Source organism: Polyodon spathula, chromosome 35 (assembly GCF_017654505.1).
Source record: "Polyodon spathula isolate WHYD16114869_AA chromosome 35, ASM1765450v1, whole genome shotgun sequence".
NCBI lineage: Eukaryota > Metazoa > Chordata > Actinopteri > Acipenseriformes > Polyodontidae > Polyodon > Polyodon spathula.
In genome coordinates, this window is record NC_054568.1 from 3500034 (window position 1) to 3622233 (window position 122200).

The window sequence follows — 122200 nt, forward strand, 5'->3', positions numbered from 1 at the left end:
CAAGGAGGTTAAGTGCTCAGAGAGTCAGTGGCTGAGCTGGGATTTGAACCGGGTATCTGCTGGTTATAAGTCAGTTTCTTTAACCACTGGACCACACAGCCTCCTAATACCTTGCGTCCCATCACATTTTCTGTAAATTTGTTGTAATGAAAGAGATCATAATGTATTTGTTTCCCCCCTCACTAAATTGTCAATTAAGTAGCAGATTATAATATTAATTAAGACTGTAATGAAGCAAACATTCAAATGAACAGTTTACTTTTGACGTCTCGCACTGACTGAAGCAGAGCTTCCTGTGTACACATGCTTTAGGGTATAAAGAACCTAATAATGCAGCAGTGGCTGCTTCACTTACTTTTTTTCTCAGTGAGTGTGAATAATTACCTGTAAAAAGTAGTGGATTTGCATCTAATGAACAGTTATTGGATTTGCATGGTAGTGTTTGAACATCAAGTTGCATTAGGCACGAATATTAGATTGAAATAACTAAACTATAAGACTAAATCCACCCTCTATGGGAAACTTTTCTTGTTAGTCACTTGTTAAATGCTATCTTACCTATACAAAATGTTACTGTAGCAATGTTTTGCAAAATGATTTGGCATCTCAACCCATTGAATTGAATGAAGGATAGATAGGAATCGCTATTCATTAAGTGTTCAAAGACAAAAGTCTCAATGGACGTTGGCGTGTGTTTGTCTTCTAACCAAGACTCTGGGAGTTTTAAGCTGAGGGAACACAAAGCCACTTTTTCAGAAACAGTGGCTTGAAACCTGGATCCAGGAGACCTAGTTTGACTGGTAAATTTGCTGTATCAAACCCCAAGTCTCTCCTGGTGTGCCAGGTTTCTCTCCTGGTGTGCATTGGCCTGAAACCTAGTCTCCTGAAACCAGATTTCAAGCCACTAAGAGGCTATGTGTTATATCAGTATTATTATCTCATTAGCCACTAGGGACAGATCCATTACAAAATTAGACCATGTTTTATATCATTATACTTGTATTCTTTTTTAAATACGTAATTATATATTGCATTTCTTAACATGTTACCATATGTATACATCTTGGTAGCTTTTAAAGATCAATCTAACCTATGATCAAAATATGGGCATTCCCTTAGTATATTAAAATGTAGCACTTGTGATGTTTTATTTTCAGAAAATATATATTAAATTTATTCTATGTGGAAATATTTACACCTTTTTAAATTATTATTATTATTATTATTATTATTATTATTATTATTATTATTATTATTATTACAATGATCCGAAATAAAGGCAGAAAATCAACTCCCCATCATAAGCCCCTTCTCCTGCAGGTAATAACAGGAGTATGTCTCCTAATGGCACAGAATTTTCAGACAGCTTGTGTGATGAGGACATGTAAACAAACTGGACGTCCATCAAAGCGTGCACAAAAGCCTGCAGTAAACAATCGCCCAGCAATTCTATTTTAGCATAGAAATTCAACTTGATTGTCTGCGGCTTTTCATATTACTTTCAGATTGAAGGTCATAGATTCTCATTCATCACAACAAAACCTTGCAGTCAGGCTTATGAAAAGAACACAGGAATGTCATTAACAGACGAACACCAACGCTACAGCTAAGGGAGCCCAGAGACCTTCAAGGCAGATGGCTGCCCTAACTCAGAGCAGGTAAAGCAATTAAAATAAAATTAGCTGGGCTTATAAAAAAAAAAAAAAAATGGAAAGATCCACTGTTGGCTGGCAGTTTGTAGACATATAGTATGAAGCTCTAAGTACGAAGGTTGGGAGGGTACTGTTGGAGGCAGATTGGAAAATAGATTAAATCAATTAGAACAAGGGGGGCAAGTTTCAAAGGCTTTGAGGGTGACAAAGAGGAAATACTCACAGAGCAGTAAGACGAGGCTGTTTTAAAGTGCAAATGGACATAAAGGTGCACTCCCCTAAGTTTTCAAACCCATTATCTTCCTTTTATAACATTGTCATATCGCCTGAGAATATTTCTGATGTACAACAACAATAGAACAGAACAGAATTGCGGATCGTCCATCCAAACACGCTGCACTTGGTCCCTGATGTCATTTGGCTACTTTCAAGACCATAATGCACCCATTCTACCTGCCAGAATGGTTTGTGAAGTATCGTCAATGCCCTGATCTCAGTCTGATTGGGCATTGAGCTTGAACAACGTTTTCACATCCAATCCTCTGTCCACATCTCTGCACCAATTGTGTCAAATATTAATGACTGCATGGATACACCTTTCCAGCACCTTGTAGTCACGTTGTGTCAAGGCTTTTATCAGCCTGCAAATCTGACAAAAGATCAATAAACCCAGGAGGAGGAAATTGCTGTCCCTCAATTACACTAATATACAGGAAATTGTGGTCATTAATTAGACTACTATACAGGAAATTGTGGTCATTAATTAGACTACTATACAGGAAATTGTGGTCATTAACCTTTGCCGGTTTGATTTTTTTTTAATTTTTTTTATATCCCACATGTCACTCTCTGAGAAGTTACAGAGAGCAAATGCAGATGGATTGTTTTGTATTTGGCACTAGCCTCTTGCCATGGACCCAGTACAATGTTATGGATTTTATTAAGAATGAATGAACTTTCTGCTCCAGCTGTAGGATGCATGTTCGGTGCTTTTCATATCTGGTGCACTTTTCCTGAGATACAAATTTGATCATTAAAGGTCTTCAAGCATTAAATAGAAAGTGCTATGTTGCATTTATTAGCCATCTGTTCAAAGTATATGCAAGACTGCTGTAAAGCATAGCTATACAGGTACTACATTATAAGCCAGTGATTCAGTTGCTAAATGTAGTGAAGATATTCAATAAAAAAAGTTAATAGGGTACACGGATTCAAATATTAAAATGCATTCCCATTGCATAGCGTCCCACTGCAAATTTGTTGATAATAAGAGGAACCTGCCATACCACTGTTAATAAGGAGATTTTGAATTTGAAGGAGCCATATAAAACCAAAAGTGGGTGCTATATTGATAGGGTCCAAATAAGCCCTTTTTTTAACCTATGATTTTCAACCCCAATTTAGTTTCCTCACCACAGCAATCCTACAACAGCTCAGGAGAACTGAAGGTCAGTGGGCATCTACCAATTCCATGAGCAGGTCAATTGCCTCTTTAAGCAAAATCACCTCAAGATCTGGTATCAGCCTCCATCGCAGCTTGTGCTCAGTCCTCAAGTTTCGTAAAAAAAAACGAATAACTACTGAAGCTGCAATTGTCACAAAGAGCATATAAGCGCATAGATCTTCTGGGAATAGCAGTTGATCTGGTACAAGCTGAAAGGTGTTTCCAATCAGCAGACATGCAGAAGAAAACTACAACTCCCCTAATCCATTGCATGTCAACAACATTATCGAGCAGTGGCATGGTTTATTTTTTGTCTACAGTCCCATATGATTCTTACATTTTCTTACCGTTGTAAAGGATTACTTCTTCTGGTCAAAATCTCCTTACAACTATCATAAAAAATACCCCAGCTAAGACATGAAAATGTAAAAAATCTCTGAATAGTCACACTCTCCGAATTCTGTGCTGGTTATTAAAAGAATGAATGATGTGTCTAAGTCTATGATGTGCATAAAGAGTTAATCTGGAAATTAGCACCAGCTAATTCTGAAATATACCTCAATCTATATAAGACACTGATATAGCTTCTCAGCAGTGCAGTGTATAGTTTTGTTTTTAACTATCCACAGCACTCTGGGATGCCATGGCGAGAAAGGCGCTATATAAAAATGAATTTCTATTTTAACATTCCCACAGATTTCACAAGCAACAGAAGTGTTAAAATTATCCAGATTACAGAAACATCAAACACCAGACAACATGCACCACATGTTAAATAAAATATCAAAATATATATATTTGTTTCTTTGTTTTTAATTATTAGTATTTTTAAATCTTAAACTTATAGGTGATGCAAAACTTTTTGCCATAGCTGTAATTGTTTTTTGTTTTTTTTTAATGTTCCTAATGTTGTAGATACTTCACCTGGTCGGCTATTCCAAGCTAACCCAAGGACAATAGTCATATTTAAAAGTCAGTTTAAGGATGAAATTAAACCGCTGTTTTCTGTTTTGCTGTGCTGGAGTCCAGTAGCTTAGCAAACTGCTTTCAGATCGATGTCCACTTACAGACATTATTTCCCTTGCGGCCAGCCTGGCTTTTGATAGCAGTGGTTTTGATAGCAGTGCTAGAGATTGGCTTTGTTGCTTCATTTAGGCATCGTTTCACCAAGGATATTTATTCCTATCTGTACACTGGGGTACCAGCAGGGTCTGGTGTTCAGGGTTTGCTGAGGAAATCTGTGCAGGTGCAGGTAAAAGGCTGTTACATTGGACGGGCATTTTGTTTCAAATATTTTTTTAAGGCTCTACACCAGACAACAGGGTTATAAAAACGACTAGAGACTGAATACAGGTCGCCAGATGAACTAATTGCACTGGCATAAAATCAGAATGTTCTTGGGGTTTTTAGGACTGATTTCCTTGAAATTCATGATTTTGCAGACTGAGTGTGAACAGCGTTTGACGTTGGCTGCCAAGCACACAGAGCAAACACGGAGGCTGAATTGAGTAAGATTGTTATTGCAGACGAGATAGATTTTGTGGTACTTAATTACACAGTGACTGATGGAAAATATTTGATTGAAAACATGTTGCAAATATTGTGATATTCCTCACAAATTTGATATCTTCCTTAATTATCTAAATTAAATGGAAATGCACTACTTTGAATAATGTTTAAACAGAGCAATTTTACTAATTACATTCCAAACACACAATGGCTCTTGAGATTTGTTTCACCCTTGGTGTTTTTACTAGTAATTGCACTCACAACAAGACCAACGGTTTCTCAAGGAACATTATGAGCACATGAGGAATTTTGTCATGGATTTGTATAATGTTGTGCGTATTGATTTATACAGTGTAAAGCTGCTCATTAATTACACCATATATACGCACGGTCATGTGTGGTCATGATTGCGTTCTAACAAGTTCAACTCCATCATATGTACACAGTTAGTTTCTCAAGATGTTCCTCTCCCCCCCCCCCCCTCTCTCTCCCCCTCTCTCTCTCTCTCTCTCTCTCTCTCTCTCTCTCTCTCTCTCTCTCTCTCTCTCTCTCTATATATATATATATATATATATATATATATATATATATATATATATATATTGATATATATATATAAATATTTAGTACATATTTAGTACAATTAAATAGCTCATGCAGCATCTAATGGGTTCAGGGCTATTGAACAGTTTCTGGGCTTTTTCAATATATTAAATTAACTCTGTTCAACCATATTGTTTTTCAGCACACACAGGCTTTGATAAGCAAATACAATTTATATGAAAGAAAATGAACCAAGAACCAAGTGCCATCTCCTCTTTCAGTTGAATAATTCTAGAAGCTCAATTTAAAAATATTCAGATCATATTAAATCCAAAGTCTTTAATCTCCACGAAATTCAGTTTTGAAGACATTTGTATGGCTATGTCTATGATGGTAAGTGAATTGAATTTGTTACTTTGGAACACACAAATGGTACATGGCTTTATAGCTTTAACAAGGCATGCATTTCCAGTCGCTGTCTCACGTGCACTTATGAAAGAATCTTATAGCCAACTTTCAAAATGAAAGAACCTTTCCATAGTTCACTTCTTCAAGTACTTTCTTGGTCAGATAGAGAGTGAATTGTGCCTTTTTTTTACTGCTGCTTCCCAAAAGGAGAAATTTTGTATGAAAAAATCCCGGTTATCAGTAATGTAGCCTTTAGATTCACTTTGGATATATTTTTCTGTTAAAAGCAACCCTGTGTGTGTGTGTGTGTGTGTGTGTGTGTGTGTGTGTATGTATATGTGTATATATATATATATATATATATATAGAGAGAGAGAGAGAGAGAGAGAGAGAGAGAGAGAGAGAGAGAGAGAGAGAGAGAGAGAGAGAGAGAGAGAGAGCTTCCACTGACTCATTCTGTGACCCTGAGCAAGTCACTTAACGTTGTTGTAAGTGACTCTGCAGCTGATGCACAGTTCACACACCCTAGTCTCGTATCTTGTAAAGTGCTTTGTTATGGTGGTCCACTATGAAAGGCACAATATAGAAGCAAAGATTATTATTATTATTATGCAGCACCACTGTTAAGGTGTCTTGGAAAAATCTATGGCTGTATTTGTGCAAAGGAAAGCTGTGATCAGCATGGGAGTTAATAATTAAACACAATTAACAGGATCATTTCATAAATATAGCATTCAAGAGCACTTTTACAACATAAAAGATGCTCGTCTTGGCTGTGGAACCTTGGGGAGATCTGCATTGGCCTTTCCCGTGGGCTTGGGTTGAAAGCCACCTTTTTGCGCCACATCAATCCCTACTGGTCACACATGGTAAGACAAAGACCGGTCAAAACTAAAGATCAATTAGACAGCAGGAACAGCGGTCACCTGTTGATCTTTATTTCTCCTGAGTCAGTTTGTGGGTTGGTGAAGAGACATTTGAATTAACACATTTTGCTCCATAAAGTCAAATGAAACCTTTTGAATAATGTTACATTAACGTATTGGTTTACATACCACTTTGTAGTCTTCTGTATACTTATCGAAACCTAACATGAAATACTTTCCTACTACTATAGCTTCTGGTAGACACTTGTGGTATTGTTTTGTAATTTCTTTGATTACAAGGTGTTAAATAAAATAATTATGTTCATATAGTTTTATTTTTTTAAATTATGTCTCAATACCAAAATTCTAGGTGATGCAAAACTTTTGGCCATAGCTTTATACTGATTCATGGTTAGTGTGCACAGCTTTTAAAATCAGAATGCTGTGAGGAGCAAGTCTGTCTCTACATTGAGTACATTGTAACTATGCATAGTAACACTGTAATTATGTGTAAGTACACATGTATTTACTGATTAACTACGATGTAAACACACAGTAATTAGACTAACAGGGTGCCCTCAGGAGATCCCATTTGTCAGTCAGCCTACCGCCTCTGTCTGTCGGGAGGCCAGTTTTTCCATCCTTCACCCTGTTAGAGTCTTAATTTAAAGTTTTACCCAATAAATACATAGTAATTGCAAAAAGAACCACACAGATTAATTACAAACAACAAAAAAAAGGTGAAGGGCACAGTAAAGTTATTTGTTGTGACTGAGTGTGGTGTGTGTGTGTGGAGAAATCATTGATTTTAGGGGTCTATTTGGTATCCATAGATATGTGAGAAAAAATCATATAGCAATGAGCATATGAATATTAATATGGATGTTACAGAACAGTTACAGTTTACATCAAAAGAAAAAAATAATCTGGTTTTTCAGTGTGGAAAAACCACATGCCATAGATTATTTACTAAAGCTTAAACTAGACAGCACACATATTTTCACACTGCATTCTTTGGCCTCACCTTTCGAGGTACCCCTGCCTGTGTGACCAACATCATTGTTACAAAGAAATGTGGGAAGAATATGGGCAATTAAATCTACATGAATTAACAGGGGCTGAATTCCAAATGATTTGCTTCAGAACTCCGAGGAAGTGCAGAAGATATTCCGATACTATTCCTGTGGCATTTGGTAGGAGTTCATTATGCATTTGCCATCATTATTTTAAAACGTTACCCTTACTTTCATTTCAAAACTACCGAGTAATACACACACACACAAAAAAAAAACTGGGTTCAAAGGACATTGTACTGCCTGCAATGCAAAAAACTCAACTCATGCGCACATCTGCAGCTCTAAAATTGCTTTGTGTGTTGACCTGAAATGTATTTAGTTGCTCTGTTTACTCTGTTCCTGCATTCTGTCAGTACAGTGAATTAAATTGTAATGACATTATAACATAGTCACAGTAAAACATAGTCATGGTAACAGGCTACTTACAATAATAAAGTGTTATTTTATATGATAATTTTGTTGTTTTGGGGTGGGGTAACTGTAGAGTTTATTATAAGGCCTTTAAATGTAGCTCCTCCTCAGCAATGGGAAAATCTACATTCAGTTTCTATTAAAATGGAAATCATAACTCCAGCTGCAGCATCTGCTCCTGACAACTGTTTCATTACTTTAAATTTTAGTCTTCATGGCTGCATTTAAATAACGTTACAAATCCTAACAATGCAAGAACATTAGTCAAGCTGCAAGAGAGAAGTAATGACATCTGAAAGTATTGACTCTTCAGAGAACAGCTGCCAAACAAGATTCCCAGAAATTAGAGAAGACCAGATGACCTGTCAGAGGAACGTTGCATTTGAGTACTGTGCATGAAATACAGCAGATTCTACATTAAAATAACACCTACCAAACGGTCGTCAATGGCAGTGCAATAGTGGTATGTGTAACAGACAATGCTTTGCCGTTACAGATTCTGTCCTGCTCCCTGTTGCTGAGGTGAGATGAGGTTAAAAGCTCTATAGCCCGGTTCTTTTGCATGGTGGTGCAAGGGGTTGCCAATTGAAGAGCAATCTCTGTACTGTTACTTATACCAATAGTTCTGTACTGAGGGGTAATATTTGCTCAAGGGCAGTTACAAAGTGCTGTAGTGGCAACTGATTTATACTTTTACAAACCAGTTTTAGTACAATGAATACTTACATGCAATTGTATTACTATACCAGTACAATCTATTTATATAATGTGGCTAAAAATAAATATATTTACACAATGGTCATTTCAGCCAATCAGAGTATTGCTAGCCATTCAATTATTATGCAGGAACAGTGCAATCCAAGTCAAACCGTGTAACTCAGCCATGCAGTTATACTCTAACCCCAGATGAAACCTACATCACAATTGAATCAGACGAGAGTTCTACTGCACAGCCAGCATAAAAAAAAAAAAGAAACAAAAAATGGTTATAATTTTAAAAAAAGCTAGTTTGTAAAAACAAAATAATTAAAAGAGTCTCAAGGCAACATTTTTATAAAAATATATTTAAAAAAATACACCAAATAAACTGCCTGGACCAGCTGCCACTGTGCTCACACCATCTGTGCTTTCTAAAACCGCGCACATACTCTAGAAGGGACCGTAGACTTTCATTTTCAAAGCATTGTATGAATGAAATAATCAGGCAGCATGACCTGGTAATCTCAGGAATTACAACTGGCATTAAGCTTCCATACATACATTCTCATACCGATTTGTATAGGCACCGTATTACTCAACATTTTCTAAGTATCCCATGGATAAACTCTGCCACTTGACACTGGGGTGGACCACAAGCCAACGCCATCATTGTGCAATGAATGCAAATCTTAATGAACAGCTCTGCTTAAATGCATAGTCACATGACCAATCGAATACAAATCAGCCATACTTGTATGTTTTGAAAACCACGGGGAAATTAAACATGCGTGATCAGGATATGAATTTAGTTCAGTTCAGGATGCAAATATGCAGTTATTTATAATGTGCCAGATATTTAAAATGATGGTCGTTCAGTTTGGGAATAGACAGCCACAGTGAATTAATTAGAATTAATTTAGAGTTATCTAGCAGCTTACACACACACACACACACACACACACACACACACACACACACATATATATATATATATATATATATATATATATATATATATATATATATATATAAATATATAGTGGTGTAATGTATGGTTCTTTTGCTGTTCTTTTGAATGGCTGACCTCTTGGTCACCCATAGATCTTTGTCACCATTGTTTCGATCCCACGCAATTTCCTTAGAGAATTATCCCAGTAACAACAGCAGTGCATTTAGTTGGGATCAATACTTTTATTTGGTCTTCTTGAGTCAGGATTTCCACAACATGCATTTGCAGAAAAAAACCAAACATTAATTCAACAAACTAACAAAAAAAAAATAACAGAAGTGGCTCTATTTCAAAAGATTTACTCTACTAGATGTTTAATAAAATTGGCTAACTATTTTACCTGTTTCTCTTAGAATGTCCAATTATGCTCCCTCAACACAACTTTCCACTGCAGCTCAGGAGAACTGGAAGTCAGTGAGCCAACAATCAAGCCAATTGCCTTGTTACACCCGGGAGCTACCGGCCTCTGCAGGACAAAGGGTCTGCTTTAATATTGTGGAGAACTATTTGGAGGACATGCTGTTACAATTTTGACTCCCTAACCCTTTGGAGAGCCAGAGACAATGTAACACTCCCTGTGGAATCCTCAGTCAAGACTGGCAGCTTCAAACTGCCAGGACGCAACCTGCGATACCCTGATTGTATGACTCACTGTTGCACACCATGGGGTCATGCCTGTTCCAGGTAAGCCACTTGGGAACCCAATACGATTGTCTTCACAACTACCTCACGTGGGGACACATAAGAAACTTTTCTAGTCTTTATAGGACATATGGGTGATGCAAATGCAGACCTCATATGAGGATGCCATTTTTCCCCAAATGAAGCAATGGAAAAAAATTGTAATATATTTTCAACATAAAATATATTTTTTATGTGTCCAAAAATACTTTTCTCCAGCTATTTTTTGCATTTCAAGCATGTAAGGGTTAAAGACGAATACATTGATAGCGGGTTCCAGTGCAGGGGCTGCATTGACTAATGTGTCCATCAAGACTCCCAGATGTTCCTGGAATTTGTAGAAAATCATCACTGGTAAATGTGAAAAGCTAATGTGTTACAGTGCAGTGGCCCAAATCACAGAAACCATCAAGTCTAGAAAAAAACACAACTTATTCTCCATTGTATGTACTGGAAGCTGTGAGGAGCTATTATGGCCATTTTGTAATTTTTCCCTCTCATTAGCATAACATTCCCTGAAGTCCCTAATTGTATATGATGGATTATAAAAAAAAATAAAAAAAAAAAAAAGCTTTCGTGCGCTACAAAGCTTCAGTTTCCACAGAGGTGATGACAGATATAAGGTAATGTCCATATTATATTAGCAGTTGTCTCTGTCGATTCACCCCGCCAGTCAGGAATGGTCAAACAAACCTTATTTCTTTATGGTTCAGGACTGTAGAGCCAAAACCTGGTCGCACACTTTGTGATTTTTGTCAATGATCCACACTGCTCAGAATATAAAATACAGTTTTTTTTGGTGTGTTTTTTTTTGCATGTACACAAAAGGTTTAAATGAACAAAAAATATTTCAATGCAGGACTTTATGGTCAAGCCCTTCTTCAGCTATGTAGAAAGACAAGTAAACTTGCTGTTTTTCAAGAATTCTGTGTTTGATGTCATAATTATGTCAGAATAGAATGTTCATGCCAAAGTTCATACTGCAATTTAAAAAATGCAGCGTTTTTTGCGTCGAAATGACCCCTGTCACTTTGATTTTACAGTTGAGTACAAAGAAAAGGAGACCACTCTAAAAAAGTGATTGAAGTAAGAAATATTAGTCCTGTCAAACGTCAGATAAAAGACTTCTAGAAACATGATGTACTGGTTATTAAACTCTTAAGATATTACCTATGATTGATATGTCTGCTAATTTCCCTGTACACCTGCTTCTAAAAATTGGTTCACCTCAAAATGAAATTCTTTTCAGTTCCATTTTGTATTGTCACAATGTAAATAAATAGGTGTTTACTATTACTAATATGTGGTATGGTAAAGCATATTTAAAACTATGGTAAGCTATGTCAGTGCATAGTATAACAATGGATGAGCACTGGAAAACTGCAAAATTGCAATACACATTCGATTCGATTATTTATTAAAGCTTAAACTACACAACACTGCTACATTATACATATTTTCACATTACATTCTTTGGCCTTTGGCATCGCCTTTCAAGGTACCCCTGCCCATAAATTATCTTGCAGATAATAGAGAGGCCACTGTTTTTCCACAAAAAAAAAATGTTGATACTGCTAATTAAGAGAAACCCCACTGTGCACTCTAGAAGAAAAACATTTTAATTGCCTGCACCTTACAACTATCTGAGCCATCTACGATTCATTTCTTGTAACGCAGTCTCAATCACCTCTCCCTAGGCTTGTGCTCTGTGTTAAAATTGAAAATTAAGCTTAGCTCAAAAGGTGTTTTTTTATTATTTATTTATTTATTTTTTTAGAGTGACCAAATATTATTTTATTTATTTGCCTCCAATTATGTTTTTTTTTTTACTCACCGCAGTGAGTCCCCACGCAGCACGGACGTTCTGAGGGCGGGAGTGTCCTCCGATCTCACAAGCCTCGTGCCAGAATCGCTTTTACGCCGACCAGAGCAGAGGTGGAGCGGGGCTACTGATCCCCAGAGAACAGAGACCAGACCTGCTTTTTATCCACTCTAAATGTGCTCGGTGTCTCACCAGTAGGGTTCGCTGTTGCACGATGAGGAGAAGGAGTCCCTTTCGGTTTTCCATCCCCACCCCTGGCAGCGTCAGAGCCAACGTGACGCCACCTTCGAAGTCCCCAGCAAAGCTCAGCCTCTTTGCACAGCCTGGACACGACACTGTCCAAGCTGTGTGATTCATCCTGCTCTCCCAGTGGCAGTGCTTTACCTGGATGAGCCACTCTGGAACCTTTCAAAAAGGTGCTTTGAATTATTAATAGGGGTCTGCAGTTCAAGATGTATTTCTTAATTTGGTGCTTCAATATTGAGAGCGCTAAATAGAACAAAGTAAAAGGCACATTAAGAGTGTGTCTTAACTGAAAGTCATTGAAGTAAAACAATATTTATTTAAGCCTTTGAATGTTTTATTTTTTATTTTTTTAATGGGCAAAGATGTCGGAACAGACTGATTTAAGATTTGAAAGCTTGTAAGGTCTACTGGAACATGATAGTGGCTTGGGTTAGCTATAGTCAAATGGGAAGGATACATGAATTCCCAGTATATCTTCTATAGTGCTGCCAATTAGGCAAGAGGGGGCTATGTGGTTCAGACAGGGGCCTCTAAATACGTTACTGACAGTAAAATCCTTGCAGCCATCACAAGCAGAACTAAGTATGTTCATGTCACCCTTAAATCAGTTACCATTAGTACTCAAACCAGGTAAATGTAAAACTTTACAGTCAGTTTGGTGTTCAGTGACAACTCCTATTAGTAAACCTACAGATTTAGCAGGGCTGTTCAACTCCTGGTAGTTTCAATAACGTTCTGAAATCCCTAGACTGGGTGCAGGACTATTGTCAGTTTGAAGCCCTGGTTTTAGATGGCAGGTCAAAAACCTGGTCTTAATAAATGGTTATCCTGTTTTGTATTTTTCTTTTCCTGCTACTTCTGTTGTCATGGTGAGAGTGTACATTAGAGACAAGCAATTACTTGTTCTCGGATAATCTGTTCATTATAATGTTATTGCACTCCAGGGGTAAAGCAGTTCTACTCACAAAGTGTTTTCTTGTTGCCAGTCAGGTAATTCATTTTAAAGCAAACTGATAACATGTGTGTGTTTTTTTTTTCTATTATTCTTACTGTATTGTCATTTTCTGGGTCACACTTTATTTTAAAGGGTACTTGCAGGATTAGATAAACAGCTCTGGCATTCGATTTAGAGTCTTCTATAGTCTCTTAAACGGTTATATGATGCAGAATATGGTGAATGCATTATAAAACTATGGATTGGGTAATTGATTGTTAGTTTTCCTCTCTGAAAGTCAATCACTAACTGTAAATAGCAGCTGAATAGCAGCAACAATTCATGTTTCTGCCCACACAGAATTTAGAAAAAAGTGGTTTTAATTATAAAATTTGAAAAACGAAGACAAAAAGCTAGTTTGTAAAAACTAGAACAATTAAGAGTCTAAAATGAATATATATCTATTAAAAGAGGACAAAAAGAAAGTACCGTTTTTGGTTGTAAAATAGGAAAACTAAGAAACAAAAAAGCTATTTTGCAAAAAAAGACGTTTTTAATCTTGATTTAAAAAGAGTAACAGTTCCAGCTTCCTTGACAGAAGAAGGGAGATCATTCTAGAATTTAGGAGCTTTACAAGAAAAGGCCTTTCCTTTCCATATTATTTGTATTCTCTCTAGGAATAGTCAGCAGCAAGGACAATGATTCCAGTACGAAAACTAATTTAACAAAATGAAATCAAAACCTTGTCTGACCATATAGGGTACAGAAAGGCCTGTCCAGAATGATACCAGCAGTTACATTAAGAAGCAAGTCACTCCACAGAATAAGCGTTCTCAATATCTCCATATCCTGGCTTCTGTTCAGTGAGAATCTGGTAGGAGATCACTGTCAGGTTTTGCATTTCTCAACAGCATGGTGGGTAGCCGCCCCTGTGTCTCCCATCAGTAGTTCTGTCAGTGATTGATTAAGACAGACAGGCGTGCAATTGTGGCTGCTAAATAAGAAATTAAAATAAATTCCATTCTGCAATTCAAACCCCCAGTTTGTTGATAGGACACCTATGTGTTTCTATCTATTATGGTGTTTACTCTATACATTGTTGATGCCAGTTCCTGGAAAATGTATTTGTATCCAATTCTGAGATTCAATCAGAAAGCAATTCTTACTGTTAAGAACAATAAATCCTGTAAAAAAATCAAGAATAGTTAACTGTCCAAATATATTATCACTCAGGGGATGAGCAAAACCTATTTTGTAAATGTGCACATGACTAATGGCTAGGGCTGAATTTTTTCATTGTAAAAATGATTTTTTTCACTACATTTCACATTCTGCAAAATAGGTACATCAGGATATTTCACAATGAAACATCTCATTTCAGCAGAAAAATCGAATTTTCCCTATCAACAGCGTTTTTTTTTTTCATACCCCTGTATATAATTAATTTTGTAAACATTTAGAAATTCCTTTACCAGTCCAGGTGCAGACATACACTTTATAATGATCTGATCCTCGTTTTCCTCCAAATCGTACACTGTCCAATTACATTCCCTCACCACAACAGCTCAGAAGAACTCAAGGTCATTCTTTATACAGTTCAAGAGCGTATGTTGGTGAGCTACTGACCCCAGGAGGACAAAAGCAAGCCCTGCAGATGTTTGCTTGAGCTAACCTGGTGTCTGGTCAGAAGGGGGTGCTGTAGACGCAGTCCATGTCATGTTCACCTTCATAACCCATGGGAGCACTAGAGCCAATACAACACTTCCTTTCGAATGGTGAAGATTGCAAAGCCAAGACGCAAACCTGCTCCAATGGCACCCTGCAAGCCCAGGGTTGTGCCTTTACCAGGTAAAGACCCCTCTATTTACATCTTTCTTTATTTTCTTTAGAAGCCACTGAAACAATGTAACTGATTATCCAAGGATTCAGTGAAAGTTTATGGAGCCAGCGTATATAGAGCTAGGGGTAGTGAGGCAGTGTGGTCCAGAGGTTAAAGTCCAGGGCTTATAACCAGAAGGTCATTGGTTCATATCCCACCTCTTCCACTGAGTCTTGTCTTCTTGATAGTTCTGGCTCAGTGCTCTATAGTAATGCTTGAAATGCCTCTGACTGCAATTTGCATTAGCCTTGTCATCTCTAATTTGGGACCATTGGTAACTCAACCACTTGAACAGCTTAATCTTCCAGATGAATCAAAAAGAGCGCGTACAGAATGTGTGAGCATGAGTCCTTTTTTAAATTTTAAAACCAAGTGTAATTATCTGTTCTTCATCATCCATACCAAGGATGACATTGTCCTCTAAGTCACCCCTGACATGACAGGTAACTACAACAGAACACCAGTCACTGAACTTGTGGTCATCTTACACCATTCAGACTAAATAAAATAATATTTGGTCACTCTAAAAAAATTAAAAAAAAAAAAACACTATTTAGTCATTGCCAAAAGAAGTACTGAGAGTCACTGAAAACATCATATCCTGAGTACACATGTCATCTCCTGTATTGAATATGTGACAAAATTGCTGCTTGAGGGAGGTCAGAATTGAAATACGCTCTCGCTCGCAGACCTGAGAAGCACACACGATGTATGTCTGTATCCAGTGCCATTGCTTCCCAGGCAGGAAATTCACAAGAACAACTAATAAATAAACTGCATAAAACAATCATCATTGCAGTATTTTATTTGAGGTAATTGCAACTATCCTTATAACTCAACAGCATGCCATTTTAAGATTAAATTTTCCCCATTGGGAATGAATTATAATTGTCGTTGTGACATTTTCCTAAGAGTGACTTTTTCATTGGCCTGAGATCATTGAGACCTTCACCACGCAATACTTGACCTGTGGTTGAAATGGAAGCCCCAGTCCCTCTTGCAGCCAGTTCACTTTGAATATCTTTGGCAATCAATCTCAGATTGTTATTAACCATCCTCACAATTTTTCTAGTTGTTCTTGGTGAAAGAACCTTCTTTCTTCCAGACTGAGGGAGCGTTGTGACAGTACCACGAGTCTTATACTTCTTGATAATAGAAACAATAGTTGAAATATTCTTGTATCCTTCTCCAGCTTTGATAATAAATAATGTTCTGCCTGTCTTTACTTTTTTCCCATATTGACTTATTGGTAATGAGAGCAACCTTCCTATGCTTAACCCTTTTATACTCTCCAAGAATGTTCACTTACAATCCAGCATTTTCTAGAATTGGGTTCTGCATTATCATATTGAAATTTCTAGCACCTTGTATTATCATAGCATCAAAGGGTATGAATACGTCTGAATTAGCATTTCTGGAGTTTTGGGGCAAAAAAAAAAAAAAAAAAAGATGAAATAAATAATTGTAGACATCAGTCCTTGTAAGAAATTATACATTTCCATTTGGGTAAGTAAAAAGCATATACATGCATGAGGTGGAGAATGTCCATCCAGCTGTGATGAAACACATGACGCCATACCATTCTTACACTGAACAGAATATTCAGTTCTACACCATGTACTGTGAGTAGCTGGGTTAATATGTTGTGTTGTAGGGTGCCTCATATTGTGGGCAACACATAATTACTTATCGTGTTTTGTGGCAATGCATGGATTTCCACTAGATGGTGTGTCTACAGGGTGATTAGATAGTAAGTTTACCACATCGACTCTGTATATTTAGGAGGCTGTGTGGTTCAGTGGTTAAAGAAAGAGGCTTGTAACCAGGAGATCACCAGTTCAAAGCCACTGACTCACTGTGTGACCCTGAGCAAGTCGCTTAACCTCCTTGTGCTCCATCTTTCGGGTGAGACGTTGTTGTCTCTGCAGCTGATGCATAGTTCACACACCCTAGTCTCTTATCTTGTAAAACACATTGTGGTGGTGGTCCACTATGAAAGTCGCTATATAAAAATAAAGATTATTATTTGGCAGATCAAGCCAGCTATATTACATGTACAGTATCTATGGCTAGCAAGTACTGTAGAACTGAATTGTAGCTTCAGAAAACAGTATGTGTAAAATAGATCTGTTGCCGTGACCAGTACGCTCACTACAGGAGTCTCCAAGCCACATTGATCTCTTGAACTAGAGTGCTGTCTATGTAATTATACTGGAAAGGCCTCTCAGCACTTCAGCTTCATTATCTATCATTTGCCTTGATTACAGGGTAGATGAATGTTCGCTTTCAACTGCTTTGGGCAAGTTTGCAGCAACCCTGGAGAATAATGCACAGTACAGCTATGGCCAAAGGTTTTTGCATCAACCTATAGAAGTAACACATTTTGCTTCATAAAGTCGAATGAAACCCGCTGAATAATTCTAAAATTCTAGGTGATGCAAAACTTTTGGCCACAGCTGTAGTTCAGCATCTGTCAAGTGGTGCCTTCGCTCTGGGGGATGTTTCCAATCTTCGTGCAGGGAATGTACACATGCTGGTGCTATATGGATATGACTGTGTAGCATCAGTTGATGTATGACATGCAGAAAATTGTCTGTATTTATGATATTGTCCCTTACTGCTGTTAAGGAAATCATCGATCGTCCAGAACTAACTGTTACAGCTTTGTGAATAAAAACCTACTCTCTTAGAAAATGACATTTAACACAAGTATCATTTTGACACCTTTTTAAAAATGCTTGTATATAATTTAGTTTGGCAGTGTAGAATTGAATCTTCTTAAACGTGCCATTATATACTGTAACTCATTCTGGCAGTCTAAAGAGCTGCTTGAATTCAAACAGTTTTAATGATACTGGACTAGAACAACACTATTTGGGTCAGCTTCTCTGGTCTCTTTGCATCAATCTATAGAATTAACTAATTTTGCTTTATAAAGTCAATTTAGACCTGCTGAATAATATTACGTTAGCAACATATTGAATTACATCCTGCTTTGTAGTTTTCAATATACTGACGAAAACTGTGGTATCATTTAGTAGTTTCTTTGATTACATGATGTTAAATAAAATATCTAAATTTATGTTTATCTATCTATCCATCTATCTATATCTATATATATTCTAAAACTGTAGTGATGCAAAACCTTTGGTCAGCTATGAAATTGGATGTAAATGCTTTTCTATCAAGTTTACAGTCTAAAGATGAATTGAATATTGCTATCTGTGAATGCCCTGGAGGGAATTACTCTGTCATCTTCTAGGCTCTACATAAAGCTTGCTCTCTTCCCTTGATTGAACATTTTTAAAAGTTTCTGATTGACAAATGAGCTTATGAGATTTTTTTTCTCTCTCTTTCTCAGCTATGAAACAGGCATTTGTTACAGGTCACTAAAGTGTGACATGGTTCAAGCTCCCTATGGATAAATGCTGCCCCCTGCAGGTGAGATGAAGTATGTCGTTTAGGGGCTATTAACTGCCAACCCCAACCCCCCCGTCCCCCCGTCCCTTTTTTTTTTTTTTTTTTTTTTTTTTTGGGTTGCCACTCAAAAAAGAAATAGGGATTGTTAAAAGTTTAAACTCTCTTTAGAAATCCTATATTCACCCAATAGGAAACTTGTATAATATCACTAGTATTTTCAGATACAATTGTGTAGTTACATATGCACAAATAAATGTAAAGTACATTGCAACTATGCATATTTACATTCTAATTATGTGTAAGTACACATATATTTATTAAGTAACTGCTATACAAATACACAGTAATTAGAGACACTTACTGTAATGTTACAGGAAAATTAAATTTTAAGCTTCTGCACTTTGAAATCAATCTCCTTGCATGTTAGCACCAGCAGCTTTATGCTAAAGATTTGTTTGTAATAAATAGCAATGCAGCACAAATAAATAAACACTGCCGTGATACAAGAAAATGAGTCATGTTTTATTTGGAGAATGCTATTCTGAATTTCAGTGAGGTAAAGTAATTGAGACTATCTCAACGAGAAGGGACAGATTCTTTGATTTCAGGACAAGAGACTGAAAGTCTCATATGAAAAAATTAATTGATCTTAAACCTTTACTGAAACGTATCTGAATTTAATTCAGATATAGTTAGAGAGAGAGAGAGAGAGAGAGAGAGAGAGAGAGAGAGTTATACACTTTTGTAACTCTTGTATGCTTTACACATGTTCTGAAAAGTATTCCTTTTAGTTTTGAAGTTAATCTTTTTTTTTGTTTTCCAGTAACTGTAACTCCAGTTCGGTCAGGAAACGCATGCGATAGATTATTGATAACAGCTTACACTTGATAACACCACGACATTATACATATTTTACACATTATTGTGCCTTTTGAAGTGACCTTGCCTATAAATTAGCTTACTAATTATGTTACTAATTATACACTTGATATGTGTTACATCTCCTGGATTTCAGATTTGCTTGTGTTCTGCTGTTTGATGGCTTGTTTTCTATGGCATCCTTAAATGAGTTTAATCAGTGTGGTGTATCTGCTGTTGTTAATTGTGATGCTCTGTAAAGCAGTTTTTTGTCAGCCCTTACATCTGGTCTACTAGCTGAATCTCACACAACCAAATTCACTGAATGTGGAATAAAAATACAGTCTTTCACATTTTCTTCTGATTGATGATCTCTGGAGTTTTGATGACCTGCCTCCTTGCTTTACATTCTCTGGTCTGTTTATTACACTCTGTTGTGTATTGTTTAGGATAGGAAATAGAACTGAAAAGGAATTTGAACATGAAATGACATCTACCAGTTTTGCCTGTAATAGTAAAGGCGACCCATCAATTTTTTTTTTTTTTTTTTTTTTTTAAACATTTCAGGCATAACAATACACCAGTACTATGATCAACAACACTATGTAATGTCATCTCTCACCTCTCCGATATTGTAGCGTGTGTATTCTGTTTGATTCTCTTGTTGCTTACATCATTCTTTGCTGTGCTTGCTAAATATTCCTGCAGAAATTGCTTTGCAAAGATTGTGAGGTAGGTGGGAAGCATTTTAGCGTCGCGCTGTGCTCTGCAGCCTATAGGAAAGTATTATGTGCTGAAGCCAGTGAAACACCTATATACTTATACTGCATATATAGCTGAAACAACAACATAGGCCTAACTGGCTATTTCTACCATGCTACTGAAAAGTGTTGAAAGCTGAAATGTTGTAACTAATTCTTCATTATATATACTGAGCAGCAAAAAAAAACGTATCACTGTTATAACACAGTTATTTTCAAAAACAAAAAATAAGGTATACAAATGAAGAACATTGATTATATGTTTTTCTTTTTAATCACTCTATCATTCATCTTTGACCATGACACGCTTGAGTGACTGTGACTGAAGCATATGCACTTAATCACCTAATTAGTGAGACAGTTGATTGGACACTGGATATGGAGTGATTCCAGCTGTTTAATTGCATGCTTGAATAAAAGCAATAAAGTAAATCAGAAAAAAAAACAATATGCCACGTCTGTCAAGAGAGCAGCGCCTTCGTGCGATCAGCATGTTGGAGGCTGGACTAGGACAGCGTACTGTGGCTCGCCGTCTTGGGTGCTCACAGCCAGCAATTTCAAACCTGGTGAGGTGATATAACCAGACACACTCTGTCAATGACAGGGCACGAACTGGGAGACCAAGAGTCACAACACCTGCCCAAGATCGACAGATCATTTTGCAGCATCTTCGTGATGTCAGTTGTTAATCAGCACAATAAACAATGACCGAGCCTGCTCTGAAAAAGAGTTTGTCAATTTTTCAATGACATCTAGTGAATTTAAATCCAAATATGATCTGTTTCTTTTGGTGCTGAAATATAAGTGATACGTTTCTTTTGATGCGCAGTATATGTACAGTCACTGACACAATTTTTTTTTTTTTCTGCTTCACTGAAAACATTATATTAATTCAGTGTTTTATGTCAACATGACAGATTACCTGTTATATAAAATTGTTTTTAACCTACTGAGAAAATGGCTGAGCACTAATACAAGAAGAATGATGCTTTTCTACCTCAAAAGCTTTAGTGCCTTTTGAAGGCAATTCAATAAATGACAGATATCTACAATGTTCTGCTTTTTTAAATTGCAGCAGAAAAACAATGGGAAAACAATTGAGCACATCCTATATATATATCCTATATATATATATATATATATATATATATATATATATATATATACACACACACACACACACACACACACACACACACACACACACACACACACACAAGGGTAATAAATCTGTTTAATAAACCTGATCACTGTTCTAGATCTTTTATAAAAATATAAACGTGACACATCACATGTGTCATGTTGTCTTCCAATGTGCCAACTTTATAACCTCTTTGTCTCCACCGATAATAACGTCACACAATTCTAATAAAGTCTATGAGTGTGTCAGGCAGGAATGCGTGTCACCAGAGCGTCTGATCTGCCAGTGTCACAGTCGATTGTGTTTCTAAACCAGCAGTTGTCTAGCTTCTCAGTAGGGTGTCTTCACAATACCCCTAGGTGGTCCAGTCTCCAGGCTTTGCATTTCTGAAGAGTGGTTTCTATACCTCTCCATCAAAGATACAGGGAGCTGTACATTAAAGCTATTGTGGGAACACTTTGCAGAGGTTCTCAATATTTTACACTGCTCTGCCTATTGGCAGCATTGGAACAGCAACTTTCAAACAGAATGGTCTGGGATCTCTTTTCCCCCATCTCACAGTAAGACCCCTTACTTATTAAATATCTTGGTATAACAGATAATCATCTTTTAAAATTTGAACAGATTGAAACGAGTGGGCACATTTCACAAGTGTAGTTGTTCACTAAAATGGTATCAATTTTCTACGATTACAGAACAACTATGAGTGGGGCGTCTATGGCACATTAACCCTGTCAACGTTGCATAACTTCATTTCAGAGATCAAAAGAAGGATCGACATCTCACCCAGTTATTCTGGTGCTAAATGAATAACATTTCGTGTGCCACTTCAGTTATGAAACATCCGTCTTATTAAAATCTGCTGCCTATGTTTTAAGAGCGGACAGGTACCTACCTACCAAGATGTGTAGTTTATCTGTGCCATGGTCTTTCATAGTTGAACAGTTTCCAAATGTTGGCAAGTATGTTTATGAAGTCATTAGGTTTGGGACTCATTGACATTCTACAATTTATAGTCCTCCTCAATACGTTTGGAAGCTAGAAGATTGCAAGTGCTGTAGAATTTGTAATACATTTAGGCTCATATTGACAAACCAAGCACTTGCTTAAGCAATATAACACTAATTACAGAACATTACTGTCTGGTAATTGACCACATCAGAGTAGAAAGAACTACCAACCATACAGATAAGGTGACCTACCAAGGTAATTCCAGATAATGATTTTTTTTATCGATATTTGCAAAACGCTGACTAAGACGAAACGGCCGTTTGACTTGAGAAAAAAAAGGAATGTTTTGCTAAGTGCAAAAAATGATCCACCAACATTTTCTACGTCATAACTCCGGTCCTAGATATGATACAGTGGGTTCCGTGGAAAACTTTCACTGCATCATGCCAAATTTACGGTACCTTGAGGCACGGACAGTGTCGCCAAGTCTCACAAAAACGACACTGCCTTGCAAAACAAGCGGAATGCATGTTGGAGTATGGGTGCTTATGCAAATTACAACCCGCGACTCTGAAAAACAAGCCCAATACTGCTTATTATAAGCGTACTTGGCAGCTGTGGGCACGTAACAGTGCCGCAATTATCATCATGCGGTACAGCTTCACGTGTAAAACGAACACTTTATTTTTCCAGCGGGGTGCGCCAGAGAGCTTTATGGAAATGCATATGGTGTTTTTTTTCTTAACAAGATGATTAGGAATTGCTAAATACTGCCTTCCCTCTCATGGGTACTGTACATTAACAACGTAAGCTACTGTGTTTTTAAAATTAATTTAATTGATCAACAAAGCGCCCACTAAAGCAAAAGAAAAATGTATATATTTAAAACAAAACAAAACAAAAAAAAACAAAACGACTGCATTAAATTAAGATAAATGTTATTTTTATAAAAATTCTTTGTATAAGATCTTTGAACTAAGTTCTATATATATATATATATATATATATATATATATATATATATATATATATATATATATATATATATATATATATATATAATCAAGATACTTATATCAAGATTAGTAGTTTTCCCTCAGTCTTTTTTCTGTTGTCTTCCATAGAAATACCCACAATATAGTTATGTGATTTTTTTGCAACTGTTACTATAGCACTAAACGAAAATAAAAAGGTATGGAAGGAACATCGGCATTTTATTTAGTCTAATCTAAATGTCTAATCAAGCGTGTTTCCAGGCTGGTGTGCAGCTCCTTAGCAACATCCATTTTTTTTAAAGACTGTCAGTTTCCTTATTTAAATGTACAGCGGAAGGGTAAAAAAAAAAAAAAAAAAAAAACATTGGCATTGTTATTGTCTTTGCAACTGCATGAGCTGAGATTGAGAGGCCTTTGAGATAATATCACTTGGCTTGTCAGTTATTCTTTTTGTTTGCCAAAACATGCAATAACTGCTTAAATTCTGGTTGTAGTAAATAGATTTCTTTAGTACACAAGTGCATAGTTTCCAATCCTTCTCCACGGTGATCAAAGGTTTGGGTAGGATGTAGAAGTGAAAAGCAATTTCAACACTAAATTGTAATTCAGTTTTGAAAGCAGCTTGCCAAGATAGATTGATCCAGGGAATAGTTTTAATAAAAGAAAGAAAAAAAAAATATTCCTTATTATACAGGTAACTTTCAAAACTCATTACAATGCAGTGTAAATGTTATTCCCAATATGAACTTCAACGGCAAACATGCATTGTCTCTCTACTAAGGACTGTCGGGCTGAGTGTGTCCCAGGGTTAGAGCAAAAGTGATCAGAAACCCACAAATTAATTTTCATGTTCAATCCAAGGAGAGTGCAAATCTTAAATGGAAGTAATACACATAAGCTTAAACCAAGTTACTGTTTCAAACTCGGCACACAGGTAGCAGCAGGGCTGGAGGGCATGAATGCAAATGGAATCGAAGCGTGAGCTAGCTAGCTAGCTAGGGAGAGCCTTCTTTTGCACCCACAGAAAAGGAAAATAGGTTTAGTTGAGTACTGAAATATTGGCTTGAAAATATATAACCAAATCCCGAGGCCTTACCTGGCAAACACGAAACTTACAGTAGGTTAGCTACCGTTGGTGAAATATTCATTCAGAGTTACAGAGAGAAATGCTGGTGTTTTCAAACCCATCTATCGTATTCTATGGAGAACGTAGTGATTAATTACTGTACTTGATCACAAAGCTTTTAAATGTGTGGTCGACGCTTTAAATGATAACAGAAATCTGCAGTTTTTACATAAACTATACCTTTTAAATTGTTTTAACTAATCACAATTGCTGGCATTATAAAGCTATGCTAGTTTTAAGCAGGAGACTCACAATATGCCTGCATATGTATTTTTAGATTACTCTTGAAAACCCTGAAGCTTTTTCAAATGCAAAAAAAAAAAAAAAAAAAAAAAAAGACTATTTGCATTTGAAAAACTGAAATAGAAGCGCATCCCACCACAACAGACTATATTACTTCTGGATCAATTTTTCATTCCTGTTTCCACCATAAACGCTTATGAAGTATTTGTTGGAATCCCTGTTTACTGCTCTTTTCAGATTCTGTGGGCTGAAATACAGATTTATTCACTCTGCCTTCAAGCTTGTGTTGCTTTGAGGGGAATACAAAGCTTAACCTGTTTATTTTCACAGTCAACTGACAGCTACAACAAACTACAAGCATTAAAATAGAAAGCAGGCTGTCGTTCTCTCAAAGTATACCTGTGTTTGTTTGCTGTGGTTTGAGCAAGCCTGACTCTGCATAGCACAGAATAGTTTTCTTCTTCTTCTTCTTCTTCTTCTTCTTCTTCTTCTTCTTCTTTCCAATAGACCCCTGAGACATACTGTTCTGAATGCACTTTTCAGAAATGATACATGCTTGCATAGAATCCAGCTCCCTCGACATGGTGACACAGCTAGCGACTGAAGTTTGTGGAGGTTTTCATGTTCCTCTACAAAAGCATTTACTTCTCCTGTGTTGGAAAGTGACCTTTTTGTTGAAATTAACGATGGCTGTTATCAAACCTGGAATTAAATATTGTTGTTTCTTGTGTTTATGGCACAAAACACAGAGGCAGTGTTATTCTGTACTGTATAAATCTGCATCTTAAACATAACATAAAGCATACAATATTCACAGATTGTCCCTAGCTCTGTGTTTTTATTTGTTAAAGTGATTGTAGCTAACAAATCCCATACTTCCTCCATTCAATATAGTCTTGTGCAAATGTATTAGAACACCTCCAGAGTTCTCATTTATATCCTTTATATACCTACCTGCATGAAAACCTCTGGGTGTGAGAATTTCCATTTTCCGTCAGTAATCGGTGCTATAGAAACAAATGTGCACGCTGCTGTGTATAGGTCTCAAATGTGCAGTTTTGAAAGAAACACATATTATATATTTTAAAACATGATATCTGGTACTACACTTGGTTAATGAAATCTCTGTTTGCAAACTGTGCTTTCAATCTTGCACTTGTTTGATCAGCTGAAGGGTATGATTGTACTCAACTCTTCAGTATCTTGTTTTGTGGTAAACAGCCCAGCTACTTCCCCTATACACTGATATCCTTGGCTTGCCAGGTTACTGCTGCCTTTTCATATCCTGGCTTCTCTTTTCTCTCTTCTTTCTCTTTTTATCAGTAGAAAGTGTGCCAAGGTTATTTTTTTTTCCATTGCTAAGTGGGGGAAAAAATGAAAAGATGAATGTTAATCATAAAAAGAAAATTTCTGGAAGTGAAGGAAATCGTCATGTTGCAATCGAATTGTTAAAACGTACAGCTAGGGCCAAATGTTCTGTCATGTAGAATTTTAGAATTGAGACATAACTAAAAATAAAAACTGTATTAACATCTTTTAGGTAATTTATTTAGCATTATGTAATCAAATAAACTACAAAATAATATTGCGAGTGTCTACCGGAAGCCATAATAGCAGTACAGTATTTCATGTTAGATTAAGAAATCTCACATTTTTCAATTTTTTGTCAGTTTTTTTTTTATATGGAAAACTATAAAGTGGTATGTAACTCAATATGTTAACGTAACATTATTCAGCAGGTTTCATCTGACATTATGAAGCAAAATTCATTCTGCAGGGGGGTGCAAAACTTTTGGCCATAGCTGTAGATCAATGGAAATAAAGGACTGTGTACCTTGTGTGTAATAATAAAATACACAGCAAAATGCAACAAGCTTTCCCTGCTTGCTGTGTCGCTCCGGTGTTTAGTTTGATAATGCATGCGTTCTCCTATCTGCTATACCTTTTGTGACAGACAGCTGTTCTTCGGGGAACAAAGAAACCGATCTTTGTTCAACTCAAGCATCTGGAACAGCTTTCACCCTGGGGTGAAATTACTCTCTTCTCCATCTATTCATCTCAGCAGAACTCATATTCCCCTCAGTATTCCACAAGGAAAGCCTTCTGTATCAGCCTGGGGATATGGCTTCACTGTCCTTTCTAATTGGCTTCTTGGAGCTCTCCAGTAGACTATTCCTCAGCTCTACCTTTTCTATACAATGTAATGGATTTTTCTATCAGTCTGAATAGAGAGACTGTGATGCTGGCAGTGTCCGTGACTCTGTAATTATAAATAAATGCCCCCCCCCACTGTGGCACCATTCTACCAATGGCACCCTTATCCCAATGTAGTTGTGTCAGGTTCTGATATAGTCCTTCAATGGGTTGCCAGCACTGTGTGATGTCTGTTGATAAATTTGTGAATTGAGTGTTGGTTTTGTGTAAGGCTGTGCTCGAACTTTGTAGAATAAACATGTTTAAGCATTCTGGGAACTTAATCAGAAAGCACATATCCACCATAGGACTCACGTGATAAAGACATGACCATGTGGTGTGCGGGGTGACTCCTACAGTCAAGGGAGAGCGGGTTTGCATCCTGGCTGTGTCTGTGAACTTAGCTGGGGATTTCACAGGGAGCATTTGCTCTGGAACTCCTGCAGGTTAGGAATGCAACATCGCCGGGACTGCCAGGTACGGCAACAGTTTAAGCAGAAACCTGCATAGCTGGCCTTCTTGAAGGACTCCCACTGAATACTGAGCAATTGCTGCTACAGAGAGGAAACATAGTGGGTATTCTAAATTGGAGAGAAAAACTCCAATCATGTTACTTTTTCACATGTCACTACTGAACTGATGTGTCAAACACACAACTGTTTCCATAGGTGAATAAAAGGCTTTTGTTAAATATGGATTACTGCCTTAATATCTGTTGAAGTTCAGCTCCTCTGCCATTTAAAAAAATTAACGGGAAATCAAACTGCAAGCGTAAGAAAAATATCCTGCTCTCTAGCGACGCATTCATCTGCCATCTAGTAAATCTTTTCTTTTAGAATTGAGTTTAATCTCCTCGATCTACACCCTCTGATTTATGAATCTAAGCCACCTTTGTAATTGACTACAGTAAGAGTTCTCAATCCATCAGAAGGCTGAAGAGAAAGATTGATTGTATATACACCTTGTATTAACAAGGGCATTTTTCATTTTAAAAGATACCATTCAAACCATTGAAGGGAGACTTCAATGCAGCTTTTATTTATTTATTCACTTATAATAATTGTCGACTAACATTTTTTTTTAAATACATTTATGAAGTGCTTTGACAGTGCTGCAATAAAAGGGATCTGTTCCACTGATCACTGTAGCTCGCTAAAATAAGATTTTAGGATAGAATCAAGGTTTTAAAATCTCCTAAATGCATTGAAGGATATTTGGTGTCTTTCTGTTAATGATCTTGATAATTATTTGGTGTTTCAACAGCATATATTACATACCCTTAAAAGATTACCATAGTTAATGTATAGCAAAGTGTAATAAAGCATAGTGAAAGCATTGTAAATACTAGGTAAGCATGGTAAATCCCAAAGAGGTTTGATAAATGCATAGTATAACAGGGACTGTTTTGTGATACAGCCCTGCCCCCTGTCGGGAAAAACTACGAATGCAGAGGAGCCCAGATCTTTTGCATTGTGGTTAAGGCGCTCGCTTGCAATGCATGAGATTGCTGGTTGTCACCCAGCCTCCATGCTGTTATAAGTGGGGAACCAAATTCAAAATGACACTGGTAAACTTTTATAAGGGATAATATGAACAGTAATGTGACTATGACTTCTAACTAATTTTGTAAATAAGAACTATTGTTAAGAGTGTCTTATGAGTAGGACTTTTACACTTAAGTTGTACCTTCTTTCCCTTGCTGTCTTCCACAACGAAATCCCTATGGTCACAGGTACATTCTTCTGGGGTTTTTGTGTGTAGGCATTTTTTAATATTTCACCACAATTTGCAATTCTGTTTTAAATCCTCCATATCTTAACTGTAATAGAGCTTTAAATCCTGCGAACAAGCCTCCATTCCTAACTGTAATCTCATTTTAAATCTTGTGAGCAGAAGACTCCAATAGAAATGACAGTAATCAATGACAGACACAAGTCAGGAAGGCGGGACATTTCCCAGCCGGTGTTTACTGTCTATATACCAGTTTTTTTTTTTCTTTTTAAAACCGAAAATCAGAAGCCCTAATTGTGAGTAATGTCTCCTATTTCAGATATTTTAAAAAAAGGAAGTCAGACAGTAGACAAGAGACAAGCTTTAAAAATGGCTATGCTAGTCTGTATATTCTAAAGTGTATTATGTGGTAATACAAAAAAAATAAACTTTGAAAGCGTTTTAGCTGGAAGTCTTTCTCAAAAGATAAGTAAAGATGTAATCCCCATACATTCTCCTGTGCACTTTATTATACAGATATATAATATATGCATTGAGAAAAAGCAAGAAGCATAAATGAAAACACATTAGCCTCTTCTCTGAAGTCTTAGGATACTATAGAAAACATGCATGTACTTGTAATATAATATATTTCCGTTTACCAGGGTAAAATGTGCATAGTATTTGTCTGTGCTTTTCCCATAGTTATGCTATGCATTTACCAAAGCTCACCATGTTTTTAAATATGCTTTATCTTACCTTAATGGTCTTGGTTATGTTTTACCATTACACTTAGCTGTGCTTTTAATGTGGTAAACTTTTATAATATTATTGAATGTTATCTACAGTAGTTATGAATCATGTGTCAAGAACAGTCAAATGCTATATTCAAATGTGTTTTTTTTTGTTTTTTTTTTTAACTGCGTTGCAGTGCTTTTGAAATCAGAATGAACCATCAGAACCATTATCTGTTGAAATGATTTCTATTTTTGTTGTTTGTTTGTTTGTCTGTTTTTTCAACATTCCAGTTTATCTTATCTCATATACAGTATGGATATGTTTTTAGGTCTGAATTACTTCAGAACTCAAAGGAAATGCACATATCCAGATGTTATTCTTGTGATATTTACCCGGAATTAATTAGGAATTTGCATCTGTTATTTTAAAGTGTTAACAGTAAGGGTGTTCTGTGGCAGAAGGGATCGACAGGAAGCATTCAGGCAAATTATGTTTACCTGAAAGAGCTGGAAAAGCAGCATTCATGGCAGAGTGTGCTGTGCAACAGTGCCCCTGTGTGTGTCATTCAAATATCTAAGAATCTGAGTTGTATATTTTTGTATTAGCATTTTAACAGACTGAGATGTTCCTGCGACATCTTAGTTTTTGGAATATCCTGCCCATTTTTATAGGTTGAAAATGAAGATTAGTTTGAAAATTAGGAAGATAAAGGCATATTACAATAGAGTAACAATTATGGCATGCCTGTCCTTTTAAAAAAAATAGGAGACCTGTATGAATTTACATAAAACAGCAAGAAAAAAAGCTGCAGTTACCTTTTATCATTGTTTTTTTTTTTTTTTTTTTTTATCGTTTGTTATCAGGAGCTGCATTGTTTCATAATTGATACTCATGCAGCTTCCCACCTCTGTGGAGTTCCAGATTCTTGAATATTGTAAAGTGCAGCTCATTTCACCACTTAGTGTTTCTTTGTTATGCCTCCCTGGGATAATTTTTCATGGACGTGTGGTTAATTGAATTTTAATGTTGTTCTACTCACCTGTAATGAATACATGCATATCTTGAAGAATACCAGCTATGCAGGGACAGGCTTGCATTGTTGGCATCAACAATAATAATGTACTGGAAAATCATGGCTGGTAATTTTGTATGGAGGGTTAACTAAATATTTGATATGATTTGGCAAGTGGAATTTCTCTGCTGTTCTCTTCCATTGGGATTTCAAATCCTGTTACCCTGTGATAAATGTGACTTTGAATAAACAAATGTCACAAAGTATCCATAGCAACAGCAGCCTAGCTGAATGACTGAGTCAGGCACATACACATCAGGTATTGTAAAACTATGCGCAGTTTCAATAGGCAAACAGAGATTGGACTACAGAGTTAATTATTACCTCCTTCATGTCAACCTTTGTCAATGGCAACTGCCAATGCTATTCAAGCTGTTTGCAGCTGTGTTTGAGTTTACCTCCACCTCACACCTAACCTCCACCTCATTCTCAGGCAGAGGGTTTGCAGTCAACTGTCTCTCCAGCTGAGGGATGGGAGCTTTGAAAACTGAGTCGAGGGAACACAAAGCCAATTTGTGGCTTGAAATTTGGTTTTGGGAGTCTAGGTTTCAGGGCGCTGCACAGCACACCAGGGGAGACTTGGGGTTTGATACAGCAAAGTTGCCTCAAACTAGGTTTCCTGGAACCAGGTTTCAAGCCACTGTTCCTGAAAAAGCGTCTTTGTGTTTCCTTTTGTGCTTCAAGATCAAGCTAGTCAAAATCGTTGTCCTGACTGAATTTACAAAAGAAAAAGGTGATAAAATATTAATAACATATTCAATTAAAGACAACATTCTCTCTCTATGGTATAAATTCCTCTACTCCGACTTACCCACTTAAAAGATTTTGGTAACTTTTTGGGGGTCCATGTAAAATAAATTGTGTATAAAACTCTATAAATCAAGCAGGCAGCAATACTTTAAAAATACCACAGTTATAACACCTGTATAGCTTATGCACTTCCTCAACTCATTTTTAGTTCAGCCCTGTTAATTAATGTTGATTTAATTACCCCTATTAATTTCACATTCCCTTGTAACAAAATGTGTTGATCACATGTATGAGGATGCATTCATATTTTCTGACTCACCCACTAGGTAATTTTTCTTGCCCCCAATGAGAAAAACATAGATTGTTTTAGACGTCATGGTCTTGTCCTTAAGGAAGAAACTTATATATATATATTTAATATATGGTAGAAAAGTATTATCCTTACACAGAAATCAGCCCCTTTTTAGATATTTAAAATATATGGGATATATTTAAAATATATTTTAGTCTGTAGTCCATGTATTTATTTAATATGGATTATAACTATAGTGCACCATGTATTTTCAACATATAAATATATGGATTACAGACTAAAATATATCCCATATGTTTTAAATATATAAAAATGGGCCAATTTTCTATATATGAAAAATATAAGGATCATACTTTTCTACCATATATTAAAAATATGTTTGTTTTTTCCATAAGGGTGGAGGGCCATTCCACTCCACGTTTAACAGGTAATTGAGTATTTTTGTTCTTTAGGGCGTGGATGAATATTTACTTTATTAAACATGGAAGAACAGGTTTGTAGCAAAGAAGAGCTAACTGTAGTGTACAGAAATGTGTTATGACCTAATTGTGTTATGACATTTGACTGTACAGTATTTGTTTTTCATTGGAGTTCAAAAGAAATGTCCACATTTGAAAAAGACACATCATTGGAATAAAGTAAGTATTTCTTTATTTGTAATGGTTTTTTTTAACACAGTTATTTATGCATATCAAAAAATGTTTTGAGAAATAGATGAACCATGCCAAAATATTGCGCATTTATTTATTTATTTATTTATGACTATTTATTTTAAATGATCTTTTTTCTTTTCTTTTAACCTCTTCTTTTATATAGACCGTAGTCTACAGTTGTATTAGAACACCCCTTTGCTTCTGTAGTTTTGATTTATTGTGCATATGAAATCAAACCACTGGAACCGAAATTCTTGGAAAATTGTCAAAATATGCAAATCAGTGATTGTCTAGTTTAATTAATGATTCGACTAGGCCAGGCATGCAGTTCATTTTCAATACTAAAAGAAAAGGAACACAGAGCCACACATGGTAAAATGCGTGATACTTTTTAGAAGTTGTTTCAGATGCCTAATTAAAGCACCAAGTGCTTGAGTATTTTAACACGAGTGCATATTGTTTCTATATCACTGATTACTGACTTAAAATTGAAATTCTCACACCCTGCGGTTTTCATGCAGATAGGTATATTAAAGGATATAAATGACAAATCATGCTGTTCTAATAAATTTGCACACCACCATATATATTTACTATTGAAGTCTGAAAACACGCCCATGCCTAACTAAAGACTGCAACAGGTGAAAGGTACCTACAGGTATAGCAAACAAACAGGAATCAACTATGCAGAGTGAAGGCTGTGAGGTGCAGCTTGAGTTTCAGTGATAGCGTTTTACACAGTCTGCCTGCCCAGCTACACCTGTGTGTCAACCAGAATAGGTTTAACCTCTACTGATCGTTTGTTACTTGTTTTAATGAAGGTGGGAATTTGGAGGTCAGTACACGTTTATTCAAAAGGCTAATTGCCTTTCACATGTTTATTTGCACCTGTTACAGTACCACATATCACAGTCAGCCTTCATATGGTGTGTGTATAGTTAGGGTTACAGTTATTATTGTAAGATATGTATAAGAGGAATAACTAACTAATTATTATCTCTTAATACTGCACTTATTATACTGTTCAATCCATAAAAGTAATGTAGGTAGGTATCCATATATAGATAATATATATTATATATATATATATATAATATGTGAATCGCTATATATATATAATATATATCTATAATATATATACATACTTTATACTGAATATGATTTGGTTTACTACAACTTTAAATACAAAATAACATTGTTATTTCTTGAAGGTGCAGTAAATCTAATGTTTTAAAACTGAAATCTGTAAAAAAAATAAAATTGGTTAGAATGGTTTGGACCTACTTTCGGAACCTTTTCCTTATATTTGTATCTTTATTCAGTATGGAGAGTACTCCTTTTTTCCTAATGCTCTGAAATATAAACCCTTTTGTATACTTGCAAAGTACAAACTATGGTGAAATTAAAAGGTAGATTTAATGTTACCGAAGTAAATGGGTAAAGAAACTGGTTCATTTACTTGAGTTAAGATCCTATCAGTGAATGGAGTGTTCAGTTAAGTTTTATTCAGCAGGTTGCACAGTGACTATCGCGGGTCTGCCAGTTTTAGTGCCCAATTATAGGTCTGACCCTTGAAATGGAGGTCATTTAGGGGTGATCTGTTATAGAGATTAATGGCTTAAGAGTCATTTGTTGGACAGCCTTGATTTAGACCAGAAAATTATTTCCAAAGTATTTTCTTTTTGTGTTTTGTGTTTTGTAGGTGTTGGGAAATTGACAAAGCCTAACGTGGTGTATTGAATTTGTAGGATCACTCTTGTCAAAATGGCCACAAAAGGTAAGCGTGACAATCCAAGATAAGGCTATCGTACAGTTTTAATGAGCTTGACTCTTTACATTAAATGGTACACACTAACTGCTTACACACAGTTATGTTTTTATTTTGTGATGGCTTTTTAAAAAGTATAAAGAACTAAACCTGTTGCAATGTGTGGTAAGAAATAACTCTTATATAATATTTCAACTGGATGCAGGCTGATTACAATCATACAGTTTATTAGTTCAGCTCACACTGATTACCAGTTACTCAAATGAACTCGCCTCCTACTTTGACAATAAAGCGAACTGAATAAAAGACCCTTGAATAACTTTATGCAAACAATTAGAAGGCAAACATGTGGAGCCTGGGAGGGGACATGAGAGAAAAAATACATACCTCTTGTGCACGACTTACTCGTGTGCAAGAAATAGCTATTTTATCTCGTGCCCCCCTCCAGTGCTCCGTACAGACACTAACAGACTACTGCAAAGCAAGCTGATGTGGACAGGAAAATGTAACTAATTGACTTAGCCTTTTAACAGTAAGCATTTTTCATTTGTTATTATTATTATTATTATTATTATTATTAGTAGTAGTAGTAGTAGTAGTAGTACTGGAATTATTAATTTTGTATATAAATGAAATTATTACTAATCCTGAATTTATTTATCCTATTAGACAATTAGACAATTATTCAGTATCATCAGCCAATCATCTTCCAGCTCTTGCATGCTTCTATCAGATGGTAGATTACTCCTCCAAGGTATAAAAAACGGGACCTCTGAAAGGAAGAGGGGCTGTTAAAAGTTTAAACTCTCCTTAGAAATCCTCTATTCGTGCAATAGAAAACACTGATAATATTACTATTATAGTCTTGACAACCAATTAATATTGTGTGTCTATTGAAGCAATACTGTATCCTGCTTTATCTAATTTGTGCTCCACGTATGATGCTAACATTTAGTATCCTGGGAAAACATATTGCACTCAGTAAATGATCAAATAAGATAAAAACACAAATAAATGTAAAAAATAGCATCAGAGTGAAATGTTCGCTTCTTGTACTGCACAGAGCGATATTTAGCGTAAATATTCAATTCCGATCTTTAAGGCAGCTGGTATCTTTTTAGTTGAAGACATTTTAAATAAATCGTGTAGTTCTTACACAGTGTGTGTTCAATCTTTTACTGGCGGCGAACTAAACAGGCTGCCAGGTTCCTCAATGCAGTGCAACAGGTAGTGTGTCGATAAGGAAACCATTTGCTGTGTTTATTTTTAATGTGTATATTCACACAGCAATTCTGTGAACATACGCATTAAAGGTAATAGGTAACTGTGAAATCTGTGATAAAATACAGTCTTAACCATGAGTTATATTTTTCATAGATTTTGTTTTTGTCTTTGGTTATTTAAAAAAAAAATAAAAATAAGAATATTGGTTCCATTATTAAAATGCATTACTAAAGTAATCTATACAGCTTTTGTTGTGTTTTTGCTCAACACTGTACTGTTTATGTTTAACTTGCATTTACAGACACAGAAGATGACATCTATGCCTATGGTCTGTCTGTGGCTCTCACTAAAGTTGCTGCTCCTTCTACTGTTGGACTTTACTCTTCTTGCCCAAGACGCATTAAAGGACTTCTGAGGAAGCTTGAAAGTAAGTTTTGGTGTTGTGCACTTAAAATGTCTTGCTTACTACTGTCGAAAATACATCCTCTCGAAGTATTTGTCTACTATGTAAATTTTATTGGGAGTTGTGCTTGATATCTTTGTGGAAATTCACAAGGTGTTTTACGTTCTCAAAAACACACTTTAATGTTACACAGTTAGAATTAATGAATCGACACTATCTAAGAGCCTTTGAATTTTGTTTATTTGATTTATTGATGTACATACAAATGTCAGACCAGGGAAGCCCATCTGAGATTTGAGATTTTGTTTCCAAGGGCTTCTGGGGTGACAGCAGCAAAATATGACATCAACATGCTGTACTGCCAACAGCATAATACATGTTAACACACCCATTTAGCTGCTACAGAAAGTTCAACAAATACATTGTGGACATGGGTAGGACTAATTCTACCCTACAGTTTGCAAGGGTGTAGCTGATTTTAAAAGAACAGGGAGTGAGAATACCAACTTACAGGTGGTGAAACAGACCTTATGTCATTATAAGTTATATATTGTACATATTTTTCTTTCCTTTCTTTAGCAAATATGAAAAGGGAATCAGAACGAAGAGAAAAGAAGTACCCACCTGCACAAAAGAAGGGTTCTCTTTGGAATTTTGTGTCCATGTTAGTCCGTATGATTTTCTACTGGCCGAAGTGGTCGGACAAGCACAAGGAGAGAAAAAATGTCCAATACATATTTATACGGTTCAATGCCTGGCACTTCACAGGCACGGACAAGTTATGGGCGGGCCTGGTCATAACCCTCTGCCAATCGTTTCAAACTACGTTTGGCAGTTTTCTCGTCAGCCTTTTCAGAACTGCTCAAAAAATAGATGAGTCTGTCAGGAAAACAATAAAGGAAAGCCGTGAGACGGAGTGGATAGCCAAAAAAATTTGCTGCTTTCCCCTTTGGCTTCTTACACTTGTTTCAGCTCCACTTGTCATTGGGTTAATTGCTGCTGTCATAATTGTTGGTTTCCCAATTGGCGACAGTTCTGGTGATGGTATAACAGCGTTTGAAAGCATGGCTATTGCAACGCTTGGGCTACCAGCTGCTGGTGCAGTGAGGTTCACCTTTCTGTTGAGTAAAAATCTGATGTTCAGTCAAGATTTCAGTATCCAGAGGCTGATGGACAAACCTAAAATGAGCGCTCAGTTGGGCTTTATGAATGAAGTGCAGAAAGAGGTGGAAGTTCTCACCAACTTTATCCACTTCATGGAAGTCTACAACAGAAGGAATATCCGTGTCGTCTTGGAAATTACCAACTTGGATCGGTGCACTCCTGAGAAAATTGTCGGCGTCTTGGAGGCTATAAACCTCTTGCTTTCTGGGGAAAATGTCCCGTTCATTTCCATACTAGCGATTGATCCCAGGGTGATCGTGAAGAGCGTGGAGAGCTCCAAGAGTTTTGAAGGCATGGATAAAAACGGTTATCTGTTTCTGAACCGCATCGTGACCCTGCCCTTTACTGTCCCCGAAATGGAAATTAGTTCAAAGCGTAGTGTTTTTAGAAAACTTGTAGAATGTCAGTCAGAATTTTCTGAAGATGATCAATTAGAAGAGAGCCAGGAGAACTCAAATAAAGCAGAGAGATCACAGGTGTTTGAAGAATATTTTATGGAAAGCGGAATCTCATGTGAATCTCAGATTCCTTTGATAAGCAGTATCACAGACAGACGAAAACAAAACGTTACCATTCAGAAAACAGTTAAGGATTTGATTAAAGAGTCACTGAGAGTCATCAGTGATGAAGGGACCGAGGGAAACTTTAATGATTACCTCATGGAGAACAGCATTCATATGAGAAGAATCATCAATTCAGTAAGAGTCTCAGTTATAATCATGGCTGCCAGAAAGAAGGAATTACCACAGGCGAAGGAAGTTGCGGCTTGGATAGTCCTGGCTAATCAGTGGCCATGTCGTCTCAGCTGGATCTTACAGTGCATTGAAGATGACGAACAAAGAGCTGAGATAGATAAAGACGTGACTGGGGAAGACAGCATTGATGAGACCAAGTGTCTGTGGGATGTCTTCTGCGAATCGAGGATCGAGCTTCACCTGATAAAGGACCAAATTAAAAACCTCCTGGAAATGGATGGGGATCCGGAACTGTTTGAAATGTTTCTCAAGAAAGATTTTTTGTTTACCATAAAGAAGGCCAATTATTTGAAAGCATTCACTGTCAACCTCGATCTGTCCATCAAGAAGGATCTGGAAATAATCTGCGGAAGCAAAAGTCTAAAAGATACCATTAAATCAGAGGTGCCCACCCCACTGAAAACTGGATTGGTTTTAAAAATGAACGAAGACGATGTGTGCAACGAGGTAAGATCTTCATTTCTTATCAGGTCCTGATCATACTCACTAGCATAATTTATATCCCTACTTAAACCTTGCAAACTTAATTAAATTAGACTATAACCCAGGGCTGTCCAACATGTTCTTGAGCCATATATGGCTCATTAATCTTCATAATATGGCTCAGTAGTCTTAGTTCAAAGTCAGTGAAGTGCTTTAAGCATGCAACATGTCTATTGAGCAGAAAACTGATGAAAGGGTGTCTCAGAACAATTGTTGCTGTTAACTCAGCTTTTTAATCAACTACATTTTTTTTTCATTAGTGATTCATGTATTGTTGGGCTCTGTCAGACAAAATTGTGTGATCTGGCACAAATGAGCCACTGCTTTAAACTCTAAACTCGGTAACCAGTTTGAAACAGACCTAGCAAAGTGTATGGAGTGGGTTGCCAAGTAACGTATCTGATACAGATTTATTGGGATCCTTTAAGGCAGTGTCGGATATCTCCAAGATGTTCAAAAAGTGCATTTTTCAATGCTCGCGGTGAACTGCATTAGCTGTTAGATTCACTTTCAATCAGAACTCAAATGACCTCAACGACTGGATAATATCTTTTTAATGCATCATTTTAAGGAACAGCAGTAACACATTAGGTACTATGCAAGATTAGATAAGAATTACTATACTTAGGTGTAAGTGCTATATCTGCGCATAGCACTCAATCGGCTGGTAATTACTATCGCTTAAAATGAGGCATGAAGCAATAAAAGCACTCTTAATTACCAGACTACCATTGCCTCTGACCTCTTCTTTTCTCTCCCCTAACTGATTGTTTCTCCTCATAACTGACATACTTAGAAGGTAATTACTACACGCTAAGCATTCTCCTGCCTTAGGGATTCTGCGGACCCGTTGGGATTAATTTCATCCGTAAATAAAGTTTAGTTGGAAATAGTCGTTTTAATTGCTTTCTGTAATCTTCTCTTACTGTTTTATAGTGTTTGCAAGCAGTGCTTCGGAGATCTGTATTTATACTTTGACGCATATGTAACGGGCAACGTTGTGTAGTGCACTGCTGCTATGGATTCAGTCCCCAGTCGGTGGGGTGAGATGAGGTTGAAAGCTCTAAAACCAGGAATGCAGTCGAGGTCCAGCTCTTTTGCATTGTGGTTAAGATGCTTGCTTGCACTGCGCGGGGCCGGTGGTTCGCTACCAGCCTCCTCCTTGTTACATTAACCATGAGTCAAATTATAAAAGGGAATATTATTGTGCTGCTAATATTATACCTAATAAACATGGGCAGGGTGCTACGTCACTGTAAAATATAAGCAATAAGGGTTATGCAAGCGCATTACAATCACATTTGAACTGGGGTACTTTTTTTACATCTTATCTTAAATTCCGATGATATTTGGAAAGCAAAACGAACATGTAGATGTTTTTTTGAAAAGATTTTAAGGACTTCGTTATCGGAACATTTCACATACAGGTCAACCACATCACCATAGTAACCCAGCTATGAATGGCTTTTTACATTTGGAGATGAAGACCTGATAAGGACATTCTGTACCAGAATAGCATCAGAATCTGCTCCAGCGGAGGTGTTTACTATGAGATATCAATTGGTAGACTAAGTGTAAATATAAAATATAAAAAAATGTAAATATTCCCAGAATTAATGGATTTAATATTTAAAAAAAAAAAAAATGGATGCACTTTATTGCTATTTATTTTCAAATATACTCGTGGTACAAGCAGAATATTAAATGGTCGTTCCTGGTATGTAGTTTTTATTTGTGGGATGTCCTTGCATAAACTATTCATGGCTAGTGAGATATCCCCCTGAAAAATGTATACCACTGTACACTTTTTCAGTATCCTTTACGAAGCTGACATTATGCAGTCACAAAATGCTTGCAACTTACATCATTCTGTTTTTTTTTTTTACAGATGAAAAAGCTAAAATTCTGTGAGACAAATGCTGACAAGTATATGAAAAGAATAAAGGAGAACCATCTTGATGGCCGAGCGTTGCTTTTTGGCCACAACAGTGAGATCAAAAATGTCCTTCAGATGTCCATGGGAGAATGGACTGACTTTAGCATTCATTTCTTAGGAATAAAACCAGCAGCTGTATGCCCTGCTAGAGATAGATCTCCATACCTGATGTCAGTCCAACCCTCTTCTATATCAATGGAAAATCTCTCTGTGGGAGAAAGCACAAGGGCTTAATAGCCCTTCTCAAATCCATTTCCCAATTCAAGATTACAGCCATAAAAACAAAGAGCCAGGAACCTCTCGTGGCTATTTTTTTTTATTTTTCACAGCTAATTTCATGATAATTAATTGTTCATGATTTCAAAACGCTCAATCAGAATTCCAAAGCAAAACTATAAAATCTCTTAAGTAAACTATAGTTTCTCATAGTTTTACCTTTACTGGAAAAAAAAAAAAAAAACATACTGGAGTAACAACCCCTGCTGTTTTTGTTGTGTTTCCCCATTATGTGAAATCTTAAAGACTGTGATAACCACAAATTTGTTATCTGTTATTGCTAACTAAAGCCATATTAGCACTAGTGTCCTCAAAGGGCTGCTTAATAATGAACAGTCTCCTAATATTTGATTTCATTTGAATATTTGATTTGAATTCTGTTAATTGATATCTCATTGTGGGATGGGGAAGTGGTGTATGCATGGATGTTTGTTTGTGGATATGCAGATGAATTGTCTTTGCATAATAATTCTTGAAAGTATGGCATATTAGCTTCAATCAAAAATCACAAGGGTACTGAAAACTGTCTGAAAGCTGTCTTTAAATACCAAGGTTGCTATTTAATAGCTTAGATACCTTAATTGATGCAACATGTCCTTAAAATGCTTTAGGCATTCTAAATTGTCCTTCATTATTTATTTGTATTTATTTTATTCAATACAGGCTATTTTTGCCATGTGAATGAACTACTGAATGAAAAGTATGCGTATCATATCTGATGGAACACTGCGTTGATCGCATAAAAACAGAGTGGTGTTTGAGAACATGCTGGTGTTTGACCTTTACCAGCTTGCAAATAAAATCAGCGAATAAACCATTTTTATTTCTATTTTATAAATTCTAACTACATTTTATGTATGTTGGTTAATTAAGTATCTCTACTGTGTATTTAGTAGTGGTTACTTAGTAAATAAATGTGTACTTTTTGTATCTGTAAAGCACTTTGAGGCGATTTATCACAAAAGGCACTATGTAAAAAATAAAGATTGATTGACTGTTTGATTGATATAGCAATGTCTCAAACTCACAAGAACACAGTGAGCCCCAATCATAATGAAGTAATATGCACATCTCTCTTGACAAGGCCTGTCTGTAAAAACCTGTCTAGCCAGGCACAGGTACAAAATAGGTGCAACTACAGGTAGCACATGATACCAAAACAGTTCTGTCTAGAGTGAGTTTCAGTGTAGACTCAAAGATGGTACCACTCCTGAGATTGGTATACATTTCTTACAATCACTGTTTAGATTGTATCTCTTTCAAGTCTAAAAGTAATAAACATGAGGTACAGCCTAGTCTAAAGTAAAAATAATTTTAAAACAAGTATCACTGGTTTAAATATAATTATGTATAAACATATTCCATTCAAGTGTTTACAATTAAGGATACATTCAAAACTAAAGCAGAAATGATTGTTTTCTTTACTGATTTGTAACGCATACATTTGTTCATATAAAATGACATTTTTACAAACTATACAAATATGAATTTTCTATTAGTTGTGTAAAAACGTTCATTAACTCGACTGAGACCTGCTGAATAATGTTACATTAACAGACTGAATTACATACCGCTTTGTAGTTTTCTATACACTTAATGAAAAACTGACGAAAAATGAAGTGTGACATTTTGAAATCTAACATGAAATACATGATGTTAAATAAGATATCTTAACTGAGAGAGAGAGAGAGAGAGAGAGAGAGAGAGAGAGAGAGAGAGAGAGAGAGAGAGAGAGAGAGAGAGAGTTTATTTTTGTGTTTAGAATTTATTGTTAACAGTGTTTTGTGTTTGTTCTGTTTATTTGGCCATTGTGCCTTTTTGTTTGGTAATTGGTATTATTTAATTAAAAGTATTTTATTTGCTGCACCTTCCATCTCTGAGTCTCCTCACTTTGGCTATCTGGTCACACTGTCCCTTTTAAAAGGTAAATAACTGAGAGATTATTGACACACTGTTTGTGCTTAACTTTTAGGGTTCCAGCTAAGAATACTATATTAGCAACAGACTGCTTCCTCTGCTTTTCTTCAGCTTTGATTGTATTTGTACCCTGTTCAAAGAAAAGCCTTGAATTGAAGGTTTATTAAACTCTTAGACAAGGCTTGCATACAGATAGTTCTTATCAGCACAAATTCAACACATGCCCTGGAATGGATCACATGTCATGCCACGGAGTTGTGTGTGTAGAAGGGGGTGAATGGATGTGTTTAAATTGAATTATGACACTTGGATCGTAACGTATAGAATGGAGAGATAGGTAATGCATTCTTGGTTGATTTCCAGGTGACAGGAGAAAAAAGTTTTTTTTATTTTTTTATTTATGGTTTTGGGTGTAACTGTTATATGACTTTCTGTGCGTAGGCTTGAAATGTGGTTGTAAAGCTGGTACATCATATATATTCTATATGTTGCTGTGACTGTGCTCAGAAACAAAAACATCTACACTGACACCAGCTCAGACATACCATCCCTGTGCCACAAGGGCTCTGAAATTAAAAATCTACTGTGATGCTGTGGCTGAGATAAGGACATCTACTGTTGATTTCAAAAGAGGAAAAGCTGCCTTATCTCCTCTCTGTAGTTTTGTCTTTAGCAGTCCTTAGCCAGAAATCTATTTTTGAGGGTAAAATGAAGATAAAATGACACACTCAGTTGATAGTAAGTGGATCATATTTGAGATGTCACAAGAACAGCTGACCATCCCTCGTCTTTAAAATTGAGTGTGTGTGTGTATATAAATTTGTAGAAAATTAATTAAGTAAAAACTGAAATAGATTGGTTGGATAAATGTCCACCCCCCCTTAATCCTAAATTAGCTCAGATGTAACCAATGGATGGCCGAGCAAGAAGGAGACTGATCAGAGAGGCTACCAAGAGGCCAATGGCAACTTTACAAGAGCTACAGGCTTTTATGGCCAAGACTGGTCAAAATGTGGATGTTACAACAATATCCCAAGCACTCCATAAATCTGGCCTGTATGGTAGGGTGACAAGAAGGAAACCATTACTCAAGAAAGCCCACCTTGAATCCCGTTTCAAGTATGCAAAAAAACACTCAGGAGATCCTGTAGCCATGTGGCAAAATGTTGTAAAAAGCTAGAATTGCTTCCACCAAGTATTAACTCAGGGGGATGGAGACTTATCCAGTTATGATCTTTTAGTTTTGTGTTTTTAATATATAATTTTTTTTCTCAATAAAAACTTTTGTTCTCCTTAACAGTGTGGAGTATGGTGTGTAGATAAGTGGGGGAAAAAAATCCTCATTTAAATGCATGAAACTCACAAAATGTGAAAAAAGTTCAAGGGGGTGTAGACTTTCTATAGGCACTGAATGTTGTGTACAAATGCCATATATAAATATAAAGTTTTTTGTTTTGTTTTGTTTTCCCAGATGAAAAAAACTTGAATTCAACCAAGCGAGAGAGGAGGTATATGTGAAAAGCATAAAGGAGAAAGAATCTGGATGGACAAGCTTTGATTTACAGGCACAACAGTGAGATCAAAAATGTCCTTAAGATGTCTATGGGAGACCGGGCTCCTTTTTGTATTAATTTCTTAGGAGGAAAGCCACAATATGATTCCCCCAGCTAGTAAGAATCACAGAGAGAATTGGGAAGGGGAAAAAAAAAGAATGGGAAAAAAAAACAGTGGAATCCACAGAAATATCTAGGAGACTAGTAGATCAAGGGTTTTATTTTATTTTATTATGACTGTATGTCATTGTGTGTTATATAGTTTGGTTGGCTGGACCTCCTTGGCTTTGCGAAGGTTGAAGCACTGGTATTCCTGTCGGGACATAAAAAGATAACTCGTGGATGGATGAAATTATGTTTTTAGAAAAATAAAAAATAAAAATACCATTAAAATATAAAAAAAATTATGATTTATAAATTGCAAATAAATTTAGTTTAAAGTGGTTGCTGGGGTTTAGATGGAATTTTCCTGAAAAAAATATATAAACATAGTTTGTTATCAAACCCAACCGACGACTCCTTGGCTTTGTTATGATTACATGACAAAACCGCGCCGACATCAGTCCAAAGACAACCATTATAGGGGCTGCCATTAACAACGTTACGACATTACTGCGCAGACCACTACTACCTCCCCCCACACCAGTTGCGATTATGTCTGTGCTGTCTTGGACTCGCGGTGATGTCGTGATACGGTCAGGGTAACACATGCAAATGTATATTTTTGTGTTTGTTATTGTTATTATTATTATTATTATTATTATTATTATTATTATTATTTATTATTATTATTATTATTTATTTATTTATTTATTTATTTATTTATTAATCTAAAATAGCCCGTGACACATGAAAAATGCTGCACTGGAGCCTTTAATGGAGAGAGTATACTAGGACTTTTAAAGCTACTTTCATTCTGAAAATGTAATTGCATTTTCTTCTGCAAGCCTTTGACTGTTTTTTCTGTGCAACCAGCTTGATCCTGGTTATATTGTCATTTTATAAAATATTTCGAATCTTGTGTCATTGTTATTTGGGGTACTTTGCCAATATATTAAATTATAATATCATTTTTATAGGAAACTGACAACTACATCCTTGTGTAAAGTTATATGCTAAAAATAAACACTCCAGTAGTGCGAGGATTTGTCAAGTTGTTTGTGGAAAAACAAACAAAACAAAAAACAGCCCGAGGACAAAAGATGACACAAACTGAGATTTACGCAAGGATTCGAATCAAGAGACTTGACTGGAAAAACTTGTTTTAGATAAGTGAATGACACATAGGAGGCTGTGTGGTCTAGTGGTTAAAGAACAGGAAGTCCCCAGTTCAAATCCTGGCTTAGTCACTAACTCGTTGCGTGAGCAAGTCGCTTCACCTCCTTGTGCTCCCTCTTTTGGGTGAGACGTTGTTGTAAGTGACTCTGCAGCTGATGCATAGTTCATGCACCCTAGTCTAGTAAACAAATAATAAGATATTGTTGATGACAGGTGTGATTGTCACAAGCAGGATCAGGTTAAAAAATGAGAGACACGGAAGGAATTTATGAGACAAAGCTACAATTTCAGCTGGAGAATGTTTAATGTCCCAAAGAAACTTGATTTTTGTACAATTCATCCTCTGGATGTATTCCTACAGGGCTGCTGCATCAGCTGATTAAAAACCAGAGTGCTTACAGAATACAATAAATCTGACCCAATATGAATCCACATACAGTAGTGTGCAAATGTATTACAACACCCCATTGTTTCTGCTGTTTAGATTTGTTGTGCATATGAAATCAAACCACTGCAACTTGAAGAACTGTCAAAATTGTGATTGTCTGATTTAATTGATGACTTTAATAAGTCATACGTACTTCCTCACCATATTACTCCAGAGCTCAGGTCCTTGCATTGATTACCAGTTAGTCACTGAATTGATTTTCAAGTTGCTGTAATAGCTTATAAGCTCCTTCCCAGATTAGGGCCATCCCTTCTCCAAGAAATACTAACTCTGTATATTCCTATTCGTTCTTTGGGATCAGAAAATGTCGAACTTTTAATTGTTCCAAAAATGTCTTAAATCAGTTAGAGTCAGAGGTTTTTAGCTGTTGTGCTCCTTGTTTGTGGAACTCTATTCCAATTGACACGAGACAAGTTGAAACACTGGATTCTTTTAAGTCTAGACTGAAAAACACATATTTTTATTTTTTTTTAATGTGCTTTTAACTGTTTGGTTGTAGCTGAAGTTTTGTGTTTTGTACAGCACTCTGGGATGTCATGGTGTGAATTGTGCTTTCTAAAACTGAATTTGCATTGTATAAAAATGTAGGCAGATTCGTTTACAAATAGCAATTATACAAAAAAGATAACGCAAGCAGGTGATCTTTAACTGACGTGAAATGTGACTGAATTGTAGATTGTAGACTGCAGATGGAACCGGCTATAGTCTCAGCTTGATATTGTAATAAAATGACAGTTTGAAAGACTGGTTGATAGGTGGTTGACACATTTAATACAGCACCACAGCATCAGTTATTTTAAGCACATTTATTTAAACAAGATATTTATCACATGAGTACAAAGCTGTGAATGTACTTTAAGAGCATTGGTGAAGGAATAGTGCCTGGATAGTTATTAGAAGTATATGTATTACCTCTTGTTATTACTTGATCCCCCTAATTCTTTCAGTTTATTTTGTAAACTTTGGAATATGCAGGTATTTCAAAGACAATGCTATAGCAGTAGACGTTGCTGCTGTTTCCTGGTACAAAACCAGACCACAGCACAGGTATTGATTAGATAGCAGGAAGAAACAGATTTGGTTTGATCTACAGTGGTGTACTTGTTAGATCAATGTATCACAAAATGAAGTATAATGCATATGCAAATAACCATGAAGAAGGCCAGTGATAATCTACTAAAGCCAGCAAGAGGTACAACTTTGATTAGCACTCCCCTAATAGAAATCTAAACACTGGATACAAGACATACAGCAGACGCAACGTGGGTACAATTTGATGCACTGCTAGAGTAGAAACAGCTGTGGAGGCTTCATTGATTTGGGCTGCAATGGTCTGTTGAGTGTCACAATGTATTGCACTAGTCTACATTTCCGTCATGAGTTGTCCTTTCTTTCTAATGATGGTTCTCTGCAAATGTTTCCATTCCTGGGATAGCTAGGGAAACTTGATGGACACGTTGCTCAACTCAACCAGCTGCACGTCCCATTGTGAAGCCACAGAGAGCCTTCAGCTTTTCCATTGTTGTTGCTGAATAGTTGCACATAAAAACACAAGATACAGACATATATGGATAATTTTTCATTTTTGGGCAGGATCTTTTAACCTAACAGTTATGGAGGTCTTTGTGACCCAAGTTCCAAAGTGGCCTTTCCAAAACAAGATGTCCTTTGCTGCGTGTTTGAACTTTACATAGCGTACACCAGGTCCATAGTTGCGAAACACGTGGGCGACCTGTGAAAAAGACACAACACTGCATTGTCACAGTTCAATGATACTGCAAAAGGGCTTTGAAAAAACGACAGCTAAAAATTCTGGTGTACATACTTTATAACGGGCTGGACGAGACAAGACATGCAGCAAACATATGTGCAAGTGAGCTGTCTCTCACTTGTTATTCAATTAAACTGGCTTCAAACGAAAGCAGTTGATGAACCATCACAAAGATTATTACGTCTCTAAGATGTCAATTCCAATTTCAATTCCTACGAAGGAACCGGAATTGGAATTGACTTTAAAAAGGAACTGGAAATAGAACTGGAATTGAAAAACAGGCACGACTTGCATTTAGCTATAATCTGATATACTTATACAAATATATTGAATACCTTTTCCCAGCATTGAAGAGGTTGAATTGGTATGGTTTTCAATCCAGAATTGTATTTCTGTAGCACTGTCCGTTTGTCTGCTGCTAATAACTTGACTTTCATCAAATATTCTCCTCCGCAGTCCCTGTGTGATGAATACCTGGGAAAAACAAGTATATATAAGAACATCTCAAGACTGGACACTTATATTCTTTATATGCCTACTTGCATGAAAGCCTCAGGGTGTGAGAATTTCAATTTTCACTCAGTGATCAGTGATTTAGAAACAATAAGCACTTCTGTGGAAATGTAATTAGGCATCTTAAACAACTTATAAAAAGTCTCATGTATTTTAACATTTCTGGCGATGTGTGCTTTTTCTCTCACTATTTACACTGCAGGTGTAGCCTACTGAAGCCATCAATTAAAATAGACAATCAGTATTTTGTCTATTTTGACAATTTTCCAAATCAACTGAAAACAACAGAAGCAATGAGGTCTTCTAATACATTTCCACACTACTCTCTCTCTGTGTATCTATCTATCTATCTATCTATCTATCTATCTATCTATCTATCTATCTATCTATCTATCTATATAAATATATTTTTATATAAGAATGTTTTAACAAATTGTTTATTTTGAGTTTAATGTTTTATATATATATATATATATATATATATATATATATATATATATATATATATATATATATATATATATATACACACACACACACACACACACACACACACACACACACACACACACAGAAAATAGCAGTGGCCATGTTTAAAGTTAAAAGGATGTGTTGAGAGTGTGGCCAAGTATGTATCTACAGACTTCGACTGGTATACTACAAGGTCACTGCTTAATTCAGAAGTGTTTGTAATTCCGTACAGACTTTTTTCAATATACAATTGCTTTATACTGGTCAGCATCTCACTGAGATTAAGGACTGGAGTGTATGAACACCTACTGGATTTATACATATAAAACAGAATTTAAAAAAAATAGCAGAAAGCATGACTAACCAATCTTGTATGCATATCTCCGGTTGATAATTATCCAGGAGGTCTTCCCAAAGTCCCTCTTCGAGGAGATTAATTGTTTGGGATTTTTTACACCAGCTGTGACACAAGGACAGTAAAAAACAAGACAGATCTTCAGTGGTGATACTGTGACACCACCTTGACAAACGGGATAATGGTAGCACAAGGACAGCTAAAACAGCATGAGCACAAAACTGTCATACCAATAATGGTAGGTCATTTATTGCAGTACCACTGTACCACATCAGTACCACTAGTTAATTTACATCGCTGTTGTCTGTCAAAACATTGAATTCAAGTTTCTTGTAAGATTTCTACAGAGTGTTTAACAGTTCTGGGTGACACTTTTTCAAATTCTACTGCAATGGTTTGCAAAAAAAAAAGTTAGCAGTGAAAACCACAGTGACTTACAAGTAGGAAGAAACAAAGGTGGAGCAGACTCCCGCAAGGTCTTCAGGAGGGAACGTTCGAATTGACCACCCGTCCCCCCCGTTTAAAATGTCCCATCCTTTGAAGCCCTCTGCAAACAAAGGCAGAATTTATACAACAATGTTAGATACAGGAATGCGACACATAACAAATCACACGGCAAATCTAACGATGCTTAAAATAAAACGAAGGGTTGACGTATGAGTTGCTTTGTATGGACCCACTAAAGTATGTCAGTGCTGAGGGCATCTAAAAAGTTTTAAGGAAAGTAACGCCACTCAACACAGTGGACTTGTCTTGGGTGCATAAAAAAAACAGGTAGTTTTTTTTTTTTTAAAGTTAAGGTCCATTCACACCAACAGGGTGCAAACCGACAAAGTGCCTTAACCACTATGCAAAAGAGCAACGCTCGTCAAACAACACTGCCCATCACACTAGGACTAATTTAACACTAAAAATAAGGTTCATTGACAGTACAAGAATGCATTTAAGTGGAGTCATTGAGCGCTGTAAGTTATCTGCATAACTTGTTCATAAAAGACTACAACCAACAAACTAACTGAATAAAATACTTCCTATTTAGTGCTGATTTGAATCAACTTTACCTTTACCAAAAGGATTTTGGATTAAGTTTTTGTGAAACGGTTCTTTGAGACATAACTTCTTCCAGTCCATGTTGGCAGGTACACATTTCTTGACGATTTGTAGATGTTTGTTTTCTTCCTCGGCTTTGAATTTCCAGAAGGCTTGGCTGTCTATGATACAGTGCCACCTCTTACAGACATACTGGCAATTTCTGAGCAGAACAGAGGCTGGGAGGTGTCTGAGAATAAGGTGTAGAACTTCTCCGGGCAGTTCGGATAGGTCCATATAGAGCTCTGTCTCCCGATCACCAGAGCTCTGAATTTTACAGCTTTGCCGTAGACTTTGCCCCATTGTTTTCTAAATAGGAACAACACAAATTCAGACGTATTTTTAGTGTTGGCACAAACTTCAGAATTAACTGGGAGACATCAAATATAAATCGCACCATTTTGCAGTGAGAAAAAATAATTCTGGAGTAAAATAAACCTGGTACCAATTAAATGACCCCGCATAAATGTTATTTATTTTAGATGTTGTCTGTTTAATTAATTAATTAATTAATTTTGGCATGGTATCTTATTGTTTATACATTCTGTTATGTGAACGAATACAACAAAACAAAACAAAACAAAAAAAAAAAAAAAAACAGCCTGATTAAATAATATTTTAAATAGCTTGCTGACGTCTGTAGCATAATTGCGAATTTTTAAAAGACAGTTTAAATGTACTGTTACACAGCTTTGCATTCCGCCCCCCGTCTAAATAACACCAAAATATATTTTAAGAACGATGCATAAGCTACACCGGACCTACATTCCTCGCCTTTTTAAAAATGTATCTTTATTTTTTACTGGTTCGTTCCATGCAATGGCTTGATCTCGATAGAAACCAAAAGAATATTATACTTTCGTTTTTCACTTCATGAATGTGTTCTATCCCTTGGCTTCCTGAAATCGCGTTGGTGCAGTCACTCTGCTGCGTGGCTGCCTTTTCTTTATTGATTAGAGAGAGATTTAACTATACAGTGTAAGAAGGCACAGCTTTATGTAGCTATGGTAAATCTAACTGAGTGGAAATATTATTAATCCAGTTGCCTAAGGGACTCGCTATTTTACATTGTAAATACTTAAATAACGCTTGAAAATACACCAGTATAAAAGGTATACAATAATTCAGCAGTTTCCTCATGGTATTTACCATGGTCCGTGTTTTTACCATACCCGTGTGTACTTAACGATGTTTACCTATGATTTAACATGCTTTCACTTTGCTCTGATTTATTTTGGTGACATTTTAAAATCATTTAACAGGGAATACACAATCGGGTGCGGGAGCAGAAAACTTTTAATTCTGTCAATTTTGTTAATGTGGGAAAACCTGTAGTTCTTTTTGGGTGTCCACCAGGTGTCATGGCAACTACAATTCCCAGAAGATTCTAGGGCTAATGGCATTCTGCCTACAAGTATACGCCTGACTGTAATTGTGTAAAAATTGTGTAAATAGGTTGAGTGTTTGTAACTAAACTGTCTTGTTCTTGGTCTGGGATGGTTGTACTAAGCTTAAAGTTTTATTTTAAAACAGAATTCAACCTGACACGTGTTGCCTTGACACAAAGTCTTAGCTGGCCCCACACCTTGTTTGACTACATTAGCATGAATTATAGCAACAGAGCACATTTATCTTTTTGCAACTAATTTAAGGAATAGCAAATGCCTCATTAATTAATCAAATGTCTTGAGATGCCTACAGAACGAATCCATGTCTTAATTATGTGTTTGTAGTCCTAAAGGTATTTGCCCTTGCCCTTTGTTAGCCACCACTTCGCTTACTGTTGAGACCACTGTTTTGAAAAATTAATGCTACTGTATATCAAAACGTCCTTCATGTGTGTACATGCCTTGCAGGGGTCCATCATGCTTTCCTTTCATGTTGATCATCATGTATTAGTCTCCCCAGTAGTGTCTTTAATCCCTTTCAAAGGAATGTTTAACCCCTTCTCCCAGCGCTCGCAGTAAGTGTGATATTTAATTATATATATAATTTATTTTATATTTATATGTAGGGCAGTCTCAATCCAATGACGCAATCAGAAAGAGATCTGGTGTAGTAACCAAAGAAAGGGTTTTAATATTTAGTTATAATATTGCTAATGGAATTAAAAGAGATGCAAAACATTAATGTTCACTCAGATGTCTAAGCTGTGCTGAATTAATACCAAAGCAGACAGAAATGTTTAGATCGAGCAGAATCATGTACTAGTTATTATTCCACACCAGACACTGTGCCAAAAAGCACAACTGACTTTGTTTCAAAATCCAAGACCTTTAAAAAAGCCAAAACACTCTTCATAAAGCAGCTATAACATCAAGGAACTTTGATTTGCAACGGTAGACAACTGTGCTAAAAAAAAAAAAAACATACCAGTCGCCTCCAATTTATTTCCCCTCACTTAGAAGCCTGTTATATTCTTGTACACTCGATGTGCACAATAGTAATCACTTAGATATACCATGAAGGGTCAAATCAAATAAAAACAGCAAACTGCAGATTAAAAAAAAAAAAAAAAAAAAAAAACTTTTAACAGGGCATTTTAAATATGAATATTATGTACAATATACATGGTTTGTCACTGTTTTTATAACTGTCTACCCAACTTGATTTGGCATCGCCCGATTGCAATTGCAAATAGTCTACCAGAAATGGGGAAAGCAGCAAGACAGTAGCAAGGGCAGTCATGTAGGTAGGCTGTTCGAAAACACTGGTCATCAGAGTGTACGAGAAATGGCAAAACAGATGCAAAGTGGGCAGAGACTTTACTAGCTGACTCACTGCTGGGGACGCACTTTATTCAGATCAACATCTTTACCTATAAAACACAGTAACTGGTGGGTGCAAATGACTTAATTGGCTTGTGAGCTCACAGGAGTTTCGATCTTAATATCGGGCAGCAGGTTGCAGCTGGTGATGATGTCCATTTTGTCAGAGACAGACTTCAGGTCGTCCAGGCTGAGCCGGATGCTGTGTGAGGCGTTGATGATACTGTTCTGGGAGTTGTTGAGGTGGCCGGTAGTCATGCGGATCTCTCTGGAGGCATGCTGATAGACCTGCTTTACTGCTGTCGTGACATCGCAGTACAGTCGGGAGTTGCTCTCCTGTAGCTTTTGCTGCAGCAAGGTTGTGCTGCCGCAGCGGCCGCCTTGTTCAAATCTTAAAGCTGGCTTTTCTTCAGCGACGGCTGGGGAATCTGCAGGGCTCCTGATCAGTATCAGCGGTGGCAAGCCTGTATGGACTGGCTGCTGGGGTTCCTTCTCTTCCCCCAGACTTGTCACTTTCTCACTCTCTTCATCGCTATCTGTTTCGGAAGCCTCTCCAGGCACTTTAAGGCCGGATGGCGGAGCTGAGGGAAGGGAGGTGATGTAAACCTCTTCGTCTGAATCTGTCTCAGATGCCTCTCCCTGCACTATGGTCTTGTATTTGTTGCTGGCCATTGTTTCACCTGCAAAAACAAAAAAAAATCATGTCATGTTTTGTTCTCAATGGCAATTATTTAGATCTATTTTAGGATAATAAGAGTGTTTGCTTTATCTGAACTCCATTGACACTTTGTATGGGTAAAGAAATAGCAGATGATCTCAATGCATGGTTGTTTATTTTCACTGTGTGCTTCTGTGCCCTAGCGGGGCTACACAACTAGTGACGAGAATGTCCGAATCTCAGTGACGACTTTTCGATTTGCACGCCCAGAAGGAATGAGACAGAAAAAAAAGGGAAAACGTTAACACATTTGAAATATTGCCATGCTATGTTTTTTAGTAATGTTCTCATTGTGCATCACATCTGTAGTTGCTTGTCTGTACTGATTGTGCTGATGTTAGCCGTCTTTACAATAATAAAAAGAAAAACAGAAAAAGTCAATTACTTATGCATAAAAAATGTACATTATTAAGAGCCAACTACATTTATAAAATAACACTACGTGACTGTACCTTTATCCCAAAATCACTGGAGTGCAAGCAAATTTGCAGCGTTGGACCAAACTCATGTGACAAGGAAGAGAGGCAGAGTCACATGTTAGCTACCAGCCAACTATGGTGCAGCCTAAGAGTCAAGTAAACACATGTCAATCACGTGATTAGCGTTTCAAGGAGCTGCCGCTGACGCAACCAGCTTGGTGCGTAAAGAGCTGAAACGGGAAATGAGAGAGCCCAGTAATAACAGTAAGCGTTTTAAACGTATTTAAACGCTGTGCAGTAAGTTAAGCCAATGCATTGATATTATGCGGTTTACATTGCATGATATAAGCTGCATTAACGTAATACATTCCCACCAACGATTTAATTGCACCAGGATACTACTGAACCGTGTACTGTTACAGTGATCGTAATCTTTGTTTATTGTTAATTTCTCTGACAATATCTGGACAGTACCGATATATTAATTAGTAAAAAGTTCTTAAAAGGGAAAATATAGAAGGGAAAATAAATTACTGGAACAGTGGCGCGATTATTATTATTATTATTATTATTATTATTATTATTATTATTATTTATTATTATTATTATTATTATTATTATCAGTAGTAGTAGTATTTAACTGGGGAAAAAAATGCATTATAGCTACAGGATTAGTCAAAACCGAGAGAAAAAACATTTTAAAATAAATAAACATATTTGTGCTTATTATAATATTTGATAGATGCGGTGCCTGGATGTCATGTTTTCAAGCAGCTAGTGTATTCCAGTACATTTATTAACACTCCTGGCTTCTCCTGTGCCAGAGAAATGCAGAGCAGCTGATGCAATGCAGGTGGATTACCTGGTGCTGCAAAATGCTCTTAAAAAAAACATTTTGATATTAATGATTTATCAAATAAAATCAAGCCATATTCATTTTGGCTCAGGTGCACCAAGGGGGACCTTTGACCTTCCTTGGAAAACACTTGAAATATGAGATTATATTCATTTTATTTGCCTAGGACTTGAAATAAAATACGGTCAAAGGTCATCAGAATTAGCCAGTTAACCCTTTAGTACCAAATAAATGTGTTTTTGAATAAATCAGAACACCAGCTGTGTTTTGAAATTTGATACATTTCCTTTAGACTTAACTTTTGCGATAAATACAATTAGAGTAAGTTATCATAACAATATCATTTAAGAGAACATTTAAATAACAGATTGAGAGATGGCAGTTAATAATTAAATAAATTACACAGTACTGCCCTCAAATGAGGGCAAAGGCATTATGGGGTAGACAGTTCTTCTTTTGCGTGCTCCTGCCCTGCCACCAGTTTCTCAATCATGTCTGCTTTAGTGTATTATCAACTACAGATCCAGTAAACAGCGACTCAGTGTTTCAGCTACATGATCCCATATAGTTTAAACCAAAGAAGGGGTTCCAATATTTAGTTCAAATATTGCTAATGGAAAGAACAAAAACAGAAAAACAAGATAAGATTTTTTTTTTTTTTTTTTAATTTTTTTTTTTTTTAGTGAGATGCAAAACAGAAAGGCCTACTTCCTAGAAAAAAAAAAAAAAAAATTAGGATGACACAGCAAAAGTACTGGGTGCCTAGTATCATCTAAAATATATCAGTGGCAAACCCTGAAACAGTACAATATTCCTGCATTCTTATTTTTAAAAATGGTATCAAATCCTTTTGGACCTGCAGAGTTGTACAATTTTGCTAATTTTGTATTCCTTTTTTAATGTGGGGCCATCATTACGCAGTATCGTCTTATCAACTGAAGACAAAAGTTGTTTAACCCTTTCAGACCTAGGCAAATCCCATTTACCAAAATATATGTACAAATACATTTTTGGCCTGTTCTCATGTATACTCAATAAAGGGAGTTCATTTATCTGTATAACTTCGTATTCATCTGCTCGGCAAAAGTATTTCAGGACTGACGGGTTAAAAAAAAAAATGGATGCAAAGTAGGAAAAATGATAAAAATTGCTGCTTTTTAAAATTTTTTTTTTTTTTTTCACCATTTTCTTTTTACTTCGAAGCTCCGTGTGAGAAGCCACAGCGAGCGAGCAAAAGCACGATGGAGAACGGCGAGAAGAGACAGAACAAGTGGTGGTCAGAGGGAGATACTTTTGCACTGTTGGCCCTCATTGAAGAACTAGGACTGGTGAGGGAGCTGGATAAAACACGCCAGCGCAATGATTCCCATTTCAAGCGGCTGAGGCACACCCTGGCCAAACGCAACATCGATTTCACCGTCAACCAAATCCGCAACCGCTGGAAGAGCCTGAAACACAAATACCGCAAGATCAAGACAGCGGGCTACCGGAGCGGCGCCGCCAAACTATCCGCGATCGAGTCTTTCCGTTACTTTAAGAAGCTGGATCGCATGCTGGCAAGGAGACCCAAACCGGCGACCCCACCCCATTTGGGAAGTGACAACCTGGTCGTGCTTTCTGCCTCTGAACTGGAGGACCACACAGACAGTAAGTTTTTATAAATCGATGGACTATATAAAAGGGAACAAATCCATTAAAAAAAACACCTTTCATAAAACTGTCAGTATTATAGGATAACCCTTTACTGTCTCTAAATGCTGTGTATTTACGAAGAAGCTACTATGTAAAATGCATAGCAGCTAGGAGACGCTTAACTTAAAGCATTACCAGATGTCATCGGGCAATCCTGGGCAGTCAGGACACCACAGTTTAGACTTCACTATGTTCAAGGATGTATTTTATTTGAATTATTTTACCTTTATTTTTCTAGGAAGTCACTTGAGATAAAAAATCTCCTTTTCGAACAAAACCTGGCCAAGAAGATGGCAAACAAAAATCAGTATCATATCACATCTTCATCATCCAGTTATAAATATTACACCATCAAAGAGCACAAAAAAAGCATTGTGTTACATTATTATCTAATTATCAATGCAGAGCTACTAAGATAATAAAGCTCTTTCTGAAGATCAGGATCAGAAGCAATCTAACTTTTTTTTTTTTTTTTTAAATCAATTTCTTCCTATACCTTAGGGACTTCAAAATATACAGTATATCAGTTATAAAACACATCATTTTGCAGAGTAATGCAGCCAGAAACAAAAAGAGATAACCTACATGATGCAAACTGCTAACATTTCGTGGGTGCCATTTTTCAATGATTGGCACAAAAGTTTTGCAGGTGTTTCAAATGGTTTGTCCAGCCCAGGTTTACCTGGCAGGTCTTTTCATATCATCACAGGTGACCCACAGCAACCTTCTACATCGGTAGCCTGGGATCCCCCCACCAATGACGCAGAGATGGATGTCGCTGAGGAAGACATTAAGGGTCCTCACGCAGTACCCTTGGGTCTCAAGACCCCTCCGTGGGAGAGTGGGGAGGAGATAGTCACCTTGGGACCTGCAGGGGAATACCTGTATCCTGTCAATACTGGGCAGCAGCAGCTGTCCCCTGCACACTCCATAGGGGGCTCCACTGGGCCCCACTGCACAAGTTCCACACCTAATTCACTTGGTAAGTCAGTATTTAAGATTTTGGGTGTGTTTTAGCAACTGTTTATGTCTGCGTAGTTTTGTGCAGCTGACGATTCTTGAAAACCTTTTTTTTTCTTAGTTATTTATTTATTGTCAAGACTGTGTTGGCACTTTGATATGCTTAAAACCTACTAAACCAACCTCAGGAGGCATCAGTTGCACGGATCTCTTGTGCAAGAACTACTCATAACAACAGAAGAAAGTTTACAAACAAGATGAGGCCATGCGGCCCATCTACGCTGATCCGGTTCCTAGTAGCTGATTGATCTCAAAACCTTGTCAAGTCGGTTCTTAAAGGATCCTAGTGGCTTAGCAACTTGACTAAGTAATCTGTTTCATGCTGTCACTACTGTTTGTGTGAAGAAGTGTTTGCTACCCTCTGTCCTAAGTCATTTACATTAGCATAGACTGTAGAAGAGCAAGGGATGTAGAAAGATGTTCTTGAATCATCTGCAGGTGATGTTAGGCAGATGGCCGCTGAACAGTCAGTGCAATTAGCTCTGGGGATCTAAGATATACCATTTGTAAAATCAATATTAGATTACACCAGGGTTGCGGTCAATTCCTGTTTTTCAATTCCATTTCCAATTCCTTTTAAAAATCGATACCCAGTTCCTTGGAATTAGTATTTTAGAGTTGTGTCTGTTCAACTGCTTTCATTTGAAGCCAAGTTAATTGACTAACAGAATTTAAATAACATGGTGCCACTCCGAGAAACTAATTAACAGAATACTACTAATTTGCCAGTTTGATCAATGATGTGTTGAAATTGATTACAATGCAATGAGAATGGGAATTGTAATTGAAAAACAGGAATTGACCCCCAGCCCTGATTTCTACTGTGGGTTGTACAGCTGTGGTGAAAAGTTTTGCTTCATCTAGAATTTTAATATTGAGACATAATTTAAAATAAAAAAAAAAAACTATGAGAACATAATTTAGATATTTTATTTAACATCATGCGATCAAAGAAACTACAAAATTATATTAGCCATAATAGCAGTAAAGTATTTCACTTTTTCGTTAAGCATGTAGAAAACTACAAAGCGGCGTGCAGTTCAGTTCAGGTTTTATTCGACTTTATAAAGCACAATAAGTAAGTTATATAGGGCGATGCAAAACTTTTGGCTATTGAATAGGGTGTCGCTTGTTTTCGGCCTGCAGGTGGCGCTGAAGACACCAGCACCCTAATCCTCCAGCAGCTGACCTTACTGAACCACCAGCTGGAAGAACAGATGGCCGAGCAGCGGGCTTTCCATTGCAGTGTGCTGGGAATGCTGGACCGGCAAATCGAAGTCCTGCAGCAGCTCTCCAGCAATACCAGGACGCCACACCGGGGCGAGAGAGAGAACTGCCCCAGTGAGCAGGTCCACGGTGCCTTGGTTCACATCATGAGGGGCGTGGAGCAGGCTAGGGCCAAGGGACTAGTGGAAAGCCAATCCAGACGGCGCCCCCTTGAGGCAGCTCTGCCTGTCTGGTCTGTGCCTCTGCTGGAGCTGAACCAGGGCTCCTTTTCCTCCTCAGCATTATCCTCAACCAATGAGAACCCGCCTGGTGCCGTGACGTCACACGGAGGGAAAGTGGAACCTTCGGACGTAGCAGATCAGCTCTCCCATGCTCTTAAAAAATGAGAATGCAGCAGAGAAATAGCAGCAATCAGACATGATATAAGTGAGGTCTTTTAGGATTTTACCTTGTAGAGCAGGGGTATCCAACCCTGGTCCTGGAGAGCTACTGCGGCTGCTGGTTTTCGTTTCAACCAATCTCTGTTACTTAATTGAACCAATTATTGGTTTAATTAGTCAAGATTTACAGGTGTTCCAGATCTTTAGCCCCTGATGATGTAAAGACTCCTATGAAATCTGGCGTAGCTTATAGCCTGATTTCTACCTCCAGACCTTTAAATGGATGCATATTCCATGGCGGAGGTGCATCACTTAATGAAACTTTGTAAAGACATTCTTTAGTTATTGAGACTAAATCTAGGGGGTATTAGTGGGCACCATGTGTCTGTCTGCCTGTCCATCTGTATGCCGCAATATCATCCCACACCTGCTCAATTGGATTAAATCAGAAGACTGTGGTGGCCAGGGAAAATGCATGACATCTCAGGCATACTTCTCAAACCATCTGTGCAGAATTCTGGCATGGCTGATGGGTTCATTTTTGTCTTCAAAGTAGCCATCACAACATTGTTGGGTGTAAACTACAGTTTTATTTTGGTCTTGCAGCAATTTTAAACCCAAAATAATACATATATATATATATATATATATATATATATATATATATATATATATATATATATATATATATATATATATATATACAGTAGTGTGTTCAAATTATTTACAGCAAGACCTGGGGTGAGAATTGTATTGCCCATTTTTACATCACTCTGACTTCATAATTACTAAATACCTCAGTATTCCTTAATAGATAATCGTCTCCTCTCAAAAAAAAAAAAAAAAAAAAAAAAAAAAATGAATCCATTTGGAAGTACAAACTGCACTATATCGGGTAAAACTTTAAAATTCCCTTCTTATAAAGATTGCACAATGGACTTTGTAAAAGTAACACAGCACCTTAGGAACGGATAAACCATCTCTTGCCATTCAGCCCTGGGCCTGTCTCAAGCAGAGACTGGCAGTTGTGTCACACAGTGACTGTACCACATAGAAGATTTGATATTAGGATTTGCTGCTCTTTAAATGAATGTCAATTCTTCTTTCCTGTCTTGCGTACAGCAATGCTATGTTTCAAAGAAGACGCCAGGATGTGTTTTCATTTTAGGCCAACCCAGTGGCCTACTATAATGTTGCCATTTTGTAATGTGTAATGTGAAAGTGTGCCACAAATACAGACGTGCATTGGGACATAAAGAATGAAGTTGGAGCCCCAGTGTGAACACACACACTACAATATATCTTCTTTAAGAACATAAGAAAGTTTACAAACGAGAGGAGGCCATTCGGCCCATCTTGCTCGTTTGGTTGTTAGTAGCTTATTGATCCCAAAAACTCATCAAGCAGCTTCTTGAAGGATCCCAGGGTGTCAGCTTTCATCCATCAGCAACTGGGTCCAAGTTGGTTTGATATAATTTCCTCCTGTGCCTGATTGTAACCAGTGCCAATTGCCCTTGACTTTTCACGCCCACTAAATTCACAAGGATGTAATCCACTGATATCAAAGCTATTGCTTTCAATGCTACAATTTTGTATTTCTTAACATTTCAAAGGCACCAAATCAGTAGAAAGCATTTAGCTGAGATGGTGATTTTCCCAAAGCCATGATTGTATGATTTCTGCCTGTAAGTGAAATGAAATGTTTACTATGTAATTGTTTTGCCTTTAATGGAACTATCATAGGGTACAGTTGCAACACTAAAAAGCAATTTTGTAAATATACCGTACAGTAGTTCTACGTACCCATTCAGTGCCAGGACAGGCTACTTTGTAATCTTTTGGAGTGTGATAACTTACTCAAATGTAGTTAAGCGCAAAAGTTAAGTCCAAATGGAACTGTTAGTTATGCAGATACAGCCCTTCAGATGCTTTTGTGACCTCTCAATATAAAATAAGAAACTGAACCCTAAAAACGGTACATTCCTTGGTGTTTTCATACAGCGATGCTAAAGCTCCGTTTTCACGGGTCTGATTATGGTCATGTCTAACTTGACTGTCATCAAAATAGGCCGTTGGGAATATATGTTGTAAATGTCACACTTCTAAAACTTAGCATGACCGCGTGTTGATTTAAAATGTATACAGTTATATGTAATTTGTGTTGTGATTTTTTAGTTAGTTAGTTTGGTACTTAACGGTTTAAAGGTCAAACTTAAATAGTAAATATTTCATTTGTGTCCATTACTTATAGTCAGAATTACTCTCTTATAAGCCCATGCCTTTATGTGAAAGGAAAACAGCTGGTTTGACAACTGGTTTAAAGCACTAATGTTGGACTACGTTAACTAGGGCTAGTTTCACGGATCCCGGTTCGTACTTGGACTGTCTAATGTTACCTTAGGTAAGGTAGTAAACAGATATATTGCTGAGGCAGAATGTGATTTTTTTTACTGCTTTGCAGGTCTGTTTTCTTCATCCTTTGCTCCCCTTAAAAAGAAGAAGGGTCGTCATTTCTGTACACCTCACAATACTGATGAAAATAAAATTATTTTTCTATATTTTTTTTTTTTTTTTTTTTTTTTTTTTTTTTTTTTTACAGCAGTTGATTGAGTTGGAAATGAAACTCGTATTTCAAATTACCAATTAAGCCTCAAGTTTTAATGTTTGTGTTAAAAGATAGCTAAACAGTTTTTAGCTTTGAAAAAAAAAAAAAAAAAAAAAAAAAACACGTCATTTTAATATGAAAACAAACCAGCGTTGTAGAACAGTACGTCTCGAAGTGAAGATTGTCCCTCTGCGGTGACTGTAACTAGGAAGTGGATTGTTGAGGTGCAACCAGGTAAATGAATTTTTTTTTTCTTATTCGTCCGAAATTAAAGAAAGATGTTTGATACGTGACTCAATTGAGTACGTTTACGAATCACACTCGCTTGTTACAAAATTGTGCATTTTTAAGCGTAGTTTCATGTTCAGCAAACATTTTTTTCAAATAGCCCAGACATGTAAACTACGTTGTAAGGTCAAAGGTTTATTTTTTTTATTTTAAGTAAAATGTGACAACGAGTTTTTTTTTTGTTTTTTGTTGTTGTTGTTGTTGTTGTTTGTTTTGTTTTTCAGCAGTATTTGTACTGAATGTAATTGTACTGAAAGCTTCCCTCACCCTGCACTTTACATTATGTCGACAAACGTCACAACATTTTAAACATATTAACAGATTAGCAGGTCATGAAACACAGTTATTAAGCCACCCTGAGCATCAGTGAAATCCAATTTCCATTAATGACCAGAACTGGTGGTCCAAGAAAATATAGTTCCATTAATGATACATTTTTAAGACGGTTTTCTACTGATATTGTATGTGGGCATTTTAAGCACGTCACATATTAATAAACAAATAATGTGTTATTAGTTACCGATATTGTGCATAAACAGTGAGGTAGTTCTGTTTTTGTAACTTCCACAGTGATGGCAGACGAGTCTCTCTTTGAATTTCTCCACATGGAGATGGTGGCCTATGTTTACAAACATCAAAGCGTTGACAACAGTGACCAGGTAGGTTCAAGTTTACTATTGAAAACGACAAAACTTGTTTATTTATATACTGGTATTTGCAAAGGTGTTTTTGTTTTTCTTATTGTGTTTTGTTAACTGTTCTTTTAAAAACGAAATAGTCAGTATTGCATAATAATACACATTCGACATCTGTTAAACTTTTTGAATATGGTGTTTTTTTTTTTTTTTTTTTTTTGCTTGTTTGTTTTTTTAGGAAAAGGGAAGCGCCTTATCAACTTTGGAAGGCCTGGGTTTCCGAGTAGGACAAGGACTTGTTGAAAGGTATGTGAGATAAAATATCATTCGATTCTTTGGTATACCTGGGGTTAGGGTTACCTTATGACTTCATGTCCACTAGGACGCTTGAAGGCAGTTCAGGTTTTTCAACTCACACTCCAATGCATTCTGGTAAGTGTAGTCCTGCAGTGAAAGGTACTTGAGACAGGTATAACATATCAGAATGCATTGCGGTGTGAGTTGAAAAGCCAGAACTGTAATTCTGTACATGGAGTCGCCTCTGTGGGTACAATATGACACCTCTACAAAAAGTTATGCAAGCAAACAAAAGCCTATGGAACAACCTAATATACAAATGCTTTTTTTTTTCTTGGTTTTGTTTAATGAGTTGGATTATGATACAGGAATGAGGAGGCCATTCAGTCGAAAGGGAACGATTTCTGGTAATCCAGACGTAATTGCTTACTCTCTAGTTGCCAGGGGCAGCGTTTCAAATTTGACTTCCCTTTTTATCTAGGTGCACTAAAGACAGCCCGTCTTTCAAAGACGACTTGGATGTTGTGAAGTTTCTCTGTAAAGATTTGTGGATAAACCTCTTCAGGAAACAGATTGATAACCTGCGGACAAACCATCAGGTAAAAAAATAAATAAATAAATAGAAACTTGCAATATTTGTCCTGTGCCTTAATTTTTAATTTTTGTTTTATTTGTAACCTTTTGGCTTGTACATATAGAAGGTTAGTGTCAGTTCTCCAATCAATTCCCAATTCCTTCGACATAATTGCAGTTGGTACTTTAGAGACATGATAATTGTTGTGATTGGCGTCAAATGAAAGCAGTTGAACAATGTCATTGACCAACAGTGACTTCAATTTAAATAATCTGCTGCCTCTGTGAGAAGGTCATTTTAACTGAATACTGCTAATTTCAGTTTTGATCAGTGATGTGTTGGAATTGAAAAAAAAAAAGAATTGCAATTGAAAAACAGGAATAGAACCCTGATGCAGACATAATGCAAACCGAAAAGCAGTGGCTCTTAGCTAGCAATAGCAAGAAGACTATATCTATAATCTTTTTTTTTTTTTTTTTTATATTTTTTCGCAGGGTACCTATGTGTTACAAGATAACAAATTCAGCCTCCTGTCACAGTTCTCCAACAGCAAGCAATACATGGAGGAAGCCCCTAAAGTAAGAGCTGTCTTATTTTTTTTTATTGTTATTCCATTTATTATAAGGAACAAAGATACATACTGAAACTTCCCAGTGCACACAGCATCTTCCAACATATGAAGGAGAAAGACAAAAATGTGATGCCTCATTTTCATTCCAACCCAGCTCTCAATCACTTAACCCTTAATTGAACTGATAATTTGCTTAATTAGACCTGTTTACTTGTTTTCAGCTCTTGAACAGTTGCATATTTAGCTGTAATAATGTAATAAATGTTAGCTGTAACATTTTACAAGTAAAAGGGTCTAATTAAACAAATGATCAGTTCATTAGACCGCCACACCTTATTGTGTCAATTAACATGTGGACCGAGCTGGTCTGTAACTATTAATCTTTTGTCGTTTTCTTTCTTCCCTTGCCAGTACTTGGTGTACACGTGTGGCATGGTGAGAGGCGCCCTGTCAAACCTGGGCATTGACAGCATTGTGACTGCAGAGGTCTCTGTCATGCCAGCCTGTAAGTCAACACAGTTGTTTTAAAAACTTAGCCACCAGGAATGCACTAACCCAATAGCAAGTGACAGTTGAGTTAATGTTGAATGGGGTATTTGTTGACCGTTTACCCAGCTTGCACCTCTTGCTTACTGAATGTCTTTATATCCCTGGATATATAGCTGTTGCAGAGTCACTCCCAGAACAACTGTGTGATACATTTAGGTGTTTCTGCATGTAAAGCAACTCAGATGTAGTGCACAGAACACTAAACTATAGCCCTTGTGTAAAACATAGGGTGTGGTCTCTTTTAAGGGCTGTTTTCTTGTTAAATCGTTTTTATACAAAAATGTTATTTTATTACTTTTAAGTTTGTTTTTTTTTAAATTGTTTTACATGAGTGTTAATGAGTAAGGTGAATAAAATGCTAAACTATAGCTCTAAAGACACGCATGGATTAGTGTACAACATTATGTTCTGACTCTAAAGCATTAATCTGTTATTATAGCATTGTTTCTTTTGTGTTTTTTTTTTTTTTTTTTTTACAGGCAAATTTCAAGTCGTTATTCAGAGGTCCTAAAAGTCTGATCATGCCCAGGCAGGCTTGCATAGTTGATTTACTTAAGAGCACCTTTGGCTTTCCAAAACCAACATCTCCCTTTTGTAGTTAGTTTTACTTTCCACACTAGTTACAGGGGTAAGGCAAAATTTGAGACACCTGTCACAACAGTGTCAATAGAGGCTGTGAGGACGGCACTGATTTGCAGAAGTCTGCAGTGTTTAAATTGTTCTGACCATCTCATCTTTCTACAAATTGTCATCGTGACTGAAATTGAAACTGAGGGAGCCATATTTTAAACATGTCAGGGATAGCATTTGCATTACAATCGTTTACACAGTAGAATGTGCTACCTCCTTTGTCATTGTTATTAAGGAACCTAGCAAACTAAAAGCATTTGCAACAGCCAGACTGTGGTGTATTGTGATCTCTAATTTCAAGCCTCATTATGGGACAGGCATTCTAATGGTATGTTTTGAAATGTCGACAAAATGACCGTGTTCCAATTCATTCAAATGTTTAAAAAATATATGATGCAAACACTTCCAGAAGGCCACACCATAGTGATATTAAGCACATGCCTGCTGTCGGTCACAATCTGAAAATACTTAAAAGAGAGTACTACGCAGTTATTGAAACATACTGCCGGGTATTTTGAAAATCTAATTGGTGGAGTTTTTTATTCACTGTATTTGTCTTTAGGGATGTCAATATGAGGGAAAAAAAGTCCTGACATTCTGTTTTTGCAATATATGTGTTATGTTCTATCATTTACTAATTAATTAATGAGAAGATGTCTTTGTGTCTTGCTAAAAAATACATTTAAATGTTTTTAGGAAAACACATATATCAGGTGGTCTTTTTTAAGGGCTGTATTTTTGTTATATTGGTTTATGCCACCAGGGGGCAGTATAGCATGGGGCATACATATGGCTGCCATAGCTCCACATAGGTCTTTGTTTTCTGACAGGCTGCCAATAATCACAACAACTACAAAAAAAAAAGTTATTTATTTTAAATGATTGTTATTGTTCCTGAAAGCTGTTTTTCATAAATGAGAAACCTAATAAGAACAGCATTGTTTAGAGGATAACGCTATGTGATGTGTTCATGATACTAACACATGTAGTATGATAGGGGTATGTTGTTGATTTGATTGTCTTAATAACACAGGTGTGAAAGTAAGTGTCTTTAGTGTCTAAAAAATATGTGGTCAATAAATAGTTTATTTAGATCACATCAGTGGGTCTTTGATAGAGTTTATATAATTAATGTACTTGTAAAGTATACTGTGCTGTGAGTATCAATAGGATAATTGGCTTTACCAAAGTAAAGAGGTTTGAGGGGAAAAATGTACCCAGCAAACAGCAAAACAATAAGAGGTGTGAGAATGTGGTTATGCTAATGAGAAAATGATAATGCATCGGTAATTAAACATGTTGTTTTGTATATAAAGGCTCATCACTCCCTTTTATAAAAGGCTTTGTTATTTGACTGTTTTTTTTTTTGTTTGTTTGTTTTAGTTTCAGACCTCTAAGTATACGGTACACTGTTGGTATATTTTATGCCAAACTTTTCCCTGATGCTGTTGCTGGAGTCTGTCTTCTGTCATGGTTCTTTGTGTGTTAAATAACCTTCACTGTGTGTAATTTATAAGGGTGTGGTTCTGAAATGCTGGCTTTTAAAAAGCATACATCTTCAGACTATTTTCTTTAGTTTGAGCAGAAATAAAATGTATGTTGCAGTTTCTTCAGGTAACAATTGCTGATGTGCTTATGAACTAGTCTGTAAAATATAGAAGTTTGTATTTTTTTTTTTTTTTTTTTGTAAAATAAATAACATATCGAGTGAAGTTACAATTGGTATATGTCTGTTTTCATTTGAGAAAATTGATTTTATTGTACATCCGGTTTCTGAAGTTAAAGAGTAGTTGTTTATATATATATTGCATTACATATGTTTAAAATTGGGAGCTGTACCTTTAAAAGCTATTTTAACAGTGATTGGTACTGCTGTGTAACACACCATTGCCCTAGAGTTCTGTGCTCCAGAGTATCATACAGATGTATTTTTTTACCCTAATATAGCAAGATTTTTCCATTTAACAGAAAGTGTTGAGTATGCCAGGGAGGTCAGAGACTGAAAGTCAGGCAGTGGTGGTTTTTGTTAACCAACCAGGCTTTTGTAATGCAACTGATTGTAGAGTATTGAATTATTTTTAGTATGATCTAATGTACGCTTTGAAATAATATCCATACTTTTCAGTTGATTTGTTATTAATTGATCTTTGTATTAAATCATAATCTGTTACTTTGGATCATTAGCTCTATATTTTACTGGTAAATGGGAACATGTTGTTGGTTTTTGTTTGTTTGTTTTTAATAAGAATCTACTACAGTAGAGTCGCTTTTCATCAATTTAATCCAAATCATCATTCACACTTTTTATTTCAGAAAGGAAAAAAAAAAACACAGCCAATAAACGACTTAGCCATTTAACTTAGAGGCTTGGACAGCGTTATTATTTGTTTTAGACATGTTTTTAGTGTTTTTATCCTTTAAAATTAGTTTCACACAGTTTGCCTCTTTATCCCTTTTGTAAAAAAAAAAAAAAAAAGTTTGTCAAGATGTGCCATAATTGGTTTTAGTTTTTGTAATCTCTGCTGGAGTGCCTCTATACAGACAGTTTTAAGGCTATAATTGCAATTGTACACTATTTGTAAAGCAATAGCTTGATGTTAAAAGCAGCTATTTCGTTTCTTCATAGCGTGTGCAATAAATACAACAGGGCCTAAATCAATCAAGATCTTCAGATCTCTCCAGAATGCTGTGAAAGAAAAAAAAAACACAATGTGTTGTTTTTGTTTGTTTGTTTTTTGCAATTTTGTTTAAGTTGATAATTGGGGTACAGAGAATGATAAAGCTTGTTTTACTGTTCTTTTTTTTTTTAGTTTTTAAAACATTAAAATCAGTCTGTTACCCTGATGAAACATTAGCAGAGCCATTAGCAGACCACAGCATTACCATTATTACATAGCGGTACTAAAAATGAACCATACTGGCCTTAATACGGTGCTTGAGTCAAGAAAGAGTTAATATTGTATTTCTGTTTTAATGAATAATCTTTGACAACAAAATCCTCAATTGTAGTTGAAGAAACCTGCAACAGTATGGTGATTATAAAACAGTTTTAAGAGTTCTGCGAGGTTTATATTTCCTTCGAGTTATCAAATCTGCTTTCCCAAACATATAAATGTATATATATGTTTTTTAAATCAAAGATTTAAATTCATAGTCACGAAGAAACGCTGCCTTTCATTTCATTTCATTGATTTTTATTACTAATCTACAAAAACTAGCCTTATAACTGATCTCTGTTCCCATGACACAAGTTCTCATGATTAGCAATAAATTAAACCCAAGGGCGCAAGCAACAGATGCACAGAGGGACCATTCTTTTCATTGCATCACTGACCAGCCTTAAGTCCAGAGGCAATTATTGCTTCTGTCAAATAAAGTCCGGTAGTTCATTGATTGTATTGTGCAAACGATAGTATGCAGAAGCATGGGAATGGAAGGCATTGCTCTGCTACCCAGCAGCTGTTCACAGAACTGTTTGCCTGCAATTGGGGGCTGGGCAGATAGAGTTCAGCGACAAAGAATAGGAGTTGTGTTGTTTATAGGCATTGCTCTCAGTTCCTGAGCTGTGTGAGAATCCCTGTCTGTCTATTGTTGTGCAAATAGAACTCTAAACATCAGGGGGAAACAGAGGATGCACAGACAGTGTTTGTGCCTCTACATAAACACTATTTTTATCCTGTTACCAAGAAAGCAATCTGCTCGTCTTTTTTTTTTTTTTTTGCAGTTCCTAAAAAGAGGTCCATTAAATTTCCAGTGGGTTTAGTGCTGTATGCGCTGCATGAACACTTTCTCTTAAAAACAGAATTGCACAAATCCATTGTTGAAATATGTATCGTATTCAGATGGAGGAATGCATAAGCAGGTGAAAAAGAATATCTGGTATATATTTTCATGAATTTCATGACACATTAAATGTGTTGCCTTAAGCCCGAATCCTAAGCTAATTACAGTGTGTACCAAAGTAGTACAGTCATGTTCTCCCATGTTATGGTTAAGATATACGGTTATGTACTTATTTGATTTTTTTTTTTTTCCTGGAATTTATGTGTTTTTTTCTTTTTTCAGAAAAATGGGTAAGTATAGGTGCAACTGTAACAGCAAATTAAATTTAAATGGTGGAAACCAGAGGAATTACTCAAATGATTTACAACTAGTTATAACAGTGTGCAACCTACTGTAAATGCAAACTGGGATTACACGGCATTAACAACATGTTCTATTATGTACAGTTGGCTGTAAATTCTGTTTTATGTATCCAGTTAAGTATCGTCCTCTTAACATTGGCAAAGACAATGATAAACAGTAAGTCTCTTTTTCATCATGTAGTCAGGTAGGTAGGATATGCAGTATCTCCAGATATATATTCTGCTGGCCGTATGGGCTTCTAGCCTGTACTATGTAGCCTGCAAAGCTTGTCATGCATTACCTTAAATAATTCCCTCTGAGTCACACAACAGTCACAGGTATAATAGTGGTGCACAGTGCTGCATTGCCTTGTAAGTTTCTAATGATTGGTGTTACACATGTGGAAAGTACAATCTGTGTTGCATGTACAGCTATGGCCAAACGTTTTGCATCACCTTATAGAATTAACTAAAGGGATTGTATGGCCTATTCAACCACTCAGATGCTTTACTTAGTAAATAGCTTAGTTTCCCTGAATAGATAACTGTCTCCTCTTGAAAAATATGCTAAGTATTTAATGAGCAATCAAGTTCAGTGGAGGCCTAAATATGATTCATTAACAACATTACAAGCCATGGCAATGGTTTGGAACAAACACTGCAACGTTGGGACACACCGGCTGGCCGACTGACACAAAGCTTAAAAAAGAAACATGAATATTTGTTGCCACCAAGTGGTGGAAAACCCATTATTGCAGCTGTTACAGTTATGAACCAGGGAAACCAAATAAACCAGCACTTGAAGTTGCTCACACAGATATCTCAAGTGCAGTTTCATTTAACATCTAGTAAACTAAGAAGCTTGTAATGCTCTTTGACACACATTTTTACATTCATAAGTATCTGTCAAACGATTTTACTAGTTTCTTGTAGTATTTCTTCCTACTCTTAAGAAGGGGGGATGAAATGGCAACTAAAGTCCATTAAGGAGAAGAAAAACTTATTTAAAAACCTTAATTAGTATATCTTCTGCTCCCAGGCTCAAACACTAACCACTAGGCTTTCACAGTTGCTTAGTAACAAAAGCTAGTATCTTTACTGATTGCAGCAAATGCTGTTCTAATACCAGAGTCAGTTAAAGTCACCAAGGCAGCAGACTGCAGCAATGTATGATTGGGATTTGGCTAAAAAAAATTAAATATTTGCTATGAAAGTTGTTTTACTCCCTAGGTATGAACTTGCCTATATCTACATTACTTTTTCCAAGAGTGTTTCTGTTTCTACCAGGTCATGTTTCCAACCTTGCATCTGTTGTTTCAGTGTGAGATCCACACATAATAAATCTATTTTTCATTGAACATGTTTTCATTTTTTTTTCTTTCTAGGAGGAAATAATGTCATCCTCATATGAGGTCCTCATGCATTTACATCTTCCATATTCCCCCATATAAAGACTAGAAGTGATTATTATTATTTTTTTTTTATATGTCCCCATATGAGGTCAGCACATATGAAAGGGTTAAATAATATCATCTTTGAATGCTGATTGTAATGCTAAACAACACACTGACATAGTTTATCAAATAATGGTTGCAAAGTAGGAACATAACTCAAAGTGAGCAAAGTTATGGGGGAAAGTATTCACTAAAGGTGAAACAAATTCTATCGTAGATATTTCATTTGCAGATACAATACCCATGACACCCTTGTCCTTTTGTTGTTGCACAAAATAGGTTGTGGAGAACGTTTGTCATCTTGAATTACTTGCCGCACACACTGCCCATGGTGGGTCATGCTGACAGTGCTATGGCAGGTATTTCCAGTTATTGCCTCAGACCGTTCCCTCCGCACGCAGTATCAGGAAACTTGACCAAATTTGACTTGATCTAAAGCAGTGGTTTTAAGACAGTAAGCTTCTGAGTTACTGCCAGGCACCTGTTCCATAATTCTCCCTCATTTGAATCGCGAGCCGACGTCTCTTGACAGAGAAAGGGAAACCACAGACCGTCACAGCCCACTGAACATCACACAGTCGTTGCCTTGATCATGATAATAGCTCAGTTACTAAACTGCCAAAGCTAGTATTTTAAAGTGGTTATAACTATCATAAAAATCCCATAAATCTGGCCAGTTTTCCACTTCCTTTAGCTACATCGGTCTCAAATGTTCACTCTCGAAGGAAACGTCTTGCAGCATGTGTGTATATTAGGTAAAAGTTTTCATGCCTCAGAAAATGTGAGGTTATTTAGCTCAGCGGTGTCGTCTGGGACTTTTATTGGATGGAAGCACATCATTCAATAGGGGAATAGGCTTGTTGGATGATGACAGAACAGGAGCCATTGGGTGAAATGACCAAACAAGTGGAACATTATCTAAAAGCATGGATTTATCTTCTTTTTTCTTTCTTTTTTTTTTGTTTAACTTCATCTATATTGTTACGAGAACTTACTCTGATTTTGTAAACCACAAAAGTTAAGTCTAAATGTACCTGTTAATTCTGCAAATATAGCCCTTCACATGCGTTTGGTGGCACCTCAATCTAAAATAAGAAAGTGAAACCTAAAAATGATCAATTTCTCAGTTTTTCCTCCCTCCAACAGTGAGGATAAAGCTCCATTTTCTAGGTGTTGAGCTTCATAGTAGCTGTGAATTTACACTGGTTTGATTATGGGCTCGTCTAACTTGACTGTCCTCAAAATAGGACGCTGGGAATACATTTTGTAAATATGCCTGCTGTTTTACACTTCTAAAAGATTGAAATATTTTAGAATGGTAGCATATTGATGTATTTGGTACTTAGTGGGTTCAAACGAGTTCTTCCCGCCCGTAATCCTAACAAGGGCTGACTGTAGTCCCAGCTGAAATCAATCACAATGTGCTGCTGGTTTCAAAATCGCTTTCACGTCCGTGGCAATGGGAAAAGTGGCTTGAATACATGTGGAGATTTTTATGCTGTGGTCTCTCAAATGACTCAAAAGCATCCATCCGTAAGACACTATACACCCAAACAAACGTAGTTCTCCCACATAAGCGACACCTCCCCCAATCGCCAAAAAGTTGTGTCACTTACTCTTTTGTGTCATTTTGTCTGGTGGCAGAACTCGACACCCTTCAATGCCCCAGCAATAATTACTACCTCTTTTGTGTTTCATTGCATGCGTTTGTTTTTGTGTTTAATTAAATCAACAGGAACTCCTGTTTCGAGGGGAGGTGGCAGGACTATAGACAGAGGTCAAGCTAAATGGCATGATCCTGTGACCCCCTTCGTACCTGCTGGGCATGCACTGTATAAGACTCTCATGGGGCTTTGGGTTCGGTCTCTTAGGAAAAGCTAAACCCACTACTTCATCCATTCTCTGATCCTTCACAGGGCTTCAGAATGTACTTTTGTGTCTATAATAAAACAAAATACCAATCATTATAAACTTGTGTTTACCTTGAAAAATCCCTAGCAGAACCATTAGCAGACTGATTTTAACTGATTCTCTCCCCAACAGCTGGGGGAAAAAGTTTCATGAACAATAAACTTGATTTAATTGATTGATCTTTTAAAAAAAATAAATAAATAAATAAATCCTTCTATAAAACAGTCTTAAGAAACCATGTTTTAACTGTACTAATGCTATATCAACAAACTAACCAAGATTCATCAGTAATCATTTTATTACTACAAATTCAGTAGATGTTGAACAATACAGAAAAGTCTCTCTCTGGGTTCAACTGTGCTGCCATGGTAACCTCTCCTGGCCAGCAGGGGGGCCTGTGTTACTGGGGAGTTCTGTTTTTGTTAATTCCTGAAGAGGAGTTAGGGGTCAGTGCTTGATCTCTAAGCTGACCAGCAAAGTAGGGAGGCAGACTCCCAATCTCTGTAGTTAGTTGTTCCAAAGGAATCTGGAGGCAAAGAGAAATGGAAAAGTTGCAATGTTTTAAGAACATGTTGAATGGCATAATTAACAGCTGCTAAGAAGAGTTTCACCACGCTGGGTATTTTTCAGACTTTGTGAAACAGGACTTATTTACTTTCTGATGCAGTTTGTACGTTGCACCTGCCTACGAAACATCAAGTAAAATGTAGTTTTCGTGGGAAGCAATTTAAGTTAAAACTATTTACCAAACTGTTTACAAGTTTCCCGCAGGAGTTAAACTGGCCATGGTAAATTCCCATTGACGACTGTTCTTCTGGCAGACAGGCAGTGTGATTGACTGTAATTGTTACCACATGCCTAGACCACAGTCCCATCTGCTTTACCTTGGGGTACAGGGTGCGGAGAATAGGGTGGGGTGTGCCACTCAAACCAGCCTCTTTCCCCCAGGGCCCACAAATCACACTAATAACCTGATTATCAGCTAACTGTTTTGGGGGAGGGCTGATAACACAGCCTGGGAGTTAGAGTTTGAACCCAGTTGGTAATTTTACCAAGTACTGATTGTTCTTCCTACTCGTAAAGTTAGACGTATTGCCTTATTACAGGCACTGAAACAATTAAAAGCAATTACTACTAAACCATTATTAAGAATTATAAATAATTATTGCCCTTCTTCCAGAAAACGAGCACAGTGTTTGTAATTAATAATGCAGCTGGATTTTGATGGGGTTTTATTATGTTTTAATTTTTTCTATAGTTAAATAATTCTTACCAAATGGTCTGGAATGGCAATGCAATGGTAGTGTACTTTAGTGCAGTTGGGAGAGTCAGTGAAGATTTTTTTTTTTTTAAATGCAGTATTGTTTTAACAGTTGTTTTTTCCCGGATTTAATGTCAATCACACACTTTTTTCCCTAGATTTAACCAAAAAAAAAAGTCCAGATTCAGCAAAATACATTCTTAAAAGTCAAGTGTAAGGGCAACTTTGCAGCATACAATGCCAAATCAAAAGTGTCAGTGGGCCTGGGCTATATATATATATATATATATATAATATATATATATATATATAGATTTAATTACTTTTAGATTTAATTACTGAACAATAATGTTTTTCAGATGCTTCTGTTAGGTAAATGTGGAATCGCCAAGTTAAAAAAAAAAAAAAGATTTAAGTTACATGTATATTTTTAATTTTTTCTGATTTTTAAAATGTTGAATTTGTAATACGCTTGTGTATTTAGCTACATCTGAACGTTTGGGGGTTAAATCTAGAAGAAAACACTTGATTTATGTGAAATTGGGACAAAAAAAAAAAAAACTATTAAAATGTAAAAGTAAGTTGTATGTTTAAAATGTGTTTCGGGGCGGGAGGGGGAAACAAATTGTATGTTAAAATTGGGGGATGGGGGGGGGGCATATAAAAAGTTGGCGCACCAGTGCTGTAGCGGTAGCACAGATGCAATGGTGTGAGAGAACAGTAGCACTGTGGTCAGATTTGATGTACCAGAGGAGTCACAATACTTTACATTAATAGACTGCTACTATAGCAGGGCCACTATGCAATATTTGTTCCAAATCCATTGAGTTAATTCCTATAAAAGTTTCCCATAAAAAAGCCTAGTAAAGTATTGTAAAGCCCAGAGACCTATGATAAATCTTATTAAAAATGGCACAATATTGCTCTTGTGTTGATACGATTTTAAAGTATAGAGTACAACATGATACAATGTGCAACTTAAACAAGGGGAAAGTATTTTTCTTTGTACACGTTCTTTCGCAAACGCATACAAATGCTGTTGTTTTTATATTTCTATAAACATGCCCCAAAACATTTTAATATGGAAACACACAAAAAAAGCTTCAAGTGGGAAAGCAATATACATTTCAAAAAAAATTCAGAAGCAGTTGTACTAGTTATTAAGCATTGCAAACAATTTTTAAAAACCAGAATCCACAATCGTAACAGGATTTGAAACACATTCAGCATTAGGAGAAGGTCACATAAAGCATCCTTTCCGCTTTCTTTGTGCTCCTCACTTCCTGTAAGCCTGCAATGTGACACTGCGCCCCGCTGATGGAACTGCAGTGTCAGTGAGTGAGTGGAGTGAGCTGATCTCTGCTGTTGTGTTTGGTTTGTGAGCTGCAGAAGATGATTAAAGATGACAGGGCCAGCATGAGCAATGAATCTGCATGGCTCTGGTGTTAAGCCTCAACATCTCCTCTCCTTTATCTTTCCTCCCTCTTCCCTCTCCCTTTCTTCTGATCTAAATAGGCCATGTTTTAACATAATGGGACGCTTCTTTTTCTTATGTTTCTTTGTGAGAATTATGTTTTTATGAATTTCAAAGACAATGCAATAAATACATTTTCTATACATAAAGTAAGCGGTTACAAAAGTCCAAAGAACATGCTACTGCATCCTAATGTATATTGTTGAAGCTGACACCCTGGGATCCTTCAAGAAGCTGCTTGATGAGATTCTGGGATCAATAAGCTACTAACAACCAAACGAGCAAGATGGGCCGAATGGCCTCCTCTCATTTGTAAACTTTCTTATGTTCTTATGTTCTTATGTATACTTAATGGGCAGATAAGGATCTATTTCAAGACTCATTTAGCTTTTGAGGTCCAACATACTTGCTTTGAGTTTCAAATACGTTCGTGATACAGATGTGGTGGACGAATGCATTAGAATGTAATCAGTGAGATGTTTGGTTCACACTGGCGGGCCCTTTACAGTGGCTCTGAAATGCTGTATCTTAACTGACAGAGGTGATGACAACTGTTTGATTAGGTTTAGAAATATTAAAAGAAACGTAATAAATTCAAAGACAAATGTTTCAATTGGATTTTTACAATGTTTTCTATTTGGGTTGTAATAGAAAATATTTACTATGATATACAACCAGCGAGGACAGTAGATAGGATAGTATTCTATAGTATTTCCTATAAACGTTTAACATGGTATATTCCAAGGTAATTTCACAATTACCCCATGGTTGTACTATGTGTTGATACTGAGCATCAAAAGAAACATATCACTAGACAAAACTAGATGTGATCAAAAACATGACAAAATCTGTTTTAGAGCAGGTGCAGTGACTTTTTATTGTACTGATTAACAATTCACATCACGGAGATGCTGCAGAATGATCTGTCGATCTTGGGCAGGTGTTGTGACTTTTGGTCTCCCAGTTCGTGGCCTGTCATTGACAGAGTGTGTCTGGTTATACCGTCTTGCCAGGTTTGAAATTGCTGGCTGTGAGCACCCAAGACGGCGAGCCACAGTATGCTGCCCTAGTCCAGCCTCCAACATGCCGATTGCATGAAGGCGCTGCTCTCTTGACAAAAGTGGCATTGTTGGTTTATTTCTGTGATTTTCTTTATTGCTTTTATTCAAGCTTGCAATTCAACAGCTGGAATCACTCCATATCCAGTGTCCAATCAACTGTCTCACTAATAAGGTGATTAAGTGCATATGCTTCAGTCACAGTCTCTCAAGCGTGTGATGGGCAAGGATGAATGATAGAGCGATTAAAAACAAACCAAAAACATTTAGTCAATGTCCATCGTTTATATACCTTTTTTTCCATAAATAAATGTGCTAGACTAGTGCTAAGTTTCTTCTGAAGCTCGGTATAGTTGTTTTATGCTTTACCATACCTTTGTGGGCTTTGTCATGCTTTCACAGTGCTTCTCGAGACTTGGATAAGTTACAAGTATGGGGAATTTTTATTGTAAGCAGTATATACAATATTCTACAGATTTTTAACATGTGAGGTGTAAGTCTGCTAATTTTTTTTTTTTTTTTTTTTAAGAGTCCTAATATTTAATTCCACCATAAATGGTTTCCTTAAATTGTTTATATACGCTGGTATTGGCAAAAGCGTATCCGTCCTCTGCCTTAAAAAAAAAAAAAAAGTGATACCTTAGCTTCTGCTGCATTTGTTATGATTGGACGGTTCCAGTCAATGCAGAGAAGGGGGTAAAATCCCTTCACTGATTAAAATGAGCAGATGTTCTCTAGAACTAGCAGTAAAGGCACTTACAAAATCCTTCACCAACGTAGCTGCCCTGTGTCTTGGGCTGGTGAATGGGTTTATATCTGCGTGTGTGTGTGTGTATGTTTTTATTTAAATCTCTATCCTTCTGTATAGCTATTAAAGGCCAACCATAGAGGACCCTGGGTGAGAAGCCTTTGAAAACCTATCTGACTGATGTGAGCAGTGATTGCAGCTCCACGGGGAGTTGCACATAGTCCAAAAACAGCTTTCCTGTAAGTTGGAAAAATAAAAGCTCTGTGCAAGAAGTCGTGGCAGCCAGGAGAGAAGCAGGAGTGCATTCTTTCACAAATGACCTGATGGTTGTATTATAAACAAGTACTTTAAAAAAAATTAAATAAAATGACACATTACTAAAATATAACAAACAAAAAGATCTTTAAACTACTGAGCCTGGGAGGGCTATATATATATATATATAATATATCGATATATATATATATATATATATATATATATATATATATATATATATATATATATATATATATATATATATAGATAGATAGATAGATAGATAGATAGATATATTGTGCGCACGTCTTAATATCTTGTGTGACGACTTACTGTCTCGTGCACACAAGATATTATCTGCATCTAAGGGAGTGCCAATCTCATGGCTAGCAAGCATGTAATAGTCTGTGGGGCAGCTAATGCAATGTAAATATCAGTTAGCATCTCACAGTGGCTGGCTTAAACACGCTCTGTTTGTGAGACTTTCAAAGCTCTCCTTTCTGCGGTCAAAAACATGTGCATGGGAAGCACATTGCCATATGCTTGTGATATCGACCGACTGATAACATTTACAGAAAAGTTGGAATACCATTATAATACCAATGACGAAACCCTAGCACAGCAATGGCACTAAATGAAGGTAACACTACTGTGTTTGTACAGTTTGTCTGCTCGAACTGTGCAGAATGATTTATGGACTAATAAGAGACACACGACATAGTAATTGCATCACAAAAAAAGACTGTACTCATGAAAAACTATTAAACAAAAAAAAGTGATGTTGTTTTAATTTTGCTGTATGTTCTATACACAGGATCACAAGATAAAATGTATTGGAACTTAGCAATACTTAGCTAGAATTGTTTTGAGAAGGGTTCACACACAAAAAAAGTTTTTGCTCAAAAGAGCTAACTTCCCAGTGTTTTGGTATGTTTAACGTACCTTTGTCAAGGGGAAGTATTTTTGAAAACAAAAGCATAGATGTACTTATATACTTTATCTATAACTAGACTCACGTATTTCTGTTTAAATCTATTAATATGCTTGTGATGTAATGTACTGCATAGTTAATGGTGTAAATATCTTTAATTCCTTTCTGTTTAAACCTTCAGGCATCATGATATTGAGTCTGTTTATCTTTTTTCTTCTATACTGCAGACTATATGTAATACATAACTTAGTAAGACCTGTATGTTCTTAATCACAATCAGTTAGTCTGCATTTGTGCGTGAACTCAGTATTTTCCAATCAAAAGAATTAGAAACAAAATATCACAAACCAAGGGATTTTGCATATGGGGCGGATGTCGAAAGTTTCCGATGAACGGGTTAAGTTGTGTAGCGCGGAATGCGATCCTGTCCACCTGAAAGCAATTAGCACTGCTTCTTTCCAGGCTCCACTTCTCCGCCTCTGCTCGGAGAGTCAGCGGATCTTCTGGGAGTCTGGTGTGAACGCTTCAGCCAGGAGAATGAGCTCACCAGCCCCAGAGAGTTGTTTTTAACAGCCTTCAGTTTGAGTCGAATTGGGAAGCCAAAAGCAGCCCAGAGAAAAAAAAGTGAACTCAAATAATATTTATAGGAAAGTATCATTAAAAGCAGGTTTATATTTGAACAGAACCATATTTGAGTTCCTAACTACAGAACTAGGTGGAAAGAATAACATTACAGGAAAGTTTAAATCCTACAGCATAAATGTCTCACACTGCTACTAATATTGCACCACAGTAGTTTATACATAACATCTAATGCACACAATAGGATGATATTCAGCAAAACCTAATTTAGTTACAGAAGTTGACTTTTTCTGTGTGCGTTTGTTACTGAAGTGTACCATGGTGCCACATTGGTGTGTACTGATATTTTTGGTGAAACCATGAGACAGAAATAGGAAGACAATTTGTTCAATGAATTTTTTCTCCCACTGCTGCAATGCCCCACTCAGCTCAGGAGAAATGACGGTTTAGTGGGCGTCCTCCAGTAGTGATCAGGTCAGTTTCCTCTTTTACTCCCAAGGAACTGAATGTGCAGTGATGTGGAGAATATTCTGCTACCTCAGATACTCATATGTTACGCATATGTTTCCACTGGCAGAGAATTTTATTTAATTAGATAGTTAAACGTGTCATCGGTTTAATAAATCTTTAGTAGCAGAACGAGGAAAATGTTTCTGTCACACCATGAGTATGGGGGCTAGAAACGTTAGCTTTTAATTAAAGATGTTAATGGGATCTTGTTCCCACTAAGCTGATAGCATTTAAAACCATTTCCATAAATTGCCTTGAGAAATCATTAAGGATTTGTCACAAATTCTACAGATGTGGCTAAAAGTTTTGCATTAACTAGAATTTTAGGGTTGAGACATTAGACAAGTAGCACTTTCACCTGAAGAAACGACCTTTGAGGTCTTGAAAGCTTGTGCATAATTATTATTTAGTTAGTCCAATAAAAGGTATCGCTTCTCCTTCTCTTTGACTATCATCTCTGGACTAATACGGCTACCATTTCATCTATCTAAGAGGATTTATATCATGTTATCAAATAAACTACAAAATGATATCACAAAAGTCTACTGTCCGGAAGCCATGATAGTAGTTTCATGTTAGATTTCGAAATGTCATATTTTTGTCAGTTTTTCGGAAAATTACAAAGCGGTACGTAATTCGCTATGTTAACATAACATTATTCAGCAGGTTTCATTCGACTTTGTGAAGGAAAATGTGTTAATTCTATAGGGTGATGCAAAACTTTTGGCCATAGCTGTAGATGTCATCCTGTGCTTAGAAAATAATTCGAAAGCTAAAAAACAGCATGCTTCTAATCACAGCAATCACTGCATAGTGTAGGGGTCTGTGAGTGGCTTACCTGGTAAAAGCATTGCCATGTGGTGTGCAGGGTGAGTCGTCCAGTGCAGGTTTGCGTTCTGGCTGTGCAAAGTGTCCTTGGGGTTAGGGAGGCAAAACCTGAAGGTCCATGTCTTCTCATCTGCAGCAGACTCTACTGGCCAGGCGTCCAGTAAGCTCAGGTGGAAGACCTGCAGGACTGGCTTTTGTCCTCCAGAGGTCGGTAGCTAGCTGACATCCGCTCTCGTTGGATCGGAGAACACCCACGAACCTTCAGTTCTCCTGAGCTGTGTGGGGAACTGTACGGTGAGGGGAAAAAAAAATTATTGGATATTTTAAATTGGGGAGAAAAAGAGCCAGGCTTGTCTGCATTTGTGGTTTTAAATAAAAAAAAAAAAAATTAACTACTTACTAACATAAGTAGGGGACAAAACTAGTACGTAAATTTACCATGGTAAACCCTTATGTGGGGCACTGCCCTGTAGGGAAGATTCAGCCTCTAGCTAGCTGGCAGGCAGTACCTTTATTTAGCTTTCTTGTTTTCCTGCAACCTAAAACTACCACACCTTCAGTCAGTGTAAAGAGTCAATGACCCTCATCTCCTCCCTTTGGCCTAGAGGAGAAGTCTTTTCTTGTGTGGAGCACCTGCCATTAACAGGTGAGCTAAGTGCCCTGCAATAGGTGTGTAGCTCCTGCCAGTGTGAAGGTCTCACTTGGTTTAAATTACCTTCCTCGGGCTACACCACTGCCACTGCTTACTACAGATTTGTTCCTTGTACTGTTTCAGCTTGAGCGCTAAATAACTATAAGGCAACCAAGGATAACTGTATAAATACAGTAAGTATGCAAATGTATGAGAACACCCCATTGTTTCTGTGGTTCTGATCTGTTGTGGATATGAAATCAAACCACTGGAGCAGAAAAACCTTGGAAAATTGTCAAAACAGGCAAGCTAGTGATTGTCTAATTATGGCTTAGCAGGCCGCATGTGCAATTAATAAAAAAATAATAAGAGAAAAGGAACACAAATGGTAAAATGCAGGAGACTTTTTAGGAAGCTGTTTAAGATGCCTAATTAATGCACAAAGTGGTCTAACATTTTCACATATGAGCCTAATGTTCTGTATCACTGATTATTGAGCGAAAATTGACATTCTCACTCCCAGAGGTTTTCATGCAAGCAGGTATATAAAATAAATCTCGACATGTTCTAATAAATGTGCACACTACTGTAGTTTCATTGCCTTACACAGATTATTTTTTTTAGTAGACTTATTAGTATATTCAACTGGTTTACTGGTAATTATCTTCTAGCACTACAGTGGTCTGACTGGCTGGAGTTATCTTTTGTAGACCTTTAGAACCAAACCCTGGTTGTTACCTCACATTAATAGAGCTACACAAAATTATTCCAGTCAATCTGTAAAGGATTGGAAATATTAAGTGGTGATTCCCCACTGTGAGTTGTTTGTCCCATTTAAAACATTACCATTGATATTCATTCAAAATGCTTTTGCAGAACACAAATGATGATACTGTATTAAAAATGCATTTTATCGAAACATTTCGCACATTGTAATAAATCGTCTGTGTTGCAGTTTTAAGTTGAATTATTAATAATTAATTACAGTAATTTCTTAGGGCCCAAACAATAAAAGAGGCTTATTTAAAGTATTTTTGCCCCCTTCCCCCACAAGAGGAATACAGTTGTACATGACAACCTGGTAGAGGGACTCCTGAGGCTCAGAATGAGGCAGGGGTAAGCTGTGAACCTTTGTATTGAAGCAGGTAGTTCCTATGTTTTTCCAAATTCTACTAATCTAATAGAGCGAGTGGGACAAAGTAAACCAGTGGTCAGTGAGAAATTCATAAATCATGTATTCTTTTATTTTAATTAATTATAATTTCTGTTTTTATCTTAAAAGTGAGAATTAATTTCTTTCTTTCTTTCCTTCCTTCCCATTACATAATGCTCTCCAAATGCATTTGTATCACAATGGCATTCAATCCATCAATACTAAGGGGAAATAGTATTACAGGGGCAGTTACACATTGCTGCTAATCTATTGCAGTGCCAGTCAAAATTACGATCCATTGTGCTGCCATTGCCACAGCTGTTTTAAACTTTTCTAAAGAAAGAAAGAACTTCTATGCATTATATATTGGATCGTTTTTGAACACTTTAATTTAGATTTTTGATTTTTCATATGCAGTTTAAATCATGACAAGCTGACCAATCATGCCATAAATAAACACAAATATTTGCTCAATGCAGGCTTTTGGTTGTAGCAATTAAAGATGCAATAAAATAAACTAAAAACAAATTACTTAATGCATTACTCAGTCTGGTTTGCCTTTTTAGTCCCTCGCCACAATGAATTAAGTTAAAAGCTTAACTCAAAATAGAGCTATGAAGCTTTTATGAAAACATTTATTCTCCGTTGAGGATTATAAGTATAATAAAATATAAACAATTCCTTCCAGGAGTTTTTGATTCATTTCCTATGAGGCATCGTCAGCAAGTCCAGCAATGAGAATTAAACGTTGTCTATTTATAGTGGAAGATATTTTCATTGGATGCTGGCTGAGTTCTGGTAATTTTCTACATTACAAAACCTAAATTACCACTGTCACAGAAACGGTACCAGATCTCGGTTTACATCAGTGGAATCACGAATATTCTGGGCTGGGTGGAAGGCAAAGCTGTGTGACGTTTGAGGCAGGACAGACTTTCGCTATGGGGGGGGGGGGGGCACCAAGTTGTTTTAGGGAGACACATCGTGTGGGGGTCTCCCAAGTCAAATAATAAGGCTCCGTCCTCGAAATGCGCAGATTAGAAAACGTCACATACTGCGAGAAATGGGGACCCTATGAAGGGGGTTGGTATAGGAGGTATTACAGAACACGATTAGCTGCTTTCAGCCAGTAACATCCTGTGACCCAAAAGACAGCTGAGGTGAAATGGGAAAGGAAGTGCAAGCAAAACCCATTTCCTGTGATAAACGCGGGGAAAACGGAAACTTCCTTCATACAAAACTAGTAACAGATATGTTTTAAAATGGAAATACATGTTTTCATTTGAGACAGCTTACGAAAGTTCAAAATAGGTCTGATTTATGGAAATACTTTGTAAGCAGTAATTACTTTCATTTTCCTAGTGTTTTAGATGTTATGTAGGCTAGGAAGTTTGTAAACTTCCACAAAATAGGTGTCAGTACCTAAGATGAAGACATTTATTTATTAAATGTATTATTGCTCTTTAAAATTTTGGCCTAACACTGAAAAATGGATTGCCAATGGAAAATTCATATAATGAAGTAGAACAGTACATTCAGAACCCATTTTAAATACTGGTGTGTATTACAAAGCTTTCTTATAAACAAAAAAATATGAATAGATAACAGGAAAATGCTTTGAAACACAGTTCTGTCTACCTTATAAGGCTAGGCTTAAATTGCATGGGAAGGGAATGGTTTTAATACGATCTAAATGACTGTACTTGGATGTCAGAGCGGATAACTGTTATAGAAATGAATTCCAGACACAGCTTGGGTGAATTAGGAGGCACCAGTAAAGGCTGCTTGTAACGTCATGGAATGAGAGAGGGTCTGGCTTGAATCGCGCCATGCTGAGCAAACAGACTGAAACAGTTACAAGGATGTTTGTACCACTTCTCCAATAGCTAACAGAAACACTCACGGGCTCTCATGAAAAGCGCAACCACCCATCAGTTTTACATTATAAACAAGCTGTGAGTGAGTAACTGTACCCTTTTGGAATGTAGCCTATGTATCAGTGCAATAGCAGTCATGCATATTCATTTTGTTTACAAAATATGATATGACGTTCTTTTTTAATTCAGCATACCTAATTGTTTAACTCCATTTTTATCTAACCAATTTGAAATCTCCCAAATTCTTTAATAAACCGCACCTGCTTTGTGCTCCTATTTGCATTTTAGGTCTCAAACACGCACACTTTAGTAAAGCCGTAGTTCTGTTTTGAAACATCATATCTGGTAAGTCAAAATAGCTTAAGAAGTGCAAATGTAACATATTTCTTGAGAGCTAGGCATGGATACTAAAACAGAAACAGTTACAATTTTGGACACATCGTCAATATATTTTTCATTGATTTTTTTTTCAATGGCTTAATATGGGGAAAAAGATGACATCAGTGAGGCTATCATGCATTTGCATTTTCCATATGTCTCCACAGAAAGACTAGAAGAGAGTTTTTTGTATAAGTCTCCCATTAAAGGGTTAAAGTAAAACTACAGGCTCACTGTAACATTCTTTCTAAATGTTGTTGGATACATTAAAGCTAAGGAATTGAAAGTATTTTTACTTTATCTGTTTCAACTCAATATTAAGCCTTTTCTTGCGTATGCAAGGTGAGTTTTGCAATGCGTCTTGGAGACAAAATCAATACTGGGAGAGTTAAGGCAAGGAAAAGCAAGCCCCTCAGGAATTTTCCAAACGGGAAGCTCCATCTGGGAACCTGCTTGACGACTTTATAAGATATCAAACCTCTGCACGAGTACAAACTGACTCTAACCCTTTTTTAGCCATTCGTGCCTGAGCAGTGTTGACAGCTCAAGCTGATAGAATGCTGTAACTTTTGATAGCCGACCACATGAGGTGTTCTGTTAATTACCACTAATGAGGACAAATAGACACCCACATGGAGAAGAAAACACATTGCCTTTCACCCTGTGTTGCAAGCCATTCCCTGTGGTGAGATAACGTGAATGGAACATGCCTTCAGTCACCTGCAAATGAATTTAAAACGGAGCGCCACTGAGACGGCAAACAAGCTACTGAAGTCCTTCAGCAAATGGTGGTGTGAAATCAGAGGCATGAGTGTCAACAAGCAAACCCAACAGTAACTTTATGGCACTTGCTGGTTTTCTATTACCTATTTACATTCTGGTGTGCTCTGCTAAAAGTATTAGTAGACTAAGAATGTCTTTTTGTCCACAAGCAGAGATAATGCGAGTTACATATTGCCTCAAACCTGACCTAACTTAAAGGACTTTTGCTTGGCTTGACCTGGAAGGACCCTTATAAAAGTTTACCATAGTAAAAGCATGGCAACAATACCATGGTAAACTTGTATAAGGGGAGCACCCTTTCTCTTAGGTGGTGCGAGAGCACTTCAGTCTCCATGCCTCAAGCCTGCCCTGGACTGGAGGGAGCACCCTTTCTCTTAGGGGTGAGGGAGAAGTTCAGTCTCCATGCCTCAAGCCTATCCTGGACCAGAGGGACCAACATTCTCTTTGATCAGGAGTTGGAAACAGTAAATCTTTTTTGTGTCGTTTCTAGTAAATCTTGGAGGCTATTCAATTGATCTGAAAAGTGATGGATTTAAAAACGGCCAAGTGAAAAAACATTTAGACTGGAAGTCTGTTTGTCTTCAATGAAAAAAGACTTCTGGTTGAAACATTTGTCATTAAATCCTTTTTGTTTCTTTTAGCATTTCTTAACTTAGCACAATTTTGTGTTTTATAGCTACAGATGAAGCCAAACAAATATATTAAAGAATGGGAGGCCCCTTCTTTTAATGATTTAAACAACAGCATTGTTTATTATCGCCACAGTTTAGAGCAATTGAAAACCCTAGAATCTTTTTTGCTAACATCACAGAGCTTAAATGATAACACATTTGTCAACAAAACACTTCTAAACATGTCTTGTTGTGATTGGGGGTTGTGGTGAGTTATTGAGCAAACACACTCCACTCTAAATAGACCCCCATACACTACCAGAAGCTCAGAGGGGGTAACTATAGAGAGGAAATGTGACTGTTGTGTGTAAACCTTTCTCCCCCCCCACACACAGTACAGGACAAAATAGGATCTATTGTAGTTCAGGGTGTTTTTTTCCAACTCATCAACAGCTTTACACTTACACAGAGCATATGCTACAGTCATTCTGTTAATCTAAACATTTGTTAAAAAAAAAAAAAAAAAAAAAACGAACTATGCTGTTGACCAATTTGTAGTCATTTGGCCCCCAAAAAAGTGTTTTTTGGTTAAATACTTTCTGTAATTTCTGTAACACGCAAAAACAGCAAGCCTAATATTGGAATATTGGAATAATATATTTAGTAATCCACAGTATATTAATAACGCATAATCCCATAAATTAGACTATTTCTCTTTTCTATTTATAGTAAGAAAAAAATATACCATGTTAAAAAATTCTCTGAAAAGGCAGAAATGTTATAGGTAGTAATTATTAACATAGCGAGTTATCTGTTTATCAATTAATCAACTTCTATATATAGTAGACCCTGAGCTACTGATGTGATACAGCCACCTGAAATGTATTTGTATATAACAGTTTGGATCAGAAGGAAATGGCTTCAAATTGGAATTAGCTATACTGTTTAAACACTTTTATTTTTGTATTGAAGCAGTCACAAGCCCATTCACCCCTTGATCCAGCCATCTGCCAAATGCCTGTTTATCACTTGCTAAGTGTCTTAAATAAACAGGCTGTGGGATCTGCTGACTGCATCAGTGTAAAAGCATCTGTCATGTGATTTCTGTCTGGACGTGTTTGGGATGGTCACGGTCCACACGGCCCATTCAATAAACACAGCAGCCCATCGCAACATGAAAGAGACTGGGGGCTGTGAGGTCACACCCCCAAAGCTTCAGTCCTCACATATTGTCGATTGCTTTCTCATTAAACAACTAAACCAAACATCCTAAACCAAATGATGTTCACTCAGAAGGCTGCTACAACAACACTACCAGTACTACATTGGTTATACCACAGCGGTATGTTTAACGTGCACAGCAAGGGTTGAGAGATCTAGCATTGAATAGCTTTTTCGTGTTGCTACTGTACATTAATATGTTTGTTTTTTGTCAGGACCATGTGCTGTGATTGCTGTGGTGCCGAAGTTATAATAGAGTCCCAATAGCATTTTTTTGAAATGGGGATAGGAAGTTCAAAACGTCTTGTCTTGGCCCAGAAATTAAAACACCTTTAAGACAGTGTTTTTATTAAGTAACGTTTCAAAGGGATTGCTAAAACTGGTTGCGGGCGTGTAAGCTTGCAGCCTTTTCTTTCTTTTTCTTAAATGTCTTCAAAACAAAACTGCGTTTACACTGTGCACGCTCTAAGCGCCTCTGTCTACTGCTTGGCAAAGTCTAATGAAATCAGATTAGGCCGAACTGAAAACAAACATCCAGTTTGAAATGAAAACACAAACATTGCGTTGGGTTTTGTCTTAAAGGATTACATTTTCAGAGATTTAGTTGTCTAACTAAAAGGATTTTACTCTTCTGCTATCTCTCTGTGTTCGTAATGAATCAACGCTACAGAATAGTTTACATAAACGATTAGCCAACCACAGCACTACCAGAAACATAATGGATGTGAAACAGATACTGGTATTTCAGAGTAGCTTCAGTGTTTAAGCCGTAAATGGAAATCAAAATTTTAAACCGCATTGTAATTGTTTTGGTCTAGCATTCACATTTGTTAAAAAATGTGAATCGTTTATAGTATATTAATGCATTGCATGTTAAAATGAATGTCAAGTTTGAAATGAATACAAAATATAAATGTGACTTTAATAAATAAGTCTGTGTATGGTAGTATAAACAGTAAAGACCCAGAAGGTTTAAACATTTAATGTATTAAATGCACAGCCTCCATTGCCTGCAGTAAAAGCATATCAAAGTGTAATAAAGCATAAATAAGCATTGCAAAATCCAGAGAGGTGTGCCATATTAAATAGCACTGCAAATAATGATAAACTATGATAAATGCAAAGTAATACCATCGGCTACAGCTTGGAAAAAGAAAACTGATGACTGTTTACTGTATGGGATGACGCACTGGAATGCAGTGCATTGGTTCACCATCGACATGTCTAAATGACAAACTGTTCACCATGCTAGCTTTGCCTCTTACTGTAGAACCACTGCAAACTGCACTGCCATTGAACAGCATTTGCTACGGACAGTAAAATACATCACTGATTGACAAATAGCCAGTACACAAATCTGTCTGCTTGTGTGTGGCTGTGTGGTTTACTCATTATGTTATGTGGCGTATGGTATGTCGCTAGTGCACCAGCTCAGTTGACTTTTTAATTGACAATGTTACTATTTTCTGTCAGGTAATTGGACTTGTCTGGGTACCTGCGATACCGTATCGATCATACGGAAAAGAGAAACACAAAGAACAGTCCTACCTGACATGTTTATGAACTTTGTGACTTGTAGCTTGTGTAAAAATGAAATATTGGGGTAATTTTATGTGTATCCCCGTCACACACGTTTTTATGACATTTTTAGAAATTGTAAAACAGTTTGTGTGAACTCTAAGTTGGTCAAGAAGTTGAAGCGCTGCCTTAACTTTGAAAACAGCATTATAAAATAAGTCAGTAAAAAGTTTTTAAATATGTCTTTGTTTTGCTTCCATCCACATGATCTTTTATGTTGCAAGTTATAAAAAATCCAGTTAAAATATTAGTCCCCAGAATCATGAGTAACTTCAGAACGCTTCATCAGAATTCAAAGGCCCTGATCACACCACATAACCAATCTTGAGAACCGCACTCAAAAACATTTTTTTCTGGTTTTATTTGTAATCAGGTGACGTCCCTTTAAACAAATAGAGCTGATTCTGTTTCGTTATTCAAAAAAGGTGTTAATTACAAAACAAACTCTGTTTTTACCTTCATATCTTGCCTGAGTCGAATTTTGATTTTATTTCAAACAGACATGACAAATTACGGGAATTGTTTGTCCCCGATCCTACTTTCAACTCGCATTTCAGTTTTGCAGTCACCTAATTAATGTTAGAACATAAGAACATAGGGAAGTTTACAAACGAGAGGAGGCCATTCGGCCCATCTTGCTCGTTTGGTTGTTAGTAGCTTATTGATCCCAGAATCTCATCAAGCAGCTTCTTGAAGGATCCCAGGGTTTCACCTTCAACAACATTAATGGGGAGTTGGTTCCAGACCCTCACAATTCTCTGTGTAAAAAAGTGTCTCCTATTTTCTGTTCTGAATGGCCCTTTTTCTAAACTCCATTTGTGACCCCTGGTTCTTGTTTCTTTTTTCAGGCTGATGTTGTGCTTTTGCTATAGATATCCTGACAGATTTTTTTTTTTTTTTTTTTAAAGCATAAAAATAAATACCCATTGTGGAGTATTTCACAAAACATATCAGAACACATTTGGGGATATTGGAGGAAAAATGTAAACCGCACTACCTGATCTAATTTAGAACCGGACGAAGATAAAAAGTATAAGAAAGTGCTAAATCACAGTGCAATTTACCTAGGTAAACTTTTATATATGAGTAATGTTACAGAGCTGTAACTATCTAGTTGCAGAATAGATATGCAGACTACAGATGGAATTGATGCAAAGGTAGTTTAGTGTGACAGTTATAAGCTTGTGAGGTTGCTGAGCAGTTTAGCGATAGAACAATGACCCCTGGGCTCTGACTGTGATGGGCTGGGCCAGTCTGTTAGAGGTAGTGCAATTGTAATTGGGAGGGTCAAGACCCTTGAAAAGAAGTCTGAACCTTGCATGTGTTTTTTTCCACTAAACGACAGTCATTATGTACTTTAGGTCCGTTAATTAAAAAATGAACATTTTTCATAGCGGGAGTTCAGACCGTTCAAATTACAGAGTTTCGGTTCAACTTTCATGACAAAAGATATGCAGGGTTTTCTTTTGAAATAGTGGCTTTAATTGAAAGGTTTGTAAAAGCCTTTTTTTTTTCAAAAGCACGTGTATATAATGTTTGTGGGTTTTTTTCTGGATGTATACTAATTGTTTGGAATTATTTTATTGTTGCATTGATATTTGATATTGAGTATGGTTACTCTCTTTGTATTAGTGAATACATCACAAAGTGAGATTTCCAATATTGTTGGTGCTTTATAAGGGTGGTGCCCTAGGCAAGCACCAAAACAAAATTTCAATCATTCTAGAAGTTTTTCATTTATCAGAACTTCACCAGATAGCATTATTGAGTGTATTTCATCTTCCCAGCTTTGTATTAACATTCCCTGCAGGTGGTAAAGACTCCTGCCGATGGTGTGACAGTACAGGCTGTTGTCTGCATCTATGTATGTCATACATTACATTTCTCCATACATCTGGAAAACCACACATTCACCCTCTGGCCTTATCTTAACTGTTTCACAGAATACCACAGCCTGTGAAAGGAGTAGAAACATTGAGAAGATTCTGAGGTTTCTGTGTCGTAGTGAGAAAAGGCAAGTGAGAAAAAATATGATATCGGCTGTCTTGTTACACAAGCGAGTGCAAACATGTTTCGACGTTTGAGGCCAAAGATTCCTGAACTGTGATTACACAAGTTCTTTTTCAATAGATGGGGTTTAGAGTTCTTAAAGCACTAACAGTATTTTAAAGTTCCGTTTACCAAAATACATGTAAAACATTTATTTTGTGTCCTGTCCTGGGACATATTCAGGTGCCTCTTTTCATAGATATGACTCACTATATTTATGAATCACTTTTCAGGAAATTTCCATTTCATATGACATGCTACTTTACATGATTTTGTATATGCTGCGCTCAGCAATTTTATATTGATAGATCTAGTTTTGAATGTACAGCAGTGGGAATACACAGCTGTGTTTTGATTGACTAGTTGTAGAAGTCATTCATAATAATATTGCTTGTTTTTTTTTTTAAAGATTTAATTGAGAAGAAAAATATACTGAACTCTCCCTTTCTCTCCTCTCTTCCTCCTGTCTCTCTCTCTCTCTCACACACACACACACACACACACACACACACACACACACACACACACATTCTATTGCTAGGAGCTTCTCAGTTCAAAATGACTTTGGAGAGGGGATGGGGGTAGTGTTGGTAAATGATAAGCTTGCAGTGGCTTATTGCCTGCTGATTAGCATTGACAGATCCCTGGTTCAAGTCCTGGCTTGAGCACTGCTTGTGACCTGCATGTCAATAATCTGCAGTGTTTTTTTTTTTTTTTAACCAAAACTGAAGGGTAAAAAAAAAATACATTACTGTGTTCTTTTAGGTTGTAGGTCAAATATGATAACCCTATTCTGAAAGAGAAGATATGTGGAAAAAATACAGTGAAACATTGTAACAGTTTTTGTTTGTTGTTTGTTTAAAATCTTTATAAACTAGTTTACTAACATGTTGATGTTTACAAACTATTAAAAAGTACTGTTGTCTTTAAAAAAAGGCCTGAAAAAAAAGCCTCTTCCCTTTGATAAACTTCCAAGCACTAACAAAGTTTAGATTATAACAGCGGGTGAAATTCATTGTAAAGATTTGTATCCAAACCTGCTTGTTTACTGTCTTAAAATGAGTTGACAATAAGCCCAGCACAATACAGAAACCAGGACCAGGGGACACAGTTTGAAACAAGAACGTGTGAAGGGGGGGTGCCAACATTTTTTTTATGGGTCCATAAAGAACCTGTTTTTTGCCCCCACTTTTTTTTTTCCATCCTGCTACTTGTATCTGTAACAGATATCATTTTTTTCCCCCTGAATAACGAAGAGAGAGAGAATTTTGTATCTGTATGTTAGTGACTTTTGACTAGCTCTGTAGAGCTCAGAAGCAAGGCGGATAGACTGCGATGATAATGGCATTGCTTCTGAGAAGGCTAGGAAGGGCTCTTTTAAAGTGATGGTGGGGGGAGGGGGGGTAGATTTAAGTCTTCAAACTGAGCATGGATTACCCTTGGCACAGCACTGGTTGGAGATTCAGTGACATAGGACAGAGGGTAGGATACTTTTTTAGTAGTGAGTGGCGAAGGTACAGAATGGGTGACCAAGGGTGACCAAGGGTTACCAAGCCACACTGTTGATGCTGAATCACAGGAATCCTTTAATGCCCAACATTTGGGATCAATGTAAACTAAACAATAATCGGGTGCTTGGGCACAGGTGGGCGCATGTAATGGTTGGGCGTAAAACTATGCACCTGGAAGCTCTTTGCATTGTGAGCCTATTAGTGAGTTTAAAAAAAAAAAACTGGTTATGCTATGAAGGATTCCATGACAGCATCTGCTCTTGTTTTTACTTTCTAAACAGGAGGATGGTGGGGGGTGCCATCACACTTAGTGCCCTGTTGTGACACAAGAGCACTTCAGAAAGAGCTGACATTAGCAGAAGAAATGCAATCCTATACATCTATCTGCTCTCTAATGTTTTATGAATAAAAAATAACTGTTTTTTTTTTTTTTTTTTTTTTTTTTAAGCTGCTGAATTCTCTATAGTACTCCAACTTGGAAACTAATGGTGCTCTCTAGGTTTTTAAAGTGTAGTCCGGCCTGCAGGGTTTTGTTTAAAGAGTAGGCCCCCAGGCCTTACGATCATAATGGCTCTTTATTGAATATATCCCAAAGAAGTCCCTTTGACTATTGATAAACCTGTAAGTAGAGTAAATTGAAATGTTGTATGCACTTATCAGTGGCCACCCAATTTGATGAATGTTCTCCATTTATGTTCTATTGTGCCTAAGGCACTTATAAGTAGGAGACCCAGGTGGTTTATAAAATACCTACCCATATAGAAATGTAATTCATGGGGAGATGCAAGCACAGTATCCAGTAGAGGACTGTAGCATTACCAATAAGCAAGGTTGTATTGTTTTTATCACAGATATTTTTCCCGATTTCTGTGAGTTGTTTATTGTACAATAACTCTATAGAAAAATGATCAATTTTGAATGTGACAACGCGGGGGTTTGTTTTTTCTGCTTTAATAAATAATATTTAATCGTTAAAGTTTTTGTTATTATTTTTGTTGTGTTAAATACCTTTTTTATTAAGATCTGATTGCTAGATTGACTATATATAAATGACATATATATATATATATATATATATATATATATATATATATATATATATTATATATATATATATTATATATATATATTATATTTTTCAAAAAAAAATTAACAGTATTGGTTCCTTTAATTCCAGACTCCAGAAACAGTTTCAGTTCAATGAACAGGCTGATGTCAAAAAAAGGCAGTAGGGTCAGAGCCATTGTCTATTGACAAGCTTGCTGTTTAACTACTTACTATACAGTACTGTGGGTCTGATTGCATTTAATTTGCCTATGAGATAGTTGCCAGGCACATTGAGATAAGCATTACTAGATTACAGTAAGCTCTAAGGTGTGGACACTTAATACAAACACTAGAACATTTATCAATGTACTGTTTGCATAGTTGTCACGGTTCCGTGTGTGATATTAGGATACTCTATATATAATATATATATATATATTATACACAGGGGTTCGAGATTTCAGGTTTTATTTTTGATCACGTGATGTCCTTTTAAACCTATTCTGTGCCGAATCGCTTTCTTAATCGAACACTAATTACCAAAGGAAGTTGTTTCTTTTTACCCTAATTTCTTGATTGAGTTAAACGACGCGCATTGATCTCACCTGACTCTATCTGAACCTGCATTTCGTTCTGGCTCCACTCGCCGCATTCAGCTTATTAATTTCCACTGCGTTATAGTGTAGTGAGCGCGTCGCTGATTAAAGCAATATGGTAATCAGTTAAGGCTTAACAACTATTAATTACGGTTTAAAAAGAAGGGAGAGAGAAGGAAAATAAAAACCGACAACTAGAAGCACTAATTACGCATTTCGGCCAGTTCAGGCTTTTCAACTCACGTTTTACCTGTCTCAGGTACAAGTCTTTCCTTTAAGAAAAGCAGGACTACGCTGACCAGGATGCTTGGGTTGTGAGTTGAAAAGCTTGAACTGACCCGCAGAACACGGGTCCTAAAATCATTTTAAAGTTGCACATTGGAAGAAACAACTATTGTAAAAACAATTGAAATGCGCCCGTAAGTTTAGTTTGTTATATGTTTAAACAGTTAACGTCCGTGTTTTAATACTCGGGAATAATAATAATAATACATTTAAAAAAAAAAAAAAAAAAAAAAGGAAAAAAATTTTTTTTTTTTAAAACAAATACGTTAAAATAAATAAACAAAATGTTTCATAGTGTGAAGAATCGTACAGTCCTGAGACAAGGCGCGTCACTTCCACGGTAGCTGGGGAAAGCAACGTCCATACAAAAGAATTGCATAGTACCAAGCGCTGTTAGGAGAACTTTGCCCTGGGGGCAATTGATTGCAAAACAGGTGCAAATGGTAATCCTTGAGCCGTAAATGCGACCACGGCCTAGCTTTGCCGAGTCAACGTTTTACCTTACCCTTATCTATTTAAAAACAAACTTTAACCGCAGGCTAACGATTAACACCCTTTAGACTTTTTTTTTTCCATGATGGCTAGATTTAAGGGGACCGCGGTAGTTTCCTCCTTTGCAAGCAATTGAAGAGAAGGGCACACTTAAGGTAAACGACTCGACCCCTTTGTTTTACAAAGCTTACAAGTAAATTGTACTTACGAGCTAAAAACGTTTACAGAGAAAATACATTCTAAAAAAAAAAAAAAAAAAAAAAAAAAAAGTGTTTTTTGTAAGGCGTATAAGAGGATCTGCAAAGCTGCAAATCAAGATAAATCTGTGTCGGGGAATAAGTGACCGGGTGTAAATGAATTTCCAATACACGTATATTTTATTAACCGATACACAACACTACTCAGTATGTGACGACTACAGAATGATTTAATACTGTCGAAAGAAACCTGCTGAATACTGTTTTTCTAATACGTTGCATGTAAATTTTTACCACTGTATTTCTATACCGGCAACTGCCTAGTCAGCCAATCACAGCCAGTCTGCTCTATCAATAACAAAGCGAGACAGTTCTGTAAAAATAATCCCTTGTGATATATTTGTCACTGTACAGATACACTATAAACAGCTCTGACAAGTACAAAAAAACAGTTTTACAAGTTATATATATATATATATAACGCAATTAAAGTTGATATTTCAGATAGTTAAAATGTTTCTCCTGTTTTGAATAAGCGGTTCATATTTATTTAATATATTCATACAACCTTCGTCATTGATTTATTAAAAACATAAATATATTTAGTAAGTATTTCAGAGATAGCATTTCTATATATTGATATCGGAGATTATATTTCTTAAATGCTGGTGTTAATCGTTGGTATATGTGTATTTAGCGACTAGTTTCTGTTGAATTGAATCTGGTTTAAACTTCTTTTTAGTTACTGTTTGCTTACTCGACATGAGTACTGAGCTGCTTGAATGAAATACACAAACCATTACAATACAATACAGTACTGTACTTGCACAAGAACCGTGAGACGATTGTTTAAAAAAAAGAAACCTGTGCCCCCTGTTTTGTTTCGGTATTCTTATTGGCTCCCTTTGCCTTTGCAGAGCAGCTACGAGAGAGTTCGCAGAAGGCGTGGCGATGGAGCGCAGTACAAGCTTAAATACACGTGTGTGATTGCAGGAAGTTTGTACTGCTAGCTTGCAAACTTTGAACCACACATACGTGCACTTGAGTTTCATTGCATCCTAAAGAAATTGCATTGGTTGGGTGCAAAAAACAACAACTGGGACTTGGGTAAAATGCCGTCTTACGTACTCTCACCCTTTCTTGAGCTGGATGAAGTTCTGTGCAAGGTAAGCGATCGCAGATATCGTTCAGGCAAACCGATGTATAACAGAACACCTTGAAAAAGTGTTATCAAAGTTTGCAAAGAAGTCACACGTCGATGTTGTGCGTAGTGGTTTTTCGTTTTTCTTTCGGTAGTCAGTGATTAGGTATATCTGCTTATGCAATTTGCATATCTTTTAAATGTAGGTAATTTTTTTATTTGCTTTCGTTTTCAACGTGGTTTGTGTACTTTTAGTGCAAGTTGCTATTTGTTGATTTTCTTTTTAAAAAGTATTCAACCACATGTTTGCGCGGGCCACGCAGGAATGCACCAACTGTATTACAGTGCGGTAAACAGATACGATCGGCGTTTGTACATAGCTGTTATTTCATTACCACAATTGTAATGCTCACTTTTATTTACACCGATTTAGATGTAAGTCACATACATAATCTATAGTGATTTTAGATATGTAAATTAGTTGAACTGGCTGCATTGCACGAATTATAAATTGTAGTGCATTAGTATTTAATTGCAACAATATCGGGACCGTGTGAGTAAGATAAAATAAAAGGGCAAGTCTCGTGCAGCCCAAAAACTTTATTTATTTTTTTTATTTTTTTCCCCGTTAACTTTTACGGATAATGCACCTACCTTGTATTTATGATTCATACCACGACTTTCTTCCTTAAAAATGCAGTCTTACAATTGCTCATCGTCGTAAAACGCACAGTACTTGCAAGTGTGGGAAAATCTGCAGAAAAGGCTGTTGAAACTTTATTATCAGCTAACCTGGGTAAAGGTTTTTGCAACGCTAACTCGGGCAGCTAACGGATGGATGATACATTACGTCAATGAATGCGGTGTAAACACAATTTTGTCTTCGGCGGTTAAGGCTCGTTTTGCAGATACAGGACAGCAGAAGCTCATTTTTGTACTGTAGACAAAAACGATTTTCTAGAACAATGCTCGACATTAAAGCAAATTTGTGTCGATGATTGCATAATATTTTGTAATGCAACACACTGTGAACGTGGCAACGTCTGTATAATGTCACACCCAACTAAAATAATTCAGTTGGGTACGTTATGTCGGCCTCTGTTTTAGTACCTCGCAGTATATGATAACAGGTCATGAAGGAAGGAAATGGATTCCCCATTAAGTGTCTGGTCATGTTTTGCACACAGCAGCGTTTGTTCTGATTCCACTGGAGGCTATGGCCCTCCTTTTAAAAATGGGAGGTAAACTTCTCTGTCCAACGTGACATTGATGACAGGATGGATAGCTAAGCTTTAAATGAACTAAAGACCCTACAGCCCACTAGTCCACCCGGTGCCCCCTCTCTCATAACCAACTTCTGGTTTTGTTCCTACCTAAACTGAAAGGTCAAAGTGCAGAGTTCTTAAAGGCTCCAGGGGGTTTACAGACTTTGTTCAGAATAATTACTATGCCCCACTTGAGTTAGAAAATTGAAGGGAGTTACTAAAAGAGAACCCTTATGTGCCTTTTTTTTTTACTTGCCTAAATAGAGAACCTTCTGTTTTTTCTGTACTGGAAATACATTAATTGCATGTTACTAGGTTTGTATAAACCAATGCAAATGACAGTTTTTGCTTTTTAAATTAAATAGGCCCATTGTTTAAAATATAGCATACATCCCTTAGAGCTGCTTTTAGTTTTGGAATGCACTGGAATAATAAGATTTTTTTTGTTTGTTTTGTTTTTTTTTTTTTTTTTTTTTTTTTTTTAAATAGAATTTTCTGAATCTTGACCTGAAAGATGCTCCAATGCCGGTGGGGTTCAAGAACAGCCAGCCTGTCTCCCCTCTTTCCCAAGGGGGTATTGCATTCAACACCGGTAGCGCTGGCCTAATTAGTGATGTTGGATTGTGTCTCCAGTCCAGCAAGTGGTCCCGGTCAACAGAACAGCCTCCACCACCGGGCTTCAGCAAGGTTCCATTCTGGGTGGACCGTCCCATCAGCATGATCGAAAGTGACTCCTTCAGCTTGGGGTGGGCAGCTTCTGACTCTAGCCTAACCAAGCAAGAGGTGGCCCCTGGTCCCACCGACGCAGCTGCCGCCGCCTCCACCACTCCCAGTTCGTCCCGCTACAAGACGGAAATGTGCCGGACGTTCGAAGAGAGCGGTAACTGCAAGTACGGTGCCAAGTGCCAGTTCGCGCACGGTTACAATGAGATCCGAGGCCTCAACCGACACCCTAAATACAAGACCGAGTTTTGTCGCACGTTTCACACCGTCGGTTTCTGCCCTTACGGCATCCGGTGTCACTTTGTCCACAACGCAGAAGAGGAGCTGCAGGCCCGTCCTCAACAGCAGCCGGCTCCCAGAAACAGAAAGCCTCCGCTGCTGAGACAAAGCATGAGTTTTGCTGGTTTCCCCTCTGCCCCACACCTTAAGGAGACCCCTTTCTCCAGAGTGCCTGCCACCCCCCCTCCTCCTTCCACATGCATCCCAGAACTCCTCTCCCCTGTCTTCCCGAAGACTGACTCCTTACCCATCTTTACCGAAGCAGGCCTGGAGCCTGGGCCTCAATTTCTGCTTTCTTCTGACTCCAGCCGCTCTTTTGCCAAAGGTGCCACTACCTTCCCCTCTTTCTCCAGCGGAAGCCGGTCACCCGTCCAGCGTCCTCCACCCAGCCTTGCTCTCCGATCAAGGAGCCTGTCTTCCAACTCTCTCTCCGATCACGAAGGAGGTTACAGTAGCTCCGCCAGCAGTCTCAGCGGCTCCGAATCTCCTGTATTTGAGGCTTCCGGACGACGACTGCCCATTTTCAGCCAGCTTTCAGTGCCAGACGACGATTGTGCCTCATTTTTCTGTTAGGCACCGCCATTCCTTTGCATAGGTGAACTCCAGAGACTAGAAGAAAAAAAAAAAAAAATAGTTTTCAACTGGTAAAGTATTTTGTTAAAACCGGGACTGTATACTGTTGTATACCTAATTTTTGGGGTACTTTCAACCCCTACTGTATAGTATATGAAAAGCAATAAAATAGCCCTGCTTTTTGTGTTTTTTTTTTTTTTTTTTTTTTTTTTGGAGTTGTGGGGCATTTTTGTGTTACATTTTTGTGGGGTGAAGGAAGGTTCTTTTTGTGACTGTGGGGTTTTTGTTTTTGTTTTCTGCACCCCAAACACTTCAAAATGTATAGCCCTGAGGCGTGTTGCAGATTGCCCGAAATTGTAATTTTGTTAGTAATATTCACTCCCAGCAACCTGGTGCATCAGTGAAAATTCAAGCCAGCTGAGTTTAAACATTGGGAGAGCAGCTGTTTAATGCACCAAAGTTTTTAATTTCAGATATGTGACCCTGTTTTATTGCTATTGGAATCTCCTTTTTCTTTTTTTTAAGACCTCTGACTCACAAAATTGCTCTTTATTCTTCACAGCTCTTGGTGTTTTTTGTTTTGCAGTTTTAACCTAAATGGTGCAGGGGTCGTGTTTAATTTGGGTTGCTAATTGCAGATAGTTTAAAAGAGAAATTGGCTGGTAAATCAGTCCAAAAAAAAACAACAGATATATATAATGAAGATGGTATGTTTTAAGACACATTGGTATCCATGTTATATTTTAGTGGTAATATTACGTTTTAAATATTGTATGTGATTTGCAGTTGTACTAGAAAGTAACAGTGCCATGTTTCTTTAAGTAGGGCTATATCTTCTGGTTAAGTGTTCAGAGTTATGGATGACCCATATTAAAGGAGTGCCTAATTGCATTTGTTATTGTAGCTTACCAAGCTTGTATGATGAGTTTATCAATTAGAACCTTGACCAATGATCTGCTTCTGTTCTTGAAAGTCTGATGTTAAAATCAAATGAGAAATGTTTTATGATTGAAATTTAGTTGTAATTTAGTAGCAGATGCTAAATTATTGTAGAGGAGGTTAAATTGCCCCCCCCCCCCCCTTTACAAAGTGTTGTCTATAGAGTTTGGTTATAATTCTTTTTCTCAATGTACATGTGTGTTAATATTTAGTTATGCAATACAATTGCTGGTTCCCAAAATGTGGGCTACTTGGTTATCAAAAATATGTATACTGTGTTCATTGTGTGGTGGTGGTGGGGGGGGGGGCTTCATAACTTAATTTATTTTAATTTGTGTATTTATAGAGAACTTTCAGTTTTTATGTTTGATTTTTGTATTAAGTTAATATATTATTTGATGGGTTTTTCGATAGTTTTGTACTACAAATAAACTTTGTTTTTGTGAAGTCGAACTCTCTTGATGCTTTGTCTCTTTCTATCACACACACACACACTTCTTTGTAACAAACACGTACAGCTGTTTTTTTAGAATGAAGTTTATAACTGATTTTATTTCAAATAAGGTCAGAGGGAAACATTAAATCAGAACAAGGTTTTAAATGGTTAAATATACATTTCTGGATTTTTCAGACCTAAAACTCTTTAGCTGTGTAAAAAGAAAAGTAAATTTGATATTTTCAACTATAGTAAATATGGACTGGAGAGGAGGCTAATAGTGGGGAAACTGGCACCTGAGGGATAAACTATAGTTTCCAAAAGGGGGCAATAATGCTCAAAACTGCAGGCTAAGGACATTGTCCACTTCCAGAAAAGAAGTATACGTGTGCTAGATTTATTCAAATCAACAAGTGGTATTTCAAATGTCATCCTTGTAAATATTTGGAACTTAATTTGAATACATTTAAAAGCATCTTTCTTTCAGCTTTTATTATATGTTGTCAAAACCATATCTTCATAAAACAGCCCAGGTGGCATACCGCTGCTTAATTACTTAATATAGTTTCTATTACTGTCATTTTGTCATGGTTTAATTATTGTTTATTGTTTTATTTTAACCATGCTTTACTAGGTTTTGCTACACTTTACCATGCTGTCAACTTCCAGTAGGGGGTGGGGAGTTTTCTGTAGGCAAGACAAGACCATTAATCATCTGTCTTCAGTCAAGGTAAACCAAACCGGACAAGAAAGTCCTGTTTTCATTTTACAAAGTGGCTGTGGTGGTTTGGCAGTGGTAATTGCACACACTAGGTCTTGTTCTGACTAGATCTAGCATAAATGCCCAAGGGGAATTTCTAATATGACATGAGGAACTTTTTATTTTTATTTTATACATAGCCCTGTATGAGTAACATGTAATTTGTTATGGATGGCTTCCAGTGTTATTGTAGACTCTTAAAGGATTTACATAGAATAAAATAATTCCATAAGTTTTGTGAACTTCCAATCGCTATATCACTAAAAGTCACAAACGTGCAGTTTTGAAAGAAACACTCAAATGATCACCCTTATGATACCTGGTTCTATTCTAGATTACAGAAAGTTTAAGAATGGATTTTTTGAAAGCAGTTTCTTTAACCTGAGTGCAGCACCAGCTATCCCTTTTGAAAATTGTGTTTCCTTCAAACCGTCGTATAGAGAGAATGGAAAGGCATGGCAAGTAACATTTATAGAACTATTTCCTTAAGCATTTAAGTTAATCAACAAAATATTTTGATGATACATTGCCAGTTTAAATGATTCAGACCTAAATTTAGTGTGTCTGTAGGTGTAATATACACACACACAAAGGAATACAGTTTAATCCTACTAAGAGTAATCTTAACAGAAAAATGTAACAGTTTTAATAGCACACTTATAGGGCTGTTTTATTTATCATTGAATCTGATTATTGGTAATAATCAATGCATTGATTACTAACACAACTATGGATAGTGAAACCTAGAGTCCTAACAAAAATAGTTGAAAGATCCAGACGGTTTCAACATCAAAGAGTCTTGAGTTTGGGGGGGTAGGGGGTGGGGGGTGCACTATTCAGATTCTAAGATAGTATTCAGATAGGAGAGGAGAATTAGAGGGGTCAGGGGTCAAAAACTGATACTTAAAGTCTTTCCTCTGATTTGTAACAATAAAACTTGAAACCTGATCTTTGTCATCGAAAGCAAAGGAATAACCCGCTTGCTCTTGTTTTATTAGCAGATTCCTGATTCAACAGAAGGATCTTAGCCCTGCAGTGCTTTTGTTGTTGTGTTTGTGGTGCCTCGATTACCAGGTTTCAGATGTTTACTGCTCAGCAGATAAAGAAACCGGTGTTGTGTAGATCGCATAATCCTGTTTACTTCCTGTGTGGTTCCTCTTGACGTTTTAGAAACTGATTTGAAGGTTGCACCAGAGTTGCATTCATCCTTGGTAAATAAATAAATTAGATAAATAGGCTAAAGATATATTTATAAATGTATATTTCTTTAATTTGTTTTAAATTCCAGTTTGCATCCTACACTTACTTATGTAACAGTTTATCTCATTTTAATGTGAAGTCATTTCCTGCTGATGCAAACTATTTGGTACAAACTATTTGATGGAAAGACATGTACTTTGATTTGAGTAGATTTCTCAGTGAACTATTAACTCCTCTTGCAAAGCTATACTCCTGGCAATGGGGAGAGTGGAGACACCTGTATGTAGGCATGTCACACTTTAAAGGTTTAACGCTTATCCAGTTGTGAAGACACTTGGTAAGGACTTTCCTCACCCAAGTTATTTAGGTCATTTTAATACGAACACATGCGACATATGAGAACCACTTTTCCATTGATAAAACTTTACTACATTCGAGAGGACAGACATCTGGCGATAGTAGGGAGGTGTTTGCCCATTTGGGGAATGTAAACCACCCGGATAGTCAACAGGCATGTCTTCTGACAGTGATAAGTGTGCATTATATATATATATATATATATATATATATATATATATATATATATATATATATATATATATGTGTGTGTGTGTGTGTGTGTGTGTGTGTGTGTGTGTGTGTATGTGTGAGGTATACCATTTTTTTACACTGCATACCTCCTTTCAAATTTTTTTTTTTTTTTAAAGCTAAGGTACATTCTATTTAGAATATATTTAAACTTATCAGTAGTAGTATTTTTTATTTGTAACTCTAGCATAACATTAACATAGGATTAGAGTACTCCAATATTTTACTCTAAGTGTGAGGCTCTCAGCAGTGGTGTAGTGAAGTGAAACTTGTTGCGGGTGTTTAAAAGAGCTCTGTTTTTATTGTGACCAAATGTTGACCCGCTGTCTTAATGAATGCGACCATCTGCTCCGCTACCAAAGGGCTCCCACGGAGAATGCGGCTGCCTTTTGTGCGAGCTCACTGAGGGATGTGAGAGAATGGCGGAGTCACAAAGGGGATTGGTTTGACAGCCCGGGTGAGTTTTAACTATGTAATGCACGCAGTATCATCTCTTAAAGCTGTTTTCGGAGATGCGGGGTAAGGTGGTTTAATTTACAAACTAACGAAGCATGCATACATTAGTTTTGTCTCCTACACTGTTCAGTCTAAACAATAAATGGGGATAGGAATATACAGTATGACTTGGCAAGTTTTAAATGTTTGCAGGTTTTTTTTTTTTTGTTTTTGTTTGTTTGTTTGTTTGTTTTTTTGCAGACACTCGTAATCCTTTGAACAACAGAAAAGCCCCCATCCTCAAACATGCGTCAGTTGTCTAAAGTTACATAACAAGTGAAGAAACCGCAATTGTTGTCTTTTGAGAACTTGTAAAATACGCGAATCATATGGGGTAAACTTAACTTTACCAAACTGTTGGTGTATAGAAACTTAAACGTGTTGTTTGTTCTTTTAGGCCGACTACATTTTAAAACGTATTTTATGCATTAACTTTTACGACACGTGAATTATTATTATTATTATTATTATTATTATTATTATTGGGGTTCTGTATTATTATATTTATATTATATACTAGTAGTAGTAGTCTCGTTGATGTTATAAGAATGACAATGCTCAATTTATTGAATAAAGGGTCAGTCTGTAGTTTTCCTTAATTAACCCATTAAGTACCATTGCCCTCATCTGAGGACAGGCTACTATTTTTTCGGAGCATTTTTAACTGGCCTGTTTAATTTTATATTATGATGACGTACTGGCATTTTGTTAACCGCAAAAGTTAAGTCTACGTGTAATGTATCACATTACATAAGTACACAAGCACGTTAAATTATACGTTAAAACAGAATTCATTTGGGGTTTACATCCTTCCATCGTTTCCATTCTTTTGACAGCCCAGCTGCTTCACAAACTCCCTCCACCTTGAAAGCGGCCAGTAACGTCATGACAGCTGTAGGGGGAGGTTAGATAAACCTCCAAAGGGTTTTATAACCCAGGAACAAAAACTGAAATAATAAAAAAAGGAAATTGCGGTTTTATTATAGGTATGACACTGCGTGGGTGCAGAGGTGTTAACACGTTAGAACAGAGGTACAGAAACTACGCTTTCAACGGGGCGTTGGGTTTGGTTTGGGAGAGAAGTTTGCCCGTTGCAGTGAACTTTTTGAAGACCGTCAAAGATGGACTTGAACTGCTGCAAGCCCAGATTTCTCAGGAGGACTGATGCAGTTATATAGCGGCTTTATCCCCTCAAATCGAGAGTCTCGAATGCTGTAATTACTAGTCGCTTTGCAGCCATTTATACGTGGCTATCAGCACGCTAATTAATATGTGCTTAAAATAGAACCAGACAGGTACTTTTAATTAATGTTAAACATCGGCGTTCCTGAACTAACAACGTTGTGGAACTGCCCTGTTAGGGTTACTGCGGTTTAACAACTTCAAAGTTACTTCAGAGTCTGTCACTGTTGTACAAGACCGGCATTAAATGTGTGCATTTTTGTGTTGGTGAAATCTGTGCAAACCCAGCACTGGTTGTGTAATTGGTTACACTACTACGGTTTCTACTCCTTTTTCCTGGTTTATAAAATAAATATAAATGCATGCATTCTAGCATAACTATGAAATACTGTAGTGTATTGAGGTACTGTATTTCAAAGGTTTTACACCAGTACAGTAGTATCCATAGCCCTTCAGACGATGGCAGTAACATATTATTAGTAGTGATGTGTTTAGAAAGTGGATTATTATTATTATTATTATTATTATTATACATAATAAATAATAAATAATAATAATAATAATAATAATAATAATAATAACGAAGCTTCGACACAACATCTTTATAGTGCAATTAAGTTCCACACACTAAGTGTGTATATATATATATATATATATATATATATATATATATATATATATAATATACATACACATACATACACACTTAACAGTGAGATTGTATTCATTGTTAAATAAATGTTCTTTGTTCTAAACCAATGAAATGATTTTGTTTGTAATGCTTAAACTGTATTTGGTTTTTGTATTTCTTGACTTTAGTTAAATAAATAAATAAATAAAACATCCACCAGATGGCAGTATTTGCTAAGCTTGGAAAGCCTGTTGCTATAGAGATGATGATGATCTTGCTTCTCCCATTTCCATTGCGTGGATAATACTGAATGAACAGTGGTGAACTGCTTCACCTACTGATTTGGATATCATTCTGCAGACTGTTGAACTAGATAGATCACTGGTTTTCAACTGTGGTATGGTGTACCAGTACTGGTTCGTGACAGGCTTGCAACTGGTACATACAGTATGATTCCGTAGTGCTCCCTTTATCGCACTATTGTAACATATCGATCCATTTGTACCACTGAATCAACAGAAATTATGACAAGAAGTATGTGCTGTGAACGGTTTGTAATGGGGTAGGTCTGTGTTTTTCAACACATGTTTACATAGTTTGCATGCAGATAGTTACTGGTACACCTGTCGGTCCCTGCTGGAAACACTGGTACTTGAGATGAAAAGGTTTAAAACCACTGAACTAGATGGTGCTGGCTGTTACTGCTGTAAAGACATTGGCTGATTAGTCAACTAGAACCAAAGAACAACTTAGGAAGCCACCTAAGCACAGATTTATTACATTTGAAAATTATATATATATATATATATATAATTTATGTAGTTGCGGTTAAAGCCATTAAAGCCATTAATAATTAAGAAATTCATTTGAATCTGTTCTCTTTGCATACTGCTATACTACTAAGCAATTTATTACTGTATTTTTAAGCTGTTCACCAGCAAAATGCAGCACCATAAATTGCAGAAATAATCCACATACAGAGACCTCATAATTGTGTGATGACAGCACAGTACCTGAAAGTTTAAATTGGAGGCCAGCAAGGTTACCTGTCTGTTTTTAAATTGCCTGACGCTGTCTGGTTCTCTTTGCTACCTGGGTAGCACTTTATTAATTTAAGACTGTATTAATTTGCGCAATAAAGACAACATTAAAACAAGATTTGCATTGAGCCTTTTCTTAGCTGACAGGATATCAATGTTTTACAGAAAACAGTAACACAGCGATTGGCAAGTACACCTCAGCAATAAGCGGGGAGCCTATTCTTCTCAGGAGCTAAATCAGAAGGAAAACAACGTCCTGTTGAGTTTACGTCAGTGATAACTCTGTGGTCCATGAATAATAACCGTGTGGCTTCCAAAACAGAGCGATTTATCTACAGTTATTGCGCAGATGTAGTTTCTTACCAAAAAAAATCAAATAAGTAGCCTTTTTAAAAACAAGCATATAAAATGAAATAATGTGGAGAACAGTAAGTAAGTCTGCTTCCTCCTTTTAAATGGCAGAGTTTGCTAATTCCGTTTTCTCCTGCTTAGTAAGGAAATTCCACCCAATGCCTGGTCCTGGAGAGCCACAATCCTGCAGGTTTTGTAGGTGTCTTTATGTCATCAATGGCTAAAGATCTAGAACACATGTTAATCTTGACTAATTAAGCCAACAATTGATGCAGTTAAGTAACTGAGAGCTTGGGTAAAATAAAAAACAGAAAACTCTGTAGCTCTCCAGGACCATGGTTGGAGACCCCAGCATTGGGGTGTATGAGAGCCATTGACATATAAAATATGCAATACACAGGCTTGTCTCATTTTAGATACAACTGAGCTTCTAAATTCATAGCCTTAGTTCCGGCCCCTCCTGTCTTGCCACTGAAGACCTTGATACGTGTTGCTGTGAGATTAAATCTGATACAGTAAACAGCATGCTCGATGCGCAAATGCATATCTGTGTATGTATATTAAGAGCTGCGGTGCTCTTTGCACGAAGGTGCCTTGCTCAATTCCTGTTTGCATTGTTGGCTGTTTCCTCCGCACCCCAGCAGTCGCTCAAAAACTTCCTCTTTCACTTTGGTCAAATGCTAATGCCCAGGGAGTCTTAAAGGTGCGTTTAACCAAAAATAAATAACTCTATTTAATCTAGCAGCGAAATAAAAGGTGATTTAGGTACATGACCTTTACAGTCGCACTCACCCCCACACCCACCTCAAGCCAAATGCTGTCAGCTTATTTGCTCAGTGATATTAGAAGGTATTTTTTAGAGTCAAGTAGCAACACAACTATGATTTGAATAACAGAAACAATTATAACCATCAATTTAATCTTTTAACCCAACAGAACAACCCATCTACTATATTAACCCTAGGTGTCTTGTCTTGTCTTGTTTTCTTGCAAAAGTGGGACATTTGTATCATATGATTCTTCTACTTTTTGACAGCTCGGCAGAAGGGCCGACATTTTGAATGAGGACGTGAAATTCTTGTGTATGTAAAATCCAGTCTATGACTCATACATGATTAAACCAAAGACTTCAATAGTTTGATTGTGGGTTGAGGAAGTGTGTCTTTTAAAATATATATTTACTACTTGACTAAACCACACAATTGCAAGTGCATCTATATCTCTATATAGAGATATACTGTACAGACTTTATGACAGGTACAGCATGTTCTTTCTCAGACTAGTTTCCATGGAAACAAAGTACCGCGGGCCCCCTCCCCTCTCCCCTGTGTCATTTCCTGTCGCACCCGACAGACACAAAAGCTGCATTTATATTTGACTTCCTCTTCTGACTTTCAAACCTCACAGAACACCCTCAGACTTCCTGTTAACCCATTTCATTCAGACTGCCATTTCAGGTGGTTGCACTCAAAGTCACATTAGCCAGTGGACATTAGTCCACAATACAAAACCACCTGTTTAGTATGTTAGTAATATCCCCCACTGAAGCTGTAGATTCGATGTTAGACCTATCAGTGGTCTAACAAGTGACTTTTGTTTTATTAACCACAGAACCAACACCCTTTCTCTGAATAGAAAAATGCACCAGCTTTGCTACTTGAGCAGCATACACATTCCTGTGAACTGCCTGGCCACTTTATTAGGACCTTGGGCTACCTTTCGCATTGAATCAACAAGGTCTTAAGGTTTATGGCACTGTTTTCCCAGTATAGCTAAGCTGGGGGGGGGGGTCTGGGTGAGGTGTCGTTAAAGACGACTGCGTTCTAATTATTACAATGCTGCACATGTGCAGTACAGTAGACTGAACAAAAATGTGATTACAGAACAGTACAGTAATCACTGCAAGATACTCTATTTAGAGTTTCACTGCAAAACAGGCCTGTTTGTTGTCTCAACACTTGCACTGTTTTGATTATTTTTCCTGGTTATCGGGTAATCAACTCTGCTTGTTGTCAATATCTCTGTTTATATTTATTCCTCGGTTTTATATTTTCTCCTTTCGAAGAGAGATATTAGAAGGCTGTGACTGTATTTATATCTAAAGCCATGTTCCTTGTTGTGTTTTTGTTTTCATTTTGTCCAGGTAGTGGTACTTCAGTATGGGAGCCCACAGCCCGCATTTTTAAAAAAGCACCAAGAATTCTTAGAAAACATGAATGGAAATATATAATTACTGCTTTGACATAACAATGTCAATTGCCTTATATGGGCTAGGACTTCATATACTGTATAGCCGTTCACCAGTAACCTGCAGTTTAAAAGAGTGTGACACATTATTTCATTTGGCCCATTCCAACCCTTTGTCCTTTTTTTCAGGGAACACAAAAAACACAATGTTAAAAATGCATAGCTGTTTTAAAATAAGTAGGCTTCCATTCAGATGTACTGTAGTTGGTTTTGTTTACATTAATTACTGCTGTTATGTTTTTTTTGTCTCATGTATTTTATCACGTGTAGCTATATGTTCCCTTTCTATACTATTTGAAATGAATTGTGTGTGTGGACCATTAACGTAAAAAATGAATGTAGACAATCACTAATTTCCCTATTGGCAATTTTCAACTATTTTCTGTTACAGTGGTTTGATTGTATATGCACAACAAAACTACAGCAGTTTTGCACACATTTGCACACAACTATTTATTGTACCCCATTCCCATAACAGATGTAAAGGAGTTAAATAATATCGTTTTGGGAGGTTTCTTGATTGGGAGAGTCATGTAAACAATTTCACAATTGTAATTCAATCATACCCGCAATTACCCCATAAAACACATGTTGACAATCAGTTCAGATAATAAGGTTTTACAGTAATATCGTTATTGGCTTCAATTTACTGAAAGACCATTTGTAGAAACGTACTGTAGATTCACTTAATTTCTTACAGAATGGATTTTTCTTATCTGACTCTGTTAGCTCTGTCCATGTTGATGTGGCTTGTCATGTCACCACCTAAGCTGACGTCAAACAGTCCCGGCTGAGGCAAGCTTACCACTTCTCTACTTACACACGCAGGGTTCATAGACCAGTTGTGTAACAAGTATACACCCTGGATCATTACAATATATACAGTATAACAGAAAACCACTGTTGCACCAGTTTAAAGTTTACACCACTCTTACTTAAAATTGTATAGTTCTTTATAATAAATGTTTGAAACTCTAAATAAGTAACACAGAATCTGAGGATGTTTATACACACTTGTATTGTTTCGTACTTGTTTTGTAACATTAATGGACAGTTTGTTTTTACTTCTAGAAAAAAAAAATATAGTGCAAGCACAGGAGCTTTATAAGTACTATGTCTCAGTTTGAACTTAAATGGATTTAAATACGGTAATGTAGAACAACTATATATATACACACACACACACACTGATGTACAAAAGAAACACTCCGGTCTAATGGATTTAATTAAATATTTTAAACATAGATATCACGGAAAATGTCAACAAAAATACAGATTAAAAATTCATGATTTCAGTATAAAACGTGACACACTGTCAAAATTAAAACATTACAAAGTTAGCAGAGGGTATGACCTCCCTGAGTGTCAACGCACAGACCTCATCAGTCTCTGGATAGACTGCTGTGGGATGCCCACGGTTGTCTTTACGCGATTACGCAGATGGATCAGTTGGATGTGACGGTCCCTAGCCGGTGTGGTGACCCTCTTGCCTTCCGGGACGTGACCTGTCCCTCACAGAGCTGGTTTCCTGGTTTCTCACTTGGCAATTTTAACTGAGCACCTGGCGTTTTTATGAAATTGCATGACTTGATGTCAGTATTTTATTTTCCCAAGTAACAGGACTACTCAAACAATCAACAAACCTATTTGTTCACTATTTAAAAACTAATGCTGAGTATGTGCCCAGTGTGTGTATGTATACTATCTCTACCCACCAAATTTAAAGTTTCAATTAACTTTAAAACATTGCACTTCTATTTAACCACAGAGTGCTATGTAAAGGAACTGTTGGCATGCTCGTAGCTTTTTTTTTTTTTTCTTCTCTTGAAACTGCAGTTTCTAAGGTAGACTGAATTGTGATGGGTGTAGCTGTTTCAAATTAGAATAATGCAACCCATGACATTCAAAATGGGGTTGCCGTGGGAACTATTTACTCAATACCGTATTTCTCACAGTAGTGCTAAAAAAATATATCTTGAGCAACCTTTTCATGATCTTGTGCCATTGGTGTTAGGCTGGTGCCAAAGTAAGGCTGTTTCTTTTTCATTTTTAGCCAGTGGGTGACAGTCTTATTAAGCTCTTATGGGTCAACATTTTTCAGCCAGTTTGTCTGTAAAAAAAATAAAATAAAATAAAAACAACAAAAAATATTAGGTCAAAAGTGAAAGATATTTAAGCATGGACACTGAACTGCTCCCTCACCCCGTAAGAGAAAGGGTGCTCCTTCCAGTCCGGTCCAGTCCAGGGCAGGCTTGAGGCATGGAGACTGAACTGCTCCCTCACTCCCTAAGAGAAAGGGTGCTCTCTCCAGTCTTTAATATTGACGAAGCAGCATCTCTAATAGATAAGGGCAATGAGTTCCACAGTGGGGGTATTATAACTGAATACAAGTAAAAATTATAGTAAATAAGATTGGAACTTTTGATCTGGGGTTCTTCGTAACGTGGCAAGACTGGCTCTCTCGCTGAAAGATACTGCTGTGATTCTCACACTGTGTTCCAAATTTAAACACGTTGGTGAGAATCAATATTGCTCTAGGGTGTGAAGGCGGAGAGAGGTACAGACAGTGGGAAACTCAAAATAGTGTGATATATTTTGTGTAATGGATGGCTGTAAGTCGTCCTGGGTAAGGGCATCTGCTAAGAAATTAATAGTAATAATAATAATAATAATAATAATAATAATAATAATAATAATAATAATAATAATAATAATGGTGGTTCAGGCATATATGGCTCCTTTGATATAGAGGTGATGTATCCTCTTTAGGGCTGTTTATGGGTTTAAAAATAATACAAGACAAAAGGTAGCCTTTGAAATCTTCTGTGAACAGGATATAGTGGAGGCAATGCACTTCTGTCCATATCTGAAAAATCACATCCAATTGTGATGAAATTCTAGCTTATATAAGTTATTGAGAGCCTTAGATTCTCTTTGTATAGGGGTGTCTGTCTGTACATTTGTCCAGATGTTACATGTTAATTCAGGTATTTAGCACAAGGTGTATGGACCACCACATTGAGCTATTCTGTACACATGGTCGATAGCCATATAGTTATCCATTTTCTTCGTCCTTCTGATGACCTGCAATATTGAATTCACAGCTGTACTGTAATACTTTTTTTTTTTTATTTTACTTTTCGTACACTCAATGCATTGTGTTTGTGATATTTTAAGTCATTCATCAAATGAAATATCTAAAAAAATTCAAGTAGTGTTAAATGTGTTTGGGGGTTATCTACAAATGTCCAATTCGGAAGTACTGTTAGTTCTTTATATTTATTCTGTACGTGCTGTAAATCAATCTCATTACAGTCCTAGTTTGCATCTATTAAAGTCATTTTTAATGTTAAGGCTATGCAGTGTATTTGATATTAAGACCACCATCCCAAATGTATCAAACCTCTGCTAAATCCCATTTCTAAAATCGCAAACACGTAAACTACAGCTTTAAACTTTTACAAAATGTTGAGACGTTGGTTGTCATGCTATTCCTGCTGTGTAATAATTATCAGTGAAGGCCTGGGTATGGGTTGTGGGTTTAGATTTATACATGTATGAATGTTAAAGCTGTACATTTGAAAATATGTTTGTATTCTATTTTGTTACAATGCATTCTATCTTCAGAGGTAAGGGTTGTTGGTCTACTGACTGGCCTTAATATCAAGGTCCACTGTATTGAATCAGCTGGCTTTTGGATTCTACTGTACAGTGTGCTAGATTGTGTTGCCAATGGAAGCCAAGGGTATCTTTCCAGCTGACTGTATCGCAGAGGAATGAAGTTGTTGGTTATCAGAACAGGGCAATGTTTTGGTTCTAGTCACGCAACAGGCATGCATGAAAGTGATAAGATCATCTCGTCTGGTAATTACTGTGAGGCTCACAGGAGAGAGGGGTGGAGGGCAGTTTAGAATAACGCCACAGAGCTAACACATTATTTCAATCAATTAATACTTGGAGTACAGTAGTGTGCAAATTTATTAGAACACCTCAAGATTTGTCATTTATATTCTTTATACCTTTTAATATCTACCTGCATTAAAACCTCTGGGTGTGAGAATTTCAATTTTCAGTCAGTATTTGGTGATAAAGAAACAGACACCCGTGTGTGAGAATGTTAGAACACTTTGTGCTTTAATTAGGCATCTTAAACAGCTTCTAACAAGTCTCCTGCATTTCACCATGTGTGGCTCTGTGTTCCTTTTCTCTTACTGTTTTAAATGAATTGCATGTGTGGCTTGTTAAAGTCAGCAATGAAAATAACACTCATTTGAAATTTCCAGTTGCAGTGGTTTGATTGCATACGCACAACAAATCAAAACAGGGGGCGTGCTAATAAATGTGAACACTAAGTGTTTGTCTATCTACTGTAGAAGAGAGTTCCAACTTACATGGCATTTCAGAATGAGGAAAATAAAGAGAGATGTGTCCACAACTAAGTAGAAAGTGATGAATATTTTGTAGGCAGTTGGCAGTTCACAAATATTTATTTTATCAAATGATATCCAAGAAAAAGCACACTTGAATAAAAACTGTTTAAATCCAGCATTGATTGGGATCTGAAAATTGTGCCATGTTGTACAGTGGGCTAGTTTATGTTTTAAAATATAATACCTACAAAAAATCTCAATAACCAACTATTTGAATGCTTTAAAAAATAGAGCTGTATTTAATACTGTTGAGGTGTGCCCTGTAAATCAAAGACTGTATTCATTTTAATTCGACTTTCTTCATGACATAATCATGGATACACACATGGGTTTTGCTGTAGATACCCATGGCTCACATGCATATTTAAGCAACATGCTTGATTATAAAGAATAAAGAAAACACACAAGGCAGACTGCAGATTTAAATTTAAATCCAGAATAGACAGCTTACAGACTGTTTCACACGATTAATTGAAAATGGGGTTAAAGATTTATACAGATTGCTGGTATATAGGGGTACTGCATTAGACTGGATTAAGTATTTAGCTTTTTTATTGGGGGGGGGGGGGGGGGGGGGTTCCCAGTGTAATTGTCATATTAGAAGGAAGTTGTTTGTTTGGCACATGTCCACAAAAAATGAGACTCTGCTGAATTTCTTTTCAACTGATCTGCTTATGGGTTTTCCTGTAAAACACAGTGGAGGCTTTTTCCAGTAAAAGTTTGAGGCTTACTTCTGGTTATATTGGGTAAATCACATTGACAAAAAAACAGAAATACAAACTATATATATATATATATATATATATATATATATATATATATATATATATGTGTGTGTGTGTGTGTGTATATATATATATATATATATATATATATATGTATGTATATAGTGTGTGTGTGTGTGTGTGTATATATATATATATATATATATGTGTATATATGTGTGTGTGTGTGTGTGTGTATATATATATATATATATATATATATATACACACACACACACACACATGAATTAGGGGAGTTAGAGAAATATTCTGAGCTAAGTTTTTGAGTTTTTGTGATGTTTTTTTTTATTATAATTTAGTCTAACACAACAGGCATTCATGCACATAGTAAACAACTTCTAATTACATTTGTGTCTTTACATGAAGATTGCAGTAATTTGGGTACTTATTGCAACTGCTCAAATATAATAAGAAAAAGAAATTATAACCATCTACGCTTATTTTATTGCAAAAACTAATTTATCTTTTACACAGCTAGCTGCAGTTAACTACAAAACTTGGCACAATTTACTACCAAGAAGCGCTAGCTATTCTACTATACTCTTGTAATTGTATAGGAAAATTGGCGTATAATAACATGTTGAATTACATACCACAGAAATTTGACGTTTCAAAGTCTAATATGAAATACCGTACTATTATTGTGGCTTCCGGTAGTCTTTTGCGATATCATTTTGTAGTTTCTTTGATTTACATTATGATCTAAATTATGTTTAAATAGTTTATTTGTTTGAATCCTAAAACGTTTGGCCATAGCTGTATTAGCCAAGATTTCCTGGAATTGTTTTATCTGTACTTTAACGCAGAATTAGAAAACAAGTTATGGAAACAGCATTTATAATCACCTTTGGTGTCACTGCACTCAAGTGCCATGAGCAGAATTTCCTGGAAGTTTGTTGCTTTGTTGTGTCTTTCTTTGGAATTAACAAGCTCAGACTGTCCTCAGGCAAGTTTCCCATTTTAAACAGGAACACTTCCCCCGAGCGACTGCATTTTGCAATGATTTGACTCGGGGAAGTCCAAACCTGTCTACTGATGTTAGCTGTCTGCAACAGCGGCGTTTTAATCGTAGAGTTACCAAGGGCTGAAAACCCAACTGATCCCACTCACCCCCAGAAATGGACACCATGTTGTTATTATATTTTCGTAAAACAAACCAGTAGAGGTTTGAGGGGCATTTACTCCCCAGGCTGGTAGCTTGGGTCCCGTTGTTAAAATTCTTCACAACAGCACATACTTTAACATTGTGTAACAGATCTCCTCCTAGCGTCTGATGAGTTAATAATACTGACAGCAGCATAAGAGATGTGCTTACCTCTTGACTAGAGATTGGTGTCTCTAGCCCGGGCCATTCAATTCAGTGGGCTGAGATGCCAAGCCATTACAGTCGCTTCTAAGAGAAACACTACATATGTGAGATTGTGACCAATATAGAGAACCATTGTAGTGCCCTGTTAGGTATTTCACCTCTAATCTGATTCATCCTATTCGTGTGGGAGATCCAAAACACAACCACTTTAAAATCGTGGCAAGCTTATGAGAAGACAGTCACTTTATAACCATTAGCCAGTGAAATATTTTAATCAATATAAGCTTTCAGAGCAGGCATCGTGAATTTTTTTTTTTTTTTTTTTTTTTAAATACAGATTTTGTCTGTTTGATAGTCAGGTTTTCTATGATTAATTTTGTTTTCCCATGTAGGTCCAGTCTTCATGTTTCCCCTTGTTTCAGTCATCAAACTCATGCGATAGATTATTTATTAAAACATTACTACGGAACTCTATACATATTTTACACAACATTATTTGGCCTTTTGCCTTGCCTTTTAAGGTACCCCTGCCCATAAATTAGCTTGCATGTAAGTGGAGAGTCGACCTCCCTCAAACAGTATCTCTCAATAAGTGGATCCATCATGCAGAAATTACTTTCAATAAATATAATATGATTCATGCTCTGTCACGTGTTGTATGCTTCTTTGGACATCTGTCTTGAAGACACTGACAAAGAGCTAAAGTCATACCATTTATTTTTCTTCAGTCTTCCTTGTCAACGGGTTGTAGTGGTGAGACATTGGCTATTTCAAAGTGCATACATTTGTATGCAAACTTGTAAATGTTCTAGTGAACTTAAGCTGAGAGAACACAAAGCCACTTTGTGGCTCTGAACTTGGTTTCAGGCCACTGCATGGCACACCAGGGGAGACTTGGGGTTTGATGCGGCAAAATTGCCTCAAACTACAACTATGGCCCAAAGTTTTGCATCAACTACAATGTTAGGATTGAGACATAATTAAAACAAAATATAATGAACATCATTTAGATGTTATGTTCAATATCGTGTAATCAAATAAACTACAAAATGATATCGCAAAAGCCTGCGGGCAGTACAGTATTTCATGTTGGAATGTATCTGGAAAACTACAAAGTGGTGTGTAATTCAATATGTTAACATAACATTATTCAGCAGGTTTCTTCATTTGCGGAAGCAAAATGAGTTCATTTGATAAGATGATACAAAACTTTAGCAGTAACTGTAGGTCTGTAGGTCTCCTGGAAGCAGGTTTCAAGCCACTGTTCCTGAAAAAGTGGCTTTGTGTTCCCTTGACAGTATACAGCACACAGGCCTTCAAATATTGATCTCTGTATGTTGCGTGCTTACACTTGGATGTGTGTCAGGGGTTTCCAAGATGTTATTTTTATTATGTTTCCGTTGCTACGAATGAAAGTAGTTTCTATATTCACTGTGAGGGAGAAAACCTTGAGGTGTTTGATATCAGACCATTTATAGCATTCAAAGGACACTACCACTATTTTATAAACATTTGCTCATGAGTTATTTTAAAACTGCTTAGCAAAGTCTGATTCAATAGATTTGAGGAAGTTTGACATCCATTTGAAATATATAGGATATTATTGCAGAAACCAACGACAGTGTTCAGCAGTTTCATATCAAACTGTATTTAAATCATTGTAAATTGCATTAAGTCATCTGTCCCAAAACTGGTCGAATTTTCACCTACTTTTGAAAAATTCCTGGTTACTTTGTGTGTTTAATAAATAAAATAATAAAATCAGTGTGAATTATGAAAAGCCACCCAGCTCTGTATATTCCAAGTCCTGTGTTTAACATAAACATTCCCTTTTCAATGCCAGTAGAATTCAGTGATCCATAAACTGCCACTCATACGTTCAAGGCTTGCCAAAATGCTAAAAGTTGTCAAATTCTTAAGCAAGGAAAATCACCCACAGCTGCAGCCAGAGGAAACAGCAAAAAGAGAAATACGTTTCAAAAGAAGCTCACAGTCTTTTACAGACATTAACCCCCCTGACCAATGCAATTAAGTGGCTGATCACCAGCGCATATTTTAGCAGGCTAACATTGACCTGTTTTCTTGTAGGCAATAGTCACCTACTGTATTGTGCAATGGTAGCTACAATGACATGAGGCTTCTATTCATAGAATGTTACCACATTTGGAATGTTCTTATATTTTGACAAACCAATGATATTGCAATGGTAATCCATCACAGTAATAGCGCCAATGCAGATGTAGACTGACAGCGTGGTACTATAAGAAAGCAAAACAAACCATGGTAAACTACAGTAAAAGCATAGTATAGTATATCTGTATTACATGTCAGCTTTTTTTTTTTAAATATTTCATGCATAAGTAATTTAAAATCAGCTTAATATAACTAGAAAGCAGCTGATTTTGAGTACATTCTGATTGGCAATGGTGACATTATTTATAGAGCATCTACTGCCAAGGTCTTAAGGAAACTGGACACTTTGTACCATCCTGCATTGAGTTTTGCAACTAGCCTGGGTTATTCTGTTCATCGTTGTGATTTATAGAGATTGGCTGTTCTGTTTCTTAACGAAAGTTGAAACACTGGTGCATACTTATTTATAAGGCTATCCTTGGCAAAATCCCAAATTCTCTTAATAAATTGCTCATTACCTCTATCAGTAGTTATAATCTTAGATCTCAGACTGATAAGAGCTTTTCCGTTCCCAGGGTTCGTACGGAATTTTTAAAAAGGCATTCCTATTTTATTTTTTGCTCCATGGTCTTGGAATAAACTCCAGAAATAATTGAAACTTACTGCCTTGATACCTTAAAAAGAGTTCAAACTAAAAATTGACATTTACGTAGCCGGGACATGTTTTTGTTTTGGCCAGTGCGCCTGAATGCTTTCTTGTAACGTGATCAACATGTTTGTATTGGTTGCATTCTTTTGAATTTGTGTGGGTTTTTTTTTTTTTTGTTGTTGTATATGCCCGCTTCTTGACCACCTCTCCCTTGAAGAACGTTTATCTCAGTAGGATTTTCTTGGCTAAATACATTAACTAAAAAAACATGGGAGAAGCAAGTTTATGCTCTGAGCAAATGTAAACTTTTATTTCAGTATTTATCACTAATGAGGCTTGCCTGTTTAGGCACGAAGGAGTTCAGCGTGATTTCGTTTCCCTCCTTCCCTTCACCTTGAATGTTTAATAATGTGTTTAAAAGTACACGTCCGCCCTGCAGCAAAATTCCAGCCTGGCTTCAGCTTAACAGAACTGAGACACCTTCCTTGACGTAACAGACAGGAATTCTCCTGGATTGAAGATTGGCTCATGTTTCAAACTCAACACTGCTGTAGGCTCCAGCACTGAAGTCAGACGGCTGTCGCAGTACTGAATTTTAAAAAGTTCACACGCAAAAGATTTATTTGTGAATTCAATTCTTCAAATGCGTTCAGAAGACTTTTAACACACACCCCCCTCCCCCAATAGATCAAAACAAGATGTCTTTGAAAGCAAAAGTTTTGGAGAGTTTTCCGACATTAGTTCCTCATTTGACGATTGTTTAGTTCATTTCCATGGCTAATACTGTATGTGTATCTACTTTACTTCGCCATTTCATGGATAAGCTTGAGAAATGTGCTGCGGAGCGAGTGAATCATGAGGACATTAGAATATAAAAGGCAATGGTTTTTACTGCTATTGTAGACAACGAAGGCGTAAGTCGAAAAGTTTGGCAACACATTTTTAAGGCATTTACTTTAATGAAAAGAGATTATTTCCAGTCATGGTGTTTCATCAGGGTAATACACAGAAAATATTTGTTATAATCAGTGAGTTTTAGCAATACGCAAATTATGTCACTTTGTCAGTTTCAGCAACTTGCTATAGTTTTAGTAAGATACCAAACATCAAATCAAAGTCTGTATATTGTGTCTCATTATCAAAATAAATATTGGAATTATTGGTAACACTTTATTTTCAGTGTATAAATAAGTATTTAACTGATTCAAACTACCCATCTACTGAAGTTACATGTCATTAGCCAATTAACTTACAATACGAAAATGACAGTATTCCAAAAATTAAATACAGCTGTTTCTTAGGTCTAAAATATTTTGTTGCAGTTAGAAATTATCAATATGAGTCACAATAATCATAATCAACATACATATGAAATATGAGCACACAGTTGCAATGGCGGGGTAATTGTGGATACACTCTACCATCTATATTGCTTTCCTATCAAATACTATTAATAAAATACATTGTTATCATGGATTTCTTAAAACCTCATTTATGCAGACAATATGAGAATATGTTTTAACAATACAGGATAATAAATGATGCCATAGAATTAGAAAAGTCTGTTGGCGAGAGGTAGTCATGAAATTGACAGCTGTGAGTATAGGTTAGATAAAATAGATAAAACTGTATCACACTGCAAAAATCAACAACAACAACAACAACAACACCAATGAATCTAGTCTTTGTGCATTTTGTGATAATATCCTGTTTTGCTGACCGCTGGTGATTTTGTCACTTCCTCTTCCTGTGCTCGCCCCCCTCCAACCTATGTATGTGCTTCTCTCCTTTTTTAGAACTAAACACAATATCGAGGAGCTGGACATTGTGCAACAAAAGTAGTTTAACAAAGTCCCCTATATGGGTCACAAGGGCTGTTTTGTAGACAGTTTAAAAGGGATCTCTTGGCAGTGAAATATTTCACTACAATTATACCAGTGAAATGCAGTGTGTGACAGACTTGAATGAATAAAAAGGCTTATTCTTAAACACACTGAGTCAGTTCCATGCATTTTGCAGATGCAATGTTATATCTTTAAATGGCAACAGTTTACATTTGTATACTGTATTTAACACCATATATATATATATATATATATATATATATATATATATATATATATATATATATACACACACACATACAGTTACAGAAGTAACAGCCATCTCGTAATTCGACACTTTGGTCAATGTCACACTGAAGACTAACATTTTTAGTACGTAAAGGACCTTAAAGATTAAATTCCACAAGTGACCCTTTACCAGTTTCAACAGACCTGGAAAAAATATATATATATGAATGTGGCAACAAACAAGTTCCATTCTCCAAATGTACCCCCCTGCGGTAGTCAAACAACTTCCATTGTAAATATCTAACTTTTTGGTCGTCACTTCTTGGCAAATTTCCAATCTATTGCACCTTTGTAATTTAACAATGTCAGGGTGGTATTGCAGTAAAGAAGAGTTAGGCTTATGCACTGTTGATGTATGATTTGTTTCACAAGACTTGATTTCAACACCACTGCACAGCATGACAGCTGTTTAGTTTCCCTGCTGTGATTTAACACTGCGTTCTGGCACTGCTTGAAGGGTCCCAGTACAGCTGGTTAAAAGGCTGTCGCGCTGTGTTGCAGTTTGGTCGACTGCAAGTGGGTTAGAAGCCAGGGTACGAAATGTTCTGTGGTGGGGTGCATTTGAAACAATTGTTATTGTTTTATCAGTTTGCAATCCCTTTTGATAAGGGGTAGCCATGTAACCTAACATTCTGATTCCCTTTCTATAATTATATTTACTGTGCTATAATATAATAATTGTTGTGGTTTCAGCTTTGCATCATCAAAATAGAAAGGAAATTCACATGACAAATGCAATACTGGCAATAGTGATTATAAGTAAGAAAATGACTCAACCCATGTACTGTACACACTGTTCACACATACAGAAAACATTTCTTTTTTTTATAGCAGTTTGTGATTTTCCTAGGGTTTTGCTGTATGTTCCTAATTGTCTTGCTTGGGTGGGTTCAGTTCCTGGCATCGCCTGCAGTCAGGAAAGAAACTCATCAGTCCCTCACTCCTACACACACTGACTTGCAGAAGTGCATAGAGTTTGTTACACTGCACTCAGCATTGACTCAGCTAGTCTTGTAACTAAGCATTCATTATAGCCGTAACCTGCTCGAGTCAATTACAATACGGAAATGATTCTGATGAACCCAGAAGATTGCTGAAACATACTGAGAAACTGAATAATTAGATCTATTAAGATGTACAGCCCAGCTCTCTTATATTCCACACTTCCATTTGCATCACTATGGAACTACTTTGTAAAATTCATGTTTACTGTGTATTTCAAAAAGGCTCATTTGAAAATGTTAACATGATTGGTCAATATGAGGTCCCTAACCTCTGGTAAAGGAACTTGAATGTTATCGCTCAAACTCTGTTTAATCTCTGCTCCAAATCAGTCGGCTAGTAAATGTGCAAACACGACATTCGTTTATATATTTTATCTTTTTTTTCTGCTTGGTGAAATAATATCTCCGTTCTAGTACATGACCTCTGAATGTTGTTGTGGACATTTAATGGGACGAGGTGGGCTTTAGCAGATGGTAAAGCCCTCTTTAGGCTTTATTGTTTAAATAAAGTTACCAAACAGGAAATAAAGGGTTACAATAATTCTGAATTTCATAATTGTTAAATATCCTATTGCATGTGTTCTACACTCTCTATTCCAGCAACAATGTCTATTTTTAACAATTTCAATCAAATAAGGGTGTGTGGCTATAAATTCTGTCCCCAACAGCTGCCATGGTTGCAGAGGGGACAGGATTTGTAGTTGCACACCACTAGTGCTCATTTTTCAACTCACTTCAGGAATTCATCTTCTTTGCAGGAGTGGAAGGCATGCATGTGTTTCATTCTTTTAACTGGCCAACGTGAACATTATTTGAAGATAAAATTACCAAGAAAAACAGAATGAATTAAAGGTGCCACGCTACTAATTACTATGGCTTAGCAACTGTAGTCCTGTTTCCAAGCAACCATTCACAAAACTTCATTATACAGAGGTCAAATTTTGCAGCTCAGGGATCAGTTCAGTCTCTAAGCCTCAAGCCTGCCCTGGACTGGAGGGAGCACCCTTTATATTATTTGATTCAGACTGCAATTTTGAGACACAACTACAGATTAAGTCAATAAACACTAGTTTAATGTATAGCAAAACTAAAATGGGTTTATAATCTGTTGAAAAACAAGATATTAACTGTTCTTTTAAATTAATAGCTTATCAGTTTTATTTTGTCAGGTTTTTAATCACAAAACCCCTTCCTTTTGATCGCTAAATATCTTGGCATCCCAGAATACCAACACCTCTTGAAATGTGTAAAAGATTTGAATCAGCAAGCCATCTCCCATCTCGGTTGTAGTACGGATTTATCTTGAAAATCAGCTACCATTGCAAAAAAAAAAAAAACAGAGTGTCACTCCAATAACTTATCCTAAATAAAGTTCCTACCAAGATTCATCACAATTTATTGAAAGATATAAGCAAAAATGTAAGTGTGGTATACACATAGAGACATGTATGGACTCATGTATCACATAAATCAAACACTAATTCAATAATCTAAACTAAATAATGCTGGTGTCAAGTTACATCACAATGCAGTTACTGTACGTATGACTGCCTCAACTATATCCCTATTGGGGGATAATTATATTTGGGATGCTGCTGTATTTGCTGTTGGAATCTTTTGCACA

At 36.7% G+C, this 122200-nt stretch overlaps 6 protein-coding genes and 1 long non-coding RNA gene across 9 annotated transcripts; 4 read left to right on the forward strand and 3 right to left on the reverse strand.

Annotated features, from left to right (window-relative positions):
- Window positions 1-31996: 31996 nt before the first annotated feature.
- On the forward strand, window positions 31997-41715 carry LOC121303724 (NTPase KAP family P-loop domain-containing protein 1-like). Of its 2 annotated transcripts, none has more exons than XM_041234504.1 (5): window positions 31997-32088; window positions 33806-33880; window positions 35397-35522; window positions 36078-37864; window positions 39789-41715. In XM_041234504.1, exons 2-5 carry the CDS (start codon window positions 33868-33870, stop codon window positions 40068-40070), a joined length of 2208 nt encoding a protein of 735 aa, XP_041090438.1. In that variant the 5' UTR covers window positions 31997-32088; window positions 33806-33867; the 3' UTR covers window positions 40071-41715. The 2 variants fall into 2 exon arrangements, with proteins under 2 accessions (XP_041090438.1, XP_041090437.1); XM_041234503.1 differs by lacking the exon at window positions 31997-32088 and adding an exon at window positions 32806-32938.
- A 4380-nt stretch (window positions 41716-46095) lies between these two features.
- LOC121303877 (F-box only protein 27-like) lies at window positions 46096-50535 on the reverse strand. Its single transcript, XM_041234723.1, has 5 exons — window positions 49480-50535; window positions 48857-48965; window positions 48428-48523; window positions 47415-47553; window positions 46096-47040 (listed from the first exon to the last, which is right to left on the reverse strand). Exons 1-5 carry the CDS (start codon window positions 49808-49810, stop codon window positions 46888-46890), a joined length of 828 nt encoding a protein of 275 aa, XP_041090657.1. The 5' UTR covers window positions 49811-50535; the 3' UTR covers window positions 46096-46887.
- Window positions 50536-51258: 723 nt separating this feature from the next.
- On the reverse strand, window positions 51259-53532 carry bloc1s3 (biogenesis of lysosomal organelles complex-1, subunit 3). Its single transcript, XM_041234780.1, has 2 exons — window positions 53446-53532; window positions 51259-52955 (listed from the first exon to the last, which is right to left on the reverse strand). The coding sequence occupies exon 2, from the start codon at window positions 52945-52947 to the stop codon at window positions 52360-52362; it is 588 nt and encodes a 195-aa protein (XP_041090714.1). The 5' UTR covers window positions 52948-52955; window positions 53446-53532; the 3' UTR covers window positions 51259-52359.
- Window positions 53533-53575: 43 nt separating this feature from the next.
- On the forward strand, window positions 53576-59204 carry LOC121303915. Its single transcript, XM_041234779.1, has 4 exons — window positions 53576-53676; window positions 55472-55915; window positions 56670-56942; window positions 58127-59204. The coding sequence occupies exons 1-4, from the start codon at window positions 53655-53657 to the stop codon at window positions 58591-58593; spliced, it is 1206 nt and encodes a 401-aa protein (XP_041090713.1). The 5' UTR covers window positions 53576-53654; the 3' UTR covers window positions 58594-59204.
- Window positions 59205-61352: 2148 nt separating this feature from the next.
- Window positions 61353-66090, forward strand: LOC121303815 (trafficking protein particle complex subunit 6b-like). Of its 2 annotated transcripts, none has more exons than XM_041234615.1 (7): window positions 61353-61426; window positions 62051-62139; window positions 62354-62421; window positions 62894-63011; window positions 63481-63564; window positions 63969-64062; window positions 64586-66090. In XM_041234615.1, the coding sequence occupies exons 2-7, from the start codon at window positions 62053-62055 to the stop codon at window positions 64615-64617; spliced, it is 483 nt and encodes a 160-aa protein (XP_041090549.1). In that variant the 5' UTR covers window positions 61353-61426; window positions 62051-62052; the 3' UTR covers window positions 64618-66090. The 2 variants fall into 2 exon arrangements, with proteins under 2 accessions (XP_041090549.1, XP_041090548.1); XM_041234614.1 differs by lacking the exon at window positions 61353-61426 and adding an exon at window positions 61464-61494.
- A 6459-nt stretch (window positions 66091-72549) lies between these two features.
- On the reverse strand, window positions 72550-97111 carry LOC121303816. The gene is made up of 3 exons (XR_005947875.1): window positions 96080-97111; window positions 79886-80162; window positions 72550-72751 (listed from the first exon to the last, which is right to left on the reverse strand). It is a non-coding gene; the product is annotated as an uncharacterized LOC121303816 (long non-coding RNA).
- Window positions 95208-99657, forward strand: LOC121303814 (mRNA decay activator protein ZFP36L1-like). Its single transcript, XM_041234613.1, has 2 exons — window positions 95208-95450; window positions 97180-99657. The coding sequence occupies exons 1-2, from the start codon at window positions 95397-95399 to the stop codon at window positions 98263-98265; spliced, it is 1140 nt and encodes a 379-aa protein (XP_041090547.1). The 5' UTR covers window positions 95208-95396; the 3' UTR covers window positions 98266-99657.
- The last annotated feature ends 22543 nt before the right edge of the window (window positions 99658-122200 follow it).

What these genes read in the sequence shown, in the direction of transcription:
- LOC121303724 (XM_041234504.1), top strand. An exon ending in ACTTCTGAGGAAGCTTGAAA is followed by an intron (nt 35,523 to 36,077) that starts GTAAGTTTTGGT and finishes TCCTTTCTTTAG; the next exon opens with CAAATATGAAAAGGGAATCA. An exon ending in AAGACGATGTGTGCAACGAG is followed by an intron (nt 37,865 to 39,788) that starts GTAAGATCTTCA and finishes TTTTTTTTACAG; the next exon opens with ATGAAAAAGCTAAAATTCTG.
- LOC121303877 (XM_041234723.1), bottom strand. Translation starts at nt 49,810, where the DNA reads ATGGGGCAAAGTCTACGGCAAAGCTGTAAAATTCAGAGCTCTGGTGAT. An exon ending in CCAAAATCCTTTTGGTAAAG is followed by an intron (nt 48,966 to 49,479) that starts GTAAAGTTGATT and finishes CTTTGTTTGCAG; the next exon opens with AGGGCTTCAAAGGATGGGAC. An exon ending in GAGATATGCATACAAGATTG is followed by an intron (nt 47,554 to 48,427) that starts GTTAGTCATGCT and finishes TGTTTTTCCCAG; the next exon opens with GTATTCATCACACAGGGACT.
- bloc1s3 (XM_041234780.1), bottom strand. Translation starts at nt 52,947, where the DNA reads ATGGCCAGCAACAAATACAAGACCATAGTGCAGGGAGAGGCATCTGAG.
- LOC121303915 (XM_041234779.1), top strand. Translation starts at nt 53,655, where the DNA reads ATGAGAGAGCCCAGTAATAACA. An exon ending in ACTGGAGGACCACACAGACA is followed by an intron (nt 55,916 to 56,669) that starts GTAAGTTTTTAT and finishes ATATCATCACAG; the next exon opens with GTGACCCACAGCAACCTTCT. An exon ending in TTCCACACCTAATTCACTTG is followed by an intron (nt 56,943 to 58,126) that starts GTAAGTCAGTAT and finishes TTCGGCCTGCAG; the next exon opens with GTGGCGCTGAAGACACCAGC.
- LOC121303815 (XM_041234614.1), top strand. An exon ending in GCGTTGACAACAGTGACCAG is followed by an intron (nt 62,140 to 62,353) that starts GTAGGTTCAAGT and finishes TTGTTTTTTTAG; the next exon opens with GAAAAGGGAAGCGCCTTATC. An exon ending in ACCTGCGGACAAACCATCAG is followed by an intron (nt 63,012 to 63,480) that starts GTAAAAAAATAA and finishes ATTTTTTCGCAG; the next exon opens with GGTACCTATGTGTTACAAGA.
- LOC121303814 (XM_041234613.1), top strand. Translation starts at nt 95,397, where the DNA reads ATGCCGTCTTACGTACTCTCACCCTTTCTTGAGCTGGATGAAGTTCTG. An exon ending in TGGATGAAGTTCTGTGCAAG is followed by an intron (nt 95,451 to 97,179) that starts GTAAGCGATCGC and finishes TTTTTTAAATAG; the next exon opens with AATTTTCTGAATCTTGACCT.